Here is a 144,179-nt window from a genome sequence, read left to right as displayed (position 1 = left end):
GTGGAGCTCTGTCCCAGTACGTGGACTTGCTCTGAGAGTTCCTAGAAGTTCTGCCATACCTACCACAGCTGGTTATTTAAAGAGCTTTAAACCAATGTTTAAATGTCACTGTGTTCAGGCATCAGACCACAGAACCAGACTTTTCAAACCAAACCAAGCTGCTATTCTGTGTGTTGTCATGGCTTACAGTAGAAACTCCCCCTTTTCCATTCTTCCAGCTTTCCATGTTTTACTAAATCTCTCTGTCTGGAAAAAGCATGTATTCTTGTAAGTCTTGTGGTGAATGAGCTGTGATGCAGGTACACACAGGTCTATTCATTATATATCATCGTGTCTGGGCCCTGCACCCATACATGTGCGTTTGAATGTTTCGAAAGTTTTGTTGCCATATGCTGTCTCCATAAAAACAACACAATCCACTGAAGTGTGAAGTGATGTCATCAGAAGAATGAAAGAGAAGCAGTTAAATACCAAACACAAAAATAGTAAATGTAGTTGAAGTAATGCAGACAGCATTTCTCACTATGATAATTTTCAGATCTATGAATTTTCACAGATAATCAAGACCTAGAGTTGCCATTTGAGTCATTATTTAAGAATGACTTAAATTAGTTGTCAAGATTCCACAAACATGGCAAGATCTTGCTATAGATATAAGTGAAGGCGAAAATGAGCTATTATCATTTCATCTTCCTTGACAAATCAACTGATTGCCAAACAGGCGCCAAGTGTTTATGTAGGTAATAAATACAGGAACTGGACACCTCTGACCATGATCTATATTATGATTGCAACAGGTAAAAACAAGAACTAGTGCATTAGTCAAACTACTGTCAGTTTACCAGGTCTGATGATGTTTTACTCTAGTAGCAAACTACGAAAATATAATGTGATATAGTATGTAAAACAGTGGTCAAATATTGAAGCTGAAGACCTTTCTAAAGTAGTTTTACCATTTATTATGCAAATAAGACCAATCAATAGAAGATTTCAAAGCATGATTTATTTATAAAATAATAGTGCTCTTGTGGCTCAGTGGTAGACCATTGAGTTAGCAGCACAAAAGGTTGTGGGTTCAATTCCCAAGTAAGAGTAAAAAAAAAAAAATGTTAGCCTTAATGCACTGTAAGTCACTTTGGATAAAAGTGTCTGCTAAAAGCACAAATATAGAATAAATATTGTGACCATTCATTCTATTTTCTCCAAAACATGGCCTTGCCGGAATTTATAAATTGCCTAAAAAGTTTTGGCTTTGTTTTCAAACTTATTGAAGAAAAAAAAAAAGAACCAACAGTGTGCAGGAATTGTGCACAATCGACCAATTGTGGCACGCGACAAGGTGGGATGTACAGATAACAGTCAAAGCAATTCAAATACATGTACATATAATGTATGAGGACTGTAGAGAATGCGCCAATAGGAAAACAAAGCCAAAACATGGACATTTTAGGCAATTCAGAACTCCTGGCCAGGACATTTCTAGGAAAAAGGGAATGTACTGTAGGAACAAAGCTCAAAAAAAAAAAAAGAACAGAAAAAGCTTTTCAAGCTTAAATAATTGCAGAGGTTACTTGGGCTTTTGGTTTAGAAAACTACAACTCCAAACCAAGTCAATTGTGTAAGTTGAGTAAGTCAGTTCACTGCATCCTTACAAATATAACTCCCAAACCTGCTGAAAGGAGACAACATGTTGTACAGTCTGGAACTGCATGGCCATTACACTTCCACTGGAAATATGTGTTGGGTCATATGAAACTAGACGCCCATTACATCAGCTGGCAGTGCTGATTGTTCCTATATTTTTAATTGTGACTTTGTTGTTACAGGGGCCTGATCTATTTTCATACTAAATCACCTGCAAACTTCTCCTTCTTCACCTCAAGCCTCATTGGAATTACCTCACTGTCAGGTCCAGTCCTTTCAAACATGTGGAAAAAGGATCAATGGACTTTTTACTTAGCAGTTATTTATTTTCATTTATTTGTTTGCTGTTTGCAAGGGCCTCTTGAAGGAAAATAAAAAGGAAAACAAGGTCTAGGGTAAGAGTAGGAAAGCAGGAGTGGCTATTCTTCAGTAAAGCATGCAATCTAAAAACACAATTATCCAAACAAAGCCCCTCCATTCCCATTCCACGAGCACTCCTCCTGGGTTTCAGCATCACCCACCTCCAGCCTTACAATAACAGTGGGAGCCTCTGGGATATTTTCAGCTTTCCCAGATTTCCTCGCTGGAGAAGAACAAACACAAAGTGGTTTTGGGGTGACCTCTCGCACTCTTTTTCTCACTTTCTGTTCCTTCTTCTCTAGGCCTGAGTTTGTTGGCATAGCTTAGAGCTTTATTAAAGCTGAGACTGATTGTTTATTAATAATTTGAGGAGGGGTTTTCCTTAGCTTGGATCAGTTTTATTCCCTGTTGATGTCCTAAAGGGAGAGGGGGTGAGATTAAACAGGTTTTTTTTTTTGTTTTTTGTTTTTTTTTAAATGATTGATTGGTGAGAATGGTAAATAATGGGCATGCCAAAAAAATGAAGGCAAATGCAATTATCAGTCCATGAAAAAGGTCTTTCAGGGCAGGCCAGTTCTCTTGGTTTCTTTTTTCGTGCTTGCATTCTCTTGAAACTGGGTAAAGGCACCTTCGGTTAAAGGAGGGCGCAGAGACTGAAATGCGATCTCTGTGCCTTGTCGAGACATCAAGCACAGGTGTTTCAACAAAAGGAATTACACATTTTTCAACTGGCCCAAGAGAAGAGGTCAGGCAGCATGGCACAATCTGAAATTCCTCCTTGAAAACACGTTGTAAAAACACTGTCATTATTTGACAATGGAGAGGCACGAAGGAATGTCTTGCCTGATGTTGCGAAGCAAAGTTAAAGTCAACATGAAACTGCATTAGCAACTCTTTTTAGATCTATAATCATACATCTGAGTGAAGTATATTTTATGAGAAATGTAGGGCAGGATTTGGTTCCAATCCAAATGATGGTTATGGTGACACTGGTGGACAAAGAAAGGTTTAGCAGGTGTTTATATGTAGGCAAACTACCCCCCCCCACTCTTTTTAGAATAGCATGCACTAATAATATGTAGGCCAGGAACATTCATCACGAACAGTGCAAAACAGATGTGTGTATGTGCGTGTGTGTTATATATATATATATATATATATATATATATATATATATATATATATATATATATATATATATATATATATATATATGTATATATATATATAAATAATAATTTCACCTCTGTTTATCAATTTGCACTGGCTTCCAATAGCTGCTCGTATAAAATTCAAGGCATTGATGTTTGCCTACAAAACTACCACTGGCTCTGCACCCATTTACCTAAATTTGTTACTTCAGACTTATGTGCCCTCTAGAAGCTTGCGTTCTGCAAGTGAATGTCACTTGACAAAGTCACTTTTACGGACTTTTAAATTAAATGTTCCCTTCTGGTGGAATGACCTCCCCAACTCAATCCGAGCAGCTGAGTCCTTAGCCATCTTCAAGAATCGGCTTAAAACACATCTCTTCCATCTTTATTTGACCCTCTAACTTTAACACTCACTATTCTAATTCTATTCTTTAAAAAATCTAACTACCTTTCTAATCTTTTTGTATTCTATTTTCATTTCATTTATTATGCAATTGTATATGTACAGTATGTGTGTGTGTATGTGTAAAGACCTCTAACTAGCTTGCTCTATTCTTTTATTTTTTATTCTATCTGTTTTCTTTTTATTTATTATATTAGTTAAAATCCCATGCTACGTGTACTGTGTTAACCTAACTGAGACTTGTTATAGCACTTATATATCATTGCTCTTTTTGTTGTTTTTGATTGCTTCCACTGTCTTCATCTGTAAGTCGCTTTGGATAAAAGTGTCTGCTAAATGAATAAATGTAATGTAAATGTAAATGTAAATGTAAATAGTAATAGATGCTGGATGACACCTCGATTGAAGTTTTGATGTTTGATCGAGGTGTGTTTGATGCTTTCAAAGGGGTGGGGGAGGATTTGGTCATAAAAGAAAAGAGAAACCCACTTTGCTCAAATTGTGAGGCATATTTTGAGGTGTCAGACCAATGGGAAAAGGAATCAATGGCAAATTCAATAACAATGAGCATGTTGCCAATTTTTATAGATTCAATAAATATTTATTACACAGAATCAGAAGTTGTTTTGGAGGATGAGGTCGAAACCCAGGATATATTCAGTGCCGACTTTAAATTATTAGTAATTTGTAAAAGCAACACATTTAAAGTAGTTTGCTACTTAGTAAAAGTAGTACAAGGTACCTTTCTGAAAAAGTAGTTAGCTACATTGCAAGTCACTACTTTGAAGCTTATAAAGCATTGTGGTACTATTTTACCCAGAATGTTTCAGTCCTTGAGTAAACAGGCTGAAAAATTTGATCTGAGTTTGAAACTGATTTGGATTGCTTAGCTTGCCAATTGGACTCAAAAGTGTGAACCACCAATCATTCATAGCTAGTTTATACTGTAAACAAGCACTTGCTTGAACAAATAGCTTGCTACTGAAAATGCCACTGTGATGAGTGGGGTGGGGCCGAGAGATGTGGGAACGAGCGAGGCCGTTGGAGTGATTGGGAAATGAACCACACCTGCGACCCACTACTGGTCTCGAGTCCCACAGAGGAGATGGAAGGATATAAAACTGGAGCGACGACAGTGGAGGACGAGAAAGGACCAGGCCTGGGCCATTATTTTATGTTTTGCTTTTTATTTATGCGCACCAGTCGTCCGTGAGGGACTGGTGCGCTGGTTTGTGTTTATTTGGAGTTTATATGGATTGTGCGCCGGTTCCCGCCTCCTTTTTCCCGATGATTACGAAGGTTGAATTCATTGCAGCGGTGCCGAAGCCCGGGAGAAGGAGGGACGCGCTGCTGAAGATCCCTCGCCGCTGTGGTGAATCCGCAGTGCCATCGAGCTGGTGAGGAAGTGTGCCGCCAAGGACGCTAGAGGCGGTGGACTGGAGCGAGTTGCTGGGGACGGGCGAGCTCGCTGCCAGCCGCCTGTGATGTGGAGGGGCGGTTGCCGTCCGTGAGGGAGCGTAGGAGTCGGGGCCGTTCGCCAGGGGGCCGGAGCCTGCTGCCATCCGCCAGAACGGGGAGGAGCAGGGAACGGGGGACTCCTGCCGGCTGCCCAAAACCGGAGGAGCCGTCGCCGTCCACCGGGTGGCGGAGGAGTGTCGTGCCGTCCGCCGAGGGCCGTCCAGTGCCATCGCCAGGCACCGCGGAGGAGATCACCCAGCTGGTGGAGGGCCGAGATGTGGGAACGAGCGAGGCCGGTAGAGTGATTGGGAAATGAACCACATCTGCGACCCACTGCCGGTCTCGAGTCCCACAGAGGAGATGGAAGGATATAAAACTGGAGCGACGACAGTGGAGGACGAGAGAGGACCAGGCCTGGGCCATTATTTTATGTTTTGCTTTTTATTTATGCGCACCAGTCGTCCGTGAGGGGCTGGTGCGCTGGTTTGTTTTTATTTGGAGTTTATATGGATTGTGCGCCGGTTCCCGCCTCCTTCTTCCCGATGATTACGAAGGTTGAATTCATTACAGCCACCCTATTTCAAAAGTAGATTCTCTACTGTCAAATGCAGTGTAGCTAAGCTAGTGGCATCACAACATGTAGTTCACGACTTCACAACACTGGATATATCACTCACTATATGCATGTGGCATCCTGTCAGGGTTATGTTGGTCCTTTTTATCTTTCATCTTCTTTAATAGAGAAGATGCGCAAATCCACTTCATTTTCAGCGTTTTTTGGCGCATCTTCTCTGTTAACAATGGCTCTGTGTAGTAACAGTTGCTAAATGTGAAATCATGCACCTGATGGAATTAACTGCTGATTAGAGAACCGGCTTTACTGGCGAGATGTGCATTAACGATCGGCCGATCGTGATCATAGCACCCCTAATATATATGTAGACTTCAAATAAAAAGCAAAAAAACAAAAAAAAACTAAACAAGAACAAAACAAATTACCTAAACAAGGAGCAAGACAAGAACATGGAACTACAAGGACTAGACCTCTGTAGGAGTGACAGGAACCCTTTGTATGGCCCCAGACATGACAGGTAATAACAACACTTGATGACTTGACAAGACAGGAACAATCTCTATGGCCATGACCCAACTGGCAAGGGAAACCGTCGAGGACATAACAGGAACATTTTATATGGTCATTGCTTAACAGGTAGGAACACACTCTATAGCCATGACCCAACTGGCGGGAACATCTTCTGTGGGGGCTATTGAAAAACCCTCCTGGGCCACAGGAAGAGACTCAGGAATTGACTCTTGATAGCCTCTGAGGCTGGAGGTGACACTGGCGTGAGCTCTGGGCCTTGAGGCGACTTGGCTAACTATAAATTCTCTCAGGAATGATTTGAACAGACTTGAAGCAAGTAAGACTACAGTAGAGTTTTAAACTGACTTGATGGATTCAGAAATTGTCGCAGTTCTGGAGAATTTTGTATGAACTTGACTAGATCAGGGATAGCTGCAGATAACTCCAAGAGTTATTTCTCAAGAATTAAAGGTGTTAGATTGAGTTGTGTTGGTTTGGGTGTTTTTGTTTCTTTTTCTCTTTGTCAGATTCTGTGATTGGAGTGTAATTGGAGCTCACCTGGTGGTCATTATGGTTATTTAAACCTGATGCGAGAGGTCATCAGGGCGGCTGCTCTTCTGTTGCTTGAGCAGTTTGTCAGAGCTGTGCTCCAATTTTGTGGCAGTTTGTTTTGCATCCACGCACTAGAGCCGAGCACACTTCACACTGTGCATCCATTCACTTGTGTATCATACTGATTGATATTAATGATATGCCTAATGACTTTTGTGACTGGTTTTGGTTATATTTTGTGGTAATGAATATTGTTGTAAGTTATTCTGTCATGTCGACTTCGTAATGTTACATCTTAGAGGCAGATGTAACAAAGGGATTATCAAAAATTAGTTTATTTTTGTGTGGCTCGGCTTGAAGATCATCTTATCAGATTTGTCAATTTGTACATGTAAAGTGAATAAAAAATAAAATACAACATACGGTCATTGTTGACAGGGCGATGAATGAAGTGACAAAAATCTAATTTTGCAGAATGTGTTATAATAAATCATTTGTAAATATGTCAAAAACTATAGGTGGCAATGTACATAGTTTTTCTAGGGACTTTCAAGACATGCTGTTGTTGATCTCTACCTCATATTGTGCTGATATGTTAAATTGTTTAAAAGATATTGGGACTATTTGTAATACCCAATAGAGTGTACAAGTGGTTTTTATAAGCCTGACAAAATTCATGTCTTTGTATCAAGAAGTCAATACACACATGTTACAAAAAATAATAATAATAATAATTTTGCCATAGCATATGGACTTCTGGTAATTTGAGCTTTTATTCTTTTAACTGAAACATGTCTATAACCATTTTTAGTAGCAGTTTAATAAATGTGAAGTTTCTTTATTTACAATCAACACACAAAATCTAACTTGTTTAGGTAGACGTATCTGCATTCACTATATGAATAAAATATGTCCAGGGTCGTAAACTCTAGCAAAGGCATAATGTTAACTACCGAAGAAAAAGACTGATTTGAATTTTTTTTTTTATGTTAATTAATATAATGTTTGCATTTCCGTGGCCAAATGTAGGTTAATTGTGTTTTTCTGTTTGCATCATAATATTTTACTACTATTGAATGAGTCTTAATTTCTCCTAGATTCTACCAAATTACAAAAATGTTTCAGAATTTAACACCAAAATCACGCCATTGGTTAATTTAATCATTTACTCACCCTTCACGTATTCCTAACCTGTGAGTCTATTTCTTCTGCTGGACACAAAAAGAAAATATTCTGAAGAATGGTGGTTACCAAACGGTAGCCATTGATGGAAGCCATTGACTTCAATATTTTTTATTTTATTATTATTATTATTTTTTTATTTTTTTTTACTTTACTTTTCCCATACTATGGAAGTCAATGGCCATCATCGACTATTTGGTTACATTCTTCAAAATATCGTATTTTGTGTTTAACAGCTGTAAGAAATTCATACATGTTTGGAACAACGAAAACGAAGATTTTACTGATCTAATTGAAATGGTTTTCTGTTGTAGTCATTTTTATGCCACACATGCTATGTAGAAATTTAACTTACTGAATTTTGAACCTGTTGTACATTTCTTTAGGTCACTTCAGGATCATGTAATGTTTTTGTAACTGCATATCTGAGCATAGTGTTATGCTGAGGTCCTATTTAATTTGTTGACAGTATAGAGAACTATGAAATCGCAAGATTGCTTTTTTCTTATATATTTTTTCTTACAAGCTTGTTTGCTATCCATAACTTCTTCCCAAATATCAAATTAAGCTCATGACCGTTTACTGTTTATTTGGACTTGATAACGTTTGGATGACTTTCCATCACAAGAATAGTGTCTGGCAGACGAGACCAAATAATCTCACACATTTATTGGCAACCTCTTTGTCCATTCAGTTGAGTTCGCTTTAACAGAGTGTTGCTCTGTTCTCACGTAGATAGATTTACAGCGATGCTCCCAAAGCAGCTAACATCTCCCTCTGCAGTCTTTTGAACATTATACCCAACTTTACATCTGGCAGAGTCTACAACATTCCACTAAACAATTTGATTTGAGTTATTTAATCCACTCGCTAATCCATTTCTGTGGGGTATTCTGACCAAAACCATTGCTTCTAATTCAAAGCATACATATTTCACAGTTTCGGTGCTAGATGCATCTTGAAAGTTTCCAACCTAGTTTAGGTGCAATGGTGCCTGGATGTGCCTGAAATTTGCATGTTTTTCATCAGAACAAGCAGCCAGTGTAATAAATAAATAAAAAATGCAAACAGGAAATTAGATGCTCTCTTGGGTCTCCACTGCCTTCACTGTTGGCTATAAAGAAAAGTCTGGAAAAACTCATTCTATAATCATGAGTAGGGTCCATGGTGGCAATCCAAAGAAAACAACATTGAACTGAATAACCTCATCAATTTTCCTGAAGGCTTGTGAAAAAGAACAATTTAAGAACATTTATCAGTTTGTCCCCATGCACAGAAATAAAGGTGTTGACTGTTTCGACATGTGAAACATGTTGATTTAAGAGGCCATTTCACTACCTGGGAAAAATGCAGGGTCACTGCACAAGCATGTCTGATTTTTCCAAAGACAGAGTATAAAATTTCCTCAGACTGTGCTCTTGAACAAATGCCTCGAGTACATAATATGCATCTACAAAAGATCAAAATTCCACAATACCTGATGTTGTCAAGCAGGCAGATGTGTGCTTATACCTTTGAGTTACACTTGGGGCTGTGTTTCTGTGTGCAAACGTCCATCCATGTGAGTGTTTGTCTGTGTGACAGAGAGTTGTTGTTATTGCCGGAGATAGAATAAACCCTAGAGCGTCATGGCGTACACACTTCATTAGCTATATGTGGTTAGTGCTGACCTGGTTGAGGCCAATCAGTAATACACTCATTAATATTTCAGAGAGCTGCTCGTCTGGCCACAGGCTACATGCAAGCTCCAGGCAACAGCCAGTCAAATTCACTCGCCCCTGAGAATAATGACTTCTCCTCCTGGACTTCAAGCTTTAATGAACTTGATGGATACACAGTATGTTATGCGTGCATACTACAAACAGACATATAGAGCTCCTGCTTTCTATAGAGTCTGGAAAGCACTGCTACTCGTTCTGGTATTACTAGTATTAAGCCTGACTGTGTGTGGCCGGAATTGGGGTCTGCACTGCACATGTGAACCTCTTTTTGAACTCTGGTTTAACACCAAGCTGAGAAGACTTCAGTTCTTCCATATTATGCTTCATCCTCCTCCACACTGAGTATAGAGTACTCTTGCAGAGTCGTGTGATGTACACAACACTCTATCTGTCTATCATATTGCAAGGCTGCAGATTAAATATGTTCAGATGTTGGATCCCATATCCCAAATCAGATTAGAAATGATGGGATTGTTTGTTTTCTCACTGCTCTGAAAAAATTCCATCTGCCACATGCAGAAAAAAATCTGATTTGGGCCTTTTTCACCATGTACTGTGAACATTACACCAAGGTTCCAGTATGAGTATCCTCAGGGCTGAAGATGGCCAGTAATTATATCCGGGCCAGCATGTCAGTATCTGACACATCCCCTTATGGCCAGACCACCCTGGATTGAGACAATCAGATTCCCTCTGGGCTTCTCACTGACTTACAGTGGCTACAGTGTCAGTTAATTGCATATCCTTTCCATATTTTAGAAATGTTTTGGTCACACAGTCTCGGCTGCTATGAACTTTCTAATTAAGAGAATGTACCTGACTTGGTGTAGCAGATAATTGACCTCAACTGGAGCTGAAGCAGAGGGGCACTGTCAGCTAATGGAAGGCAAATATGCTACCTTGGGAAATGGCTGTGTTCACACTAATCCTCTGGCCTGCAGGCTCGGGCCTGATTTAATAGGGGATAGGGCATTGTCTACACTGACTGTCAAGAGTACAGCAACACATGAGACAGGCTGTGCTGTCTTGTCTCTCCATCTCTATTACCAGCAGCACCGTACATTTGTTTTATTTATGAGCACAACTGTGCAGTATGGCAGTGATACTGTCGGTTACGCAGTGGTCTTGTTAAGTTTAGGTGAAAAAAAATAAATGCATACATACGTATATAAATATATATATTTTAATTTTGCTTGGTTGCGGAGAACAATAAATTGCTCTACATCAAACATTTATATATAGCATCTGTCTTTCACATTGGACCACAGGCAGGACGTCACTGCATGTTATTAAAAGTAACAAGCTGATAAAAGATTTAAAATAGAACATGGTGCTGGTACTAGCAAGTCATGGCTTAGGTTCAATTCCTAAATTAATGCACAAACTGAACAAACATATATGTTGAATTCATTTTTTTTTTCTTCTTCTTCTTCTTCTTTTTCATCAGAAATGAATGGTTTACTGTTGTATCTGGTATTTCTTCATCTACTTAATCAAACTGCTGATAAAACACTGAAATGCGATACAACAGATTACAATGCACAAAACACATCTCCAAGTCCCTGGAGACAAGCGACAATGCAGTGATTATACAGTGACTGAAAGCAGAGATAAATGTAAACATTTACATTTGCAGTGGCTTAAGTTACCAGAGGGACTGTGTTAATCATTAAGAGGGCTAATTCAGTTAATTCAGATACATATAAAATCTCCTGCATCTTGTTTGAGTCAATGCTTATTTTGTGTGTGTACACAGCTGCCAATATAAACATTAACTGAACCGGGACATCCTAATGAACAGTCTCATGCCTGTAATTAGTATTTGATGGGGGAAAAAATGTTAAATCATGACTTTATTAGTGGCCATGTTAAAAAAGGCAGACAATGACATGTTTCAGCAATCAACTGCCAATCATTCTGCAGTACACACGAGTGGGTATGGCTTGTCTGCTTCCTGCATAGTGTGACAGCTAAAAACAAAAAACAGATTCTAGTATACAATGGGTATTTTATAAGCCAAATTTGTACAGATGTAATTTTACATAACCAGTTTAATAAAAAAAAAAAAAAACAACAACAACAAAAAAACAGCGGACATTGAGACATGAGCGGGCATGGAATTAAATGTTGCCTGTTTGCTCATAGAGTGATCTATGAGCAAACAGGCAACATTTAATTCCATGCCCGCTCATGTGTGACTTCAGCAATGTGCCCAGCATGAAACACTGGAAAGAAGGGGTCAGCATCACAATTAACCTCGCTCAATTAGGAGAAAACATTCTTCTAACTCATCATTCCCTTTAACAGTCAAGTCCACTTGCATGAGAGACAAACATCGACAGACTCTGTCAATGATGAGCTTAAATCCAAGTTTATAACAACAGTCTTGTAATCTGGTTGTCTTATTAACCTAGGGTGCAGTAGGAATGCCATCCAACCTTTTAATCGACTTAAACGGTTTAACTTCAGACAGGTGTGCTATTACTTTGTCCAAGCAATCAGACAATGTTTTGTCATAAAATAAGTGAAAAAAGGAACCAAGCTATGTTTACAATGCAGCATAGCATAGAGACTTGGGATTGGATTTTTTTGACTTGGAGTAGTTCAAAAATGAAAGTGAAAAATGAAAGCTGTGTGTTAGTAAGAAATAAATCCATCAAGATATTTTTAACCGCAAACTGTTATAAAATGTTAAAATCCTGTATCCAAAAATTTCTAAATGATAATAATAAAAGTTGTCGTCTGAATCAAAAGAGAAATATGCAAAGATACAGCCCTGTTAATAAGCGAAAATGGTAACACCCACTATTAGGTCGCCATGATTTTGCCAAGTAAGACATGTTCCTGGATCAACATCTTTTGATGATCCTGGATCAACATTATTTTCCAAAAATATTAACTCAATCCCTACCCCTATATCTAACCCTACCCATAATTTATTCCTAAAATCAGTGTGAAGTGATGGCTGATTAACAAGGGTGTAGAAGCCCCTAACCCTGATTGTAAGCCTAAAACAGATATTTCTTGAAAAGTTATTCTGATAACAATTCTGATTGGTTGATTGGAATGTTGTTCCAGGATCAACAAGGATGTTGATCCAGGAACATGTTGTACTTGGTGAAATCACACTCACCCCCTTTATTAACAAGCCATTAACTACAACTTTTGCCTCGGTAAGCTCCTAATATTGAATACTTATTAATAGTTAGTAAGGTAGTTGTTAATTTTAGATATTGGGTAGGGTTAGGGATGTAGAATATGGTCATGCATGATATGTGTTTTAGAAGTACTAATAAACAGCCAATATGTTAATAATAGGCATGCTAATAAGCAAATAGTGAGAATTGGTCCCTGTACTAAAGTGTTAAAGTGAAAACAGTCCAAAACAGTTCTAATCAAATATGTTGGTGGATTCTGATGTGAGTGCACAACAGGGGATGGACTTTTTCACTGGAAGAAGTGGTATTATGGAGTTTTTCTACAGACAACCATTCACATTTTCTTCAGAAAATTAATCCAGTTAATCAAAAAGACTACAACGGACATTGAGGACTGCTGAAAAGATTATTGGCACTGTTGGAGTGTAAGTTACACGTAACGGTGTTACGTAATTGAATTACAAATTTTTTTATTAAATTAGTTACTTATGAAAATGTAAACGATTACAAAGGGGATTACATTTGAATATTTACCCACATCCACATACAGATTTAATTTCTTTCTTTCCCAAATTGCACTGACTACTCATCTGCTATGCAGAAAACAGATTGGTTCATTGAATCCAGTAATGAAAACGGAATTCCTATAGCCTAACACGGACGGAATATGCCACATTTTGGATGAATAAATCAAAAGTAGGTGAGTACACTTGAATCACACATGGACTAGTGTCTGTGAATATTAAGCCCCAAAAAAAGTCTATGAATCCTGCACGTTCTGCGTGTCTCTGGAAATCAGAGGCATTGATTTTCCCCCACCCCCCCGAAGAAAAAAAATAAATAAATAATAATTGCTTGCGATGTTTTCAGCCTGTAAAAAAAAATTTCAGTAAACAATTTCTTAAGATTTTTTTTCAGCCAAAAACAGTATCAGTAAACAATTTCTTAAGATTTTAAATCTGCATTGAACTTCAGATCAATCTCAAAGTAAAAGGTTTAACTCTGCATGGTGTAAATGTTTGAAAAATGATTAACAGTTGAAAATAAAAATGTATTAGAAATTTTGAAAACTAATCAAAAAGTAATCAAAAAACTTTAATGAAGTATTTGAAAAGGTTACACTGCTATTACATTTTATATGGGGTAACTTGTAATCTGTAACCTGTTGCATTTCCAAAGAACGGTTGTCTTCTGGTCGGCACAACAGAGCACTGAAAACCTGAACAGCCAGGCACAAAAACATTTTGTATTTTATTTTTTATTTTTTTTGCTGGCTTTATTCAATCTGAATAATTAATATTCATAATTATCCATGGTCCAATCTGACATATTTATATTCAACTTCACACTTTGAAAATAACATCTGTACACTAGTAACATACCTGTACATTTATCTAAGTAATTATTATTATTTTTCCCCCTATACTTCTATTTCTGTATATATAGTACATTATTTAGGCTAAATTATTTTTTCTTTTCTTTTTTTTATATTAGTGTTATAGGCTATTGCATCCCTACTGTGTTATTCCTATGCATGTCTGCACTATGTCTGTACTTTCTTCTACACTGGAAGCTCCTGACATCAAGTCAAAATAATTTTGTGTGTAAACATACTTAGTAATAAATCATTTTGGATTCTGATTCTAATATTCCTATACAGAGTCTTTCAGCCTTTAATCAGACAGACAGACAGCTAGTTAGTTGCATTTTGCAGAATCTGTGGTGGATGTCTGGACCACAGTCTGTGATCAACTCCAATCGTCTCCTGCCTGTTTATTTGAAGGCAGAAGTGAGTTTTTTTTTTTTTCTTCTTCGCAGACAGACAGGCGTGTGTAATTATTTCAGCTCTCATCCTGTCTGTCTGTCAGCTCCTGTAAGACATCCACTGCTGCCGGGATACATGGATGAAAGAACGGAGATCTGGACTGAGGAAAGACTGGAGGTCAGAATAGAGAGAATGAAGGAGGCAATCGCTCCTCTTGCCACGGTGAACCTGATTTGCTGATTTTCCTGATTTCTTCATGATCTCTCCTTCCATCAGTGCTGTTGGGTGAATGTCACAAAGTACTCTTAGGCTTACGTATATTGACCACACACACAAAAAAAAAAAAGTTATATACTGCAGGAAAAAAAAAAGTACTTTATTAACATTAAGATTTTTTTTTTTTCTTTGTATTGTGACATTGTTTTGCGAAATTACTGTAATACACAGTTGTGCTCAAAATGATTAATACCCTTGGAAAATATGATCAGGCTGTGAAAATTAATCTGTATCAACAGTCCTTAGATATTTTATTTTAAAAATTTACTAAAATCTAACCTTTCATTGTAGGATTAGAATGTAAAATGGAAGATAAATCTTATTATGAAATGTATTTATCTCTCTCTCTCTCTCTCTCTCTCTCTCTCTAATACACATTGGTCATAATTAATCATGCCCTTTTATCAAATACTTTTTGCAACCTGATGCCTGAAGAGTTTAGAGAACATCTGACAGGAGATCAGATACCACTTCATACAGATTCTCTCCAGACCCTTCAGATTTCCAGCTGCATGTTAGTACTTCTCCTCTTCAGTTCACCACACTCATTTTCTATAGAGTTCAGCTCAGGGAACGGGGCTGGTCCCGTTTTGATTTTGATGTTTGTTGGAAGATCATGTGCATGTGCATATCTAGGTATGTGTTGTGAGTTTTTGCAGTATGTGTGTTGTCAAATTGATGATATTTTTTTTAATTTGCAAGTGTTTTTTATGATTATTATTTGCAGCATGTTGAGCTCTCTGCCGTAAATGCGCATTTGATTAATGCAAAATCACATGAGCAAGACCTGATTAATGTTTTTCCTGAATATCGGCACAACTGCAAATTTGATGTAGATGTTAAATGAAATGTTATAAATCTGTGCGACGAGAAGTCAATATTAAGTGACTTAAAGGGGGGGTGAAATGCTATTTCATGCATACTGAGTTTTTAAACTGTTAAAGAGTTGGATTCCCATGCTAAACAGGGACAAAGTTTCAAAAATTAAATTGTACGTTTTGTCACAAGTTTGTCACAAGTTTCGGAAAGTTTTTTTCGAGTATGGGTCTGTGTGACGTTAGATGGAGCGGAATTTCCTTATATGGGTCCTAAGGGCACTTCTCCCGGAAGAGTGTGCGCTCCCGTAGAGCAGAGCAGAGACATTCACTGATCAGAGCGAGAGACCGACTTGTCACCAAAGTGTGTTTTTGGTTGCCAGGGCAAGACAACCCTGCACAGATTACCAAAAAAAAAAAAAAAAAAAAAAAAAAAAAAAACAGCATTAAGGGACCAGTGGATGGAGTTTATTTTTACAGAGCATCAACGGAGTTGTACAAGTGTTTGTGTTTGTTCCCTGCATTTCGAAGATGCTTGTTTTACAAACAAGGCCCAGTTTGACGCCGGATTTGCACATTGTTTATTTCTTAAGGATAATGCAGTCCCAACGAAAAAGGGTCACGATCGTGTGTTGGAACCGCATGCGGTGAGTAAAACTGCTTCAAATATCTCTGTGTTGTTAGCTATCTAACTTAGCTATCGGCGCGTAAGCACATCAAGTAAACAACATGCGATGTAATGGTGCGTGTGTATTTAAATACATTTGTTTAGCTGGCCACATAATGCATTTCAAGATATAAGTATAACCGGTTCTATTTCTTGGCAGCAAACAATTTCCGCCTCAGTTAGCATCAAACTGCACTTCCCACATGTACACCTTTAAAAAAAAAAAGAAAAAAAGACGACATAAAGTGGAACTTAGTCATTTTCCAAAACCGCTAAGCAAATATATACAGTATCAATAACTTCTGGATCATAAATGTACGGCTGAATCTGACTGTTAGCCATGGTTTGTTTTGGATGATGGTTTTTTTCCTCACGGTTATGTCATGTTTTTTTTTCCTCACGCTAATGTCACAGCTTCCAGACGCTCTCAACGCAAAAATCTACGCGCGCTCGTGATTCTTTAGCTCCGCCCACACGTCACGCCTCCAGGCGCTCGTGTTTTTCTGGAAAAAATCGGTACAGACTATCTTTCTCTTATAAATATGATAAAACTAAAGACTTTTTGGAGATATGAAGGATGCAGGACTACTCTATAGGTACTCAAGATTAACAGGATATTGAGTGAAAATGAGCATTTCACCCCCCCCCCTTTTAAGTTTTATATGCAATACTGTTTTTTAATTATTTACACTTCTGTTCCATTACTTAATAAATCAGTTGCCTGATCCAATGACCCATTCATAAAGTCACCTTTTTTCCCTAAATGTAGGTGCAAATACAGATACAAATATTGCCTCTTAATTAAAAATGTATAAATATATACACACACACACACACACACACATGTAACACACGCGTGTGTTCTTTGTAGAAATCAGTTTTGTGTAGTGAGATTTTGGACCAGTTTGACTGTGGGCAGGACTACATATTTTATTATAATTTTATTATAATTTTATTTTATTAATTATTTTAAATCCGAATAAAACAAGTTTAAATCCGAATAAAACAAGTATGCTCTGTTTTAATTATTTTAAGAATTCTTTCACATTACAGTAATAAGAAATTGTTTCACGGCACGGTAGAGACGGCGCCGTGGAAAGAACAAGGTCTGGGTCCAAATGCAGGGAAGAGACACTTTATTATAAACGAGAACAAAAAGGCCAACATGGCAAAAACAAAACAGAAACGAATCATAGGGAACAAGCTGAAATAACACAAGCACTAGCGACACGGTTCACAATTAACATAACGATAATCCAGGCAGGCAGAGTGGTGTGTGAGACAAAACTATATACTCGTGAACAACAGCTGTGTGTGAGAGTATGTGAACAGGTGTACAGAGTGAACCAGGTGTGTAGCGTGAATGGGTGAAACAGCTGTGCAGAGTTAAGGTGATGAGTCCGGGAGAATGGAAGTGGTGGTGAGAGGGAGGACCACCAGGACCGGACTCATGACAAATTCTCAAGTGTTTTAAACTAGTATGCCTCTTTATGTTGTGGTGAAATATATCCCATACTGTAACACCCCTGGACTGTCTGTGTGTGTGTTTTGCTTCCCATATGCTCCCCGTTACCCGGTTTCTCCCATGTTTGATAAAGTTCATTTGGTTCAGGTGTATCTTGTCTATTCCCTTCGTTTAGCCCCTTTTTTTTTATAGTGTCGTCTGTCCCGTATTCCCTGTCTGGTATTGTTCGTCTTCTGATGGTGCTACAGTATGTGTGTCTCCAATGCTATCTCACAGCCAATTCGTACGTATTTTATGAGGTGGCTTATTCGTACGAATTTGTACGACCTCACTTACTCCTGCAACTCCTATGTTTCCTTGCTCCTACACTGTAGCAACCGTGACAGGATATTGAACCCACAAACAATTTAACTGCGTGTTTTCCCTCCATTTTATTACCATAAGACACTGTTTTGTTTTGTCTCATTTTAATATATTTTCCTGCCAATATTGTCTCCTTTTATTTCTTCTTTGAATGAATGAAAAAAATAAAATAAATAAATGAAGAATTTTAGATGAAACATCTGAGAAAAAGCTGATACTTTCAAAATATATAAATATGAAGAATAATTAGGTAACTAAGAACTATGAAGGAGCAGTAAGTAAATCTTCTGTACATGTACATAGACAAAAAAAACCTTTAATAATCATTTTGTTTATTAAATATTACAAATAAAAATGCATAAATACAGATAAAATGCATATAAATTAAACATTGTTGAAACATCATTATTCAGATAAAAGATGTTCCATTAGAGGATGACGTAAGTATCTAACTGACCTGATGAAGATCTTCTCTAATGAATGTACAAAATCTCTTCAATTAACACTTATGGATATGATTTTCTGAAGTACTCCAAACTAAAACTTTCCCTGCAGCTGGATTGAGTCACTTTGTTTAGGGATCACTCAGGGACATGTAGGAATTTGCTTATGTTAGAGCAGGGCTAATGAATGACATAAAACTTAATTATGGGTCACTTCCTCTGAGGTCATCTATCTGGGACTCATCTTCCAGTCTAATCAATCGTGTGCCCTCACTCCACAGCAGGTGTAGGCCTTGTGCGTCTCTGTTTGGTTGCAATATGAGAGAGTTCAGTTACAGCCACTGGAAGAACGGCTGTGTCCTCAGATTCAGTATTGTGTGAATGTAATGTCTCTGTGTGTGTGTGAGTGAAGAGTATGGCTGTCCTCCTACAGACACCTCCTGATGTGATGACAAGTTCTGAAGACCTCCTGCACAGCGTGAAGCCCCCAGCCCCAGACATCTGCACAAAAAAAAAAAAAAAAAAAAACATCAGCTAAACGTTTTGTTCTCAATCCACAGGTTCCCTTGCTCACTTCCCTCACTCACTCTCTCTCACAAACAACCTAATACTGCAGTATCATTGAGTTCTGACACTAACATAAATGAACAAAGCAAAGAGCATGCATGCATGGGTAATGGCTATGTTCATATATATATACAATTTAATGACATAATTACATAAAACCTGTTAATAACATGTCCAGTTATATTTCACTTCAATCCTGGGGGTGGGGGGGGGGGGGGGTATTACAAAATAAATTAAGTATATTTCCTGCCAAAATTTTATTTTGTTGAGGCCAGATAATTAAATTTTGGTCTCATATACCTCAGAATCTTCAAGGAACATTGTGGAGAGTCTGTGATATTGTTGTCATGCACACAATGACCACTTTTTGTCATAAATTCCTTCGACTGCTTCAGACTTGCTGTAAGCGTCTTGGTCGTTTCTCTAACCAGTTTCCTCCTGACTCTTTCATCCAGTTTGGAGTGAGGTCCTGATCCAGGGAGGGTCTGTGTTTTACCAAATACATTTCAACTTCTTAATAATACACTTCACTGTGCTGTTATAGGCATTGATAAGGCAATTATGTTATAGGCAATTAGAATTGATTTTTTTTTTTTTTTTTTTTTTGTGTGCCTGTCAACAACTTTTCCCCAGAGATCTTTTGACAGTTAATTTCCTCCCATAGTTGATTGTTTGCTTCAGTTGCACTACCAAGGACTGAAATGCTTCAGGAAAGCTCTTTTCATGCTGAGCTGATCAAATCACTTTGTGTGGCATTGAAAACGTGATTAGCTAGACCTGATTGAGTTTACAAGTCATCTTTGGTGGGGGGGGGGGGGTCCTTTTTCCAATACACTGATTCAGTTTGATTGTTTATTTATTTTTTCTGACTTGTTTGTGTTATATCTTTCACTTGGATGTTATAAGTTGCACTGAGTAAATACAGCTGGATGAAACATAGACTGTGTCCATCTTCATTTTAAAAAATTTTATTATTTTAAGGGGGATTCACATGCACAGTTGACAGAAAATAAGATGATAATGACTCTAAATCTTAAATAAATCTTGTATTGCCACTGATTCTTTTTTAGTCTACATCAATGGAAGAATACGACAGTTTAAAAATCATTATAGCAAACATTAATATAATTTGGTTATTTTATTTCATTATATCAAAAAATACAACTACTTAAAACACATTTACATAAATAAATAAATCACTTTTTACATTCAGTTAATTTCTAATGGATTAAAAAAAAAATCCACTATGTATTTTATTTTTCACTGATTATGCTGTATATCCTGCACTGAATAAATCAACCAACCAATCAACAATTTTCACACAGAAATGTATAGTAAATTTCTCAAACAATTGCAAATTGTAAAAGCAGAAAAACCGAAACAGTATTTTTGTGTGAAATATAATCTTTATTCACAATGTAATAAATGATGTTTTATTAACAAAGTTCGGGAGAAGCACGAGCAGATAATTAACACAGGTGGAGAGCACAGAGCAATCAATTGTAAGAGGTATATATACAGCAGTCTCACCTCAATTCATTTGACAGTCTCGCAGCAGTTAGTAGCTTTTGGTTTCAGCTCTGCCACTATGTCAAAATCAAGCTCTTCATCCGATGAGGACGGAAACATCACCAAGGATGCACTTTCGCATTCCGCCGGTCCCACGACCATCCCTCCAACGCCGGACATCGCACCTGAGCCCCAGGCTTCTTCACACGGCCGCACACCGGCCCGAACAGCCCTACGCTCACCAAGACGCCGAGGCAAGTCTCCAAATACCACGACATAGATCAGGCTATCGACATAATCAAAATCGTAGGTCGGGGTGCTTGGATTACAAAAATTTACATTAAATCTGCTTTCAAAGTAATGCCCATACATCCAGATTCATGGCATCTATTTGGAGTTTGCTGGCTCAGGAAATATTATTTCACAGTGCGTTTAACTTTCGGATGCAAAAGCAGCCCAAAAATTTTCGACATGCTATCAGAAGCCATCTGCTGGATTTTGGCGAACAACTACCCCATTCCCCACCTCATTCACTTGCTAGACGATTTTTTAATAGTCTCGCCTCCCAATGCCATCCCAGCCGCGCACATCCTCACAGTCCAAAATGTTTTTTTCTGAGCTAGGAATTCCTATCGCAGAGGAAAAAACCATGGGCCCTGCTACATCAATCGAGTTCCTAGGAATTAATTTGGATTCAGACAAATTCCAAGCATCCCAAAGAGAAAATTTACAGAAAAATTCTCATCTTCTGTGCTTTCCTTAAAGAAAAAAATGTAATTGTTCAAAACGCGAACTCCTATTCCTGCTCGGACATTTAAATTTCGCAATGCGCATCATTCCTTTATATCACATCTTCTCTCACTCGCTTCCTCCGTTCACTCACTAGAGGAACTTATTTCCATAAATCAAGCATGTCGCGATGAACTCAGGCTATGGTTAACATTTCTAAACCAGTGGAATGGCCTATCCTTTTTCTATAACAACTTGGTTTCGTCACCGACCGATATCCAACTGTACACAGACGCCGCCCCCTCAATCGGTTTCGGGGGATTTTTTCAAGGTCGTTGGTTCGCGGCTCCGTGGCCACCGCAGCTCCAGGATATATCTCAATCCGCAGCTCTATTCAAGCTCTACCCTCTCGTAGTAGCTGCTTTTCTGTGGGGGAAAGAATGGGCCGCTAGTAGCATTTTTGTTTATTGCGACAACGACGCAACAGTGCATTGCATTAACAAAGGCCGTTCCCATTAACCGGCTCTGATGCCACTGTTAAGGCGTCTCACCTGGATTTCAGCTTGCGACCAATTTATCATAACTGCTAAACTTCAAAGATCCCAGCCCAGCCGTACAGACGCTAGACAACCCATAACGTTAGACATTCTCACCAAATGCATTCGCGCCCTCCGCACAGGCTACCAGCCTATCAGTACCACTCGCACACTTGACGCTATGTTTGTCCTAGCCTTTTTTGGTTTTCTCAGATGATCGGAACTCGCCATCACTTCCAACTTCGACCCAAAAATCCACCCCACCATCTCAGACTTATCAGTAATAGATGGTGAATCAATTTCATGTTTGATTAAACAAAGTAAGACCGACCAAACCAAAAAAGGCCATTTCATATACATTTTTAATCTCTCATTGCCAATCCAACCATACCAGTCAGTTCTGGCATATTCGCAATGGAGAAGCTCTCAGGCCAAATCTCCTCTGGAACCCCTATTCATAGACGAATCCAAAAAACCTGTGACTCGATTTTGGTTCCAGAAACACCTCAAAGCCGTTCTCCAACAGTCAGGCATTCCAGTAAAGAATTTTTTAAATCACTCATTCCGTATTGGGGCAGCAACTTCAGCAGCCCAAAAAGGCCTCTCCCAACAGCAGATACAAGCCCTTGTGAGATAGTCCTCAGATGCTTTCCAAAGCTATATCAGGACCAACCGATTCCACATTAAAAAAGCTCACCAAACTCTTATTGAATGAAAAAAACAAACAAAAAAAAAAACATGTTTTCTCTTTCGTCCAGCGAGCATTCGGTCTCAAAGCAGACGCAGCGAGAACTTCCCGGTAGAGCACTTACGTTTTCTCTTCCGTCCAGCGAGCATTGGTCTCAAAGCGGACGCAGTGTGAGGAAATCTCCCGGTCAAGCTCTCATTTTCTCTCTTTTCTGTTTCTCTTTCTGTCCAGCGAGCATTCGGTCTCACAGCGAGAACTTCCCGGTAGAGCACTTACGTTTTCTCTTCCGTCCAGCGAGCATTGGTCTCAAAGCGGACGCAGTGTGAGGAAATCTCCCGGTCAAGCTCTCATTTTCTCTCTTTTCTGTTTCTCTTTCTGTCCAGCGAGCATTCGGTCTCACAGCGAGAACTTCCCGGTAGAGCACTTACGTTTTCTCTTCCGTCCAGCGAGCATTGGTCTCAAAGCGGACGCAGTGTGAGAAAATCTCCCGGTCAAGCTCTCATTTTCTCTCTTTTCTGTTTCTCTTTCTGTCCAGCGAGCATTCGGTCTCACAGCAGACAAAGCGAGATCTTTTCCGGTAGAGCACTTACATTTTCTCTTTGGTCCAGCGAGCATTAGGTCTCACCGCGGACGCAGTGTGAGAAGATCTCCCGGTCAAGCTCTCATTTTCTCTCTTTCCTGTTTTTCTCTTTCTGTCCAGAAGAGGAAGAAGAAGAGAAAAAAAAAACCCGCCTGATTGGTCCCCGTTGCAAGCCGGCAGGGCCTGTCAGTCCATGTACAGTGAGCTGCCATCACGGGCCCACTGGCCAAACCATTTCTAGAGATGCCAGCCCGCCAAACGCGGCACTCATTTGGGAGGGTCTTTTAGTTCAGCGGCTGTCCTCTGCTCTTTAGCTTTTTGGGGGAGTACTCTGGGTTCGGGCCGAACTCCGAGCTCGGAGCCCTCCCTCCGGACAGCACGCCAAATACGCATTAAACTTTACCCTCCCAATTGTATGTAAGTGTGAACTCGTGAAATGATGTTTTACTAACAAAGTTCGGGAGAAGCACAAGCAGATAATTAACACAGGTGGAGAGCACAGAGCAATCAATGGTAAGAGGTATATATACAACAGTCTCACCTCAATTGATTTGACAGTCTCGCAGCATCCCCCACCACCCCTTCTCCACACTTCTAGTCCTAAACCACTTACATAGGGTAGGGGGGAGTACTCTGGGTTCGGGCCGAACTCCGAGCTCGGAGCCCTCCCTCAGGACAGCACGTCAAATATGCATTAAACTTTACCCTTCCAATTGTAAGTGTGAACTCGTGAAATAAATAAATAAAAATACAATGAGTTTTACTCGTACTGTATGTCATTTAACACAGTAAAATTGATTGTGAATGTTGACAAGATTTTTGACTAAGAGATGGACACTCTAGTGGCTATCATTACAAAAAGTACCATGAAAGTTATATTTTGAGTCTTCTAAAGTCACATGATTTATTCTCTGTCTAATTAGATTGAACTGTGGCAGTTGAGATTCAGTAGATGGTTGTGTCTCATTTGAGTCAGTGCGGCTGGGGTGAGTAATAGCTGTAGTTGGGTGTGTGGTCGTCAGCATCTGTGTCTATTGTGTGTATCGTGTAGTCGTCTGCTGTCAGGGAGTGTGCAACCATTTCCTGTCCCGCACGCTCGGCCGGCAGAGCCGTCACCAAAAATCACAGTCTCTCTGGACACGACCTAACAGGGTGCGGTGGACTTTCTGCTTGGGACCACTGGGAGAATCCTAGACCCAGGCCAAACCACAGATATGAGCAAGTACAGGGATTTCATTTTACCATCTTGTCAATGTGAAAAAAGGCCAAACAGCTGTTTTTGTATGGTTTCTCTCCGCTTTTGTCAAAGTCATTGTTTTGTGTCATTGCGGAAACTGTGGCAGAACTGTTAACCAGTTGCATATAGTAATATATTACAAATATGGCAATAAAAAATAGAAAATTAAAAGGAAAATGCGTTTTAGGGAGTTACTGTAATAAGTAATAATCTTAGGAACACAATGTATTTTTTTTTTTTTTTAAGAAATATATATTGATAAGAATATTATAATTTATTATTTAATATTTTTGTAACTGTCCTGATACTGAAAACCTTCAAAGATCTTAATTAAAAATATTCTTAAAATAATAATATAAGTAGTTAGATTTATTTATTTTTCACAACCATGAAGAAAATAAACATAAATAATAAATTACATTATTTATTTCTTTATTTTATTTTTATTTTTTTATTTGATTTAGATACAAACACCCAAATGTATGGAAGACTGCTGTCTGTTCAAATAATAATAATAATAATAATAATAATAATACAATTAAAAAAATATATATTTTTTTTTTACATCACAATTTGGCATGGTTGTTGGTGAATGAATGAATGAATGAATGAATTAATTAATTAATTAATTAATTACTTTATATGATACACTTTTTTTCTCACTGAATATCCTTTTTTTTCCTGTTTACTCATCCTGAATGAATGAATCACTGATTGAGTTAAATATATATATATATTTTTTCATTAATTTAACAATTAATTCATTATTTATTTATTTATTTTCTAAGTCAATATCCTCTATATCTTGATTATTGACTGGCTGATTAAGTACATACATACAAATATACATACAAACAAACATAACTCACTTTATATGATCCAGTTACTTCCTGATGAACAAAATCAAGTTGTCAATATATATATATATATATATATATATATATATATATATATATATATATATATATATATATATATATATATATATATATACATATACTTCTTAATGAATATCCTGTTTTACTTATGTCATAAATCAGTCAATCAATAAATAAACATCAGCAAATAAATAGCCTGATGACTAATGACTAGATTATTCATATAATAATGAATAAAAATAATAATAATAATGGATAAACAAATCAGAAAACACACATAGTGGTTTTATATTTTAAAAATAAATAAGCAAACAAGTAAATACTTAAAATAACTTTTATTTAAACTCCTCAAAAAATTGCCTTGAACAATTTAAAGAGCAAGATTTGACGTATTGGAGGCTTCTTTAAGTGACCTCCTTATGAGGATCACACTGTGACAGGCAGGTACAGCTCAGTCTTTCCCTACAACAGGAGAGCATCTCATTTAACACTGAATACTGCACCTCTCACAACCAGTCCTGAAACCTCCTTACACACACACGTGCGCGCTGTAAACATAGCACACACTCATGTCGGCCCATCCCTAAAAAGCCTGTTTAATGTTCTTTTAAACTCACCACAATGGGGCTCAGACCAGATGGCAAATTAGTGGCAATTGTTTTTTATTCAAACAACATCTTTTCCATTCTGTTTCCAGCTGTTGAGCTGCTCCTCTTACTGCAAGAATAACTTCACCTCAGAGATTTGACCATAGTTGTTTAAACAGGAGCATTTACTCAGCATATATTAGCTTTGAGGTCATCTAGTGCAAGTAATAAAAAATATAATTTGAAGATAAAAATTGACAGTCTTTCTATTCCAGGAAAATTAAATAAAAGATTGAAAAATAATATATACTAATAATATAAATTACTCTATAATAATTCTCCTTCTCTCCTGTCACAAGTTACTAAATAAGTAGCAAATTGTGGTTTTGTCTGCTACATTGAAAATCTTAATTGCCAAATTCCAGCTTGAAAAAGTACAATAGAGTGCCACTGGATCTAGACTTCCAACTTGGAAACTTGTGCGGAAAATCTAGAACTCTGAGATACAAGTGTGTGATGTAATGCTAACAGAGATCTACAGCGCTAATGGTAAATCGGTTGAGAAAACCTGCCTAAACCTGTGAAAGTTTGCTGGTCTTAGCTGCTTTATACTGGCCTGACCATTTTTATTTTATTTCAGCTAGTTTCTAATTCATTTCAAATGTTTTAATTTCTAGTTTTAATATTATTATTATTATTATTATTATTATTATTATTATTATTATTATTATTATTATTATTATTATTATTTCAGCTTTATTTCAGTTAACAAAAACAAGTTTTAATTAATTAATTTTATTTTTATTTTTTTGCAAATGATCATCTTTTTTTTGATAATCTTGCAACTGAAAAACTATTGCAAGCATTTCATAGCATTGCTTATACTCTGCAATTTGGAATCTTCTTAAATGACAATAAAATACTTGCAAAGTTAATTTTAGCATTGCTATTTTGTCTCTAGTAAATGAAAACCTATTTGCTGTTTGCCTCCTCTCTGGATCTAGATCAGAGCCAGATTGTTTGGAGTGTGCTGTTGTCTTACAGCCACAGATTCTGATGAGGTACTTCATATGAGCTTAAATTTAGTGCTAACATGATCTCTCAAACCACATAATGGCAACATCTGCAGCCTTAACAAACCATGACTTATTTCAGCTTCTCCATAAGAGGTTTTGGGAACGTGGGTCTAAGCCGAACACACTGGTACTTACCATCGCCACAGTTTATTCCAGTTAGCAGGCCAGATGCACTATAAGGCAAAAAAATAAAATAAAAATAGATTAATACAAAATAACAATATTAATGCAGTTTCATTCGTGCTTGGAATGGGAATCGGAATCATACTGAGGTTTGAGATGATAACAGAGTGATTCTGAAATATAAAACTTAACATATGCTGGGACGGACCAAAATCAAACCACGATGACCATCTTAAAGGCTGCGGTTCCATTTAAAGGTCTGGCGAGAGAGTAGTGTGCTGCTTTCAGTCACAGAAAAACCCTGAAACAGGGTATAATGGAGAGACCACACAGCCAGGCAACGAGGTGGAGGAGTTTCTGGGCTTTTTGGCGGCAAATCCAGTCTGCAAACATTAGCAAGGCCAATTCGCCCATGAAAACCTCAGTGGTGTCACGCCCCCTCCACTTTCAAGGCTGTTACAGCTAATCATCTCACAATTTATTTAAAGAGGGATTCATTTCCACATGCTTACTGTACGTTTATAACTTCACATGGTCTTCTTAGCCAAGGACATTTGCGTTTATTTGGTGGCATGTGAAAATATGCACTCTTGTCTCTGTTGCATTTAGTAGCTACTGAAAGATTGTTTGGAAACACTGTTGAAATGTTCCTCATATAACATGAACAATCTGGGGTTTTTGAACCCAGTTTACAGACAGGATAAGCATGGAGGTACCAGGAAATGGAAGAGGGCAGGGAGGGGGGTCGGGAAATGACCCGAGTCAGACTCAAACTCAGTTTCTATATGCACCACCGGACAACGTGTCCGACCAACTGCACTAACTACCGGACCACGTCTCTAATGGTAGATGCTCTTGAGCTTTTGTGTTGCCATTTGTTTTACGAGGGGGGTGGGGGTGAGCCTTAATTAAGGGCCAGGCCTCTGAAATGAAAATTATTCTCAGGTTTTTCTAAAGCCTCCAGCCAATTCCTGACTGACAGAATACTTATTATGTGACAGAAACTGTGGATGAGGCCATATCTGGAGAAAGACACAAGCTTCATTCACTCGCTCTCTCTACCCAAACACCTTTCTAAAGCCCCTTTCACACTGCCATTCCGGCAAATACAGGGGTAAAGTGTTCCTGTAATTGTTCCCTGGTCGCTAGATTTGGCACTTTCACACTGCCAGTGATGACCCGGTATATGTGCGTGCTTTCACACACAACCCTTGAAGATCCCGTAACGACACGTGACATCAGCGCGTGACGTGTAATTTACGAGTCGACAAAGCTAGGCACGTTATACTTTAACTGAAGCAAGCAAACGATCTCGGCGTCAGCGCGGAAAGTGAGGAACTAACTGATCTCTGCTTCATTACAGTTTGCACATATGTTTTCGTCGCGAATGTTGATCTTCCTTCGATAACGCGCGTCATCATTTCGATACGGAATTAAATCTGGCTTTTGTTCACACAGCGCTCGTTCCGGATCGATTACCGCAATGTTACTAGGTCCCCGACCCGGGTTCAATTCGGTAATCAATTCCGGGACGTGGTTGCTTTCACACATAAGGCAACCAGGCAATGTTACGGGAATATTGCGGGTCCGACGTGCAGTGTGAAAGGGGCTTAAGGAAGGCGAGGACAAAACATAAGGGCTGCTTCCCTCAAAAGGATACAGAATGAGACTAGACTCTTTTTTTTTTTTTTTTTGGAAATGGGTCATTGAAAAGAAGTCCTTCACCTTCAGAAATGGTTGTTTGTCTCCACAGGGGGTCAGACTAATTAGAAATGAACTGCTTTATTTTCTACTTGGTTTGTATGAGTTTTTTTTTTTTTTTTTTTTTTTTTTTTTTTACAAAGTTACTTAAATTCAGGATTTGTCTAAATGCAGTTCAAAACTAATTAGTGTGATTTGTATTATTTTCTAGGAATAAACAATAAATATAAATAAATATTAATATATAAAAATATGAATGAAAAACATGCCAAAAAGGGTATCCCAATAAGGGATACATATTTAACCTAAATGAAACTGTCAACCACTTGTTATTTGTAATTACTGATAACCTTATATTCTGATAATATATATTCTGATAATAACATTTTTGAAAGATTAAGGAATGCTTCGAACATTATTTGTTTAAAATTTACATATAATTTGCCATTATCTTAGATGGGCCCAAATGATACTTTTTTTTACAAAAGCTTTTCTACTTATTATGTATATATATAGGTGGGCAAATAATTTCAACCCTTTTACTTTAATGCAGGACCTGTCTAAATACAGTTTAAAACCTGTTTACTTATATGTATGTATAAACATTCATTTGAAATGTTGATTTATTTATTTATTATCATTTGTTGTTGTTGTTTATTTGTTTCCTATAATAACAGGCTTAAAATGTTGAGCTTGAGAAATGCATTCATTATGTAAAATTAAAATGAGATAATTTATCTTCTTATAAATGGGTCCAAATGATGAAATTTAATCATAAATTCCATAAAGTGTATTTTAAGAACAATGCAATAATTGGGAAACATAATTGCACATTTACCCTAAATTAAGCTTTCATTTAGTTCTGGCTTCTTTGTAGTTATTGATAACCTTATTTTTCCTATGAATTAAAGGATTAAAATTTTGAGCTTTAAAAAATGCACTCAGCACTACATATGTAAAACCCAAATAATTACTGATGACATTTCCTATAAATTAAATAATATATTTGTTTGACTGACTTTTCTTTGAAATGTTGAGCATGACAAAACCAACATTAGATCATTTGTCATCTCACAGATGGGCCCAAATTATATTTTTTGGGGTCAAAATATTATGGTCACATTTTTAAACTGGATAAAATAATGCAATAAAAGGGATGGATATGTATAAAAAGTTTTTTTTTTTTTTTTTTTTTTTTTTTTTTAACTATAAATGTAAATCAAAATACTCAATGCTTCATGGTTTGTGACCCAGTATTACGAACAGCCGATACCTGTTGGTGAATCATGTAAAAGCATATTTCAGTAGCTCTTATTTCTCAGACACCAATGATTTACAAGCTCTACCTACATATAAAACTCCATAGAAGGAGAGACCAGCAAATGATCTGCTGAAAAAGCTTCCCCCACCTCGAGGGCTCTGAGGAGTAATCCGTCTCAACACGTTGCGTTAAAAGCTTGTTCACAGATCCTAAAGCCCATGGATCCCCTGTCTCTTTCTCCTCCCTGTCTCCAGGCCCAGTTCCTGCAATTTGTTCAGGAGAGCAAGGAGAAAACCCCTTCTGAAAGAACATGATATACACTACATGATGTGGAGCGTACTTGCTGGCTGACATTCTCTACAGTTATGCAGCTTTTTCCCTTTTTAATGTGACTAAGTATGGGTGGCTGGATGTGTGTCAATTTTCCTTAGCTACCTGTGTCTCTTTGGCCTCCTTGGTAACAGAGCGAGAAACAGAGCAAGACACACTTCCGCTGGATCCAATCAAAGCCTGCAGGGTGAGAACTACTATCCAGGCCTGACGATGATGCTTTCTCGATTTACATGAAAATCAGCATTTGTAAATCTAAACCACACTTAAGTCATATGAGTGGAATCTGAGGCTATTATGGCAGCTAAATGGAAGATGCGAGCAGTCTTGCCCTCACTCAGGCTAAGCAGAGATGTTAAAGTGTATAACATCTTGTTTTCTGTCTGTAAGTCATCAGGTCTTGTTATGTTCTTGGCCTGGGCGCTGCTAGAGAAGACATCTCTGACAAGTGCTGACTAACGCATGACATTTCCTGTTGGCTTTGCTGTGCTGTCAAGTCATTTTGACTAAGCGCAGATAATTCACAGATATATCAAATAGAAGGCATCTTTTTGTGACAGTGTGTGCCGATTGCTGATAATAACAAAGCTCATGTGATATGTTCCAGTCAGCCAAGATCTGACGCACTCACTTAGGAAAACGTCTGGTGGTACTGCTGAGTGTATACTTGAGTGTTTGGATCTGAGTTGGACTAAGTGTATCTGCTGCGAAAGGAACTTCCTGCAACATGTCAGGAATTATTTATTCATGGCTGGAGGGAAAGTCCTGTGTGGAGACAGACATGCATACAATCTGGCTGTGGGACAGACAGGCAGAAAAGACAGATGGGTACACGAAAAGACAGGCTGTACACATTACTTTAGGTTTAAATATATAAACAGTTCAACTGTACTTTGTGTTTTCTAAAATGCGTGAGTGCTGTTTGTCAGTGCAAATCTTGCCGTAACAATGTTAGGGTGTTCTGGATCAGGGGTTCCCAACCTTTTTGATGCCATGAGACCCTAAATATAATGATTACTTTGTGAGGGATCCCTTTATAAAACTTTAAAGGCTTCATAAATCTTCATAACATTAGCTATTTTATTAATATTCATATTGTATCATTATTAATTTAGAAATGCAGACCCTATTTATACACACAAAACTGCCTGTTCAGTGAACTTGTGAATTAAACTGATACATTGAATTTGAAGATAAGGGTAAATTACCGTTATTTTGTATTCTGTTGCTCCTGAAGGGCAGAACTAAATTGAATTTTATATATATATATATATATATATATATATATATATATACACACACACACACAGTGGGGCTCGACAGTTTGGGACTCAAACACAATTATTTAAAAAGATTCAAACATTCACTGATGCTCCAGAAGGAAACAAGAAACAAGATGCATTAAGAGCTGGGGGTGAAAACTTTTGGAATTTGAAGATCAAGGTAAATTGTACCTAATTTGTGTACCGGGAAACATACAAGTATCTTCTGTTGCTTAAGAAGGGCAGAACTAAATGGAAAACAAAATAAGACAAATTTGGCCATCTTCATCGTGTTCAAAAGTTTTCACCCCCCAGCTCTTTATGCATCTTGTTTCCTTCTGGAGCATCAGTGAATGTTTGAATCTTTTTAAATAGTTCACCTTAGTGTGAAAAGATGTATCTCAAAATCATAAAGTCAATGCTGGAAAGGGTTCAAACATGCAAAGATGCTGGAAAACTGATATATATATATATATATTAGTGGTGGGCCGTTATTGCCGTTAATGTGCTGCGTTAACTCGAGACTCTTATCGGGCGATAAAAAAAAATATCGCCATTAATCTATTCTCAAAGTTGGGTTGGGAGCTGGGTCTATACTAAGCAAGCTATGATGACTTTCACCTTGATATTTTATATAACTGACTCGCTGAGGAAAGCCTAAAAAGATGCTCAGGACAGTTGACGGGCCACTGCTGCGCATCGTCACGAAAGCTTATCTTTCTCACGTGTTGTTAAGCCGTACCGCTTGTCGATTTAAACATTAAAGCATCCAAACACAAGACGCGGAAAAGCTGAACAGAGTAGCGCGTGCTGTTAGGTGCGCACGAGAGAGAGAGACGCGTATCACGGACAGCAACATACGTTTACAAGCTGTTAAAATTCGGGTTATGGTAGGGTTAAGGTCACTATTCGGGTTTCTGAAACATTCGGGATAACCCGTTTACATGCGTGAGCAGAGAGAGTTACTCCTGTATACATGGAATGTGTAATCAGTTGCCAATATCCCGATGTAAATGGCAACGCACGGTTAGCGTCTGGACGTAAGACGCAATATGCGTCATTTCCGATTCTTCTTCCTGTATCCAAAGACTCAAAAGACCAAGATTCCTTGCGAATAGAACATGCGCAGAACACACATTTTGATGGGGATATGCCAAAACGCGTTTACAAGACCAAATATTCGGCTTAGAAAAGGGGTACCCCAGGTATAAGATCCCGGTTCTTAAAAACCGGGATATGAGCATATCCGGGTTTTTGCCGGTGTTTACATGGCCGTGCGCGACCGGGTTATTGCTAATATCCCGGTTTTGAACGGGTTATTGGCTGCATGTAAACATAGTCACTGAAGTGAGCGAAGTTCACCTCGAAGTTCCTCCTGCACCCGAACGAACAAACAAAAAGATGTGAAAGAGCCCAATTCAACACCACGGTGTTCTGGTGTTCAGGTCTCACGCAGAGAAAGGCATCTCAAAACACTAGAACATCGAATTTGCTTATTTTTGCTCTTGTGCCGACAAATACACACAAAATATGTCAAAATATCCACCTTGGAAATTATGCTCGAAAAAACTCAATTATTTCTTATGTGAAAGTAAACAGTTGAGGAAAAAAATGAGATGTGTATAGAGGTCGGGATCGTTGCGTCACGTCGCAATGCATTGTGGGAGTCGCGGTACAGAAGTAGATGTACTGTATAGTAGGCATTAGGTAACGTTGGTCATTTGGTCATTAATTTTGATTATTTTTTGGGAAATGGTTCAGTATTGCTGTATTGTGAACTGCTGTAATCGGTTTCATGATCGACAGGGCAAACGCCTCGTGAATCATATTAGTTTTCAACATTTTCCTACTTGGAAAAAAAACACAAGGTGTCTGAAATCACCAAGAGGCGTCAGATGGCTTGGGTCGCCACTGTACGGAGGGAAACCATCACCTTCGATAATATTATAAGACATAGTTATGGTGAGACATGTTGTGTATGGTCTCTCTCTCTCTCTCACATACACACACACACAAACTCAGACACAAACACATTACGTTTTCTCTAGTGTTTGGCCAGTAAGGGAGTCAGTTTAGTGTCTGTATTTTTTGTTTAAACATTTTCTTTTGACCCAATCCTGAACTTAATTTGCTTTTTGATATTTTTGTGCTGACTGTATTTAACAAATTTGAACAACTTGTTTAAAAAAATAAATAAAAAAACTGGAACGAACTTCAAAATAGGAAGTTAAGCGTCTTGTTTTGGTGAATGGTGGGTTGTGTCTGAGGTGAATGTTCGTCAATATTATACCAGATTACAGAACTACCGGAGGAAAACAGTGGATTTTTGCAAGTATGATAGGTGAGTAATTACTCCTGAAGTGTAACAAACCCGCATAGACAAGCTTCATAGCTCGCAGAATCTGATAAGTGTGTGTGTATGTGTCACCACTGATGCTTGGTTAATGTTAACATTTCCTTAGTGAGAAAAATTGTTTTCTCCACGTTTAATTTGCAGATCCATTTGTGATCTGCAGGTGAGCCTCCAGTGACTTTTTAAAAAGTGAAAGTGACATTTTTAAATTGATCGGAGGTGTAAGCGCTCACTCCACAGACCCGGTAGGAGAAATTATCAGGGAAACTGAGGCTTGGTAAACTTTCATGTGTTCATAGGGATCGATTCCGCCTACAACCTCTTTTTTTTAAGTAGCGTTGTTTGGCTTCATTATTAAGTTTGTCCGTATAGGTATAGGCAACTTTTTTTGTCACGTTCTATAACTTTTTCTGGAGACTGGCTATTATCTTATTACAAACCTGCTTTGCGATGCCTCTAAAATGGCCGCCGTTACCCACAATGAATAAATGTAGGTTTGATTGTATATTTCATTTTTTTACATTGAAGACTATCCAGTGCTATTATTTGGTTTCTGTACCTTGACACCTACAAACTTGAAAAAAACAAACTTAAACATTGGTGTGAAACTGGAGTAATGTTGTTTGCACCTTGTGCAATGTGGAATTAGTTTACAGCTTTTTCAAGCACTTTGTGATACATTTTGGAAACAGGAGATGAGCCCCTGGTCTAATGCACCACCTAGCTTGATAAACCCCTTCTCAAAGACTTGCTGTTTGTCAATTTTATTTGGGTAACACATATTCTGAATGCCTTCGGCAGAATTCGAATGAGCCATTTTAATCTAGATTAATGTAGATTAATGTAGATAATTTCAAGATCACAGTGAGATTAATCTTGATTAAAAAAAAATAATGCCCACCTCTAATATATATATATATATATATATATATATATATATATATATATATATATATATATATATATATATACATTTTTTTTTTTTTTTTTTTTACTGCAAACTCCTACTTCACATACTTGTGTTCAAGACATTACATTTACAAATTCAGTGTTAGCAGTTTAATGAAATCCCAGGTAATGAACAGCACAGGTTAGGAAGGGTTACAGACCCTCTGAATGAGCTGACGACAGGCAAGCTGTCTTCTTGTGTTAACAAACCTGTGCTAGTCTGCTTTACCTGGGGATACATTGTCATTCATGACTGTGCACCTGTCCTGGTTAACTGACAGCTTTACACATCAGTGCTAGTTTCATTATCTCATGCTTTCATAGCCTCGCGCTCCATTATTACTGAGGCAAACTGCAAAGAATGTTCGTTGTTCAACTTATCCAGTGGCCACAATTTGTAAAAACACCTATGTATGCTCTAGAAGAAGCTATTAATGGATTTGAAACAAGCTACCTGGAATGGTCAATGTACCAAGTTCCTGTCAAAATTATTATATATTTAGTTTTTTTTTTTTTTTTTTTTCTAAGAGGAGGGGCTGCCAGAAGGAAATAGCATTGGTGTGTTTGTCAGCTTGAGCGCTCACAGTGGCAGCAAAGACTGAAAGTGGCTTTAGGAGGTGTTCTCAGGTTTGGCTGAGCTTTTCCCCTTAAGTGGAAAAACATGAATGGAAGCTGGCTCGCTCTTGTTCTCTTCCCCCTTCTCAGCGACGGGCTGGTAGATGACCAAACATTAGTCACCACATGACTCCTGCACACTGAAATATGCTTCCTGTCAAGGATTGGATGGATATCATGAGGAGAGACCTTGCTCAGCTTGGCGGGAATTGGTCACTTAACCGGGAAACAAATTAAAAATTTACTGCAAAGGCTTCTTCTGGCTCACAAAATGCATTTTCTTGGCTTGTAGGAGTTGGGATAGTTAAAACGGTTAAGACATCCATGGTAAGAATGTCTACTCCAACACTTCACTTGGGACAATCGTCTTCAGCGGCTTTATTATTTAGATCTTTGTGAGTGACTAAATAACCTCAATAAAAGAATGACACGTCATATTGAATAAACGTCTATTCATAATGTTAGTCAAGGTTTCTGTCACCAAAGTCATAATTTAGGTTTATACAACCATTTCCACCCTCTCTCTTACCCCTGAAGGAACAGTATTCTCAAAAATGAAAATTCTGGCATTTATATTCACCATTACTCATGTTGTTCCGAGCTCGTATGAATTTCCTTCTTCTGCGGAACACAAAGTGAGATCTTTAGAAGAATGTTCATGCTGCTCTCATCCATATAATAATGCAATAAAAAAAATGCATGAATCAAATAAAAATAGCAATTCAATCAAATCATTAAACTGAACAAGACCATCTTTATTTTGGCTTAAACATTTTATTAGCATAAGCTATATATATATCAAATTTTGTATTAATAATAGTAAAACATCACTGAAAACTGAAAAAAATTACAATAGCTGTCACCAGGACAGTACCTTTTTAAAGGGTATACTATTTGTTCACTTTAGGTAAGAATATGGACCCTTTCTTTCTTTTTTTTCTTTCTTTATTTCTTTCTTTCTTTCTTTCTTTCTTTCTTTCTTTCTTTCTTTTTTCCTGAGATTGTACATATGTCTTATTTCTTATTTATGTTAATAAATCATTTTTTTGGACTGCAAACTTTCTTTACATATAATCTGGCATCAGTATCACCAAGATTTGTTTTGTTTTGTCTTTGGACCAGCTATCATTATGGGTTTCTTTCACCATGGGAGCAGAAAACTCATTGGCATTTTGGGAAAAGGCTTTCTCCATCAAGCATGAAGAAAGGTTTGTGTGTTTGCGGAGAGCTGAGTGATTGAGGCCGCATTTGGTTATTTTTTCTTTCCAGACAAATCAAAGCATATGTGTGCATGAGTGTGTGCGCATGCACCTTTAGCCAATTGCATGTTTTTACATGTGCTCTGTAAATAAGTGAGGGCATATATATGACAGCCTGCCAAAGTGAAGGAAATAAAGTCCTTAAAATAAAGAAGTCAACTACTTCATTCCATCTGTCACCATTTCTCTCCCTCCCTTCCTTAAGGATAACTTTGGCTCTGTTCACTTCCTTCTAATCTTTTGAGGATTACATGAATGACATGCACAGAACAAATACACACAGGGAGCACATCTGGTGAAAGTGTGCACATGTGTGTTCATGGGTTAAGATGGACTAGCTGGTCTCCCAGCCTGGCCAAAAGACAAGTGCCCCTAAACCTAGTCTGGGAGACCACCAACCTTATTCAGTCTAGTTTAAGAGGTTTTTCAGCAAGATTTTAAATTATTTCAGCAGTCTGTATATAGAGTACCTTAGGTTTATTTGATCAAAAATTACAGTTAAACACACACACACACACACACACACACACACACACACACACACACACACACACATATATATACATTTTCTTTGAAATATTACTACACTTAGAAAAGTTAAAAAATATATATTTCTAAGTGTCAGTCACAATATACACAATACAGTTTTGTTTCTACTGTAAATCCACATTTCCAAATAGTACAATGTAAGAAACTTTCAGAATATTTCATAAATGTTCTCTTATTTTGTCTTGATGACTGTTGTTGCCTAGTTACCATAGTTTTATTGTCGACTATAGTGGCAATTTACAATGGTAAAGTTAATACTTTTTGTCATTTTGTGAACATACTGCAACTACAGGCCTTATACAAAAAGTGTATTAAGTTAATGTCTATTTTTGTTCGAATAGTGGTATTGGTCTAATAGCCAGTCCTAAAATCTGGGAGAGCTGCCGCTTTCATAGCGTGGTTTCCTCAGTTTATGATTCTGTTATACACATTAGTCTGAATCCGGGTGGCTTGAGAGGTTTGAGAGAGAACCTGAGATTGAAAGGACTGGTTTAATGTCAGTGTACTGACAGTTTTACTAAACACAAGTGCAGCACATGCTTCTAAATAGTGGCATGTCTGTTTTCACATAATTTCTGAGAATACAGTGCCTGGCCCAAGTACAATAATGACATTCATATTTCATACAGGTCCACTACTCTGAAACCCACTCTGTATTCTCTCCAACCCTACATGCTGCATCTATCAATAAAATAGAAATGAACAGTGTTATTATAAGGCTCTCTGGACACTGGCCATATCTAGAGGAAAGGCTTTGGCAGGTTTATTTTAGTCAAGCTATGGCTCCATAAAAAAAAAAAAAAAAGAAACAGACTAAGCATGCTGTTTCTAACACCAACCCCCAAGCCATAGATCTGTCTGAGACACGTACACCCAAACATACAGATGTACAGATGAAAGCTTGCAGACCTACACCTATTCCTTCATGAACGCTGGTAAGAGTGACTTTTAATTACCAGAAAGTTCCATATTTGCACGATGTGTCTTAATATGTTTGACACGTCACAAGCTATACTGATGAAAACCTGTCCTACTTTACTTCGCCTCCACTCCAAGAAAAAAATCATCTTTGTGAGAGCACTGCTGTATGGTTAGACCCACTCCATACTGCAGGCAGGACCAGGGGGTCTGAGGGAGAGGAAAATGAAATGAAAATACTGGATTAATGAAGAGAACAAAAAATACTTATTGATTTATTTTCTGCTGAAACCAAAAAAAAATGTAAAATTCTGTCATTGTTTAATCACCCTTATGTTGTTCCAAACACGTGTGCTTTTGTTTTATCACTGGAAATGTATACACACACACATATATATATATATATATATATATATATATATATATATATATATATATATATATATATATATATATATATTGAATAATCATCACATTCACAATTAGGGTTGGATATCCATTGGGTTTTATTCAATACCGGTGCCATTTCGATACTTTTAAAATGGTACCGGTGCCTAAACGGTGCCTGAATCGATACTTCTATAAAAATAAATAAATAAAATAAAAAAAAGGCTAAAAAGGCTAACATTAAAGAACATTAAAAATATTTAAAATAAATCCATAGCATTCACACACTCCTTGGATGCTCTAATTTCCCAAGCTTCCCTTAATCTAAGGCTAATAAATGTATTTCACGATCTTATACAACACCAAACACAATGTTTCTACTGTATCTCTGTCAATCTCTCTGATATTTAGTTAGAATAAGTGCTGCCTGTCACTGTCTTTAATCAGTTCTGTGAATGACTGAATGGTCATTATTTCTAAGTAGAGACAAGTCGTTTGTAGAGTACATTCTTAGGAACATTAATATTTTCACCCCAAAAAAGGGTTTTAACCAAGTCATTTATATCTTTTGCTGTAGTATCTGTAGTAGGAAATATCAGTTTACATTTCCAAACATTAATTTTGCCATTAATTTGAATAATAATCTAGTGAGATTGTTGAATGCACAAGCAGTCTGACAACACACTGCCTAAGACTATTGCACAGTAGTGTATATATAAAGTATGTATAATTAAATTAAGTATATTTAAATAAGTGTAATTAAAGTAAAATAAAATATAATATAATAAAATTAAATAAAAAAGTCTTAAAGAAAAAAAAAATAGCTGACTAAACTTTTAAGACCAGTCTTAACCTTTTATGCAACCGGCCTCAGGTGTAAACAGGGCCTAAAAGTGCATTGTGAACATTTCTCAAAACACCTCCTTTTGTGTTCCACAGAACAAAGAAAGACAAATGGTTTTGAAATGACATGAAAATGAGTTAAATAAGTTTGAATAAGGCCACTAAACAGGAAGCTGCTCAGCTTGCTGCATGATTAAGTTATATCGAGCCACATGGGCTCACCCTGGACACATTTTGAAATCGTTTGCATGTCCCACTGCGAGGTGAGTTGATCCACTCTGCCATTATGTATTTGAGTAAATACATAATCACACAGGCTAGCATCTCTCCTAGCTGATGTCAGATAGGAGTTATGCTGACAGTGTTCTCAGGTGTCCCAGACCACGGTTGAGTTTATGGCAAGCCAGCATGGTGTCAATTTTTTAAGGCGAGTGTTGTGTAACATTCTCCTTCAAGACTCAATACCATTTAATTCTATTAGTTTCACCACTAAAGCTTTTCCATGTTCCGTGTGAAGAAAAACAAACACACAAGCAAAGGTCTGTATAAAGATATCTAAATTTAACAAGTCCTTCCTGTCTCGTTCCAGTTGTTTTTTTCTTTATTAACACCTTTCTTCTCTTTCCTCTGCCCTGCTTTTCTCTTTAACATGCTTTTAGAGTGAGGTGCACTAAAAGCGCTCTTTGTTGCCACAGTCTACAGCATCTGATTAGTGCCAAACAAATGTCCCTGTCCACTGAGCACTGCAGAAGAGGTTTTGGAAAGAATTCCTCCTCTGACTTCTCCTTCATGAGCCCCACAATGACAGACTACACTTTTCTCTCCATGCTCCCACTAATGGATAAGACAATATTTGCAGGAGTGTGAGGTGGGGGTCTCTTTTGCTTGAATATTCAGACTCTGTCCATACCAACCAAACAACATGCATCCCTCCCTCTCCAATAAACACTTTGCTAATTTCTCTTAGATTTTCTTTAGTGCTCTTGTTTCCCCGGACCCCGGCGCTCCGTTTGTTTCTTGCAAAAAAAAAAAAAAAAAAATTCAAAGAAGGCAGAGAAAAAGCCACAGGTGTGAGGTAAGCCCCTTTCACACTGCCATTCCGGCAAATACAGGGGTAAAGTGTTCCTGTAATTGTTCCCTGGTCGCTAGATTTGGCACTTTCACACTGCCAGTGATGACCCGGTATATGTGCGTGCTTTCACACACAACTCGTGAAGATCCCGTAACGACACGTGACACCAACGCGTGACGTGTAATGTAAGAGTCGACAACGCTTGGCACGTTATACTTTAACTGAAGCAAGCAAACGATCTCGGCGTCAGCGCGGAAAGTGAAGAACTAACTGATCTCTGCTTTATTACAGTTTGCACATATGTTTTCGTTGCGAATGTTGATCTTCCTTCAAAACAGCCGGTAAAAGAGTCGCGCGATAACGCGCGTCATCACTTCGATACGGAATTAGATCTGGCTTTTGTTCACACAGCGCTCGTTCCGGATCGATTACCGCAATGTTACTATGTCCCCGACCCGGGTTCGATTCGGTAATCAATTCCGGGACGTGGTTGCTTTCACACAGAAGGCGACCAGGCAATGTTGCGGGAATATTGCGGGTCCGACGTGCAGTGTGAAAGGGGCTATAGAGAGGGACAAACGCATGAAATGACATCGGTTTTACTTAGAAGAGAGGCAGATTGTTTGATTTGGTGTACGGATCAGCCGATTTACCTTTTTCCTCAATCCAGACTGAGCCAAAGGGAGCTTTTTGTGCTTTTTGCTCAAGTAAACTTTTGAATGTTAATAAAATGAGCTGTTGAAATGGAAAACACAAACATACTGATTTAACATAGCTTTTGTATAAACCACAGAAGTGATTGTTTAACATTTGAAATGGCCTGAGGATATAAAAACAATTTCAACAGCATAATTAAGTGATATAATTAACAATGGTTTTAAGTAAACTGTGAAAGATTTTAGTAGAACAATACTTTTATGTCTAAAGAGTGCAATCTTTATAACTGACAGTAGAGTTGTGCAATATATTTTTGCATAGAAGAAGTTCACTCAAATATCAGGACTCTTATATAATTTTTCTCCAATCTTTTTTTTTTTTTTTTGGACCAGATGTTATAACGAGTATTCAAGCTGCTCCTTTCCATACAATAAAAGTTCCAAAAAGTATAATCTCATCTAAAAGCACCATAAAATTATTAATTAAAATGATTCTATATTCCTATAGTCAAAGGTCTTCTGATGTTAAAGCATTTGCTTGTGAGTAACAGACCAGTGCACATTTAATGACTCAACCACCAAGTAAAAAAGTAATAATATATTTTCCTTATAGCTTGACTACCCTGGATGTACTGTACACACCTCAATAATTATTATCAATCATTTTTATATATATATATATATATATATATATATATATATATATATATATATATGAAAATATTTATTAACAGAAATAGCCAACGTGAGTGGTTTCTGGTGCTCAGTGCTCTGCCTTCTCTTCTCCTTCGGTGCACAGTGCTGTGTGGGTCCGTGAAATCCATGTCCTTTGTGGGCTGGCAGTCACACACTGCTGTCTGGAGGGAAGCACAGAGAATTGTTAGCCGAGTCTTTTAGAGTAATCCCGATTGAAGTCGGGGGCCCTGAGCACGGGCTCGGAGGTGAGGGCGGCCTTCACGTGCTGGAAAGCGCTCTCCATCTCTGGGTTCCATGGGACCTTCTCTGGTTGCCCCTTCCTGGTCAGGACTGTCAGGGGAGATGCTAAGGAGGAGAAGTTAGGGATAAAACAGCGGTAATATCACAAGTATCACCAAGTGCTCTCTCCATCTTCAATACCATGACTCAGGTGCCCTTGAGCAAGGCATCAAACCCCCACAACCTTTCGATTGCAAGTCCGACTCTCTAACCATTAGGCCACGATAGGGCCGCTGCCAGACGATCACTCCGGGTGCTGTGCAGATATCATGCTTGAGTACGTGGGTCCACCCTGTCTGGGGAGAGAACACATCTGTGAACTGACTGACCAGGTGTTGCAGCTCCGACTTTTGGGCGGGCGAGAGGTGGGGGTCCATGTCCACAGCCACGGGAGGTCGCTGAGCGAGGGCTGCAAGGTGGGGCCCGGTCCTGACCCAGCGCTTCAGAAGGTTCACGTGGTACAGTTGGTCCTCTCTGCGTCTTCCGGGCTGCCAGACTCGATAGGTGACAGGGCCGATCCTTTCCGTGACGGTATAGGGACCTTGCCAGCTGGCCAAGAATTTACAGGCGGCAGTGGGGACTAGCATCATGTCGTTGAAATGTCGTTGCTGGGCCTGCTGGGCTTTGGCAAGGTGCTCCCGGACGATGGACGATGGGTCAGTCAGTATCTGGGATGGTAGGCCGACCCGACTACTCAACAGGAAGAGCTCCTGGGCAATGGCTTTCGTGGTGGCTTTGCGGAGTGGGATGACCAGGATGAGTCTGTGTCCCCGGGCGGACTTTGGCAGCGGCCCCACTAGGTCCATTCCGATCTGCTCGAAACGCACCTCAATGATGGTCAGCGGAATCAGCGCGCTGGGGGAGGGGTGCGTGGAGACGTCCGCTGACAGGTGGGATAGGCCTGACAGATGCATTTTACCTCGGCCTTCAGGCCTGGCCAGTGGAAATGGTCGCGTATGCGTTGGATGGTGTTTTGGGCCCCCAGGTGGCTGGCCATGGGATGGGCATGCACCAGCTCCATCACCACTCCTGTCTTGGTCCGTGGGACTACCAGCAAAGTTTTCTCCTCCCCCCTTTGCTGTGCAACACAGTACAGCAGGCTGTTTTTGACCACAAAGTGAGGTGTTGGGTGGGGTGCCGGTTGGAGGTCCTTCCCATCGGCGACTCTCACTTGGGCCCAGCAATGTTTGAGGCAGTCATCCTCGTGCTGATCACAGGCGCGCGTCGCTCCTGGACCACCCTTCGGGGAATCTTTAACCTGGCATACACATAACATACTAATATGCTTTTAATATCCAAATCCGTTACAGGATTTTTAGGCTGCATTAATTAGGTAAACCGGAACCGGAAACACTTCACATAACACCCTATGTACTTGCTACATCATTAGAAGAATGGCATCTACGATAATATTTGTCTGTTTCTCTCTTGTTCCGAGGTCACCGTGGCCACCAGATCCAGTCTGTATCCAGATCAGAGGGTCACTGCAGTCGCCCGGATCCAGTACGTATCCAGACCAGATGGTGGATCAGCACCTAGAAAGGACCTCTACTGCCCAGAAAGACAGCGGAGACCAGGACAACTAGAGCCCCAGATACAGATCCCCTGTAAAGAACTTGTCTCAGAGGACCACCAGGACAAGACCACAGGAAACAGATGATTCTTCTGCACAATCTGACTTTGCTGTAGCCTGGAATTGAACTACTGGTTTCGTCTGGTCAGAGGAGACATGGCCCCCAAACTGAGCCTGGTTTCTCCCAAGGTTTTTTTCTCCATTCTGTCACCGATGGAGTTTCAGTTCCTTGCCGCTGTCGCCTCTGGCTTGCTTAGTTGGGGTCACTTCATCTACAGCGATAACATTGACTTGATTGCAAATAAATGCACAGACACTATTTAAACTGAACAGAGATGACATCACTGAATTCAATGATGAACTCCCTTTAACTATCAATTTGCATTATTGAGACACTGTTTTCCAAATGAATGTTGTTCAGTGCTTTGACGCAATGTATTTTGTTTAAAGCACTATATAAATAAAGGTGATTGATTGATGCGCTCCGCTACATGGTGTGCGGTGGGACCCCCGGTCAGTAGCCAATGTTGGGCGAGGCGTGAGAGGTCATGTGCTCCATAATCTGTTGCTGGCAGATGCTTACATCGGTGAGGTGCTTCAACAGATCCTCCATCATTGGGGGAGGAGCGCCACCTGGGGAAACAGGAAGGGGACGTGAGAAAAACAATCCGGGAAAAAACGTCCGTCAACAAACCAAGTTAATGGTGATAGTGATGTAGTGGGATCCTGGTCGGTGACTTCTTCACTGCAATGTCTGCACACGACACTAGGATCAAGGTAAGTTACCCGAAGGGTGGATTTTACTGTAATGGTGAAGGGGGAAATAGCCAACGTGAGGGGTTTCCGGTGTTCAGTGCTCGACCTTCTCTTCTCCTTCGGTGCGCAGTGCTGTGTGGGTCCGTGAAGTCCGTGTCCTTTGTGGGCTGGTGGTCACAAACTGCTGTCTGGAGGAAAACACAGAGAATTGTTAGCCGAGTATTTTGGAGACATCTCTCACCTCTGTCTTCGTCGACGCTGCTTATAAAGCCTGTCCCTGATGGGCTGCAGGTGTGACCGCTCAGCCCATAATGGTAGATTCACACTGAAGGCATCAAAACTATGAATAAACACATGTGGGATTATATATGGAATTATATACATAACAAAAAAGTGTCATATTCTAAGTTCTTCAAAGTAGCCACCTTTTGCTTTGATTATTGCTTTGCACACTCTTGGCATTCTCTTGATGAGCTTCAAGAGGTAGTCACCTGAAATGGTCTTCACACAGTCTTGAAGGAGTTCCCCCGAGAGATGCTTAGCACTTTTTGGCCATTTTGCCTTCTGTCTGCGGTCCAGCTCACCCCTACACCATCGCGATTGGGTTCAGGTCCGGTGACTGTGGAGGCCAGGTTATATGGCACACCACCCCATCATTCTCCTTCTTGGTCAAATAGCCCTTGATACCTTCAGTGTGACATACTCATGAAAATAAAGAAAGCTCTTTGAATGAGAAGGTGTGTCCAAACTTTTGGTCTGTACTGTATATATATATATATATATATATATATATATATATATATATATATATATATATACATATGCAATCACACTTGTAGCAATATTTGGTAGTGATGTATGTTTAGGTATAGCATCATCTGAGGTCTTATGAGGGGTTGCCATCATATCTTCTCTGGTGTTCTGGATTCAAACCGTAGCTTGTGTAAATCCTAGAGACATAATTAGTATAGGTGCTGTTCCAACCAAGTAAAATTAATTAGTTTAACCCAAGCTAAAGAATAATAATGCACATTTGATCAGATACAATTGCAGTCACAAACTAGGACATGCATCATTTGAAAGAGATGTGTTTTTAATCTAGATGTAAACAGAGAAAGTGTGTCTGAAACCCGAACATTATCAGGAAGGCTATTCCAGAGTTTGGGATCCAAATGTGAAAAAGCTCTACCTCCTTTAGTGGACTTTGCTATCCTAGGAACTACCAAAAGTCCAGCATTTTGTGACCTTAGGGAGTGTGATGGATTGTAGCATGGTAGAAGGCTAGTTAGGTATGCAGGAGCTAAACCATTAAGGGCCGTATAGGTAAGTAATAATAGTTTGTTACTTATACAGAACTTAATAGGTAGCCAGTGCAGTGACTGTAAAATTAGGGTAATATGATCATATTTTCTTGCCCTGGTAAGGACTCTAGCCGCTGCATTTTGGACTACTTGTAGCTTGTTTATGGAAGATGCAGGGCAACCACCTAGCAGTGCATTACAATAGTCCAGTCTAGAGGTCATGAATGCATGAACTAGCTTTTCTGCATCAGAAACAGGTAAGGTTTCATAGCTTGGCAATGTTTCTAAGATGGAAGAATGCTATTTTTGTAATATGGGAAATATGATTTTCAAAAGACAAGTTGCTGTCTAATACAAACCGATTCCAAAAAAGTTGGGACACTGTACAAATTGTGACTAAAAAAGGAATAATTTACAAATCTCATAAACTCAGATTTTATTCACAATAGAATTTAGATAACACATCAGAAGTTGAAAGTGAGACATTTTGAAATGTCATGCCAAATATTGGCTCATTTTGGATTTCACATTTCAAAAAAGTTGGGACAGGTAGCAATAAGAAGCCGGATAAGTTAAATGTACATATGAGGAACAGCTGGAGGATCAATTTGCAACTTACGTATTAGGTCAATTGGCAACATGATTGGGTATAAAAAGAGCCTCTCAGAGTGGTAGTGTCTCTCAGAAGTCAAGATGGGCAGAGGATTACCAATTCCCCCAATGCTGTGGTGAAAAATAGTGGAGTGATATCAGAAAGGAGCTTCTCAGAGAAAAAAATGCAAAGAGGTTGAAGTTAACATCATCTACAGTGCATAATATCATCCAAAGATTAAGAGGATCTGGAACAATCTCTGTGTGTAAGGGTCAAGGCCGGAAAACCATACTGGATGTCCTTGATCTTCGGGCCCTTAGACGGCACTGCATCACATAGGAATGCTACTGTAATAGAAATCACAACATGGGCTCAGGAATACTTCCAGGAAACATTGTAGGTGAACCACCGTGCTATTTGCAGTTGCCAGCTAAAACTCTATAGGTCAAAAACAGAAGCCATATCTAAACGTGATCCAGAAGCTCAGGCATTTTCTCTTGGCCAAGGTTCATTTAAAATGGACTGTGGCAAAGTGGAAAACTGTTATGTGGTCAAACGAATCAAAATGTGAAGTTCTTTTTGGAAAACTGGGACGCCATGTCATCCGAACTTAAGAAGACAAGGACAACCCAAGTTGTCATCAGTGCTCAGTTCAGAAGCTTCATCTCTGATGGTATGGGGTTGCATGAGTGCATGTGGCATGGGCAGGTTACACCTCTGGATTACACATCAATTACAACATCATAGCTGCATAGAAGAAGGTTCCAGGTACTGAAATGACCAGCCTGCAGTCCAGATCTTTCACCCATAGAAAACATTTGTTGCATCATCAAGAGGAAGATTCGACAAAGAAGACCTAAGGCAGTTGCGCAACTAGAATGGGACAACATTCCTATCCCTAAACTTGAGCAACTTGTCTCCTCAGTCCCCAGACGTTTGCAGACTGTTATAAATGAAAAGGGGATGCCAAGAAGTGATAGACATAGCCTTGTCCCAACTTTTTTGAGATGTGTTGATGCCATGAAATTTAAAATCATCTTATTTTCCCTTAAAATTATACATTTTCTCAGTTTAAACATTTGATATGTCATCTACATTTTATTCTGAATAAAATATTGAATTTTTTTAAGTTCCACATCATTGCATCTCTTTTTATTCACAATTTGTACAGTGTCCCAACTTTTTTGGAATCGGGTTTGTATAACACCCACATTCTTTAGAGGAAGTAACAGTACATCCGTGTAGTTGCAAACTATAATCTATGAGATTCTGTGTACCATTTTTGCTCCAATAAGTAATACCTGTCTTATCCAAATTTAATAGGAGAAAATTATTGGTCATCCAATCTTTAAAATTTTTTACACACTCTGTCATTTTAGATAATTTAGAAGTTTCATTTGGTTTTGTTATAGATATATAGCTGAGTAACATCAGTGTAACAGTGGATACTAATCCTGTATTTTCTAATAATATTACTAGGGGGCAACATTTATATTGAAAATAGCAGAGGACCTAGGACAGATCCTTATGGCACTACATATTTTACTGGTGATAAATGAGATGACTCCCTATTTAAATAAACAAAGTGGTAGCAATCGGACACATAGGATCTAAACCATCTTAGAGCCTGCCCTTGAATACCTGTATAGTTTTGTAATTGATCTATGAGTATATCATGATTTATGGTGTTGAACACAGAACTAAGATCAAGTAAAACTTGCAATAAGATGCAGCCTTGATCTGACACAAGAAGCAAGTCATTTGTAATTTGTAAAGTGCAGTATTTACACACTGTAATATCTATATTTGTTATTGTATTGCTGATGTTATCGATTTTATCAGTGAAGAAAATCATAAAGTCATTACTATTAAATGTTGATGGAATATTTAAATCAGGTGACGTCTGGTTATTTGTTAATCTAACAACTGTACTAAATAAAAACATTGGATTGTTTTTGTTATTTTCAATGAGTTTGTGGATATGCTCAGCCTCCAGAGCTGAATCAGATCCTGATTTATCATCAAATAGTGAAATCGATGACACTGTCTTGGATGAGGACTATAGACCTGAGAAAGATGACAGCCCAGATAATGGTAGTGATACAGAAACAGCTCAAGGAGCTGTCAGTGAAGAAGATGCAGGAGATGTACTTGAAACTTCTGCTGTTCAACGTCATAGGCGCCCAAGGCCAGATATGTGGAAGCGAGAGCTGATAAAGTAGAAGCGTCTTAAGGGAGAGAATTACAAGAATCCAATGGGACAGGAGAGACCACCAAAGACCATGGGCCCACCCTGCACATTACAGCACTGCTTAAAGTCAGAGAAATTAAGTTGTGAACTACTAACTGAAGAGCATAGAACAGATATCTTCAACAAATTCTGGCCCATGCCTTTCTGGGAGACACGCAAGCTGTATATCCAGACTCTAGTCCAAAATGTGCCCACAAAACAGAAGAAAGATGGTGTTGCATCAAGGAGAACAATGTCCCTATTATACCACCTGCAACTGGCAGATAGACGTAAACTACCTGTGTGTAAGAATCTTTTCTGTTCAACACTTGGCATCGCCCCCAGAACCATCGGATCATGGTTAAAATCCAAACTGATCCGTGTAAAACCGAGATCAGCAAGACTGGCCCATGTGTGCCCATATCAGATGTTGACCAGAATGGCTCTCTGGACTGCCTACAGTCCTATCCCATTACTGCCGTCAGGTTCCCTCCTATCAGGAAAAGAAGTCCCTGGAGCTGGGAACAGTTCTAAGTGATCTTCACAAGGAATATCAGAAAGCTGCTGGTGAAAATGGAGCGCGTGCTGTGAGTGAGACATATTTTCGAAATGTGTTCAGTGAGCAGAATTACTCTGTGTTCATACCAAAAAAAGACCAGTGTGATGTATGTGTCAGATCAGGATACCCTTACTACTCACTTGAAATGAAAGGCTCAGGCTCAAGCTGAAAAAGCTAAGGATAAAAAGGAATCCAGTGACAAACTTTCAGTGTGGACAATGGACCTTCAATGCGTTCTTCTGTGCCCCAAGACAAAAGCAAGTACAATGTATTACAAAACTAAATTACAGATGCACAACTTTACTTGCTTCAACATGAACAACAAAGATGGATATTGTTACGCTTGGGAAGAGCATGAAGGCTCCCTCAGCAGTGAGAATTTTGCCCATCTGCAGTCCAAACACTTCGAATCAATCCTAGAGGCCAATGGAAACATTGAGAAAGTCATTGTCTGGAGTGATGGCTGTGGATATCAAAATCGATGTGGTGCCATCAGCAACACCTACCTTCATCTGGCCATGGTGTCACCATAGAACAAAAGTTTCTGGTTGCTGGCCACACACAAATAGAGTGTGACTCCATGCATAGCCTCATTGAGCGGCGCATCGTCAAAGATATTCACACTCCACGTGATTACATTGTCATCTTTGAGACTGCACGAATACACCCATCCCCATACAAGGTGACCCAGCTATACCACAATGACTTCATGAAGTTATCTGGGGCCTACGTCACCAATATTTGACCAGGTAAAAAATTTGGTGACCCCACAGTCCATGGCCTCCGGGCTCTCCAGTACCTGGCTGATGGTCGAATCCGGTACAAGTTGGATTTTGAGTCTGAATGGGAGGACCTGCCTCAGCGAATCAACATTCCCCAAAGAACCATTCCACTTGGTCCCACTTTTTCCTGCCCAACTGCCAATTACTCTCAGGAAATTCAATGACATGCAGGCAATGAAACCAGTACTACCAAGAGTACCCCACCAGTACTATGACAACCTCCCTCATCAATAGACAGTGTGAAAATGAGTGTGCACAACACCTGAGTGGAACTTGGTGAGAAAGAAGAACAGTGGTTAAGGTTAAACATTAAGAAACAGCTTGATTAGGGTTCACAAGTTACACATCTTGGTTATATTTAGGAGAGTAAAACAACTTTTGTTATGTTATGTTTGCATTTTTTATGTAAGAGAAAAAATGCCTAAGTCATGGCATATTCTGCCTAAGTCACTTTTATTGGTTAGGCAATTGATGATGGATCTTTTTCTGTTTGCATACTTGTTCACACATCTGGTTGAATGTACTGTTATAATATCAATAAAAAATATCGTGATTTCGTAATGTGATTTCTAAAAAATGTGTTTTTTCTTGTTTACCAAAAAAAAAACATTGAAATATGACTTAGGCAATTATGCTATGAGGCTAAGGCACAAGCACACACACATAAACCAATGAAATAGCAAACATCACAAGAAAAGCTATATAATATTATATTCCTGGAGCAATATAAATTGTGGTTATATTTTAGGCCTATTAAAAAATAAATAAAGATGTGCTACGTGACACACCATGCAATTACCTTAAACTGTCCTCCCTTCCTAAATGATCAGACTCTAGGAATTCTTTCCCATAGCTGTTGTTGGACTAGGATGAGTAGGTTTGTCATGGTTTAGATACACCTGCTTTAGCGTACACTCAGACTGTTAGAGTCCCGCCCTGGGACTAAAACCCTTCCACACGCTCCCGTCAGCAGAGAAGTACTGCACCTCCGCTGCTGTTTTCACAATATTTTTACACTGGGCATATCTGCATTTCTGCCTGTTGGTCATATGGTTATTGCCATACAAAAATGCATGTTAAATCTATGTTCTGTGGGCCCTCGGACTATGAATTTGAAATGAGGCAATGTTTTTCTTGTGGAGTTCTTCTTGTAGGGATTTGTTTCGCTGCTAAAAGCTTGCATGAGTGCATGAGGGTCTCTGTGCACATGACCTCTAGGGCAAAGGTTACCATGGTAATCAGGTCAGAGGGGATGTGGCTTCAATTTTCCACTAGCAAAAGGGCCGAGCTGGTGTCCATCTGTCATACAAACCTTACACACATTCACACGGATACTACTATTAACGCGCGCACGCACACACGTACACACACACTCATTCACTCCCACACATCAACCTACTGACTTCCATTAAAGGCAGTTTAGTGCCATAAAGTATCTCTTACAATTAAGTGAAAATTTAAATATAATTAATTTTGTTACATTTAACTTAAATAATCATCATATTTCAAGTCATTGCCGGCCCGGGATTCGATCCCACAACCCTAGGATTAGTAGTCAAACTCTCTAACCACCAGACCACAACTTCCCTGAATAAGGTTAGAGATTTTTATTCATCAAAATATTTAATTTAATATTTGAATGTACATAATACAAAGATAAACCTGCCTGAAATAACTTGATACTAATTAATCAATTAATTAAAATAATATTCATAAATATCAATACAATAGAAAACATTAAAATGTCAGCTATAAGTGTGTTAAATTCATTTATATATATATTACATTTGACATTATAAATAAAGATGGATATGCCTAAAATAACCTGACACTGAAACTAATTGAAAATAAATAATAAAATATGTATTTGATTATATTTGTACATTTAAAATACAGTATATAATCTTTGAAATACGAATGAGTCTACTGAAAATTACTTGATGCTAAATGAGACATCTGAAATAAATTTTAAATAATTAAATATAATTAACTCTATGATTTTTTTTTTTTCCATATCAGTTAATCAAACAATCACCCAAAGAAAACTGGATTATATAATAAAAACTTTGTATATAATATAAACAACATAACTTCATAATTCAGTTTAATTGATTAATGAAATCTTAAATTTATAAAAATTCTTACATTTATCAAATGTCTATCTGTAATCATCAGATAATACATTTCACGCTGTTGCAAGGTAAAATCCAATGGGCTGTTTAGAATTTCTTCAAGAACATAAAGCCATTTTAAAGGTTTGTCTGAATTCTCTCGCATCCCATTTCATCCCAGAATGAGCGCCCAATCAGATAGCAAAGCCCTGCTTGATTCTGCAGAGGAAGCATTAGCGCTGAGGAACGATATCTGTTCCAGATGCCTCTCTCATGCTCACACACTCACTCTGTGTCTCCCTATCACTTTAGAGCTGAACTTATTTGCAGGCTTGTGACTGGTTGAAAGCGCAGAGTTCAGCAGTGGTGTCTCTCCTGTTGAACAAACATCTGTGTGTACCTCGCAAACGGTTTTCACATTCTGAATCTAAGACCTCGAGCATGTGTGAGTACACTTGGCTGGTCCTCCATCTATCTGTAAAGTACCCTATAACATTAGAAAGACTGTAAGCTGTTGCTACTTTATAGCTGGAGATAATGTGACAGTTGCAAACAAGTATTATTTTAACTCTGAAAATATAATCACACTATGTTCATGGCTTTTTTTGTGGTCCTTGATTAATTGATTCATGTAAAATAAAAATCCATATTATTTGAGTGTAAACATTTTAATTGCATGTCTCAAACAAACAAACAAATCAATTTATGTAATTCCCGACTTTTAAATTAGCAGGAGTAGTAGTAGTAGTAGATACATTATTATATGAAATATAAAAATACACATATCCAAGCACAAAATACTCATACATTGTAACAATATTTCAAGTAGATAAATAAATCAAATCAGATGTTTGTTTTTTTAAATATTTAAATAATTCCTGACTGGTACATTCAAAGCTAAAATACATTTCATCCATGAAACACAAAATATGCACATAGTAGAGTGTGAAATGTTATTATGTGTCATAAACAATCAATCAATCAATCAATAGGAAATATTATCATATACTGACTGCTACATCCAAGCTATTATCTTATGACATAAATATTCTGGTTTAAATTTACTTTAGAAGTACAGAATGCAAAACTAGAATTAAGACAGAGACCACATTGTGTTACAGTATGTTTGAGCTCAGGTAATAATAAAGTATCAGATGATTATGCAAGCAATTAGTGGAAGTTATTTAGTCAGTCATTGGTGATTGTTGCTAACTTTGCCTAAAAAAATAAAAAAAAAATCTAATTGCAAGTTGCACTAGTCTCTATATTAACATACTAATGAGCTACACCTAATTAGCTGTTAGCTCCTGCAGATTATAAATTATTAGTTAATGTAAATAAAAAAGTAAAAATGAGTAGTGTATGTCGATATTCTCATGGGATTTATAATCCACAGACAATGGGTCCCATCGTATTAGCGTTGTGTAAGGAGCCCTGCTGGGAGAGGACACACTGAATTAGCCCCACCATGTTCACCTCATCTGTCACTGCCAGGCCATACGACATGTAGGACACAGTTGTAAAGTGACAATAGATATTACTTTTGTTGACCACCAGAGATTGACAGGGGTGACGGTGTACTCCGTAGCCAAGCGGCTGGATGTTTGTTCAATGGCAATTTAAAATGTTCAAGATGGTGTTACTGACTATGGTTTTAACTTTGCCTTTTTTTTACACACTGGTGCAGACTTTTACTAACACTCATTTGTGTTTGCAGTTATGAATCCCACTCTCAAGATTTCACAGCTTGTTTGTGGTTTATACAGTGCTAATCATGATCTGAATGCAAACTGGGGGTCAAAAGTATTCAGCGATTCACAGTCTAATAAAACTCCAGAGGATTGTAGTGTCGGAAAGGTGTCTTTTGAAGGCTGTGCGATAATATGCCAATTAGATATAATTAGTTAGGTGATCACCCTCTAAATTAGGTCCCTTTCTAAGACAACCTCACTCAATTTCCCCTGGCAACTGTGAAAATAATGAAAACAATGTATCAGCTAGTCTACACCGGTGTAGCACACCGCCTGAACGTCCTGAAGAAACAAGTCCAATTAAGACAAAACATCCGGGATCTGGGTAAACACACACACACTGGGGGGCTTAAGGTTCAGGGATCCTATGTTTACGTTCCTGAGATTGAATATTTAACGAATTCTGTGGTTAAACAGTAACATAATGCTTCCACATTGCCAAGCTCATTAATTTTTAACCTGTCGTGCTGAGATTCCACAGTGTTGTCTGAAATTGGTTTTGCATGAAGAATTAGAACCTGACATGAAAGCTGGGAATTAAAAAACTGATCAAAAGTCCACATGGATGTGTTGATCATTTATGGTGTTTTCTCCCCTTTTTCTCACACTGACATTTGCGACTACACTGCGTAGCTTGTTGTATTTTTTATGTATTTGTCGCTGTCCATGTCTCCTGGGACAACACTGGGTTTCTTTCCCTTTATCACACTTTCACTCCCTCTTTATCTCTGTATTTTTGCATTACAAAAAAAAATTATCTTTCCACCAGACACATTGTTATCAGATTGATTACATAAAAACAACCCAGACATTGAGAGTTCCATACCGTCTCTTTGCAGGGGAATGTGTGTACCAGTTTTGTCTTTCCACAGTGGATATTTAGATATTCATATATTTGTTTTCAATGAAATTTTCTAGAACTTTAATAATAACCCATTGCTCAAACCACTTGTTCTATACAGGGTTGTGGGGAAGCCTATAAAAAAGCAGGGAAATACTGTGAATCACCCAGTCCATTTTATGAGCAAATTACCTATCCTGCATGGGCAGAACATGCACACTTTACACTGAGAGTTTAGGGCTCAGTTGGGACTCAAACCAGAGTTCTTGCTGTGAAGCCATTTTGTGACCCACTGAGCCACCACTTCTCCATTTAATAGGAATGTGTAACAGCGACTGTTGATGATGCAGCCAACTTGAGCAGAGTTCAACTTCATGCACATGAGCTGACGCGGTGACTAGCAAGAAGTAAAATCACTGGAGCTCCTATGATCTGCCCCCTGAGACAGTTGGATAATTCAGTTGGGGAAGAATTCTTACTAGCAGCCAACATTACAGGGACTTAACGACCTTCAGTGTTTAATTTTGCTTGGCTTGAACACCCCTTCCCAAAGCTGAATTGTGGGTTGTGAGAGTACACTAAGCAAATTTTTATGAGGTGTACTGAGCTCAGCATTTTCAGGGGACTCTGTAGATAACCTGTTTGGGAAGGGGTCCATGATCATGGTCCCGCCTGGGCCTCATGTCTTTGGGTTTAGGGGATCATGTGTTTTGGGTTCATATCATAACTTGCCAAGCAGGAAATCAGATGTATGTGTTGAGGGGGCCAGTGATCCTGGTGTTAAACTTGCACTGTTGGACTCTGGTGTTTAGCTTGCACTGCATTCTCTGAGGGGGAGTACTCTTTATGTTTGTGTTCTGCTCATGATACATTTGTTAATGGGCCAGTGAGCCCTAATGTTCAGTTTGTACAGAGGTGTTCAGGGTCCCTGGTGGTCAGCTCAGACTGTGTGCAACAGGAAGACGAGGACCCAAATGGTCATCTTATTATTTTTGTACCTAGTTATCAACTTCTTTCACATATGCCAAAGGGCCCAGGGGTCCTAGTGGTCAACTTGTGATGTGTGTGCCTAAGGACCCTAGTGGTCAACTTGTGCAGTATACGCCAAAAGGTCTCGGGGTCCTAGTAATCAACTTGCAACATATGCACTGAAGGGCTCGAGCATGCCCCAGCAGTCTGATTGCGATACGTGAACTGAAAGACCTGAGGGTTTTAGCAGTCAACTTGCATTGTATGTGCCAAGGGGCCCTAGTGGTCAGCTTATATTTTGAATGCTCTGAATGCACCAAGTGCCTTGGTGGTGAGCTTCATTGGGAAATCTCAAACTGCTTGTCCTAAGGCTTTAAAGGCCCCTAGCAATCTGACACCCCAGGGCACTAGAACCAGTAACCAGGTTCATACCCCAAACCTTTGCAATGATAGACACATACTGTTAGAGTCAATATCACAGTGCGTGTATATGTTTTAAGGTGTGTGTGCATTTCTGTCATCAGTGTTTGAATACTGTTTGAACAATCTTAGAGACAATTAGAGTGATAGTCAAGCTGGGACATGGGTGAAAAAATCTTGCTGTCCATCACATCATTACCAGAGAGCATGTGATCAGAGACGTCCGCCATAGGCCTACATACCAGTGCACACAGAAAAACCACAGTACAGAATATAGGGCACCAACACAAACACAAAGCACAGGAACCACACCAATAAGGCAATATAAGACACTTCCCTTGGTTTTATGATATGGACCTCTCTGAGTTTTATCCTTCTATAGGAGCCAGGCAGCCTCAGGAATTATACCAACATTGTTTTCTTAGCGAGACTGTGCTAAAATCTTCAAGGTTTTAACAGATTGTCAAACCGTCATACCAAACTAATTCATATTAGGGAGACAGCAGGGAAGATTTCTAAAGAAGTCATTTATTTCCATCTCACAAATGAGCTGGTGTATTTAGTGGGCCAAATAATCATTAGCACCTGCAGACAACAGTAGAAGAGGTTGAAGGCAGGGTCAACATAATGAGGACGAACAGTATCCCCTAATTCTCTGCTTTCAGAAACAAAACACCCATGTGCATCCTTGAGGTGCATTTTTAGCTACTCCAATACACATTGCATTTGGAATCTGCAACATTTGCATAGCATCAATGGAACATATATCTTTTTGTAATAGATCAAAATGCAAAAGACAACAATAAAACCAATAAAATTTGGACATTTAGTGACATGCTCAGAGCCACTGCTGTAACATGTAACTATGACTTGTTGGTGCCAACAAGGAGACTCTAATGCTGTGCGAATTGAGTACTATCATACTACTCCTGTATTTGGTGTTATCTGATAAACACAATAGTGATTACAAAAATACGAATGGCTGAAAACATTGCTTTACTTTTTTCCTTCTCTGTGACAAGAAGGTGTCAGAAATGGAAAGTTATGCAAAGCTTCTTTGTGTACGGCAACTGGAGTATTTCGGCATTTCCATAAGCGCCACCTACTGTCAGAGAGTGAATATGCATTTTCATTCAGCCATCTGACTTTTTTTGTTTTTGTTTTTTGCATTGATCTAAACAGAAAAAAATAATGCAAAAACAGACAGAATTTCCATGCAGATTATTAATTAATTTGAGCTTAATAGACAAGTATCAGCAAAAATAAACTTACTGTACTTTTTAGTCACGAATCACTATTTGTTTGAACTAGCAAGCACTACTAAGTACAATTTGATCATGAAAGCACTCTAAAAATGACACAAAGTAGTGAGAGATGTATACATAAACCATATAGTTTGTTCTTAGATGTGGCGGAAATGGTCCAGATGTATGAGACCACCACAAAAGGGCACTCTGATATATCTGTTCAATGAGGCATTGAGCAGAGGCACTGGGAAACAGCTCTATGGTCACTCTCTGAAACTGGAGATCCTTCAGAGAGACGAGACATGATACTACTTTCTTTCAATCCTGATATTAGGCCAGCCAACAATCGAAAGGATGCTGGCTGTTCCTCTCACCTGTGTTTCTTCCTGCCAGGACAGGGAACAAAATGGTGACAGATGTTGCTCCACAAAAAGAGTCTGAATTGAAGTTGGGAGGTTAAAGATTACTGAACCTAATCCCTCAATCAGTGACTGGATTCTATGGCATGTATCTGTGTGACACCTTCAAGCACATTTAAAGTTAAAAAAATGTTTTACTTGCCTTCATGATGCTCCAAACCTGTATCAAGATACAATTTTAAAACAACATGAGTGTGCATACATAATATAGAAATGTAATATTTTGGATTAGCTTTTACTTAAAGTGTGTCTCACTTGCATATCATAGACATAAGTGGGCGATGGAAGTTTTGCTAAAGCTCTAAACACTTCCACCACTACCTTCCCAGTGTCTACAACCTACTTTCTGTGACAGGATGATGCCAGCACCACGGAATGTAGGTTACTAAAAATGATCTCTTATTACTCCCCATTAACTCGAAAGTCTGTCTGCAGACAATCAAAATAAAGTCAGGCAGACAGGAAGCTGCTGCTCCTAAAGTTTCCTGTAAACAAAATGAGACTACCAGGCAACTTCTGAATTGGATTTACTTAGGCTTAATATAAACAGCTTGTCATACCACACGTCTGTAAAACTGAGAAAAACTGCATAAGTAAGAGGAATTAATCCGAATTAGTATTCAGTGGAATTCAGCTTCAAGAGGAATTTGTCAGGGGAACTGACAACTGCAATGAAAACGCAAGCTTTTTCAGCATTGTGTGAGATGGATTTACTGATAAACTGCATATTGTCGTTGTACAGCAGCAAAGTAAGACAAAATAAGAGAATAGTTCCTAGCCATATCGGCCTAGAAAATCGCAACTTTTCATTTTCTGTCGGTCTCAGTACACAATGTAACTAGAGAAGAGTCAGGTTTTAAATAGGAAAAATATTGAAACTCTTTGGTCATTTTTGGGTGTGATGCTAACGGTCTAATCAGTTTCAATGATCTATGCTAAGCTAATCTAAACGTGCTATCACCAGACCCAGAGATCGGCTGAATGGATTTTGAAAACAGTAAAACTCATCTATTTAACTCTAGAGGATTTGGAAAATGAGCCTATTTTCAAAAATAAAAGTAAAATAACATAGTAAGCTTATCAAGTTCCTTTTGTGATTTTTCTCTTGACAAATCAGTTTAGGAAAGAGTTTCCAATTTTTTTGCAAAGTATTATTTCTGAACTTCATGAAAAAGAATAAAGTTTGCTTAAGTAGGAGAGAGATTGTGTTCTTGTCCTAAATGAAGGCACGTCTTCATGCATTCCTTATGTCCCTGACAATGGGCCGACATCCTCTGTGGCTAATGGCTGCTGAGCTCTTGACTGTATAGCTCCCCTGCATTACTGTAAGAATTAATGAGACACAATTACTGCACCAAGCAAATCTCTGGCCAGTCAATCCCGAAGCGCCTCCCTCAACCCAGACTGCAGTGTTCGAACTATACCGTGTCCTTTGGGGGAGCCCCCTTTGTTTTTGTTTTTTTTTGTTTTGTTTTTGTGCGCTTTCGTGTGCCTCAAATAACGACTTACAACAGCTACAAGTGTATTCACTATTATACATTATCGACACAAGTGCCTCAAAAAAGAACTTACAATGGCTTACAAAAATACATAACAGCTACAATTGTGTATGCACTATTAATAATCCGTCGTGATCACATTAGACAACTGAAATTGCACTTCAAAATATTCACATTGTCAATATTTTTTGAGACCCCCCAAAATTTCACATTCCTCGTTTTCAGGGGAGCCCATGTCTTATTAAGGGGAGCCGAGCTCCCCCTAGCTCCCCCGTAGTTCACACTATGCCTGAGTGCACTAGAGACTACTCCTCATGGCTAAAGTACCAGAAAACGTCCTTTATCCATAATATTGTTTCTCCGGTGAAAAAGTCATCCCGTCTGAATCAGGAGAGAAATATGCACAGATTAAGGACTGTTTACATGCAAAAACAGAATTTTTTTTTTTTTTTTTTTTTTTTTAACAAATATTTTGGTCTGAGAGGATAACAAGAGATGGACTTTTTCAATGGAGGAAAGTGTTATTATGGATTACAGACTCATATTTCGCCCAGAAGCATTCGTTTAAAGTTTAAAATACCATAGTCATGTGAATTGTGGATTATTGTGCTCTTTTGACTCTCATTCTGACGGCACCCATTCACTGCAATGCTGCATTTCTCCAAATCTGTTCCAGTGAACAAACATCTACATCTTTGATGGCCTGAAGGCAAGTACATTTTCAGCATTTTTTTTTTAGTTTTATGTGAACTATTCCCATAAAAAGTTACAATATAAGCATGGTTTATACAGGCCCATCAAACTCATAGCAATGCTGGAACAGTAAATATATAGTAAAGAAAAACTGTCCCATTCTCAATGTCCCAGATCTGTGATTCAATATCAACACGGAAATAACTTTATTGTCTGCTACTGTACTTTAAACACTTTGTTTATATATACGAAGCACTTCCTTAACTTCAGTCTACATGATAACATGTCTCTCATAAGAACTGAAATATTTATCATTTCAAAACAGCAGCGTGAACTTTATCAGTCTGACCCTCGAGCTTGGCTAGCATCACAGGCGTGTATTTTCCTGCAGGCATTGCGAGTGTTACTGGCTGTCGGCTAAAGCGACAGCAGGGTAGTTTTCCACCTGCATGAGAGTCAAAAACTCATTCCTCAATGTAAGTTTGAGAAACATTCCTTCGAATCACACTGAAAAACGAATCTGTTTCTTTTGTGTAACTGGATATGTACAAAGTGGGTTTCTTTGACTACAGCCTAAGCACAAAACAAACTGCCACAAGCAAATCACAGCTTATCTATGCATTTAAAAATGCTCACCACAGTTTGTGCCGCTAATGCTAACTCTGTAAACAACACGTTAGGGTGCGGAATAATGTTGTTGAGGCCGGATTTGGTGTGTGTGTGTGTGTATTTCTGAAAAGACTTCTGCAATCCTACTTGGTGAAGGGGTGAATTGTCGGGTGTTGTGAAGGAAAAGTGAATTAGCGTTAGCTTCGTAGACACAAAAGAAGATTATTGCTGCTTTGTATGGCATATTTTCAATACTGTTAGCAATTTCTGGAATGTCAATTCGGATTTGGAGTGTTTACACACCTGTCAATCACCTCTATCACTCTTTTTCTATAACAGAAAAAAGCCCATTGGCTCCATTCATCTATGTGCTCAGTGCTAACAATGCAAACTCTTGTACATCAGCCTCTTCACCCTTCTTATCAGAGCAGGAGAGCGTCTCGCTCTGTACCCGAATACTCTTTGTTTCTCTGAGACCCCCCCAGCCATTCCAGACTGGATTAGGCCATCATCAGGTTTCAGGCTCTCACACATAGAGCAGATCAGGGGCCCCCCGGTGGATCCATCATGTTCGCCGTCAATCAAGTCTCTATTTTCCGCTGACAGCTCGTGGGCCTGTGGTTTTGAACCTGAGTGCAGCAAGTATACACTGCATTGTGATTGGAACACGTTTAGTTACTGATCACACTTTTTCTTGTCTGAGTGGAAGTGTAGAGCAAATCTCATTAAAGCCAAAGTGAACTTTAATACTGAATTCTATTGTATTCATTAAAATGTTTAATTTGGGATAATGGCTTCTGTTACACTTACTGTTTTAAACAGTAAAATAACCGTGTTTAAGTAATGTCCAGTTCTCATCAGGGAATGTATAGTGTACTCAGTATACATGCTAAAATGCAGTAAGTGTTTAAATAAGTTTACAGGAATAGCTCACAAAAAAAATAAATAAATAAATAAATATATATATATATATATATATATATATATATATATATATATATATATATATATATATATATATATATATATATATATATGCTGTAAATTTACTCACCCTTAGTGAATCCAAGATGTACATGAGTTTATTTTTTCATCGGAACGGATTCAGAGACATTTAGCATTCACTGTCTCAGCAGTGGATCCTCTGCGGTGAATGGGTGCCGTCAGAATGAGAGTCCAAACATCTGATAAAAACATCACAATAATCCACAAGTAATCCACACCACTCCAGTCCATCAGTTAACATCTTGTGAAGTGAAAAGCTGCATGTTTATAAAGAGAGTAAACCATCAAAGACACTTTAACTTTAAACCATTGTTTAATGAGAAATACAAGTCCATAATCCATAAAAACACTTCCTCCGGTGAAAAAGTCCATCCTTTGTTGTCCTCTCACATCAAAACATATGCATTGTTTTTTTGTTTTTTTTTTTACTTGAGGAAGCAATATGCTGGATAGATGAATATTATGAAGTTTTTAGCCAATTTAGATTTATACATCACCTGGTAGTTGAATAAATAGGTTTTCCACTGATGTATGGTTTGCTAGGATCGGATAATATTTGTGTGAGATACAGCTATTTGAAATTCTGGAATATATATATCTCACTCAGGTTAGTGATTTCAAATATAACTATGTATATGAATTAATAATAATAATTTATATAATTTTATATTTATTTATTATATTCACACGTATACTACCCAAATGTATGGTAATTTATATTATATTTATTGACAAAATTATATTATGGAATCAAATCTTAAACTTCTCTAATATGCACTGTTCAAGTTTCATCTGTGTTAATATAAGCTGTTACCACATCAAGCAATTGTTTAGGTTACCTGACAAAATTTTTATTTTTTTATGGAACCTGAATAAAGTAATAATAATAATAATAATAATAAATGATCATCCCCTCAGACTAGTTACTTTTTATGAGGTTTAGATTTAGCACGGGCTTATTACCAAACCTGACTGTATGTACCACTTTTCCACTGGTGAAGTAAAGTGGTTATAAAATTGAACTCTTTATTACCTATGTGCATTTTTCAATTGAGATATTTTACCCTTCTCTTTCATTAGTTATTATAAAAATACCAAAAAAGTTCCATGGTCAGGTTCAAGGTTTATGTGTACCACACTGCCCGGTGTTGATCATAGAAAAACAAAATGCTCTTTATATGCATGTATATGACCTAATCATGGGTGTAGCACATAAATGAAACGGGAGATTTCTGTAACTAGTGTACACTTTATTGTTCTGGACATATATATGGAGATCTGGTCAGATTGAAGAAGTCTTACTGGTGTATTGGTGGTGTATTACCAGTCTTGAACTGGGTTTGGACAGTAAAAAATAAAATAACACCCTGTTTTGGCTAAAAAAAAAGTATACAGTATACATTGTGGTTTATGTAATGCTCTTATACGCTTGGAATTATGTATTAAATATCTTTCATGAGGCAAAACCCTTCATGGGGGTTTGATTTGAGTCCTCAGCGCACCCACAGACACAGTTAACATAGCATTCCTTCAAGCAGACAATCCTGCCCTCAGTTCAAGTCAATCAAACACAAAGATATGACGTGTGACTGCTGAAGCCACATCTTATCTTTCCAAAAGATAATATCTATTGTCTGAAATAAGTCATTTAGTACTTTCTCTCCTCTCGTTTGATGAAATCACACAATTTTAAAAGACTCAAGGGAAGCCACACACTGCATAAACACCTCCTGTCGTTATGCAAATTGAAATGGCCTAATTATCATCAGCCAAATTACAACAGGGTGAAATTGAAGCAGTCTGCTTTAATCTTTTATGTTCTTGTCTCTCTGTGTGTGTTTTGTACTCTCTCAGTGCAGAGTGGGGTGTGTTTCATTAATCTTGCATGATCTCGCTGATACTGAAATAAAGCTTTTATTAAAAAGTGAAAAAAAAAAATCAGGGTGTCCCTAGGTTTTATTAGTTCCCCGTGTTGCATTCACTGGGTCAAATTCAGGGCCAGGACTGTAGATATGGTGGGGGTCATTATATGGGTCAATATGTAGTTTCGAATTATAAAAGGAATATTATGACATTGTTTGCTCTTCCTCATTCCTCACTGACCTTTGGTACTTCCAGTCTTAAATACATGGGTACATCCATGGTCAAATGGCATCATACGCATACATAAAAAGACAAAAACAAAAGTGCTAACTCTGTAAATGTCATTCTAAATTACAATAGCATAGTTAAATTTAGTTATAGAGTGATAGGTGTATTATTGTTCAGTTTAATGAAAAATGAGTTGTGTTCAAAGAGGCTATGCTTCCTTTCCACCATTACATCTTAACAAACACTCTTAAAAATAAAAGTTCTTTGTCATCTACTGTTCTGTAAAGAACCTTTAATGTCCATAAGTCTTTCTATTGCACTATTATGAAGAAAAAAAAGTTATTTAGAATATTGAAAATGTCATTTAAAACTAAATGGTTTATTTAAGAACTGTTCTGTGGAATGTTGTTTGAGGAACCCAGAATGGTTCTTCTGTGACATCGCTGTGAAACCCCACTTTGGGAATCTTTATTTTTAGTAATGAACAGTTAGTCAAGTTCAGGACTCGCTTGATTGCTACTCTCAGGTTGAATTAGTTACAAAATCTGTCACGCTTACTGAACCTGAAGGCAATAATGTAGAGTAAATCTTAAAGGTGTCTTATCAGCACACGTACTGTTAGATGCAACTACTGGCAATTAGCAAAAGATGAGAGCGAGACAGTCATATCAACGATACTCAAACAGGACTTTGTGCTAGTCTCTATCCAGGGCATGTAATACTCAAAAGATGCCAGATGTATCAAAAAGCTTACACTCGAGAAGATGTGGGAATGGAAAATGAAGTAGTCTTCCCTCAGATCAGCATATACTTTCTTCCACCGTTCAGCTGTTCTGAAATGAAGACCGACAGAAAGAGTAAGTTGAGAATAGGGTTGGGTTATTTATGCTAGATGGTCAGCTAGTCAATCAATCAATCACCTTTATTTATATAGTGCTTTAAACAAAATACATTGCGCCAAAGCACTGAACAACATTCATTTGGAAAACAGTGTCTCAATAATGCAAAATGATAGTTAAAGGCAGTTCATCATTGAATTCATTGATGTCATCTCTGTTCAGTTGAAATAGTGTCTGTTTTAATTTGCAATCAAGTCAACGATATCGCTGTAGATGAAGTGACCCCAGCTAGTCAGGATTGTTGACTAGTCATCCACCAACCATCTAGTTATTAGTGATGTTGACTAGTGGGTTTCTTATCTTGGCTGCTCAGGTTATCAGATAATGTTTACTAATAGCTATTTGGACACAGTTTTACCATATTTGCATTCAGTCTGAAGTTTAGACTGCACATATTCTGCAAGACCAACCAAATTCACAATCGATAAAACCAAGTCCCACCCTAAATATTGTGTTTTGCTCAGAAATGAATTACATTATGAAAGGTGAATGGGTTGTGAATGCCAGATAAACATTGAGTCCTTATTTGTATATTTGTATAGAAAGCAGAAGGGAAATAAATATGTTGCTGATAGCCTGTCATTTGGGTAATTGTGAACTAAAGTAGTGCTCTGCCATGAAACGTTTTATCTAAATGGTCTGTGAATAAAAATTAAAAAATAAAAGATTTAATTAGATCTAATTTTATATATAACCCAGAAAAAAGGATCATAGGTCATAATATAATAGAATAGAATATAATTATATGTATGTTAATAATATATTATATTATATTATATTATATTATATTATATTATATTATATTATATTATATTATATTATATGTATTTTCATTGTACCTGCTGGGTTAATCAAGTTTACATTAATCTATAGGGGGTTGTGGTATTATAGATACGAATTAACATTATTCAATTGTTCAATTGCCACAAGAAGTTACAAACATTTCTAACCTTATGTCATAACTCTGTCATTCATCACTCTATGCTGCATGGTTTTTACTGATGCACGCTCTATGGTATGTATAATAACCTTCTGATTTGAGGTACACAGACACAGCGAGCGGATCTATGTGAAAGATGTTGTGTCTCGTGTGCTCTCTGCAGTGGATTGATTAGCAGGCCTGGTCCTGTTTGTCAAGGTAATGAGGTTAAGGTGAGGGGTCACCCAGGTGCTCCACCACCTCAGAGCACCCAAGAGGGGCTCCAGCCCCACCAGCAACTGATTAGCTGCCAAGCCCAGAGAAAGCATGTGCTGGTGAGGAACAAAAAAAACAGCATACGCTGGTTAGGTATGTTTTGAAGCACGGTGGCTGGTTTAAGCTGGTTTAAGCATGTCTTCAGTCGATCATGAGCTGGTTTTAAGCTGGTTATGAGCAGGTCCTGAGCAGGAGCTAGTTGCTCAGGACCAGCACATGACCAACTAAAACCAGATCATAACCATCGTATAATTAGCTCAGGATCGGATCAAACCAGCTCATAACTATCTTATAACCAGCTAAGGCCCAGATTAAACCAGTTCAAACCAGTATGCTGTTTGTTTTTAACAGGTGCCCTCCCCCCACCTCTGACGTGTGGGCCTGGGCAAAGTCGAAGAACAAACATAGCAAAACAATTCCTAAACACACCCTTAAAACAATTTTGTTAATTGATTAGGCGACACTGTTGACTATGCAATGGCATAATAATGTTTATGTTTATACCATCTATTTCATTAATTCATGTTAATTTCGATAAAGATACTTTAAATGGCCCATCTATTAAACACAGCCATGCTTCTATATAAATGGTGCACAGGTTTAACAAAAAAAAAAAAAAAAAAAAAAAAACACCATTAGTCTAACAGACATGACACATAACTAAGCTTTTAAAGCATTCCACTGTAAATCATTTGATAACTTACAGTTTTTTAATGTCAAGAAACATAAACTTGAGGTCAATTGTAGTCAAATCAAAACCTTTTTATTGCAAATGGTAAGGTAACAAACAGTTAACCAATTACTGTACCATTATTACAGGTTTTCTTTTTTTTTTTTTTTTTTTTTTTTACTTTATCTCTAAGATTTTCTAAAGTCTAACTTTTCCACTCTTCATGCAACGCAAACAGCTGATTAACTGACAGTTGATTTCAGAGCGTGGTGTTAGCATGTTGCTAAGCTAACAATGAGATACGATAAAAGTATTAAAAATAGCATTCTGTACAGATATAATGTGTAAAAAAAAAAAAAAAAAAGGTGCAATAGTTTATCAAGTGTAATAATAAACTACATATGTAACGGTTTATGTGGCTTTTTCCAAACGTTTTACACTTAACTTGCAGAACATTCTGGGACACATGTTTTGGAATCTAGTTGAGGTGCAGGATTTGGTAAAGGGGGAAACGCATGTTCTCTCACACACTGACAGACAGCTACAGACAGCTTAATTGTCTCAATAGTTTCTCCTCTTGACCTCGGGTATTAAGTTATAAGACAACTAGCCCTGAAGAAGAATTTTCGCATGCTCTCTGTCACTCAATAACTGCAGCGTGAGCCATAAATCTGAGTTTAGCAGCAGTTCACAGTGAATCATTACCTGTCCACTGAGCATTAATGAATGACACTCTCTCTCTTATACCTTACACCTTCCCACTCTTTATAACCAAGACAGATTCCAGACAGATGGTCTGAGTGTACTAAAGTGCACGGTGCTGGGCCAATACACGTATTAGTCTGGCTGAAAGCCTTAATGAAACGTAAACATCCCTGATAAGATTCCTGCAGATGTAATCACACTGTGTACCCAGTCAATACACACTATGCTAATGGATTACACACACAGACAGTGTTTCATTAACATGTTCAATGCCATTAGGATTCTTATATCGAGAGCTGATTAGTTGAAACAAGATTACTTAAGCTGTTTGTGGCGAGTGGGGCGGGGCCGAGAGGCGTGGGAACGAGGAGTGAGGCCAGGTGTAGTGATTGGAGATGAGCTGCACCTGCGCCCCACCGCCGGTATCGAGTCCCACGTAGGAGATGGAAGGATATAAAACTGGAGCGACTATAGTGAAGGACGAGAGAGGACCAGGCCTGGGCCATATTTTGTGTTTTGGTTTTTATTTATGTGCACCAGTCGTCAGTGAGGGGCTGGTGCGCTGTTTAGTGTTTATTTTGAATTATTAAAGTTTCATTTTGATTGTGCGCCGGTTCCCGCCTCCTACTTCCCGATGAGTATGGAGATCTTATCATTACACTGTTATTGTTAAATTGGGAAACTAATTATTACCCCTTAAAGGAATGTTGCAAGTTTAAAACAAATTAAGCTCCATCCACATCATATGTGGCCTAATGCACTACTACAGAAAATAAATTGTCCTTGTCCAATAAATAAATAAACAAGACATTTACTATTGCATTCACAGTAAGGTATTCTGGTGATCAAGTTTGGAATAATTATGATGTTTTTTGATGTTAACATTAATTAATTTTAGGCAGAAGCTCGTTAAAGCAATTATGACAGGTGTGATCATAATGATTACAATAAAGGGAAATGTTGGCAGTTGTACATGTCGATTCCAGTTTGCATCATCGGAGGTCCTCGCAGGGGTCAGCATCATCTCTTGACAGGCGTTGGGTCATCTGAAGTCTTCCTACGCTGGAGCTGGTGTAATCTCTACTTACCTCAAGATGGTAACTACCTCCGACTGCTGGAGACTAGAGTCTGCTCTATCTTCCTGTTAATCAATACGGCTGGGGGGAATAATGAACATAATCAGTGAAAGCGATTCTACTTTTCATCTGCCTGCATTTGGCACAAGCCTCAGAGGGCACACCTGTTCCTAAATCCCTGTGAGTTTCCCTAAAGAAAATTAAAGTAAGCTCAGTGAGTAGAAAAACAAACCAGAGCAACAGGTTTCAGGTTTGTGATGTCCCATAACATCATTGCCGCTTTGTAATGGAAATTAGCAGAGGAAACAGCTTTATACATATTAAATTTAGGTAAATGTAATAACTCCTGACGCACGTGTGGGACTTTTAAGGCACTAAATAATAGTTCAAAGAGATCACACATGAACTCTGTTAAAACAAGCTCCTTCTGTAGCTATTGAACACGAAAGTATTTGTGAAGGAGCTCTATAATCATTTGTTTTACGCTTTTAATTTTTCTATTCCGCTGCATTTCCTTCAGGACGGCCTGTGATAATGAGTTGGGGGAAGTGGTTGCTTGTCCGCTGCCACTGTTTAGTAAACGGCTTTGCTTGTTCTAGAGTTTGCAGTAATGACATCCACTGCAGGAGCTCCACACATCCACCCCTCCATTAAAACATCAGCTCCCCGCTCCGCCAGCAGCACAACCCCCCACTGGGACCTATCATTCACAAATTAACCCAATTCATAGGAGGCCCGAGGAGATGGACTCTTGCTTTATTACATCTATCTATACAGAGTTTCATAAAATAATAGACTGAAGTAATGAGGCTCAGATGGTAAACATTTGATGGTGAAATTGCAGCTGGATCCAAAGTAAAAAAAAAATAAATAAAAAAAAAACAGATGAGTGTTAATATGAATTTGGATAGTTTACAAGCAGTGTGGCATGCTATAACCTACCTAAAACTATTTTAACAACATTTTTAAAGTTTTTTATGAATACTGTACATGCAGTTTTATGGCCACACATATATTTGTACTTTCAGAAAGTTATTTGTCACACCACAGTTATATTTAAGTGAAATGCAAAAAGCTAAAAAGGAAAAAAAAAAAAATATATATATATATATATATATATATTGACCAGTCAAATCACTAAAATTTTACACTTTTTACCTTATGCATATATATACATTTGTATCAAAAATCATGTTCATATCCTGCTATTAAGTAAATAAATAAATAAAATAAGACCATTTTACAGCAGATATTATACAAAATGTACTCAATTAAATTGATTCTATTAAATGCAAAAATTTAGGGGGGGGGGCAGGCTAATAATAGTTGATTGTCTGATATCCTATTTCCTATTTCGACACAGTATAGCACATCTAGGCTATAGACATTTCATAATATACACTGCCAAACAAAGACATCAAATAACTTAAAAACATACATTAGAGATTCAACTGCTTATTCTATGCGTTAAATTAGTTTCTTGAGTGATCTCTTTCCTTAAGGCACAAACTTGTATCTCTGTTGTAATGTGTGTTCCCTTTCAAAAACAACCTTCTGCAATTGTATACCCTGAGAAATCGTGATTGACACATCCCAGCGACCCGCCCTCGCCGCTTTGTGATTGGCGATCGGCGCATGGGGGCGTGTCCACTCGGCTGTCTTTTATACTCAGTGCATCCCACTGCACGGCGCTGATTTGTATGAGAAAGGCTCTTCTGAGCAGCACGAATGTAGAAAACGCGTTTACAGCAGGTCCTTTTTTTTTTTTTTTTTTTTTTTTTTGGGTTAACAGGAGTTTAGATTATTTAAAGGCAGCTTTATGTTGGAACAAATCGCTGGAGCGAAAAAAAGGAAAGGGAATACAAGACGCCTGCATTTATTCCCTCAGCCATGTTGCCTGCGCCCGGCTGAGGTCTATTCATTCTCGGAATGCAAACCAACCGCGACTCCGTGCCAAACAAGTGAAGCGGAGATGGGTCTGTTCTTCAAGATCTGAACTGTTTCCAGCGCTGCAGCATGTGTTGACGGGGAGGGGGAGAATGGAGTGCTACCTGTTGGGGATTTACCTGTTCCTCGCGCTCGCCCTGCTGTCCCGCTCGAGCGGCACCACGGCCAAGGACATCACCTGTCAGGAGATAGCCGTTCCTCTGTGCAAGGGCATCGGCTACAACTACACCAACATGCCCAACCAGTTCAACCACGACACGCAGGATGAAGCCGGCTTGGAGGTGCACCAGTTCTGGCCTCTGGTGGAGATCCAGTGCTCTCCGGATCTCAGGTTCTTCTTGTGCAGTATGTACACCCCCATATGCCTTGAGGACTATAAGAAGCCCCTGCCGCCGTGCCGGAGCGTGTGCGAGCGAGCCAAGGCGGGCTGCGCCCCGCTCATGCGGCAGTACGGCTTCCCTTGGCCGGATCGAATGAGGTGCGATATGCTGCCCGTGCAGGGAACAGCAGACACGCTGTGCATGGACTACAACCGAACCGACTCCACTACAGTCTCGCCGGTGTGGTCCAAACCCACCAGCCACCCCAGCAAAGCCTTTAATCCACACACAAAGAAAAGTGGGCGACCCAAAGCGAGTAAACCCTGCGAGCCGGGCTGCCAGTGTCGCGCGCCGATGGTGGCGGTGAGCAGCGACCGACACCCGCTGTACAACCGCGTCAAGACGGGTCAGATCCCGAACTGTGCCATGCCGTGTCACAACCCGTATTTCACCCAGGACGAGCGGACTTTCACGGTCTTCTGGATCGGACTCTGGTCGGTGTTATGCTTCATATCCACCTTCGCCACCGTCGCTACATTTCTAATCGACATGGAGCGCTTTAAATACCCCGAGCGCCCGATTGTTTTCCTCTCGGCGTGTTATATGTTTGTGTCGGTCGGGTATATCGTGCGATTAATTGCCGGACACGGAAAAAGTGGCGTGCAACCGGGAGTATGACGTGGAGCACATTCACTACGAGACCACCGGTCCCGCGCTGTGCACCGTTGTGTTTTTGTTAATCTACTTCTTCGGGATGGCCAGCTCGATATGGTGGGTCATCCTCTCGCTCACCTGGTTCCTCGCGGCGGGCATGAAGTGGGGCAACGAGGCCATCGCGGGCTACTCTCAGTACTTCCACCTGACCGCCTGGGTCATCCCGTCCATGAAGTCCATCGCCGTGCTCGCGCTGAGCTCGGTGGACGGCGACCCGGTCGCCGGGATCTGCTACGTGGGCAACCAGAACTTGGACAACCTGCGGGGCTTCGTGCTGGCGCCGCTAGTGATCTACCTGTTCATCGGCACCATGTTTCTTTTGGCCGGATTCGTGTCGCTGTTTAGGATCAGAAGTGTCATTAAGCAGGGTGGCACTAAGACGGACAAACTCGAGAGGCTGATGATCCGAATCGGGATCTTCACGGTGCTCTACACGGTTCCCGCCACCATCATCGTGGCGTGCTACTTCTACGAGCAGCACAACAGACAGAGCTGGGAGATCGCTCATAACTGTTCGTGTTTGTTGGAGCAGGAGATCAAGAGGCCGGACTATGTCGTCTTCATGCTCAAATACTTCATGTGCCTTCTGGTGGGCATCACCTCTGGAGTTTGGACCTGGTCCGGTAAAACCCTGGAGTCCTGGAGGAGTTTCTGCACGCGCTGCTGCTTGGGCAGCAAGGGCTCCGGTGGCTCCATGTACAGTGACGTGAGCACGGGATTAACGTGGAGGACCGGGACCGCCAGCTCAGCCAGCTCGGTGTCCTGCCCCAAGCAGATGCCTTTGTCCCAGGTGTGACAAAAGAAAGCCCTGTTAATTGTTAGGGGGTCTCTCTCAGTCGTTTGCATACAGATGAACGTGTTGATGGTTTCTGTTAGCGGACGAACTGCTCGAAACAATGCGGCGATGCAGAAACAATTACCTCTCGCCAATTCCACTCTATTGATATGGACATCGGTCATTCTTAAGGAGAATCCGGGCATTACATGTTTCCTAGTGGAGTAACACATGTCCCCAACTTGCAGCATTCCGTGTCATTTACTTTTACACGTTGTTGGAAGACGAGATTTGAATCGTCTGAACAATCAAAGATGGTTTAAATAAGTCGTAATGTTTTAGTGTCCTATTATCGTTAATGTTATTATATACGGGTTGTTTTTATTGTTAAATGTATTTATTCAAAATTGTAAATGGTGTATAAAAGATGATTTATAAAATGATTGTAAATATAGTATGCCAAATATGACTTTTATTTTAACAATAAACTCTTTTTGAAGAATCTGAATTTCCTGAAGTGCTGCTTTAGTGCTGAGGGTTCTTCTGGTGATGTGTGCTCCGCCTCGGCTCTTTGTGGTCATTCCATTGAAGATGCTTTTGTGGGAGAAACTCTTTCTGAGATCGTCTTTGAGAATCTCCATAATTGTTGAACCCTTCATGTGCTTGCTACTTAATTTACTAAAAGGGGGCTGGGGAATGGGGTTTAAATGCAGGAAACTGGTCCTTTTCATCCGGGGAAACTTTGATCTTTCTTTTAAAGTCTACAACAGATGAGTGTTAATATGAATTTGGATAGTTTACAAGCAGTGTGGCATGCTATAACCTACCTAAAACTATTTTAACAACTGATGCGCCAAGGTTTTTTTTTAAAAAAATGTCTTATTTGAGACTTTTGTCTTTTGATCTACGTTATATAAATTATTTGAAGCTCCGGGGCCCCAGACATGTTTTGTTTTGAACACTGTTAAAACATCCTTTTTGAATTTCAGCTGTATTAATAGTTACACTCACAGAGACAGTGAATGAAGAACTACAGGTGGTTCCTGTAATCCACAGAGCCTTTTTGTGAAACTCCATTGGAGTTTCTGAGACAAAGAAAGACACTGAAATTGTTGCAAAATGGTGTTTGTCTCATATTACTGCATGTTAATTATTATTAATATATTTTTGTAATCTTACTTGGGATGTCTTGCAATATTTCTGTGTATTTTAAGCGAATGTAAAATGGTCAGCATACAACTAAACCAATCAGTCAACTAATTTCATATAAGGAAACCGGAGTGCTTATGTTTAATTACTTTTCTGCTACAGAATTAGTTTAAACGTTAAATAGGGATATTTGGTAACACTTTAGAATAGGTAACACTTGTTAACTATTAACTACGACATTAATTTGCTGCTTATTAATAGTTAATAAGGTAGTTGTTAGGTTTATGTATTGGGTAAGATTAGGGATGTAGAATAAGGTCAAGTAGAATAAGACATTAATATGTTCTTAATTCGCACTAACACATGGCTAATATTCTAGTAATATGCATGCTAATAAGCAACTAAAAAGTTTTACCTATTCTAAAGTGTTACCTGATGTTTTATTTTTAAATGAGTTGACACACTTCACCATTCTTGTTTAGAACTTAAAAAATAACTTGCTGTATTTCCATCAACACATTTACACACACAAAACATTACGGTGCATTCATTATACTTTGGAAGAGAAGGTAAGAAAAAATGGAAACCAATGCATGCTATTTAAACCGTCTATTAAAAAAAAAAAACAACAACAACAACTAATAATTATAATAATTAAAATTTCAGAGTTCATTCCACAATAACTGTTTTTTTTTTCTGTGCTATGTCTCTATCTAGCGGTCAATGTGAATAATTACAGATACTATTTACAAAGTTAACTTTAGGATTTTAACGTCTAATTGTAAATATTGTAATAACTGCATATTATCAGATACTTTCTTAAGTTGTTTTCACCTAATAATTAGTTTGTAGCTGTAATTAATGTTTACATTTCTACACAAATCTGTGGGCAATAGGCAAGGACATAATAAGTACATTGCATGAGATCAGATACCTTTTTAGCCTATTAGAAAGTCTTGAAATGTTAAGTGTGGGTATAAACTTGTAATTCCTTTATTAGCCTATCTTTATTTGCATTTATATATTATTACTTGGGTGAGCTTATGAATATTGTGAATAGCAGTTAAGACTTTAGACTTCTATACAGCACACAAACGTCTGCAAGATGCTTGTTAAAGATCACTTAATCTGGAATGCTTCTGCTGTGTACAACCCTCTAATTCATTCTGAATTATAAACATCTTAAAGACATCTTCTAAATGTCTGACATTATAGGAAGCGTCCTATAATGCAGATGAGCAAACACTAAAAAAAACACATGCAGATGTCAAATAGACGTCTCTGTGATGTAACTCTGCTAGAAGTATAGTACTTGTTATTCAGTTCGCTTCCCAGAAATACTAAAGACAACTGAGCGACAAATATTATCTGAGAAGCATTTCTCAAGAAAGTGCTAATGCTCAGAAAGCAAAAATCAATAGAAATCCAATGTCTGGACTTTTTATTCCACATTAGAGAAAAGAAGATGCGTCACGCACCTGCTGCTGAGAACGCGCACAGAAGGAGCTCAGGAGAAACAGTTCTAACAGTTCGGACATTGCTGAATCAGAAGCAACAAACTATATAAATACTGTTCAGTTTCTTGCACAGAATCATCATTTTGTGTCGTCACACATCAGCGTATCATCACGAGCTGCAGGGTTGAATTAAAAAAAAAAAAAAATATATATATATATATATATATATATATATATATATATATATATATGTATATATATATATATATATATATTATTATTATTATTATATTATATTTATTAGATGTGATTCCCATCCACTTAGATTATAGAGTGATAGACTGCAACGGTTTGTGTTAAAATATCTTGGTTTGTGTTCTAATCAAGAAACAAAGTCACCTACATCTTGGATGCCCTGTGAGTAAGCAGATAAACATCAAATTTGATTTTTTTGGGTGAACTTTCCCTTTAAGTTCACGAGACCGTAGGGTGTCTCATTTGTTATTTTACCTTAGTTACGAAAACATTTTTTTATTTTACTATTAGATCTCACCGTGAATATTTCACATCAAGAACAAACTGAGTGTGCAGTGTTCAAATAAAACTTTCATTTTTATTTCTTTTAAAAACAAAATGTGCACTAACATGTATTAATTTAGTTGCAATATGGTAAACATGTATACAAATCTAAATCTTACGCACAGTCTAACTTTACAGTAATTAGAGAACAATTCTCATACCCCAAAAGAATCTAAATGATAATTGACAAACTGTAACTTTGTTGTAGTCTTTAAAAACACCATTAGCTTTCCTGTATGGTAATGTTATGCAATGGTGTACAGTAAAAAGGTAAATTGTATTTTAGAGTGATTACAATTACTGTGAAGTTTTAGTATTACAGTAGGCCTGCAGATACTAGCAGACAGTATATTTATATAAACAAATATATTAAAATACATTCCCTGAGTCTCCTGAAGAAATATCAAAAGACACTCAGTCTTGAAATAACTTAAATGCAGATGTAAAATGACAGTGAAGAATTGTCCATCTTCAGTCATGAGTTGTGTGCATGTCTGGCCACTAGAGGGAATGATCTGTCCAGGTTTATTAGGGTGTTACATATGTCACTCCATGGCAGGTTTTCTCAACCCTGTTTCTGGTGGCATACCAACAATACAAATGTTCCTAATCAAAAACACCAGATTTGACTCCTCAGACCATTACTGGAATCTGAATGCCTTGCATTTTGAGATAAAGCAGTTCATGTTTCAAGATGTGTAATATAGTTCTCTGCCCTTTTAAGAGGAAGTGTGATTTGGTCAGGTAATGGAATTAAAACACTGCAAAAGAGTCAGTGACTTCCAAATCATTTGACATCAGAATAAAGATCCCTAGCTGCTTGCGGCAAAGGACAACAACAAATCATCATCAGTGATGTATAAGGAATCTTCGTAAATAGGCAATCCCAGAAGTCCCTGGTGTGTTTAATGAGACACATGACATGAGGCATTGTGGGGACAGGAGGGCTGCAGTCTGGGTGACTGTCCAAAGCCAGCATGGTTTATCGTTTGCATGTAGCGGCTTGCTTCGTAGAGTCTGAAAGGCGCACCTCATCTTGCTCTCGTGTTACACCGGATTATTTTAAGTGTTTGTTCTAAAGCTCCGAACCATGCCCCAGTGGGTCCTTGAAATAGTGTTACAAGCTATCTCCATAAATACGAAAGCAGCCTGGGCAGTAATTGCTTTATGATGGGGTCCAGTTGACTGACACTCGACAGTTCCTGAGATTTTGCAGGCTAGAGGATTTTGGAAGTCCTTTAAAGCACCTTCGTACCTTCTGGGTTGTTCTTGCTTGGCGGCCGACCCTTCTGAAGCAAAACGTATGTCAGTCTTGGCTTAACCTCAGAGACGCTGGGTGTTTTGCAACACACCTGTTTTTGGAAAGGCCTTCAGTGTCCCTTGATTGTAGCAGGGGGAAGGCAGGTCAAGGTCCGTCTGGTCTGTGAAAGAAAGACAGAATGCGCTAACACAAACATCAGTGGCAGGTGGATACTTGTCGTGTATGTCTGTGTACTTTATTTGTTTCAGGTGTGAAGCTCGATTGGAGAGTCTGCTAGTCAATCAGCTGACGTAGGATGCTGACGTCTGGGATCGCGCCACCAATCGCCTGTCGCCGGGTAGTTTATGAATGGCTCTAACTTCAATGGTGGCGGTGGACACAGACTCTGGGTTGGGAAGAGAGTTTGCACACTCTGTGAAGACGGTTCTCTTGTTTGAGAGGCCAGTCTGAGCGACTGATCATTGTTTGGAGCTCGCTGCTTTTGTGATCTTGCAGTTAGATCAGTTCTCTTTTTCTGTGCTTGAATGTGTTTTGTGTTTGCAGCGCTTGCTAAATGTTTGTTGCTGTCATGAAATCTTCATCTCAGTTCATCGTTCAACATTGTGTAGACTGACGGGAGAGTTTGTGAGTCAGTTAAGCAGGTCGCGACTTACATTTACACACGCAGTTTACTGAGATGTATTAGATGCACTAGTGTTAGTAGTGGTGCTCATTTTGTATGTTTTTGTTTACAGTTAGTATAGTTTAATCATAGCGTCTTGTACGCTGAATATGTTTATTTCTACCTTTTTTGTTGATAGTTAGTTTAGTTCTTTAACTTTAGTTAAAGGGGCTTTTTTGTTATATTTAGTTTTTTTGATTTAAGCACCACTCTCTTGCTCCTTCCTCTTCCCCAGATTGTCTGTTGATCTTAAGTATACAGTTTAGGGATTTTAACCAATAGGGCAACTATGGAGACCCCTTTGGTCTTTTTCAAAAAAAAAAATATATATAACTAACTCGTGGCCTCAAGATAAGTTAAATCGTGGCCTCAAGATAGTGAAGTGTCTGACACATGGACCCTTTGTTATTAAACTGGACCCTGTACTGTAGTGCAATGTAATACTTCACATTCTGTGCAATATTATCTGTTTTAATATTCAGTGTAATATAATTTGCTGCAGTTCTGTTTCTATTTATTTACTAGTACTAGTATCTTGAGGCAACGAGTTAACTTATCTTGAGGCCACGAGTTAGTTATATATATATATATTTTTTTTTTTGACAAAGTGGGACCAGAGGGGCTCCGTAGGCAATTGATCCTCCATTGAAAAAAAAAAAAAAAACCTGCATGCAGCAGCTGTTCATTTAGTGTCTCCTAGTGAGTGATACATGCTCATCATGACACAAACATTCTCCTAGAACTCACACTCAGTTAACAGATCCATACGAATCATGCATGAAATAGAAACGATAGCTTCATGTGCTTTACAGATGAACTTGAAGTCTTTATTTATTCAAATGTAGGGGTGCTCCGATCACGATCGGCCGATCGTTAATGCGCATCTCGTCAGTGAAGCGTTTCACAAACTGGATAGATCTGAGGTGCAGGGCTCGTAAAACCGCTAGCCAGAGACCCTGTTGTGATTTTCAGTCGGGCTCCAAAATATATAATATATATATATAATATAATATATCTTAAATAGTGATATAAAATTGCTAACTTGATTCACATTATTCACTCGCTTGAAGGGGTGAAATGGATCGTAGTTGATCGTTTGCACTTGTTTCTAAATCTTGCCGATTCAAACGTTTTAAACAATTTGCGCGCACTCATTCAAAGCACGTGCTGAGATAAGCATTTCAGACAATGCACATACACAGAATTAATTCATCTTTCACGTATCGTAACTTCTGACTGAACACATACACACACAATTATCTCAAAATAAATGGCTCTGTAAGTATTCTCATAAAAAAACAGTCAGTTATGTTTTAAAGTGAACTTATACTGCTCAGAGAAATTTGCTGTACCTGATAAATCTATCTCTCTCTCTCTGTAAATTTGACGACGTGAAAGGGTGCGTGCTTCAAGATATGTGATGGAGTAGACCAAACTAAACAGGCAGTGAGGGCAAAACACTCATGCAAACAAAACACACTCCTTGTCGGCCGCGCGATCGACTCACTCATTCATTTGCATAGAAAAGAGATGTAATATTATGATTTCCGTCATTAAAAAAAAAAAAAAAAAAAAAAAAAAAAAATATATATATATATATATATATATATATATATATATATATATATATATATATATATATATATATATATATATATATATATATATATATTTGTGTACTGGTTGGGCCAGCCCACGTTGGCCAGAGGCCCACCGGGAAAAGTCCCGGTGCTCCAGATGGCCAGTCCGCCCCTGATATCTAATAATACCTCTCATTTCACCTTGTTTCTCCAAGCAATCTATTCTAATCACGTCACTTCATTCCAGTCAACTCCCAATCAACTTTTCTTCTTTCAATGCTTCAAAATGAAAGCTAAAAGTCAAATTCTTAGTCATCTGGCGAGACAGTCAAACCCATTCCGACCTCTTCTCTTGTCCATCTCCATTGCAAGTTGGTATGTCCTCACCGGTGGTCATTTCTACCAGAGTATACTGGCCTAATCTTCTGGTGCACACAGCTGTTGCTCCTGAGACATCAATCGCACCTTGAGTAGCTAGTTTGTCTCTTCGTGGTGGCGGTGGAGGTTTGAGACGACTGCGTTTGCTAACTTTAATGGATCTAGGAGTCCCCAAAGGCTCTCTGGGGCACAATGCCATTTCACTGCCCTCTCTTACCATCCCCTCTTCTTGGTTGGGTTGGTAGCTGCTGCTATCATCATTGTTGTTGGAGCCAGGCATTCCTCCAAGTCTTGAGGTTGGTGGAGGGTCATCAACCAAAAAAATGGAAGCAGCTTCATAGCCACTTGATTTTCTGGTCCCTCTTTTGCCGTAACCTCCTGGTCCCATCACATCTCGAGTCGGCTGGATGCTGGCGTCCACTCCTTGATTTCCATTCCCTGACAAGTAGTACTGCTCCTCTGCGTACATCTTCTCTACTAGCATCTTTCCTTTGCTTTTTTGCCTCACGGAGCGCATGACGCCACAAATTAGGTCCCACACATTTAGCAACAAGGACAGAGTGGCTGCCCCCAACATGAAGTTCAACATGATGGTTTTCTCAGTGGGTCTAGAGATGTAGCAGTCCACTGTTGTTGTGCAAGGTGGCTGCTGACACATGAAGCGTTTGGGGATTTGGAAGCCAAACAAGTAATAATGTGCAGCTCCAAATCCAGCTTCTATAAGTATCCGAAGCAACAGATGCAAGATGTAGGCTCCTGTGAAGTACTGCACCTGGCCCTTCTCAGCTTTAACAACGGTCTTACAAAGAGATGATTTTCTGAATGGTTCTTGATGGATCTTATAGATAGAGTCCGCTTTTATGGACTCAGAAGTTCTGCTATCAGCAGTCAGTTTGTGGATCACATAAGTGACAAACATCATATAGGGAAGGCACAGGGTGGTGAGCTGCACCAGCCAGAATCGGAAAAGGGAGAGAGGGGCAAACATGTCGTAGCACACATTGGCACAACCGGGCTGAATGGTGTTACACACAAATCTTTCCTGCTCATCCCGGAAGAGGGGATAACCAGCAAACAGCAAGATCAGGATCCTTAGGAATATCACCAGGACGAGCCATGCTTTCCCTAAGGAGCATAAACACACAGTTCTTTGTCAGTTTGACTTAGCATTCATAATGTTCCTTTAAATTGGTCTAGAAATTTACTTAATGTCAAGTTAATTGAATAAAATTTTGATGAATGGAACTTCGATATTACTTTAATGACAACATATAAGATATGCCCCAATGTTGGCAGGGTCATATCAGTTTTGTATTTGATTTCCAACTCTATATCAAACTCTAACTAACTCTAACAGATGTTTCTGTGAAACATTTTCAATGTACAGATGTGCTATCTTTCAAACAAATGTTTTGAAATTCAAATACAATGTCGTTTAGACATTGAAGTTTTGCACTTAAGTGCTCAATCGCATTTGGAGCCACTGTATGAATGCGTTTGAAAATATCGGAAGCGTGCACATACCTATAAGGGTGACGTTGTGGTTCAGTGTTATGAAGATAATTTCAGATGCAGTCTGTTTAGCCATGCCAGCAGATTTAGGCCTCCAACCCCGGAGACTACTGCACAGAATATCCTGGTCAACTCACAGCCCACTTGATTCCACACAAGAAACAATATTTTACAGTCTGTATTAAACTCAGTCCAAGCAGGCATTTAGAATAAGCGCTATTTACAAGCACTCAAATTCCTGGTCAGGTCCTACACAGCAGGTCAGCTGAAATCCGCAACAGCACGACTCACGCGTGTCCACCAACCTGGTTTCCCATCTTCCCTCTGCTTCTGTCCTGACAACAACTGTTCTCAGACAACAGAAGGCGAGAGATGTGAGCTCTATTGTGAGGCTATTCTTACCCACCAGAGGCATGTCAGTCTTGGTGTGGTGTTTGGGCTCTGTTTGTCCTTACAGGAGAATAACTAGCTGGATCAGATATCAAATTCAATTATCATGTCTGATGGAAAGCATTTCAATGACAGTTCAAAGTGAAGTGACGTGACATACAGCCAAGTATGGTGACCCATACTCAGAATTCCTGCTCTGTATTTAACCCATCAAAAGTGCACGCACACACACACACACACCCGGAGCAGTGGGCAGCCATTTATGCCCGAAACGCAAACCCACAACCTTAGGGTTAGGAGTCAAACTCTCTAACCATTAGGCCACGACTTCCCCTCTGTCAGTCACATGAGGTCTTGGGTGGTAGAATCCTTAGGAATTTCAACATGGTGCATTTATTTGAACATTTTAGGATACTGAAGTCATTTACATACTTGTATCTAAGTGCTCTGTTGGGTGCTGAGGTCATGCAGCAAATTAATTCAACTTCTGATCTGAACTCTACAAGGACCTTTTTGGTTGGCTTCTATCAGTGATGCACTAGATTCTAATTTTAATGCATTATTTGAAAGAATCCCCTCTTTAGCCCTGTCCTTGAGGTGTTTGAAATGACTGAATACCATGGGATCAGAAGAGATCATAGTGGAATCTCTAAAAGCTTTTAGCTCTGACTAAATGACCTCTGAATAAGGGACATCTGGACGGAGGGCTTGAAGGACTTGTTCCAATGAACAGAGGTTTAAGGCAGCAGCTTGGGTAGTGAACACTTACCGTTAAACTTTTTTGACATAAGTGAGAGGAAAATTGTAGTGGAGCAAAATTCAGTAAGTAAAAAAAGAAGACCATAGACCAGTGAGGAACCATATGGTAACTTCATTGACATTGATTTGCAGCAGTAAAGTCACAAAAGTTTAAAAGTCTTGTAATAACCTCCAATAACACTATAGGGTTGACATTTGTAATTTCCAGGTATTTGATTGAGTGCGCTATAAAGGGTCTGTAATATGATTGGTAGGCCGCTCTGCTGGATAAAGAGATATTTTAAGGTAACTAGTATTGGTGTAGTTCACCGGGGACTTGGGATGGAAACTCATGGACCATATGCTCTCGGTTCAGAATGACTTGCTGGTATAGTTAATGCTTTAATTATGGACATGTCATTACTATTCATTTCATAAAATGGTGTGCAATGAAGTTTATGACCGTATTTGACGGGTTTTAAAGAAAATGCATCAGTATTTATGGAATTCCATTCATAAAAAAAATGAAAACTGAAAGTTTACTCAAAACTGAGGCTCATTTTCTGAATCACCCCGGGAAAGTTGACTGTTTCTAGAACATCTGTCAAAGCTTGTTCGGTATCTTTTGAATCTCATTTATTAGTCTGTGGCAGTGCTGAAAAGAAGTGATTGATATACAAATATCAATAAATACTATACGAAGTATAAATTATATCCGATATTATTGCAAATAATCATCCAGTAGTAAATGTATTTATGCATGTATGTTTGTGCAGCTAATTTTGAAAAGGAAAATATGCCCCTCCCCCCAAGATGATAGAAATAACAATAAAAATAGTTGGGAACCATTCGATTTTTCACATATTTTATACTTTTTTAGTCTCTGATAAGCTTCCATTGAGGTTTTCTGTTTTTACATTAATCTTCAGTGTCAACTTTTAAAAGTTAACCTACTCTGAAGAGAGAGATAAAAATAAAATAAATAATAATAATATATCTATATATATATATCTATATATATAATTCTTTGAATTAATTTAATACATTTTAAATTAATAATTTTTCATTTCAATTTAAAGGGTTCCTTTGGCTCAGTGGTAGAGCATTGCTTTAGCACATTAGGTTAAAAAAAAAAAAAAAACCTGTAAGTCACTTTGGATAAAAGCGTCTGCTAAATGCATAAATTTAAATTATTTAATATATATATATATATATATATATATATATATATATATATATATATATATATATATATATATATATATATATATATATATATATATATATATATATATCATGTGATTGGACTCATTAAAAAGACATCAAATCAGTTTTTATTGCAACTTTTAAAAGTTTATTCTTGTGGCGGTTTCTAAACATTGCTTCTGAACTGGGAGCATCAGTTAAAATCATAGTTTGAAGAAAAAAAAAAAAAAAACCTGCATGCAACCACTGTAGCCTCCAGCTCCTGGGCTGACTGGGTTCACTTAGTTAAACAAAGTAGAATCAAATAAGATAGCAGACAGGATTCAGCCTTTGGCACACATTGAAAACAGATACTGAAGAAGGGTTTGACCTTCGGAACAGAAACAAATGACAAGAACAATGTATTATTCATAATAACAGGCATACAACCAGTGACCAAACATAAAAATAAAGTCACAACTAAAGCAGTTTGATTTCTTTTTACACAGGAAACCACTTATAGTATAAATGTTCTGAAAGATCTGAATTTGTAATTTCCTAGAAATTGCAATGCAAATGAGAAAGATTACAGAGAAACAGAGCAAGAGAGAGTTATTAAATAAGAAACAGACTCTATGCAGAGGTAGAGGTCAGTGCACACGGCCAAAACTCCCATCAGGACTCGAGTTTATAACACCGTGTTCAGATCCAACGCCGGGCCGCATCCTCACATGCTCACAGAAAATAAATAGAATAATACAATCTTCGAATGCTTTTTATCAGTCTTTTGATTCATGATTTTGTTTGTCTCCCCAAAGATACTTTTCTAGAACGTTTTCCCTGATTTCAAACTATTTCCAACACTTGTTCAAAGGGAGTCTAAAGCACCACCATTTGCAAAGAACAGATCCTCCTTGAGAAGAACTTTGGTCGATATTCCTTAATCTTCAGGAAATAAACCGAAACAAACATCTGGGTTCACTGCCTTAGTTACATATTTTGTATAGTATCACGTCTCTGACAAAAATTTATCTAAACACGCGATTCACACAAAACAGGTCTGGGTCATATTTTACCACAGAATCAAAAGGAAATTATATATTGGATATATTAGCATCACATAGCCTACTTACTGTATTGTACACAAAATGTACACTACATTTAGATTAAACAATTTTAAGTAAATTGTTAAGACTTTTTTGGGCATTGGAGATAGAACAAAAAAATGATTATAATTAATGCAATAATCAACATACTGCCTGAAAATAAAATACCATTTTGATGTTATCTTGAGTAAGTACTAAGAAAATGTGTTTTTCATTGCTGCAAAAAAAAAGAAAAAAAAAAAAAAGAAAAAAAATGCATAATTACATTCATGGCAACATAACATTGTTAAATTGCTTTATGTTGATTTTTTTTTTTTTTTATCAACAGGAAATTCAATTGAATACAAATGTACAACTAAAGAAGAAAAACAAACAAAAAAAACCCTCAATGACAGCGCTTAGAGATTTGGGATCCCAGATTTACTTATTTCTGATAAAACAACTGACCTTTTTATTTTTCAAAAATTGTGTCCATAATTTAGGAATTAGCTAAAGTAAATATTGGTCGCATATAAATATCTAAACATTATAATTAAATTTCTTTAAGTATGTACAATATACAAAATCTATTTCTGGAAGTACTAATTCTCAAGGTGTTTCTGAATGAAGTGTCACAAAGGAAAAAGTCTAAGTTATTCTTAACAGATAATATAACGAATCATCACATGGCATAATTAAATGTAACTTTTACAACTGGGGAGAACTGATTTTAAAATTAACTTTGCTGTCTAAAAACATTATGTCTTAACGAGATTAATTTTAAATGTTTCTAATTTCTTATTCTTCATCTAAGGCCGTTTTCCCGCTAAATGCAGGCACCGCAGGTGATGGCAGTGGATACAGCAGGAGTTCCTCTTCCTCACCAATTCAATTCAGTCTCTGGTTTGATGCATTGTAATTGAGAAATAAAACGCTGCAAAACACTAAGAGCTTCACCTTTGTGTTTTGACTCAAAATCATCTGGAAGTTCGTTAGGAGCCTTTCAAATATTCACTTCAATCTTTCCAGCAGGTATCGTATGGAAAAGAGTACAGCGTATTGCTTTGAGAATTGGAAATGAGTGACACAGCATGTGTATATCTGGCATTCGTTGAGGTTATAATAAAAAAAAAAAAAAAAAAAAAAAAAAAAAAAAAAAATGGCGACAAGAATATGGAGCTTATACACGTTCATGGTCATTGATGATGGAATGTCAATGTTGGCTCTGCAAAAGAAAACCTTAGATTTCAGTATTAAAACTTCCAATTTCAGTCCATTTCTAGGCTCATCAAATCTTGTATTTCAAAAGAAATTCCCAGGGACTTCATATCCCAGAAACCCTCCACAACACATTCCTTTTGGAAATACAAAGTCAACTTCAATTACTCTTGGATTATAAGACTAAATGGTGCAAACTGCCTTTATCGAGTATTACAAATTGGGAAAAACAAAAAACAACAACAGCTACACAATAAAATATTCCAACTAGTCCAAGTCCAAAATGTAGATTTTCCCATGATCTTGCATTGTTAGACTAATTTTAGATCAATAAACAGTCATTAAGAATGTTTTTTAATTTAAAATAAATCTTAAAGAGATAAAATGATAAACAACGGTTTGTAAGAACAGTGGCAATTTTATAGTTTAATCAGCTCACAGCCATTTGGAAAGAAATGTTTTAAGGAATGGAGGAATATCCAGGGAATATCTTGTGAGAAGTAGTTGATTTTGTCTCTTGATCTTGATCCAACACATCCTTGAGCGTCCAAGTGGAATTTATCTAACCATACAAAATCAATAAACAGTACGAATACTTCCTCACCTAGAATGGCAAACACATATGACAGAGCAGTTGGAATGTGGTTCCAGTCATTGGGCGTCTTTCTCCCTCATTTTTCATCCTTTCATTCACATCCTCTAGTATTTCTGAACTGCAGTAGCAGTGTCCTCCTCTCTTTCCTCTAAGCCACAGGTTGGAAAGTGATCTTGTATATACAGCAGCCGTACGGCCAGCAAGAACACTCTTCTGACACACTCTGGCTCAAGAGTCTCAAGTAGGTACTAAGCACATATGTGTCCTCTTAGAGAACGCTTCTTCTGAAAGTCTTTCTCTCTCAGTCTCTCGTGAAAGTTCTCAGTGTCCACCGTTATTAGGAGATGATGGCCGGCGACCATCTGACCACTGTCAGGTTATCTGCGCTCACTGAGCGCTTTTTGGCAGCTTTTCTCAAGTCTTTATATTTGTCGTCACAAAGCCTGGAGATCGCCTGTGAGAAACATGAGAAGGAGAGACAGACATTCACATTTTTTTTTGTGATTGATCTTTTTTACACTACCACTGGACTATTCAAAAAGTTTGGGAGGAGTAAGATTTTTAATGTTTTTGAAAGAAGTCTCTTCATGCTCACCAAGGCTGCATTTATACACTAAAAACAGTAATACTGTGAAATATTGTTATAATAAATATTTATATTTTTTTAAACTAATATATTCCTGTGATGGAAAGCTGAATTTTCAGCATCATTATTCCAGTCTTCAATGTCAAATGATCCTTCAGAAATCATTCTAATATATGAAGAGTTTCAAAGGTTCCAAAACGCGATACGGCATATAAAAAAAGAAAAAAAAAAAGAAAAACGCAACAAAAGCTAGTCTCCCTTTTTTGCAGAATGCGATATATCCGCTCAACCAATCAAAGCACACCATTCCACACACTGTAAACAACCACAGCGAACCATGCCATGTACTCTGGACAGTAATGGTGGCGCTTTGAATACACCTGGAATTCCTCATTTACTTTGTATTTTGTCTTCAACAAACAAGGGCTACATGATAAATCACACGTGATTGTCATGCACATCTCGTCAGTAAAGCCAATTCTGTAATTAATAGTACCGGTAAATCTCCATCACTTGCTTTCAGATGGAAATTATTCAGATGCATTTGATACACAGAGCCGCAGATCACTGACAAGCTACGCTATAAACGCGTTCATAGATGAATCGCATTCGGTTATGGACACAATATTGTGTAGCTTGTCAGTGTTGGTGTTTATATTAATGCCATGTATGTAATTTAATGGCATAAATAAAACTGAAAATAGAACTGGCCCCCCAAATGAGCCTGGCTTCTCCCAGAGTTTTGGTTCCTTGCCGCTGTCGCTGCGCTTAATCACCAGTGTTTTCGTGGGCTTGATTGCACAGATACTATTTTAACTGAACTGAGTTGGATGTTGACAGTTGAATTCAATGATGAACTGCATTTTTGCTTTATTGACACACTATTTTCCTATTTAATGCTGTTCAGTTGCTTTGTTACAATTTATATTGTTAAAAGCGCTATATGAACAAAGGTGACTTAACTATATTTTTGTTGATACAGCATATAGCACTAGTCAACTAAATGAATGTAACATGGCAAAGATTAATGCACTTTTGGAAGTTGAATGTAAGGGAAAAGTCATTTTGGAATTTCTGTGCTCTAATGTAATATTGTTGTTCATGTTCTTGTTCATCATGAAATTTAATTTTATGGCTGTACTGTAATTAATTTATAGCATTAACAAGATGACCCGTTGAATTCATTTAGGAAGCGATGACCGATGAATGTATTTTTAGTCCAGTGCCTGTATATAATATATATTGACCAAGTTAAGAGGCTGTCATAATTGGATCAAGTTACTATAGCCGCTTTTCACCACTGGAACTTTCCCCAATAACTAGGGACTTTTGGCTGGTACTCTGTGTGTTTCCATCACAGGAACCAGAAAGTTCCAGGTAAAAAAAAATGCCCCTCAGAAAGTCCCTGCTGGCGAGGTAGTACTTTTTTAAATTTTCAGAAATTCTGGGGGTGGGACTTGAGCGCTAAACATCCTGATTGGTTGAGTTCACGCAGCATTGTGATTTCAACCACCATTTATTCGGATCATTTTCAGAATATTACTGTTATTGTGGCATGAAATGTAATTCTAAAAGTATTTTAGGTGAGATTGTAGTTGTTTAAAACTCAAATCTGTGGTCTACTTATAAAAATGTGTTTTTAAAAGTGTTTATCTATGTTGAAAACTTTTTTTTTTTTCGGTTCGCGAACGAATCATTCGATGTAACCGAATGTTGAGTAAATGAATTACTCCGGGATATTGGTTTGTTTTAACTCAGAGGGAGTGTCCGCCACATTAAAAAAAGTTAACAGCTTAAGTCATTTGTGGATTATTGCGCATTGGAGATGGGAACAGTTTAAAACGATTCAGTTTGATTTGGCAAACTGGTTCAAAAAGATCCGGTTACATCGAATGATTCGTTCGGGAACCGGATATGACAAACTGCTTTGTTTTGAACTCTCTCACAACAGACATGGAAGAGAAGACAATGCTGAATAAAGTCGTAGTTTTTGCTATTTTTGGACCAAAATGTATTTCCGATGCTTCAAAACTTTCTAACTGACCCTCTGATGTCACATGGACTACTTTGATGATGTTTTTCTTACCTTTCTGGACATGGACAGTATACCGTGCACACAGTTTCAATGGAGGGACTGAGAGCTCTCGGACTGAATCTAAAATATCTTAAACTGTGTTCCGAAGATAAATGGAGGTCTTACTGGTTTGGAACGACATGAGGGTGAGTTATTAATAACATAATTATGATTTTTGGGTGAATTATCCCTTTAAGGTGTTCCCCAGGGTTCTGTACATTATTATTGTTATAATTATTATTATTATTATTATTATTATTATTAAACTTATATTATTAACTTATAAGTCATTATCTGCTGATGTATAAGTGATAATGTCATTGAGTAGATATAGAATTAGCTAGATTCACATTTGATACAACTGAAAGTGTCACAGAAAGAGTATTGGCTAAACTTGTACTTTCTGAAGCAAGAACCAAATTTCCAAGTCCCAACACCTCCAAAAAATAAGTGGTAAAAAGTTTAATTACTGAGACGATGCAACTTGTGTCCATTATTTTGAGGTGACGAATGATGTGTGTGTGGGAGTGTATAAAGAAGACCAGTGCAAGATGGAGCAGGGGGGCTGGTCCTTATGAAAGAACTGGATCATGAACCACTGATTGACTGAGCTGTCCACCCAGACCACTGACTCTATATGGGCTGGTGAGCTATTACACCACCAAAGGCAACTGTGTGCACACACACACAACTGAACTAACTAACATCATTATAGGCCTGGTCTTGTCAGGACTGTAATTGTGCAGCATAGAGGCTGAATGCTGGCATAAGACACACATGGGGATTCAGACAAGGTAATTACTCAGCCCTGCTGCTACTGAACCAATGGACCAATACAACATGTCACGATATTCCTTCTTAGTGAGAGCTGTACCAATACAAGCTTACATATTCTTTATAACTTGATGGAACAACAGATTCAGTACTGCAATCTATCAAGATATTGGACTCTTCATGAAAACTTAGAAACCACAGCACACTGTGATGTGAATGAGATCTTGAGTGACAATCTGAGATAAATATCTTGAGCTAAATAATGTGTGTTAATGATCTAGAGTAGTATTGACCACTCACCTCGAGCTTCTGGGCCTTGTCTCTGCTGAGAGGTTCCAGGGGAAAGCTAAGGCTGTTCGCCTCAGAAAGTGAACGCAAGTCAAAATAATACTTGGCATACACGCTTGATGGAACGTTAATATTGAACTGCAGCAGCTCCAGAAACTGTCGCTCCAACTCATTCCTGGTGGGAGAAAGAAAGCAAAAAGAAGTAGCTTTGCATATATTCCTTTTGACATTTGTCACTGGGTGGAAGTAACTGAAAAGAAAACCTTGAAAGTTAAGCTATTCAAATAAATTCTGATTTTGCATGTTTAAAACTAAAATCCTGACAATATGAATAACTTTATTTATCCTCATATTTCTTACCACCAAAGAAAACTCCTGAAAGTTCAAAATAAACTATCTGTTGTCACCCCTTCCTACCAACCACATAATTATTCCAACACATGCAGAAACCTACCAGCTAAATATAACAGTGAAGCCTCTGACAACAAAAAACATCCAAAAACCACAAACCCACACCCTGTGGTCCTCCATTCTGTGATGTGCTTTGAGAACAATAATACTGCCTCAGTCACTGAATCTTCAGTCAGGTTGGCCTTTAAAATTACTGTGCTTAACTGTACTCAGCAGGAGTTTAAAGGGCAGATGTGATATGCTGGAAGTTTCAAGTGTCACTCTTTATATCGGTCAGCTCAATTTTTTTGGTACCTTACATTTATGGATATTATATATGCTACTTTAAGCTCTTTAGGATATACTTTCCAAAAATGTCACAAAAACATAATAAACACCAATTCTACAAATGCTTAGAGCCCTAGACTAACTAAATTTAGTCTAACCTTAGACTAACTTAACAAACCTAAATTTAACTAACTTAAAAAACCTAAAATTAAAACATGTTTCTTATTTGTTAGTGATTATCCAGCATATAGCATATATCTTAGAAATGTTTGAAGACAGAGCATCAAATCTATGTTTCCATTCATAGTTTCAAAATTAAAATTTGTATGGAAAATTTAAATATTGCATAAAACAGTATGCACAGTTAAAGTAAAGCACAGTTTTTATTACGTTCAAGATACTTGTTGCTTCCTGGGAAACTGGTGCAAATTATCAATAATAAAATGGAAGTTGAAACCGACAACATTGTTGTAGCCCTTTATTCCTACATATTAAATGACTTGCACTTCAGAGTGTTGTCATGTTATCTTGAATTCGGAGGCGCAAGAGACACACACTTACATGTCTTCCACGGTGATGTCTTTGAGGATCTGGCAGTAGTCAACATTCCATACGGCCTGATCATCCCACACTTTTGACGCCAACAGGATGGCACCCAAAACAATCCGCTTCCAGTTAGCAGGACAAATATCAATCTCTGCATATGTTAACAATCTCTCCAGATACACCTGAGCGAGAGAAAAAAAGAAGAAATTGCTAGCAACTCTAACACTGGCAAGTATGGGGAGTCACACGGATCTGTGTTAGGCCCCCTGGTGTTTTCAATATATTAGCTGCCCCTTGAGAAAAAAAATAAATAAAAAAAAAATAAATAAAAAACACCAATAAAAAAAAATCATTTGATTTAGGTGAGTGATTCTCTTCAAGTTTTTTTTTTTCTCCAACACCTCATCTCATTAACATGGTCACCTGGACTGTTCACTGGGCCACAGTTTGATTAAATGTAAGATTCTTGTTCATAAGAAGCCAAACAACATTGTAATATCGCAACATGCATTTTCTGTAAAGCTGTTTTGAAAAAAGAAAGATATTGTGAAAAGTGCTATACAAATGAATCTGATTTGATTATTAATTAAAATTACTATTCAATACTATGGTAAATACTTAAGTACTTGGAAATGAGTTAGATTCCTTCAGGGTTAGTTCACCCCAAAATAAAAATGATTGTCTCACAGGGCTCCGGGAGGTGAACAAAGGCCTCCTGTAAAGAATCCATGTGTTTTTTTCAAAAAAAACAAAAAACAAAAAACAAAACAAAAAAACCATATTCAAAATGTAATAATGAGACACTTTTCTTTTCTTGGATGGGTGCTTTTTTTTATTAAACTTATTTTGGACTGATGCATGCAACACCTGCTGAGTGGCATTAAACAGCTTGAAAGATCAAAGACAATTTTTTATATCATTTTTTATTACAATTTTGGCAAATCTTAAAGATAGGAAGCTCTGAAATTTTGCTATATTTCATGATTAAAAAATAAATAAATGAACGCAGAAATGCACAGTAAATTATCAAAAATACACTATGTACTATTGACTCCTTAATCACATGGATACATTATTTCTCTAAACATGTAGGCATTGCAATTGTATACCATATAGATGAGAGAGAAAAACATACTCTGATCAAACTGCTTACTGAGGCACATTTATACATTTTCTATGTCTGTTTAAAAGTTATCTGTTATGTGTCTGTACAAGGTTGAAACATACTGTTCCACACTACATTAATATTGAAGCAGAACAGGTAGATGCATGAGCCCTCATTTCAGTATAATCCACTGTTAAAAGCAAAAAAAAAACAGCACACCTCTTTTTAACATGCCACATGATTCAAGGTAATCTTCCTGTCTGCTAGACAAGTAAACTGTAAAAGGCTATTGCTATGTTGAGTGGCAAAGAATAAGTATGAACACTATCAATATTGATGGTTTCTTAAGTAACTCTTATAATACTTCTTTGTGTACTTCTATAGGAACGTTATAACCATTACTTCTTGAATGGTTGAATCATAAGTCTGTTCTCTATTGATGTGGTTTATGACAGTATGCAGCATTCATAAACACTGCTGATGGATGTAGGCGGACAAAGATGTCCTTATGAAATGAAAAAGCATGATGTATGCAGTGCAAAAAAGATTTAGCAGCACTGAGCAGCACAAACACTCATACACACTCAATAGAGGACAACAATTTCAAATAACATTGGTTTCCCACAGTGAGAAAGAAATCTAATAAGAGCTCAACTTTGTTTGTAGAAAGTATAAGACATAAATCGCAAGTTTAATTGGTTCCACTGCATCGCCGGACTCCTCCAACGGGCAGCTGTGCTTTAAATATGTGCTTATTAGAGTATGCTTATGTGAAATTCTGAGCTAATGTCCTCAAGATGAACTAGTGTCAGCAAATGGGCAAATTACACACCTACATTTATAAAACAACAACCGGTGGAAACACTCCAGGGACAGTGGTCTGCACCTTCAAAGAAAACACTAACCTGGGCATAGCTTTGGAAACATAATTCAGTTTTTATTCAGTTGAGTCATAATAAACATTTAAATAAAAAATTACCATAAAGCAATGTTTCCTGTAGTGTAATTTAATAGTATATACTATTATAGTTTTAATTGACATTTGGAATATTTATTTATTTTTAATATATTATTTTATTTATATATATATATTATTTTATTTATATATATATATATATATATATATATATATATATATATATTTTTTTATATATATACCGTATTTTTCTGACTATAAGTCACACCTGAGTATAAGTCACATCAGTCCAAAAATACGTCATGAAGAGGAAAAAAAACATATATAAGTCATGTCATATTATTTATCAAATTCATTTTGATAAATAAGTCGCACCTGACTATAAGTTGCAGGACAAGCCAAACTATGAAATAAAAGTGTGACTTCTAGTCCGGAAAATACAGTATTTCTGGTGAGGCTCATTTCAGTTTCAGTAATTGCAGTAATTTAGTTTAAACTGAATTTATTTTAGTCTGTTGCCAAGGTTAAATGTGTATGTATATGTGTATTTTATTTTTATTTCAGCATTGTTTCATGTAATACAAATTATTTAGTTTTAATTGAGGTCGGGCGATATGGGCAAATCGGATATATATCTTCGTATTTTCGTTTTTGTATAAAAAAATAAAGTAAAAATCACTTACTACCTAATGTTGTCAAACAAAACAATAAATATTAAAGGCTATGAAAACAAATGAAGTTAATGTAAGCTTTTATAATATGTGCAAAAAAGGGTTAAAATCACATCTCATTCTAAAATTGTAACATTACAATATTAAAACAAAAATAAGGCTTTTAAAGCAGAAGTAAAATTAACTAAAAATGAAAATAAATGAGAACAAAAGCACAGATTTGTGTTAGGCTATTTAGATTATTATAGATTATAACTCTTTTAAACTTGCACACACACACTTTCATTTAAGCCCATCTCAAGCATTCACAGCACTTTGTATGTCTTATACTTGTTTCATGACACCTCATGAAGGTATATGGTTGAAAAAGATGCGCCTTCAAAATAAGGATTTGATCATAGATGAGGAACAGTCACATCTTAGACAGCTGCTGAGCTTAGCATCCACTCATAAAGCACTAAGAGTGATGGGAAATCCACTTCACTGACGGTAAACCCTATTTTAGCTTGTGCTACCAGCCAATCCAAATAGACAAGGATTCATCTGTATTGGTCCACGATCGAGTCACATGACGTTCACTCACCAGAGTAACTACGGCACACTCAGCCGTGAGCTGGGCGGCACTGAAGAGCGTACGGACGAATCTGTAGATCTGTTTCTGTTCCGGGTCGTGCTTGTCATAGTCTGACGGCACCTCCAATTTCTGTGGAAAGAGGAAGTTTTAGAAACATTCAGGAAAGTTCAGGATGCAATTAAACATCTTATAAATGAGCTGCAGAAATAAAACACTTACTGAAAGTGGATGAAGTTTTTCATCAAAAATGTCTAACAGCATTCGCCCGTCCACATTTCTGAAAGGAGAAGGGTGAACTGAAATTAGATTAGGGAAGACTAGGACTTCTTCTAATATCATAGAAAGAATTAAAGAACTAGGAAAGAGTGTTGTGTTACATTTTCAGTGTAAAAGTTAGATTTCAACTGATCTGAAAGCCTTGGAGTTTGAAGGTTATAAATCATTAAAGGTTTATATGGGATTACAGTTTAAGACACAAAGTCAGAGACAGAGCAGAAGATGGAGATAAAAGTACTTAGACACACAGATAGACAGAAGACCTGATCTGATAAGAGAATTGAAAAACATACCTGTTCTTTATGTGGTAGTAAATTGCGAGGGCAACACTGCAAACAGAAGAGATCGCAGAAAGAAGTTGATATAACGCTAGTCAACAAGATGAAGCAGCATTCAATTCAAGCTGAAGGAGAAGTAGTATATAGCGTCATCCTTGGTATTGCACAGCTTTTGCATTGTCCTCACTAACTGTACACTGAGCATTTGAGAATGTTTTTTGGCAAAACGATGAAACAGGCAAAAAAAGGTGGATTTTTGTAAATCATTCACAAAACTATTCCTGAATGAATGAACACAGCATTTAATGGCACAAGGAGCTTAATTTACAAAGAACAAATCTATTTGTAAATCCACAGGTTGTACCCATATCAGTTATCACAATATCTTCTGTTTCATTTTGTATATGCTTTGGCCAATTTTGGATGTGCGATTATCCATGCTCATTTTTTTTTTTTTTTTACATTAAAATGACCTTTGCTGACATCTAATGTATAACTCATCTAAAAAACAAAAACAAAAAAAAAAACACTAATAATCTATTATAATTGTTGAAACTTTAGCAAATATATCATACTGTACTGTAATATTGTGACATCTTATCATTGATTTTACATTTTAGTTTGATGATGATGATGATGATGACGATGATTATTATATATATTGTATTTATTTAAATAGTACTGTATAGCATTTTTATATTGAACCTTTATTTTATATTAATGAAAATAGTTATTGGCTTACTACCTAACATACTTAAATTCATAAAGTGCTGTGATGAATGTGATCAGTGGAACTTATACGACTGATATGAAATATTCAGAATCAAATATTAAAATAATTTTTTTAAATCATGGACTTCATGATTTAGAAGACTCCCTTCCACACTCAATCTGTTCACGTGACTCATTCACTCATTTTACAAGCAGTTATTGGGGAAGTCGTGGCCAAGTGGTTGAAGAGTTTGTCTTCTAACCCTAGGGTTGTGGGTTCGAGTCTCAGGCCGGCAATACCACGACTGAGGTGCTCTTGAGCAAGGGACCGAAACCCCAACTGCTCCCTGTGTGTGTTCACGGTGTGTGTGCGCACTTCGGATGGGTAAAATGCAGAGAACGAATTCGGAGTACGGGTCACCATACTTGGTTGTATGTCACGTCACTTTTATTTATCAATGATATAATGTAACATGTTGTTAGGCCCAATTTCCAAAGGCTCCAGCCATGCTTTTGAAAACCCTCATTTAGATATCCGTCATAAACCAGTCGTGCACATTTCAATCAGTTTACAATGAGGGCGCAAGTACCATTTAATGGTGTATTTGAGGTTGGGTTGGCTGACGGTGCTGTCGTCCAGGAATATCGTCGAACAGGAGCTGTACTTGCGTCTCATCGGACCAGACGGATGTTGCTGAAACACAAGGACACGCAGAGTGCAAACTAAAACATCAGTTATTCTTAAACACACACAGATTTTCAGCAAACAGGATGAAAATGAGGCCACCTGCAGCCTCAGAGAAGCTATTATCATGTAATTTATATCCGAGTGATTCTCACTTAATGTGTGTGGAGTACACGTTAGTATCCCAATCCAGTACAGCAGAAACAGTCATGTATTAAACAGGACTTCAAAAACTGATAAGCAGCATTAATATTGCAAATAAATCATTACAATGTTAAAACAGACACAATATCATACGTTTAAAGAAAATAAATAGAGCAATGGGCAAATATTTACCTTTGACTCCGCAATGTGTGTTAACTTGCAAAGCAATAAAATACATTAAAACAGGAACAAAACATATGCTATTCATTACAGTTTGAGTATGAATAGCATGCGGCAATGAAATGGAGAAAGTTATGCACATTAGAGGAACGGTTCACCTCAAAATAAACATTTGCTGAAAATTTACTCACCCATTTTTTTTAAAATCAGAACATGTTTCGAGAAATGAAGCATTACATCACCTGCTCAACAATGGATAATCTGCAGTGAATGGGTGCCGTCAGAATGAGAGTCCAAACAGCTGATTAAAAAAATATATATATAAATTCACAATAATCCACACCACCCCAGTCCATCAGTTGATATCTTGTGACGTGAAATGATGCATGTTTGTAAGAAACAAATACACCATTACCTCAACCATCACTTTTGGCCCAAAGACCAGTCAATTATCCATATTATCACTTCTTTACAGTGACACAGTCCATCCCCTGTTGACCTCTCACTTCAAAATCCACCGGCATATTTCTTTAGAACAATTTTGGACTGTTTTAGCTTGTAAACAGTGCTTGATCTATGCATATTTCTCTCATGATTCAGACTTTTATTTACCGAATAAAGCATTATTATGGATTATGAACTATGGAATTTAACTGAAAGCATTAGACTGACATAAAAAAAATAAAAAAAATAAATAAAAATAAAACCTTAATGATGGATCTGGATTGTACAAACATGCAGCTTTTCACAAGACATTAATTGATGGACTGGCTTCGTGTGGATTACTTGGGGATTTTGTGATGTTTTTAGCAGCTCTCATTCTGACAGCACCCATTCACTGCAGAGGATCCATTGCTGATGCTACATTTCTCGAAAACTGTTCTGACGAAATAAACTTATCAACATCTTAGATGACCTCAGGGTAAATGTTCAGCAAAGGATGGTGAACTATTCCTTTAAAGCATTTATATAGAAAGAAAGTGTTGATCAGAAAAGCAATGCTGTTACAGATGCAACACAAGCTCAGAGACTCATGCGATACTGGTTCCTGCATTCTCATGTGGGATTTGATTAGTTCTGTGGGTGTTGTGACACATGAAGGGATGTCTTTATTGTAGACAGAAAACACAATCAATTGATGACATGGCTGCTGATACTTACATGGTTGACGTACAGACTTTTCCGTTTTTCCCGAACTGTGAAGAGAAACATAATCAGTAACACTAGCACAACAGTCAGTACAGTTAATCAGACATAGACAAAAAGACAAGAGCGACAATTAAAGGAACGTCAGTAATATAAAGAGGGAAGTATCTAACAATCGACGGTCTTAAACCATTGGATATATTTCATTAACTGTAATTAAACTTCCCATGTAGCACCATTGCGCTTCGTGCGTCCTAAGTTTGAGTCCTGGCTTGCAAACCTTTTTTTTTTTTTTTTTTTAAATCATGACCGTGATTTAACTAAAACGAGGCAAAAAATATTAAGTCATGAGAATGGCCATGAAACGTATAGTTTTTATTTCTTATGTCATGTACGTAGGGATCTACTGTTTTTGCATTTACAATAGTTTGTTGTTTTTCTCTTGCATTTATTTTTTGACTGTAAAACAACAGGTTAGCTCGGTGTTGGAAAAACTAATTAGTGCAAAAATATACTCAAGCAGCATGCAGTCTGTGCGTACATAGTATGAGCAGTTAAAATAAATAAATAAATAAATCTAGTACACTTGACCAACTGACCGTAAAGCAACCAATCAGAGTTTGCTATATTGTGCAATTTGGGCATGAGTAAATCTATCAATGACATCACAATAGCACATCCAATTTTTATCATGTAGCAGCTGCACAAGCTATTAAACAGTGCTGGTGATGTTTGCCATTGATTTAGACTTTCAAATGTTGTTTTCTCAGTCAAAGCTTCATAAACCTCTCTATTTATTTGCCATTGCTGGTCTCTGTAGAACAAAGTTCAATGCACAGATACTGTATATACTTCTCGATAAACATACTGTAACATTTCTCACAAAGCTATTTAAAAACACAAAAGTGCTCTTTAGAAATTGTTATGGTATTAGCATTATAATCATAAGCATATAAACTTACGCCTACAAGCAGTTAATTTACATATAGAAGGCTGTGACACACCAAGCCAACAACCAGTCGCTAGACAATGTTGGGTTGTTGTTTAGAACCTGTCAGACTATTTTTTTTTTGTTTGTTTCGCACCATTGGCAGTAGTCTGACTAACATGGAGTGATTGTCTGATGATTGAACATGCCAAATTGGCAACTGAGCCCGTTTGTGAGAGAGATCACTCTGATTGGATGATCAGCATAAGCCGTGTTTCAACCGCAGGAACTTTACCCAGGAACTAGAGACTTTGGGCCAGTACTCGGTGTGTTTCCACCGCAGGAACCAGGAACTAAAAGTTTTGGGTAAAAAAAAATGCCCCTCAGAAACAGAAAGTCCCTGCTGGCGAGGTGGTACTTTTTCAAAGTTCCGGAACTTTCAGGGGCGGGACTTGGGCGCAAAAAACATCCTGATTGGTTGAGTTCACGCAGCAATGTGATTTATTCGGATCAGTTTCAAAATATCACTGTTATTGTGTCATGAAATGTAATTGTAAAAGTATTTCAGGCGAGAATGTAGTTATTTAAAGCTAGGGATGCACGATCATGATTTTCACGGCAACAACTGCATAGTTCTACAATCCAAAAAACACAATCAACACACATTCAATGAGAGGTTTCGTAATCAGCACTCAGTATTTGTTTTAGTTTTTAAAAAAAAAATTTAAGCTCTTTACCATGAGACTAAAAAGTATGCTATATGAATAAATTATTCCAAAATGTTAAAATCAGATGTTGGTGCGAATAAAAATATGCAAACTATTTAATTCATCCAATTAAAAAAAGGGTATTGATTCACATCTATATATTAAATTTATATATATATATATATATATATATACATATATATATATATATATATATATATATATATATATATATATATATATATATAATATAGAGGATACATTTTTTTTAATTGAATGAATGAAAGACTTCAGTGTGCTACAGCAGGTGATTTTTAAATCAAATGAAGTCGCACAGCTTCAGTGAGAACAGGAAAAGTACTCTTATTTCTTACAGTTGGCTGTTCGCTTCCTAATGATTGCGTCATAACCTGCGACTCTCTGTCGCACAGTAGAGAAATTACCATATGGACAGGAAGAGAAGCTCGCAGGCAATCTTTTATGGTCTATGACAGTGGTTTTCAAGGGCCGCGGTGGTATTGCAGGTGGGCCGCCAATTATTTTCTGTTCATTTCCAGTCCATTCTAGGGCTGTGCGATTAAAAGAAAACGTCCTAAAATCACGATTTGAGCGTGCGCATATGCCTTAACTCCAGGTTCACACACTGTCTGTGATGCGCCTTTTTTCTGAGCCAATGTTGACGGATCAGAGCGTTCTCACTGCGGTAAAAGGCTAGAAATAAAAAACGTGCGAAAATAATTCATGTCTAACACATGAGCATAGAGTGAATTTTTTAGTGAACAGGATGCCGTTTAAGTGAGAGGAGACACGTTTTAAGTGTGCACACTCCCTCCTCGCAAAGCAGCGTGTATCTGAGCAAGCACGACCGGTTTTGTGACAGAGCAAAGGAAATCTGCTGCGAAAAGAGAGATTCGCACTCCTGCATTATTTTAATGTGCTTTCGCGTTATATTTATGCACTCTCACTGCTGACTGCATACACATACTGTATACACACTGCAAACACCTGAGGCACCGCTACAATTAATGAGCTCTATGAACAATGCATGGCAAAAAAGAAAAAAAAGTCCCTGTATACAGAATTTTTTTTTTTTTGCCACAAGTCTATACATTTTTTTACATCTTCACTATAGTGATAATTTTGACTTATGTCTGTTCTAGAGATGTTACAACTTTTTGATAAAGCTCTGATTGGTTTTCTTTTGGAAATATGTTTCAAATTAATCCTGAATGCATTTATGACTGTAAAAGCACAATTGCAAAATTGATTAAAAAAAAATCGCGATAGTTTTTTTTTTTTTTTTTGTCCATATTGCACAGCCCTAGTTTATTCAATAAATATAGTTTAAAATCTAGCTTCTGAGTACTAAGTTATTAACCCAACAATAGCGGGGTCAGTTAATTTTTTTGAAGTGGGCCGCGCAAACATATGTGTTTGGTTGTGTGGGCCGCGAGTTGAAAAAGGTTGGGAACCACTGGTCTATGAGGCTATCGGGGCTGAGTTATCGGGTATTTGAGTCAGCGCAGTATGCTCAACCCCCAGGAAGTGCGTGCTTCTAATAGACTTCACATGTCTCCATTCAATCCAGTGGTGTCGCTGAGTCCATTTCTTTTACTGTCTATGCCTCAGACGTGTAGCTCTGCACTTCCAGCACTGAATGGCTGTGTGTGTCCTGCGCACAGATTTCACAATAATTCCACACAACTGACATGATGGCGAATGATTACAATGTAGTCTGTGCACGCGGGTGCACTTCCGGAAAAATCGGCCGAAAACAAAAACAAAAACCGATTGCTGATTGTGGATTTTAAGCAAAAACCGTCCGGTTCCGATTCATGGCCGGTTAACCGGTGTATCCCTATTCAAAACTCAAATCTGTGGTTTATTGATAAAGACAGCGCCTATTTAAAAATGTGTTTTGGAGTCGGTGAGCTCCACTCGATCAGCGGGAGCTCAGTCCTCATGTATCCCCCCAGAGCACTCTCACCTCGGCTCGACCGTCTGATATGTGCAGCTGGCTCAGATGTCTCTTTAGTGGTTAAACATAAGATATAATTCGTTTTAGGTAAATCTAACAGGTAATCTTTGGTCTGTATTCAATTTATCTATATGTTAAAATGAAAATAAAAAAAGCAAATTGATATAATACTTCGTTTCATTGTAATGACTGTATATATATACACATTTCCCTGAACATTTCTGCAGCTATTATTGTTTAAATAAATAATAAAAAAAAAAACTAAAGGAGACAGTGGTATTTGATATCCTATTTCATTTTATTGTAAATATACAATGAGAGAAATTGCAGTAGTCAAGGCGAGCTGACTGATGTTATCAAGTACTCTGCTGTTTGCAGAATTACCGGATTCACGTCGTCGCAGACGAATGCGCAAAATCTGAATTACCGAGGATGCAAGACCAAATTAGCGTACTTTGAGAAACGCGCGCAGACCTACATCACCGGACTATTTGCTTAATCTTCCCGGTACTTTAGACCGTGGCGAAAATGCAGAAAGCAACAGGTCTGGGGTGAAAAATGTTCCTGGTATAAATGTTCTGGGTAATTTCGTTGGAAACGCGGCATTAGTGAACTGTAGCATGTGAAGAAGATCCAAATGACAAAAGCAAGTGGTCAGGTATGGAGAGTTATCTTTGATATTGTTTTGGCGTCTTGTAGTTTGTTTAGACATTTTATGTCAGTCCCTGGAGCCTGTTGGCCCTCATGCATACAAACACAAATATGAAAGCTACTGTATGTCTCATGACTCGCATATTATTCTCACATATTAGCAGTCTGACTATTTTCATCCATATTATAACTATTCATCTAAACCTACAGATGACAGCACAGCGTGCATGAATCTAAACAAACAGCTGCGTAGCCAGACAAATGGGACAGATTCACAGACACGGTCAACATGCATATCCCCTTAATGCCATTAAACTGTGTAAATGACTGAAAGTACCGCCGTGATTGTATTTAATGAAACTAATCTGTTGCCCCATTAAGCAGTTTCAATGTACAGTAGTTAGCTACTTTTTGTTAGCCTGAATCTATAAAGCTTCAGCACAACACATTCAGCACACTAACAAACAGACTGAGATCAAACCTACTTTTCTTGTTGGGTAAAAGAACTGAAAAACAAGAAGGTATCTAAATTAAATCTGAGCATGGATAGCAAGGATGACAGAGGAGAGACACATAACATTACGCTAGCAGTTCACTGAGAAACAAGGAGAATATCACAACATTAGCCTGGGCAGAAATATCACCCACTGAGAAGAGCTGACATTTAACAAAATATCATCACCCAGGGGTATTCTGTTAAATCAAACTATTATTACAGCTCTTCTCTGAGGAGATGCTTGGTCTGACTAAGTCAGGGTTATCTGTGCGGTCGCCTCCTGATTGGTTTGGTTTCTTTTAATTAACGTTCCCCTCCAGCCTCTAGGCTTAAGAGGAGACCGTCCTACTCATCCACATGGAGTCTCTCACCGTCTGTCTGAGACTTGCTGAGAAAGATGGTGCTGGCGCGCGGGTGGTCCGAAGGATTGTACTCCATGTTGAGCTCTGAGGAGTGAAAAAGAAAGAGATGATTTATTATTCAAGACTGAGGCTTCCGCTCCTCTAGTATTAATAGAACAACCCAAACAATAACAATAGATTTCTGACAGGATGATGTGAAACATTTAGTCAGACAAGCAACAACACGGAGTGGCTGTAATGTGAACACAGCATTGAGAATACAGAGATATATTAAATAATTAGATCAGAATAATTCGAACAGTATAATTTATGCATCATTTATATAATATCACAGTATTCATTATTATTCTATTATTTAACCTTCCATATTTTCATTTTGATTTTAAGGTTTAATTTAATGTGATGTGTATATACACACATATATATATATATATATATATATATATATATACATACATATACATATACATACATATATATATATATATATATATATATATATATATATATATATATATATATATATATATATATATATATATATACATACACACACACAATTTTTCACACACTCACACACACACACAATGTCATCAGAGCAAAAAGAGCATAGGCACACACCCTGACCAGGAAACAAGGAAACCAGAGTTCCCAGCATCTAAACCCGAAACAGCTGATCCTAGAGTAGCTGTCAGCTGCAACATGCGTGCTGAGATTTGCTAAATGTGAGTGTAACCTTGTTAAGAAACGGCCTTTACATGAGCAGGCCACTGGATTGTGCTTTAAGTCTTTTGAAGCGGCGTCTTTTATGCGAAAGAGCCACCTGAATCTCGACAGTGAGACGTATGGAGCACTCTGGGGTGCAGGGGAAAGACTGATTATTAAAAGATGGAGCTGTGTGGGAGAGAAAGATGGAAGATGGATGAAAAAAGGAGAGAAGAGCAGAGAACGGTGAATATGTTGCCGGTCTTAGAGAAGCTGGACACATGCGCTCTAATATTAATGTGTCTTATTGAAAAGAAATGTGCACACTCATGGGAGAACGTGTTGTAATAGTAGAGTTTTCAATGGGATCGAGTCATTTCCTCTCTTCCTGTTCCCCACCCTCTGTATATTGTGAAAAGGGGCTCGAGTGTTCGGAGGGGGTCTGATCTGAACAGCCCACCACTTCCTCACATTCAGGAGAGATTCTTCCAAAAAACACACTACAGCTTTCACAAACCCCCATGAAGAACATCTTTCATGCATGTACAAAACTGTTTAGGGCCCAAATCTGGCCATGATTCAATACAGCATTATTTTCAAAAATGATTGTAATCAAATAATCACATAACTAATTTGTAATCATTTTCTATAACCATTCCTTTCATTTTTGGCAAACAAACTTAAAAATTGATGAAAATTGTGTGATATTCCTGAAAATTATATTTGAAGAAAACATATTATTATTATTGTTATTACTTTGAGAGGTAAATTATATTCTGTATAATAGTAATATATTTGTCAAAATCTCTCTGCTTCATCCACATTAAATTCGTGATGGAGTCTGACCTGATGAAGGCCTGTGTTTACCCTCGCTGTCTGGTATTTTATATTCTATTGATGTTTCAGTAAAGACAAAGTGGATACAGTTGAATATGTATCAGTGAGGTCAGTAGATGTTTCTAAGCTGAACGAGTGCAACAGCAGCAGTAGCTGTGGTCTGCCTGCCATCAGCTCCCACAGCGGATACTGACAAACCAGAGCGTGTGTGTGTAAACAACACACTCAAGAAACAGCAGAGAAAAGCACAGCCACATGAAGAGGATGTCCGATGGCTGCTCACTTACAAATGACAGTTTTTTTCATCATAGACAGAACGTTCTACAGACAAACATCTACTTGTCTCTAAGAAGATTTGTGGCAGAATCAGATAAATGCTTTGGTTTTCTTGTAATACGAGCTTCCTGAACTTCAGACGTTCTACCTATGTTGACACAGGCACATTTGTTTTACATTTGCAAGAAGGGGTGATCAATATAAGCACATCATAATGTGTTTTAATATCCTTTGAGATATTATTAGAGGTTACGTAATGGTTTAAATTAGTGTTTAATTTAATAATTCTTTATAATTATTATTCATTTTATATATATATATATATATATATATATATATATATAAACACAAACTAAACATTTGAAGTAATATTTTTTTCTTACTGACTTTTTTTTTATATGTTTGGTAGAGCTCGTGTCAGATAATAGGAGAGTTTCTGGGCATCATTAGTGCTGTGTCCAATATATAGATATGACGATGTATAGTAATAATCTGATTATGGAGTTTGGCAATAAACATTTCAACCATGCTTGGGACGGTCAACATAAATGAACAAAAATGCTTTAAATGTCTTGAAATGATAACTTCTAAACATTAAACATTGACTGTCAGTCTTTCTTCACCTGTTTCTCATTGTTTCTCATTCAAATAAAAAGTAAATCGTATAAATTACATAGCTAATGTCTATAACACATTGTAGCACTGTATAACACATAGCACACTGAAACACAGTGTTACAAATTAATAAATAACAGATTGGAGATTAAAATAATAGCAGATTTGTCTAATTTAAAAAAAATAAAAAAAAATAAAAACTGAGATGAAAATCTACTTAAGCCAGAATTTTACCATAGTACAATAAATGTGTGTTAAAACTAACCCCACATTACTTTGTGCCCCGCTCCCCTATATGTCATACTACACACTTTTCTGGGAAGTTTCATCTGTGTGTGAAGACAGTACAGCAAATCCGTTCCTAAGTGAAATAAACGTCAACGGAATAAAATTGAATGGAATTGAATTGAATTAAATTTTAATGAACTTAAACTTCACTGTTCAATGCACTGATGTCAAACTCATTTCGGATAGTAAAGTTTGTTAAATTGTTAAATGGCCTGCCTCCATTAGATCTCTCTTTCATGTCATTATAAGTGTTTGATCACCAAATTTGTGTGATCATTGCAGAAAATGTGTTTATGTATATATAGATTATGTTTATGTAAATACTGTATTCTATATAGCAGTCCCTCCAGGATTTAGCGATTCTGAGATCACTGAATTTATCGCAAAATCACGCAAAGTTTGTAATTTTCGCAAAAGCTCGCAAACTTTCAGAATTGCCACTGATTTTGGGCTTAGACACTTCCCATGACGTCATTGCAATGCACATTCAGACAAAGAAAGGTTGTTTCTCAGTTCCAAAAATGGAATGAAAACTACTTTGCTACTTTGGATAAACGAACCAAAAGCTGAACGAATCCGCACTATTTGTTTGATCACTGCTGGGAGAGACAGTGAAGAAAGCAGTTGAATTCGCCACATAATCAATAAAAGTAAATGTTATATAAATGTTCTACAGTATGAAGCGTTTAATAAACAGCAGTTTTACTAAATTCGTCTGAGGTGAAATTCAGTGCAGTCATGTATCATGATATGTATCATATCGTGAACTTTGTATTGTGATATGTATCGTATCATGACTTTACTGGTGATACACAGCCCTAGGCATCATGCGCACAGCATTTAGCACGAACACATCACAATGGAAAGTGTCACCTGGACATTGTATGCAATTACCAAACACTGACACAAAGCCACATGATAAGATCAAAAACATCCACTTGTCACATGAGCAACTCAAGGGAGTTTTGGAATATATACTTCCTTTTTTATGAAGACATAACTGCTCTTTTTCATTGACATTCCTTTCTTCCACAGTGTCAAGTTCTGTTACATTAACACACAATTCTCAGAACATTTTCAGTCAGTTAGATTTGTAAAGTTCCAAAGACTGAAGTCTCAAATCCAAAGAGATATTCTTTATTAAAGTTAAGACTTGTCCACACCCACTTTCAATAAAGTGGGGCAATTCCAACTTTGCAAGGACAGTCTGGCACATTTGACTCACAGCCAGTAAGTACATGTTTTATATTTAAAGAATTTGCCACTGATGATTCAAACTCGAGTTTCGAGCAGTGTAGAGCTTGTTGTTAGTCGCTTCTCCGAACACAAAAGGCAGAAAAAGTTTTATTTTTATGCAGCGCGATATGCAACATAACCCATAATAATCAGCATATTAAATAATCAGTACTTATGTCCCCACTGGATGCAACAAATGCCTGATTTGTAATGGGCTTTGTCTCGTCGTGCTGGGAGATGGCATCACATTATGGTAAGGTGCGTAACATTTCTGTCACATGCTTCAGGATTCAGCCAATCACAAAGCCAAATACACAACTTAATATTCTTTTGTAGCAAAGTAAAAATGACCCCTTTAACTGATTATTGCAGTTTACTGTGATTAATTACAAACAATCCTAATATTTTTTACATCAATTCTAACATTAAAACTTGTTATCATTTATATATTTACACAATCTTTAATGGCATATTTACCAAGTTCTCTACTAAAAGATTTTATATTTATAAGTACCACAATGACCACAATATAAAAAATAAATATTCTTAACGATATAATATTAATAACAATATATAACTTTTAATATTATTACATGTAAATATTTACTATTAACATTCATTATTAATATAAGCACTTGAAAATGCATATTTCTGCTTTCAACCCTCTTAAATGCTTTGCATCCATTGTAAGGAAGGTTTTTTTGTTAACACAATTGCGAATTGCTTTTAAAATGGAGAGCCTTTTCCCTTTTTTTTGGTACCAGAATGTTTCTCTGCACTTTAAAGTCTCCAGGGTGTGAGATTTCTAAGAAAACAGCATCTGAGAGCACAAGCAGCATAACAGAGGTGTTAAGTGAGCTGTGCTGATGCTGACAGACGTCTCACTCAACACTCTCATTTACCCTACCTTTAAATTATATTTATTTCAGCTTTAGTTTTACTAATTTTAGTTAACCTTTAACATCAATGTGTGAATCAATTTGAAACATTTATTGTTGCGTGCAGTTTCTCAAGTTATTTTTCCCTTTTTTAAGTAGCATAGTCTGCACAGCATTCAGTATTCCAGTTAAATCATAGCCAGTGCCTTCCATTTGGATCCCTGTCAGGAAGACAAGAAATTAAATTGTCTTTGTTTCTTGATTTCTTTTTCTCCTGGCTGGTACAGAGGAAAAACTTGATTTGCTTCCCAGCCCCTGAAACGATGAGGGCAGTTAATGAAACTAAATGAGAAGTTCCTGGAACACAGTAAAGACTAAATAAGGCCAATAACATCAATAAAGTGTTAACAGCGTTAAAGGTGAGGTGTGTTTTTCTACACCACTAAAGGGCACAGAATGAAACTGGGGCAACATTCGAAAAGGTTTTTTTTTTTTTTTAGGTTTAAGTTTTTCCATTGAATATTTAGATTTTATTTTATTTCAACTGTATTTTAATTTTAGAGATTACATTTTGGTTAACAATGACAACAATGGTGCTCAACATGCTAAAATGGACACACACAAGCACACAGGGTGGTCACTCAACACAAACAGCGAACAACATCCTCAGACGACAGGAAGTGACATAGGAGATCAAGAGCTTCCTCACTGAACCTTTACACACTGCACAGACAGTTCTTTCAGTGCATGCCTGCAAAGACTGTCAATAAATCAAGTATGATAAGAGTCCATCTGCATCTTCAATCAACCCTTCAGCCCAAAGTCTAATGGGACAGACAGTTGGATGGTGATGTTATTTCTGTTTGAGTCATTATCTGGTTCAAATGAGCCATCTGTGGCCTGCCACATGCCCCAATCACTCTTCCAGTGAGCCCAATTGCTCTCGTGAGACGACATCATATCCTCTAGGTCACTGAAAGCTGTGGTGTAAACAACGGCGCTCTGCATATAAAAAAAAGATTGCTCAATTGTCTGCGCAGTGAATGGTTAGGGAAGTCTAAAATTTAAGAAAAGCAGTATAGCAGATTGGTCAAGAACTCAATTTGATCTTTGCAGACTGCATAGAATTAATAGTTTTAATAATCATTAAGTACATAGATTTATGTCATTATTTATTAACCCTAATGTTGATGCAAACTTGTTCTGTGTTACACAAAAGGAGAAGTTTTGCAGAAGGTCCAAGCTGCTGTTTTCTATTCAACAAATCTGAAGTTATACAACGCTGAGCTCTAAAAATGACAAAAAGTCACCAGAAAAGTGGCACAAAAGTAGCCCAAATGACTTAAGGCTCTCTCGGATTAGCAATTGTGTATTGTCATATTTCCATGCAGCAAAACCACAAAATCTTAATTAACCAAACATTAGTAACATTTAGTAAGTGATAACTTCGATTTTGATCTTTTTACTCCCTTTTCTTGGAGTTTGATGGTGCCAACTAAAACTTAAAATGAAAATTTACCGTAAAGTAGAAATACTGAAAGTTTTAATTTTTTTTTTACAGTGTAATTAAAATGTTTAAGTACTAAAACTACTCAAATTAAATAAAATATAAATATATAAAAAAACAATTTACTTCTACAACTATTACTACTACTAATAAAAACTATAACAAAATTCATATTTTATATATATATATATATATATATATATATATATATATATATATATATATATATATATATATTAGTGCTGGGCAACGATTAAATATTTTAATCGTGATTAATCGCATGATTTTATGCGATTAATCACGATTAATCGCAGCATGCGCAAAATTCAATAATGAAATCAAAAGTAGTGTATTGTGTAATTTTATTCTTTCAAAGTTCTGCTGTATGAACAAAAGTGCAATACAATTTTGTTTGTCAAAGCTTTAAACAAATAAAGTCATTTTTTTACAACAGTTAAAAGTTAGTAGCAGTTAACATTTCTTGTAAATCTTAACTTAAACATTAATGTAATCATATTAAATATAACATTAACGTATAAATAAATAAAAATGTTTTATTAAATAAAACATTAAAGTTTTGTTTAGTTTGTAAATATATATATATATATATATATATATATATATATATATATATATATATATATATATATATATATATATATATATATATATATATATATAAATTATGTCCAGAACCTCAATCATAACATTTTAACTGGCCCCTTCCGAGCAACAACATCAATCTCCTTTAAGAGACTGAGAATCTCAGTCCAAAAAAAAAATAAAAAATATTTCAGTGATGCAGGTTGAGTGGACAAAATTAACTTCATTTATCCATTCTTCCAACTTTACATTTACTTACTCATCTGCACCTAGCCAGTTGCTAAGACACACAAGGTCATTCACATTTTCAGATCAGAATCAGAATCAGAATGAGATTTATTGCCAGGTATGTTTACACTTACAAGTAATTTGTTTTCGTGACAGAAGCTCCGCAGTACAACCGAATGACAGCGACAGAACACAAAACACAGAATAAAAGAATAAAAAATAAAAAGAAATACAAATAAGTAGATTTGTATTGAGATGATAAAGAGAGACATTTTGCTGAAACGTGCGCTAAACATTTTATTCCTGTTGCACAGCAGTGGGACATTTCAAATAAAGTCAGCACACTTAGCACAGATAGCGCAAGAAATATGATCGCTGCTGCGAGACATCTGCCTTTTGAACACGTCCTCTGCGACGCGCACAGTCTCCAGCGTTCTGTCATAGTATATCTGCACAACAGCGCGTTTGACAACGTCCTGGCCAAATGCAGAAAGGTTGCGGTTCATTTTAAGCAAAGTGCAGCGAGTGCTGCAGAATTAGAACAAAACAAATTGAACTTAGAAAAAAGGAGGAGTCGCTTATACAAGACATTCCAACCAGATGGAATTCGACTCTGGACATGATTTTCTGTTTTGCTGTAACGTTAGCTCATCGGTTGTTTTATTACAGTCTAGCTACGTGTACTGAAACGCAGTGAGCAACGGACTTTCAAAATAAAAAGTACGTTAACGCGCGATAAACTAATTGTCGGCGTTAATTAATTAATGCGTTAACGCGATAAAAACCTGTTAACTTGCCCTTCCCTTATATATATATATATATATATATATATATATATATATATATATATGCAAATTTATTATATTAATAAATACTAGAATAATATATCAGTAACAGTAAATAACAGATTTGGCAGCCCGTGGTAACTGTATGTTTTCACTGTATTCTGCTAAACTTCTGTGCTCCTCAGAAGAAAGAAAAGTGAGTAAGTGATGGCATACATATTTATGTTGGTATATTCCTCTAATAAAGGTGAAGACAAGAGCAGAGGAGCATGTGCGGCTTCATTTGGAATACAAACCACCCAGCAGTGCTTTTCAAAAAGGGTTAAATAAATCAAAGGATCGTGCTGTGATGACTGAAACACTGCACCCATTAGTGAGGAAGAAAAGTCAACTGTGTTTCCAACACCAGAGACAGACTAGGCTTCGTTCAAACCACTCTTCTGCATAAACGTTATAGTCTGTAATTCACAAGATGCTCTCAGAAACAGTCTAATATACATTTATTGTAAATCCAAAGTATTCATAAGGTATAACGTACAATGACATGGAACTACCCCATCAAGTAAATATGTGGTGCATCCTGACAGTAGAAATTTGAAACAGAGGTGTGTGTGTGTGTGTGTGTGTGTGTGTGTGTGTGTGTGTGTGTTCAGCAGGGTGGAGAGCAGTAATTAGCCTGTGTTAATAGTTAGTTTTGTCTTGTCCCCGGTCGCTTGGGCAGGAGCACCATGGAAAGGCCAGATGAAGGATAGCGGACTTAATCTCTATTAATGGTTCAGCCAGCAGAACTGCCTCTGTACATCTTTGTGAGTACACATCTACTGTATTTGGTCACTTTATAACGTGTATAACATTTAAAATTCCACCATATTATTTCTAGGTCATGCACTATATGGACAAAAGTATAGGGACACAACTCTAAAAGGGATAGTTTTATGTTGCGGCGCCCAGGGAGCAGTTGGGGGTTCGATGCCTTCCTCAAGGGCACCTAAGTCGTGGTATTGAAGGTGGAGAGAGAGCTGTTCATGCACTCCCCCCACCCACAATTCCGTCCGGCCCGAGACTCGAACTCACAACCCTTTGATTGGGAGTCCGACGCTCTAACCATTAGGCCATGACTTCCCCGTAAGTGGAGTGGATGTGGAGTGACAAATCAAGTCTGATGGGTGAGTTTGGGTTTGATCATTGTGTCAACTGTAAAGTTTATTGGAGAAGGAATAATGCCATGGGGATTTTTTATTTTTTTTTACAGAGTTTGTCTCGGCCCCATACTTCTAGTGAAGGGAAACAAGGCCCGAGTAAACAAAGCAAGTTCCACAAAGACAATGTTTGGATGAGTTTGGTGTGGAAGAACTTGAAATGGCCCACTCAGAGCCCTGACCTCAACCCCATCAAATACCTTCAGGATGACTTGGGAGATTGTGAGCCAACATCAATGCCTGAATTCACAAATGCTCTCCTGGATGAATGAGCAAAAACACCCGCAGAAACACTCCAAAATTGTGTGGAAAGTCTACCCAGAAGAGTGGAAGCTCTTATAGCTGCAAATCAGGGACCAACTATGTATTTGTAATGTATATGTATTTAGAAAGAGATGCCATTAAAGTCCCTGTTAGTTTAATGGTCACGAGTCACAATTATTTTTATGTATATAGTATAAGCAAAAATTAAATGCAGTGTGTGATATGATTTTATTCATCAGGGTTTGATTGAGACAAGTTTTGATTGGATCATAGATAACAATAGACAGATAAGAAATAGTTGGTTAATTGTTGGATATTGTATCATGGTTATATTAGCAGAAAAGTCATTTCAGACAAGAAGAAAGCAGTTATTGCACCAAGGTGTATGTGAGGAAAGTATGCACCCGGAGGTCACTGATAAATGAGATCATGTGATGAGGTAGGGTTAGGGTTCACAGCCCCACCAGGAAACATCACAACAGGAGAACGAACCTTCAATCCCTTTAACTCTAAAGCCGGGCATACACTCTGCGATTGCTGTGCGATTTAGGCAAGGTACCAACTCACACTGTACGAGTAGATCACATGCGATGTAAAGCCAAAGCTCACGATTTTAATGCGCTCACTGTATCCGATCGTCGAGTTGCGATTTGACTGCTTACACTATACGTGGGGAATCAACCGAATCAACACGTAGGATCCCTCAGAACCCTGATGTTTGTGGCTGTTCCAGAATAAACATGGTTTCCCGGGATAAACGCACTGCTTTGGTGATATACGCAATTCTTTGTGCTGAAACGTCAAAAAAAAAAAAAAAAACTAAATAAATAAAAAGTCATCGGCGTATCTGGTGGCTTGGAAGATGTGGCCAATATGGTTTATCCATTTTGCAACGTGAAATGGAGGCAAGCAGGCGTTTTTCATCCCTCTTTTATTTTTCTTTGCCATTACTCCACAAATTTTCCCTCCATCACTTCAGTCCACACTACACATCATGTCAACATGGTTTCGTTTATGGTTTCGCACATGCGCAGTGAGGGAAACATTGAAAATCGGTTCATAGCCCTCCTTCAATAGTGCGATACCTCATGAAAGGCAACCAAAATTTCTGACATGTCAGAAATCCATCCGACCAACCGATTGCCGGTCGGGAAAGGTTAATCACCTCTCGTTTCCCCTTGTACACTGCACGACAAACAACACACACAAATGCTGAAAAAGAGTCGCACGAGTCAGAAATCGGCTCAAAATCAGATGAAAATCGCACAGTGTATGCCTGGCCTAAGGGGCACTTTAGACCCTTTAAACTAAAATTAGCTGAAGATCTGGGTAACTCAGCCATCAAAGAATAGAAACTAGGGATGCACCGTTATATATCGGCCGATGATTAATGCGCATCTCGTCAGTAAAGCCGGTTATCTAATCAGCAGTAAATTCCATCAGGTGTGTGATTTCACAAAGAGCAGCTGTTATTACAAAGAGCCGTTGTTCACTGAGAAGCTGCGCAAAGCAATGGTGATAATGAACGTAGATTTGCGCATCTTCTCAGTAAACAATGGCTCTGTGTATTAACAGCTGCTCTATGTGAAATCACGCACCTGATGGAATTTACCGCTGATTAGAAAACCGGCTTTACTGACGAGATGCGCATTATTCATCGGCCGATATATATCGGTGCATCCCTAATAGAAACTGATATAATCTCACACATTTCCAGCCAAAATGTGATGAAAAAGGCACTCATTAATCAACACAGCTCATATCAGAGAGCTTCCTCTGCGTTATGGTGAGCAAGCTTTCCAAACACCAGCAGTGTGTGTCAGTGCAGTGTGGCAGCTGCGAGTCGTGTTAGTGTGTGGGCAGAAAACAGGCCAGTGGCACCTGCTGAGGGCATTAGAGCCCAGATCAGAATCTGTGCAGTGCTGAGGTGTTAACAGGTTAACAACACAAGCTCAATGAAGCTTCACACATATGATGTGTGTGTGTGCGCGTGTGTGTGTGCATCTCAATGAAGAAAGGTTAGCTTATGGCATATTTAATAAATGTAATATTTAAAAGGCAGTAGGAAGCTTAGCAATACGAACAGAAAGACAACATGTAAAAATAAATAAATAAAACAAATTATTTATATACATATATATATTATATATATGTGTGTGTGTGTGTGTGTGTCTGTGTGTAAACGTAATATTACTTAGTATTTAACTAGATGAGTAAAGTTTGATGACAAACTTTGTTGTTGCCTTGGCAAAGCCTTGTCTGAATTTTTTTTATAATTCTGAGAAGATTTAAGTTTGAAGATTTTGCTCTAAGTCAATATTATGTTGCTAACTTAATTTAACACATTGCTAGCATGTTGTTAACATGATTTAACATTTTGTCAGCATGTTTCAAACATTAACACATTGCTAACCTGTTTTACCATGTTGTTAACACAACTGTACAAGTTCCAAGCATGGTTTAGCACACTACTAATGTTTCTAATATGTATTAACATGATGCTAATGTGTTTCTAGTATTTTAAACATATTCATAGCATGATTTAACACATTAATAACATTTTTATGGGGTGGGGTTGCTAGCATGACTTAACTTGTTGCTAGCATGCTTTAACATGTTGCTAACATGATTAGCAGCACACTGCTAGAATGCTCTTTGATGCTATCTAAGGATAGCTTTGCTTGTGACTGATAGCTTACATACTACATACATATATGATTGTACAAAAGTATTGAACCCTCTCAATGAAAGTCTCTACAACTTTTTTATATATAATTTTGATCATCTGTTTAAAAAAAAAAAAAAAAAAAAAAAATCATAAGCCCAATCAGTTAGAAAAGATAAGCAACTGAGTCAAATGTCTGAGCCAAGTTTGCTGGTTGTAGCTTAAAAACAGTTTAAAATTTAGTTCCATAAAAAGGAGAAGAACAACATTATGCTATCAGCTGACAAAAAAGGTGTTAAGCAAGTAGCACATATCATCTTGATAAAGTTACTATGTTGTTTTAGTGAAGGATCAGCTAACGGTAACCATGCCTGATCTGGGACATCTTGAGTGAATCCTGGAGGCTTCATTTTCAGATACTCAAGTAACTTGAGGAATGGTTGTCCTATTGCAGTATGAATGTAAGAATGTGTGTGTGTGTGTGTGTGTGTGTGTGCGTGTAAGGAAGCAGGTCTGACTGTGATGCCATCTGTGCCAGCGCCACCCTACCTTCCTGACATTTACACTCGGCAACACAATATGTACACTACACTACACATTACACACAGTTTATCCAATATGATATCAGAATCAGTTATGATTTCCACACTGGAGGAAAACATGTATAACAGAGATAACCTAGCTTTCAACTAATCAATAAATTATTTAAATGACAAATTTAAATTAAACAAACATACACATGTAAGATTTTTCAAACGTTTTAAAAATAATGCCATTCTGCTCACCAAGGTTGCATTTATGTGATCAAAAATAAGTAAAAACAGTGATATTAAAGTTTTTCTAAATTAATATATTATAAAATTTAATTTATTTATAAGTCAAAGCTTAATTGTCATAATTTCAAAAAATAAATTTTTTCTTATTAAATACACTAAATACACTAAAAATTAAGATTAAAGTTCTGGGCAACAAAAATAATTTAACAGCGATTAAACAGCAGGACTGTCTGTGATTAATTGCAATCCATCGCATTATGCACAACTAACAAATGCATCCAAAAGAAGTGTACTGTGCACATTTGTTTCATTAAAAAGTACTGCTATATGAACAAAGGTGCACTAACATTTGGTTTGCAAACACTTTAAACAAATATGGTGCTTTTTACAGCAGCATTCTTTTTACAGAGTAGCAGTTAAATTATAACATTAATGTAAATAAATTAAATATAAAACAAGCTATTTGTCACTGCCAGGACATCAAGGTCTTTTTAAATAAATAAATAAATATACACACAGTGGGTATGGAAAGTATTCAGACCCCTTAACATTTTCACTCTTTGTTATATTGCAGCCATTTGCTAAAATCATTTAAGTTCATTTTTTTCCCCAATGTACTCACAGCACCCCATATTCACAGAAAAACACAGAATTGTTGACATTTTTGCACATTTATTAAAAAGGAAAAACTGAAATATCACATGGTCCTAAGTATTCAGGACCCTTGGCTTGACCCTATATCTAACTCAGGTTCTGTCCATTTCTTCTGATCATCCTTGAGATGGTTCTACACCTTCATATGAGTCCAGCTGTGTTTGATTATACTGATTGGACTTGATTAGGAAAGCCACACACTTGTCTATATAAGACCTTACAGCTCACAGTGCATGTCAGAGCAAATGAGAATCATGAGGTCAAAGGAACTGCCTGAAGATCTCAGAGACAGAATTGTGGCAAGGCACAGATCTGGCCAAGGTTACCAAAAAAAAAAAAAAATCTGCTGCACTTAAGGTTCCTAAGATAACAGTGGCCTCCATAATCCTTAAATGAAGATGTTTGGGACGACCATGGCACTGCTCATCACCTGTCCAATACAGTCCCAACAGTGAAGTGTGGTGGTGGCAGCATCATGCTGTGGGGGTGTTTTTCAGCTGCAGGGACAGGACGACCGGTTGCAATCAAGGGAAAGATCAATGCGGCCAAGTACAGGGATATCCTGGATGAGAACCTTCTCCAGAGAGCTCAGGACCTCAGACTGGGCCGAAGGTTCACCTTCCAACAAGACAATAACCCTAAGCACACAGCTAAAATAACGAATGAGTGGCTTCACAACAACTCCGTGACTGTTCTTGAATGGCCCAGTCAGAGCCCTGACTTAAACCCAATTGAGCATCTCTGGAGAGACCTGAAAATGGCATTCCACCAACGTTTACCATCCAGCCTGACAGAACTGCAGAGGATCTGCAAGGAGGAATGGCAGAGGATCACCAAATCTTTCCCAAAAAGACTCACGGCTGTATTAGATCAAAAGTGTGCTTCTACTAATTACTGAGCAAAGGGTCTGAATACTTTACTATGTGATATTTCAGTTTTTCTTTTTTAATAAATATGCAAAAATGTCAACAATTCTGTGTTTTTTCTGTCAATATGGGGTGCTGTGTGTACATTAATGAGGAAAAAAAAAAAAGTACTTAAATGATTTTTAGCAAAAGCGTGGAAAATTTAAGGGGGTCTGAATACTTTCCGTACCCACTTTATATATAGTTTGTTGTAGAAAAAAACAAGTTATGCTCAGAGCCCAGAGCCTCGATCATAATATTATAACCGGTTCCTTCCTATTAGAGACCTGCAGGATCGCGGGACCCATCGCAACAGAGTGTGGTGCGGGACAACACTTGATGGGTGGGTAGACCCTTGTGTTACTGGATGTGGGAGAATAATTAGGGTGTGCTCACACAAGGCAATCTTAACCCCAAAAGCCTGGTTTGTTTGACTAGCGTGATCGCTCTGTTTAGCAGTCCCTGGCTCGTTGTAAAGAGGTGAGCAAGAGTGGTTCAGTTATATTTAGATCAGTGAGTGAGAGCGCTAACCGCGCCGGAGCGCAGATGTTCTGATGCGTGCTGCATGATTGCGTGAATATTTCTGAGTGGCAATAGCAATATATCTGTACAGCAATATTTTGTGAGAGGGCCGTGTTTTACTGCGTCCCATACGACTCAAAATAATAAACCACAAAGTTAACAAAACAATGCACTCCACTGTGTTGAGCAAGTGCTTCTCTGCGGTCTTCACATGCTGTCGGAAACTTACTATTTCTCATCTATGAAGTAAGAAATATGAGCATGTTGCATTCTTTTCTGTGGTTTGCGAATGCTGATGCTTAACCTAAATTATTTGATCGGGAGCATCCCCTCCTGTGACCCATGATTTGTCTGTATGTGTATTCAGAGCTGGTGAGCAACGGATTTTCATAATAATAATAAAAAAACTACAAATTTCTATACAAATGCATACAGATATACACATGTATTTACAAATACACCCTGACCTAATATATGCATATTAGGACTGGGTGTATTTGTATAAACATTTGAATACATTTTTCTTATTTTATACTTATTTTGTATCTTTTCAAATTGTCCTTTCTTGTACATTTAAATATTTTTTTATTTTTTTTATTTATTTATTAATAAACACAATTTAGTTCCAATCTCAATTCCTCAGAGCTGATCCAAACATGTTCAGGAGTCACACCTCCGTTTGTCATATTCATAAATGTTTCCCTTTCATGTGGCTGTTCCTCAAACTACATGCATCAGCTGCAGTGATGTCCTGGGAATATTTCCTGCTCGCCTTGACTTCCTAACAACTCGAATCATCTGAGAATGTGTTTTTTTTTTTTTTTTTTGATAAAATGTAATCTGTTACTAATGTCCTCTCCTCTACTAACACCTCTCCATGCTTGACATTCAAGTGGCTTTAAACGTTTAAACATCTGACGAATAGCAGAATATCAGACTTGAGCTAGACAGGCTGAAGAGTTTAAAGACGGCAAATGTGTTTAAACACTGAGAGCAAATATTGAGGCAAAAACTGCTGGGAGCGAGACAAATTTTAGCTGCCTGTTGTCTTGCTGCTTTAATAGATATTTATGCACAGCTCTAAAAGCCAGTCTATAACTCCTAAACCCACTGAACAACAGCCCCTGTGGATTCAGCCTCCAGGCATTAGATGCAGACGCCTATTTTTCATCCAAAAAACAAGAATGAATAAATAAAAAAAGACACAAACTCTGAATTAAAGGAATACCAAAGACGAACATGTTGTCGTTGTTTACTCAAGCGAACGTACATACAGATTTGAATAAATTTAACTTTACATCACTTGCTCACCAATGGATCCTCAGCAATGAATGGGTGCCGTCAGAATGAGAGTCAGTAATCAACTCCAGTCAATTAGCATATTCTGAAGCAAAAAGCTGCATGTTTGTAAGAAACAAATTCATCAAGGATATTACATTCAAACAGTCTCTTCTGGACAAAATATGAGTTCTTAATTCATAATAACACTTCATCCAGCAAAAAAGGAAAAGGTGTCCATTTCCTGCTGCCCTTTCGTATAAAATTAAATAAAATAAAATTGTAATTCCACAGACATATTTGTTTAAAACTGTTTTGGAGAGTTATTCTTCTTCTAAAAGGTGATTGTTCTGTGTATATTTCTCTCCTGATTCAGACAGGCTTTTCACTTCACAAGTCATTAACTGATGGACTGAAGTGGTGTGGATTACTTGTGGATTATTGTGATGTTTTTATCAGCTGTTTGGACTCTCATTCTGACGGCACCCATTCACTACAGAGGATCCATTTGTGAGCAAGTGATGCAATGCTACATTTCTCCAAATCCATTCCGACCATGTTCTAACCCGATGGCCTAAGGGCAAGTAAATCATATAAAATGTTCATTTTGGGGTGGCCTATTCCTTTAATTACAAGATATTTGCAGATCAGCACAAATGGCCCATACGTCTATTGTTCACAGTGCAGCTTAGAAGAGCTGTTGCTAAAAACATTTCTCCTCCATTCAGCTCATTACGTTGGTCATCTGGCTTCACAAATCCAAGAGAGAGGTTTGAGAGGATATATTTGTTTATAGCGCATCGGCTCTTTTGAAGTAGATAATGATTATGCATACAAACTGATTCTGATTCAATTCAGATACATCTGGCCCTCAGTGGTGGGTCCTTTGCCAAAACAACTACATCAGTGTCTCTCCAGAGAGGAGAAAACGAAATAAAGATATAAAACAGAAAGTTCTAACTCTACATATCAACAGCATCCCCTACATTGGGCTAACAAACAATATAATATAATATAATATATGTTTGGACAGTGTAAAAAGTTATATTGAGATCTATTACAATTTACAATAACTTTGTAATTTATTCCTGTGATCAAATCTTAATATTCAGAATCACTAATCCAGTCTTTACTGTCACATGATCCTTCAGAAATCATTGTAATATGCTGCTTTGCTGCTCAAGAAAAAAAAAAAAAAATTCTAATAATGTTGAAAACAGTTTTTACTGCTTCATATTTTTGCAGTGCATTTTTTTTTCAGGATTAAGAATAGCATTTATTTTTATTTTTTTCTAACATTGTCTAAACTGTCACTTTGGCCCGTTTAATGTATCTTCGCTTTGCATCTGTTTTTCAAACAATGGTATACTCCCTCCCTCCCTCTCTCCCTCCCTCTCTCCCTCCCTCCCTCTCTCCCTCCCTCTCTCCCTCCCTCTCTCCCTCCCTCTCTCCCTCCCTCTCTCTCTCCCTCTCTCTCTCCCTCTCTCTCTCTCTCTCTCTCTCTCTCTCTCTCTCACACACACACACACACACACAATAAATGTTCAATTATTTAGTGAGATCTCTAACCTTGGTAAAATCTCAAATATGGTTTTGACAGCTGATATTATCATAGTGTCTGTTCTGACCACAAGGTTTCCCCAAACAGATCAAATACAGTTTCAAATGACAGACGTTTGATTATCTGGCAGTATTTCAAGAGTCAGACGCTTCAAAGCAGGATCTAGGTTAGCCTTCCGTCTGAAACATATATCCACGTGCGCAGACTCCTGCTGAAGAACACACTCACAGGAGGATCTCACACAACTCATCCTCATGCAGCGCAGTGACGAGTCTTTAACAGAGCCCAGGCTTCCTTCCACCTGCTGATCCATTCCCACAAACATTTCCAAATGCTGAAGTTTCATGTGTTTCCTGTAAAGGCCATTTTTTTTTCTCTTTTTGCAACATTTATCTGGAAACTAGTCAGTTGAATTCAACACGTGTAAGCATATGAATGAATACAACATGTATTGTGAATGTCATTTACACACACACACACAAAAAAAAATGTGTAAAAATTTGGGGCGAGTTATTTTATTTATTTAGCAATAAATACTTGTATTCAGTGAAAATGAATTAAATTGATCACAAGTGACAATAAAGCCATTTACAATGCTGCAAAAGCTTTATATTTTAAATAAATAATGTTCTTTTTAATTTTCTATTAATCAAAATGTCCTGAAAAGTGTCCTGTATTACCAAAAAAATATTAAGCATTACAACCATTTTCAACATTGATAATAAGAAATGTTTCTTGAGCAACATATTATTATATTATATTATATTATATAATGATTTCTGAAGGATTGTGTGACACTGAAGACTAGAATAATGATGCTGGAAACTCATCTTTGACTCAAAGGAATAAATTACATCTTCAAATATATTACAATAGAAAACAGTTATATGAAATCAGAATAATATTTCACAATATCACTGATTTTATTGTATTTTTTTATGACATAACTGCCAGCCTTGGTGAGCAGAAGAGTCCTTCAAAAACATAAAAAAACGTGGTCGATCATGTAGCCTATTTTCCACTCATATAAATAATATTTTACAAATCAGCATTGACAGGGAAGGATTATGCTGATAAGCTCATATATTCCACACGTCACTGGAGCGTTCAGATACCGCTGGTTTCCAGGGCTACAGCACTGAATAAAGCAGAAACCTATGTCGGCCACATCACGCTCATCTTTGATGATTTCTGAGAGCAGGAAATCAGATTTAAGATGCTTTCCTACAGCAAAACAGGGCTGTTCAGAGCAAAAGTATGATCAAATTATAGAGGAAATGTGATCGTGAGGACTATGATACAGTATGTCATGATTCACTCACACCGAAGTGGGAGGTAAAACAAGAGTCAATCTGACAAAAGTGGCTTAGAAAGAGGTCAGCTGCCAAAGTTCAGTCCAGACTGTCTACAGACCTACTTACAAAATTAGGCAAGGAAAATCAAGCATGGATGTGGGTAGAACCGACTCCACATTAAACACAAGAGAACCCATTTGTGAAAAAAAAAAAAAAAACACCGGTAAAGAAATACAAAGCAAAGCTGCGGGGGCAGTAGAAGTGTGTGATTTATGACATACACCAATTGTTACAGCCACTTCTGTTATGAATTTGGAGAACCCAAAGACATATCTTTTCAATTGTTTTAAGTTGTAATAATATTCCACAAAATCACTGTTTTTAATAATACTGTTTTAAGTAATATTTATGAAAAGAAAAAAAAAACTTACTAAATAATAATACATAATAATAATAATAATAATAATAATAATAATAATAATAATAATAATAATAATAATAAATGATTCTGAATCTTGTATAATGGCAGAAGATTAATCATTTTTTGGCTCAATGTCCCAGTCCTGGTGAGAAGGACTTCTGAATGTTTCACGAAGCCTCACCAAACCCGCTCATTTCTGCAGCTACATGAAACAGTTTAGCACACAACGCACGGACGTGACTGAGGAAGGGAAACCAATGCACTTCCTGCGTGTCATTTCCTTCAGAGGACAGAAATCACAGTGAGAAAATGTCAAACATGACTCGGGTTCATTCATGACTGAGACTGACAGTGATTAAGAACGATTAGAGCGCGTCTTCACGGCCGACTCATTTTATGTAGATGCACTTTAGTTTCAACTAAGGTTTGCCATCAGCAGTGCAGCTCAGCAGTCTTTCCACATACACGGCCCGTTACATAATTACTCTCTAGTCTAGCTTAGGTGCACTCATAGTTTCCTACGGAAGCCCATTTCTGCCACAAAAAAATAAAAATAAATTGGTTTTATCTCACAATTCTGACTTTTTCTTCACAGAATTGTGAGCTACTGTATAAATTTGCAGTTGCGAGTTTAAAGTCAGAACTGTGAGAGAAACGTCACAATTCGAGATACAAACTCACAATTCTGACTTTTTTTCCTAAGAATTGCGTGATACAAACACAATTGCGAGTCATAATTGTGAGATATAAAGTCAAATGCAAAATAAAAACTAATAATTCTGACTTTTTTTTTTACGCAACTGGGATTTTATCTCTCGCAATCACTTGCAATTGGAAGTTTATATCATGCAATTCTGAGAAAAAGTACGAAATAGGGGTGCGCGATAAATATCGTCCGATAATTAATGCGCATCTCGTCAGTAAAGCCGGTTCTCTAATCAGCGGTAAATTCCCTCAGGTGCGTGATTTCACATAGAGCAGCTGTTACTACACAGAGCCGTTGTTAACTGAGAAGATGCCTAAATAAATGCTGAAAATGAACGTGGATTTGCGCATCTTCTCAGTGAACAACGGCACTGTGTAACAGCTGCTCTATGTGAAATCACGCACCTGAAGGAATTTACAGCTGATTAGAGAACCGGCTTTACTGACGAGATGTGCATTTATTATCGGATGATATTTATCGCGCACCCCTAGTATGAAATGCCACATAAAAAGTCACAATTACATTTTTTTTTTTATTCAGTGGCGAAAAAACGGGCTTCCATACTTTCCTCCCCTAAATTAATTTGAAGCAAACCGCAACAAAATCTCACACTGGAATTGGGCTGGATTAAAACACGGAGTGTATTCAATGTTTCATCTGCAATATAAGATTTCATTTTTAAGATTTGATCAACTTCTCTGTTTTAAACCTCAGTAGCAAAACTGTGCACAGACTTTTGAATAAATTATTTCAAATAGTCTATTTTCAATACACTAGATCACAAACGTACACAGTAGTCGTGGCATGCCATTTTATATGCTTTAAACATGTTTTGAATGCCCATGAAAGAGTTTGCATCGAAACTGAAGTCTACTTTGGGCTTAACCCTCTCTTTGTTCTCTTCCCGTATGGTGAATCCTGAACTGCCTGTGTCTCTGTGCTAATAAAGGGGGATTTTAGAACACTACTCATCTCCAGACCTGTGCTCTGGTGCAATAGCAGGAATTAACACAAATCTCCCTATCGTTTCTGCCAGAGCAAATATGAGCCCTGAATGTTAGCTAAAATTAGGCTCGTTTGAGCTCACTCCCATCATGAGACATCAGATGATTTAGAACGGAATCTTCAAATAGAATGTGTTTGTCACTTCTCTATTGTCACCTTCTGGAGTTTTATGTTGGTTTCCTTTCAGCTATTTTGGCGTCAGTATACGAATAGATTTTTCAAAAGTCAATAAATGTTAACAAATGTAAGTCAACGAATGTAAAAGATAATTGACAAACCGAATATGTCAGTTTCGTTCATTCCCTATAATAGGTATAAAGAACATTTTTTTTTTTTTTTTTTTTTTTTATCATCATCACCCAGAATCAGACAATTGGAATGATCAGCAAAACAGAATGAAATATTTCACACTGCATGATAAAGAGAATAAATGCCCAGTTAGTTAACATCATACAACACGTGCTGGTTCTGACTGACTTTTTTATGCCCAAACTGAACATTTAGACTTTGATTCTGAGATTGCTGATGTGCTTTTATTATTTTATTTTTTTATAATCATGGAAATAGATGAAACCGTTAAATACGTCATATTGAGTCCCTGTTGCTTATGTTATTAGAAAATGAAACAAAATTTTATCAAAATTTGATAATTGCATGAATATTTTAAACAACTGAGAAAACATGTTTTTAAATCATCCATCAAGTTCCCGAATCTATGCTTATGTATATGCATGCATTCATATATATATATATATATATATATATATATATATATATATATATATATATATGAATGTATGCATATACATAAGCATAGATTCGGGAACATAGATTCGGGAACTTTTATATACATACATACATATGCATTACCAAACAAAAGTTTGAGATCAGAACAATTTTATTGTGTTTAAAGGAGTTTCTTTTGCTCATCAAGGCTGCATTTATTTGATCAAAAATACAGGAACATATGTAATATTGTGGAATATTATTATGATGTAAAACAACATTTTTCTATTTTAATAAACAGTAAAATGTAATTTATTCCTGTGATGCAAATCTGTATTTTCAGTAGGGTTGCTCCGATCACGTCAGTAAAGCCGGTTCTCTAATCAGCTGTAAATTCCCTCAGGTGTGTGATTTCACATAGAGCAGCTTTTAATACACAGAGCCGTTGTTAACTGAGAAGATGCGCAAATAAACACTGAAAATGAACGAGAGAGAGAGAGAGAAAGAGCGTGAGAGATAGAGCGAAACCACGAGAGAGAGAGAGAGCGCGCGAGAAACCGCGAGAGAGAGAGCAAGAGGAGAGAGAGAGCATGAGAGAGAGAGAGAGAGCAAAAGAGAGAGAGAGAGTGTGCGAGAGAGAGAGAGAGAGAGAGAGAGTGCGAGAGCGAGCGAGAGAGAGAGTGCGAGAGCGAGCGAGAGAGAGATTGCACGAGAGAGAGCGTGAGCGAGAGAGAGATTAATAAATATAGTAACAAAAGTATTGCTCGTGGTAAGTTCATGTTAGTTAATATTTTAACAATTCAAACCATATCCTAAAGTTACAAACAAATAATTTACTCTAGTTTAAATAATACTATAATCAATTATAAATAATAATCATTTAAAATGAGAATGTAAGTGTGCTCACCCCATTTTTGTTTGTAAGAAAAAATTTGATGATTTAATATCGCAGAAAAATAAAATATCGGAATGTCATTTTTTCCCAATATCGTGCAGCCCTATTTCATAGTCGCAGTAGTTTGACTACTGAAGTGGCCGACTGTAGAGCCCTGTAATGTCTGACTTCAAGTCACACATTCGGAGGGTCACAGTGTAACTGCAAACAAATGCCCCACTGTACTGCACTCTCAGTCATGCCAGAGTCACATTGCACTGACTGCAGGCAACAGAATAGATGTTGTACAGCATCATGTTAATGAGTAAAAGCATGTGGAAAGGTGCAAACCAAAGACATTGATATTGCATAGTTCATGATCCATGTGGGGTGACCAGGGGCCAATTAATTAAATGACCTGGAAATAGTAGCCACACTGCAATTTGGTTTTAATATGTCCAACACTCACAGCTACAGTATGTCAGTATGCTCATTCATCAAAACAGTCACAAGTCTATATAATGACTTTTAATTCCCCAGAATAATGTTTTCACATTCTTGTTGTCATGCACTAATCAGTTAAAAAAATATCTGCATATCAGTTTATATTTGCATGGTGCTCTGATTCACAAAGCAGCTGTCTGAATCACAATGGACCGTGTTAATCATAGCACAGCTCTCTCATCACAGGAGACTGACACAGACTGGCCCTGAACCATAGCGGGCTAGCTGGGATGGAATATAGGACTTCCTCAATCTGAAGTGCATCATAGGAGTGGGCAATAAAAGCATTTCTATGTCAATATACTTAAAGATGTACTTATGTGTCTTTAAATCATCTTCAGAAGTGTACCTGAGATAAATTTAGAAGAGCACATTTGTAATTACTGGTTAATTATTTAATATGAATTTCTGGGGCAAAGACATATTTGGAGCTAAACAGGGCTATCATAGTTAACTACTAAAACCATAAAAAAAGCAATCCTTACACTTTTGTTACTTGTAAAAAATAAAAAAAAAACAATAAAAAAAAACACTTGAAATAAAATAAAATATTTAAGACAACTGATAGGAAAGTAAGTTTTGTTTAGTTTAAAGGTACAATTTGTAAGATATTTGAAGTAAAATATCCAAAAACCACTAGGCTAGTGTTATATATTTTGTCCAGCTGATTACTAACAATATCTCTAATGTTTTCAACTACTTGTAAATTATGAGAAAATTCCCATTCTAAACAGTGACACGGGGCATGATTACTATTTACCATCTGCCGCTGGTTCTGTCGACAAGGACAGCTCCCGTAAACGTAAGCGTACGATCCACAGTCTGATCATGTCTTTGCATTGACTTTGTATGTAATCTACTCGAGCAAATCGTTGAACTCACGTTTGCTATTATTGTTTTTGAATGTACACGAGTGTATATATTTTTTGAACAAGTGGTAATCGTTTACATATCGTCTGATTGATGGCCGTCAGCGGTTGGGTAGAGGACAATAAATCCCATCATTCCTCGCTCCTCCTTAGCGTCATCAAACCAAGCGATTGTTATTGTTTTGATTGTTTATTGTTTTGTGTACTAAAATACATAAAACTAAACAGGAAATAAAAATAAAATGTATAACTAATAAAATATAACAAAAAAATTAAATTACTAAAAATGATTGAAAATGAAAATATTAAATAAAAAACAATTCAAAATATAAATAAAATATATAATATTTCTACAAAACAACAACAAAAAAGTGCAGTCCATTTCCAGTTATTAAGTACTGCATGAGAATTAAAAATAAATAAATATATAAGTTTGTCATCACAAAAACCAATAACTAGGACGATGTAAATAGCATCAGATCGATTAAAATGCATTAAGCGTTAATTGTTTCTTTATTAAATTATGGAAATGTCATGAAATCAACAAATCTAACAGTTCAAACAAACCAATAAATAAAGACTTTTCATGGCGCCAACCTACAGTATGAGTATGTTGGTTATTGATTTTGCTAGCTGCATATCTAGATGAATATCATGTGGTAGTGAGCATAACTGTTCCTGGATCAGCTTTACCTCGTATACATGAGCTCTGCCTGCGATCACATGACACTCTCATCAGCCTCTGTCTTCTGCTAGATGTTAAATCACATTAGAACATGGCTGGGTCCACTCTCCACGTCAACAGATCGAATCTACCGTCAGTTTCAGCAAGCGAATAAACATGTGAGTTAGCACTATGGTGGCACTACGGTAAAGTTAGATGGAAAACCCACAGTAACAGAGGGTGATACCATGACAATGTAAGATAAACAGAATGATTGCCATACTAAAGTGCCATGACATTTACATACTACTCCAAATATCACTGTAATTTTAAAAAATATATGCAGAGCAACATACAGATGCGCGGTATGAATCACCTTTAACGTGTGTCTTTTCGAGTGATGGAAAAGCCTGATGCTTCGCATAAAATAAACGATTTTATTCATAAAGATACAGAATACAAACATTCCCTCAGAGCTGTTTACTGTTTGTTTTTGGGCCAGTTATAAAGGCAGTTGAAGTATATTTCGGTTATGACTGAGACACAGGAGGGCGGTCTCAGCCATGAGCAGTTCCCCGCCGAACACGACTCCAGCTCGGGCTTGAGAACCAGCGCGACACAGCGTAATTACGGTGGAAACAGAACAACAGAGATGTAAGTTACTTCTGTTTAACGTTTAACTTTTAGTTTTACTGTTTGTTAAACTAGTTTAAAAAATGGGCAGTATGTATAGCCTATTAAAAACGATAGAAACAATGCTGTAAATGATAATTAAAGGAAAATAAAGGAAGTTAACATGCAAACCAGTGGTTGTGTGGATTATTTTAGAAAAGTTTAGACGATTTAAATTAATCTGTAAACATTATTTAATGAATGAAGTAAAAAATAAGCTAGTAATATAGTAAAAATTAATAAACTTTATATGGGTTAAATAAACCCTTTATGCTTGGTTAAATAAACAACCTAATTTGGGTAAAATTAACCCAAGATGGGTTCTGTGCTATATTTACCCAACCTTTGGGTTAATAACAACACAAATTGGGTTGTTTTTAAGCCAGTGTTTTTTTTTTAGAGTGTGGTAAGTGACGCATCATGTAGTAGACTAAATACTGTGGTAATAAGCATAGTAAAGCCCATAGTTTTTAGTACACCACACTGTAAGGTATATAAATGGGTGACAGTGATGGTTAAAACCAAGTTTTGAGAGTTTTAAACTAACAGTAACTATGGTATTTTTGTAATACACTGACAAGACATATGTTAATATAACACTGTGTGATTACCTTAACAGTGTAAAGCGTTACCATAGTACAGTGGGGTAATACTGTGGTACTTCCACCTACTGTAAGAACGATGGCATTCACGTGGTACTTTACCTAATACACTCTAAATACTGTTGGGTCGTTTCAACCCAACAGCTGGGCCAAATATGGACAAGCCCAACAGCTGGGTCAAATATGGACAAACCCAACAGTTGGGTCAAATATGGACAAACCCATCAGTTGGGTCAAATATGGACAAACCCAACAGTTGGGTCAAATATGGACAAACCCATCAGTTGGGTCAAATATGGACAAACCCATCAGTTGGGTCAAATATGGACAAACCCAACAGTTGGGTCAAATATGGACAAACCCAACAGTTGGGTCAAATATGGACAAACCCAACAGTATGGTCAAATATGGACAAACCCAACAGTATGGTCAAATATGGACAAACCCAACAGTATGGTCAAATATGGACAAACCCAACAGTTGGGTTCTATCCTTACATTACATTTTTAACCCAGAAGTTGAGTTAGTCTATTTTTGGCCCAAAGTTGGGTTGAAACAAGAGGGGTGTGATAAACTCTCCAAAAAGCACAATAGTTTTTGAACACATAACCCTCACGAGCAGTTTTCTCTTCAGTGAGCGTTATTCCACGAACACGGTTAATAAATGTGTAATATTTGAGTGTGTATGATGCTGGACACGCACCGTCGATGTTCTCTCTGTCGCTGATGTGCTGCAGGTTGCAGCCCGTGTCCTCGCGGCTCAGCTCCGGTTCGGGCCGGTACGACTCCAGCCTCGAGTGCGCGTTCCGCCGGAGCTTCGGGCTGGACGACACGCAGCAGGACGTGCTGTTCCCCATGAGTCGCGGTGTGTGCGGATCAACGAGCGGCACTGATCGACGGAGCCCCGCCGCAGATGATGGGCGTAACAGCCGCGGACGACGGGAGGAAACACGGGCTCTGCGATCCGCGAGAAGATCACGCCCGCGCGAAACGCTCGTGTGGAGACATCAGCGGGTCACGATCACGAGCGTCCTCGTCAAATCAACACATAATCCACGCGGACTGCTCTCGGGGAGGTCACTGTTACATCTTATCGTTCAGCTGTCAGTGTATCACCCAGCTCTCAGTCACAAACATATACACACACAGACAGAGAAGACGAAACAGCTTCCGGTTCAGCGCCTGACGTCACTCAGAACGATACATTTTGTACCTGCTTGTAATATTAATACGAAATGAAGAGTGCCTGGAAGATTTGATCTGGCATATTTGTCTCTTGTTGTTGGTTGTTTGGAACTACGTTGATTTTGTTACATATTAATCAATGAATGGAACCATTCGTATTATGTAAACAGTGTATTTTGGTGTTGAATGTTAACATATATACTGTGTTTATATCTTGAAGGTTCATATTCTGTATATAAAGTACTCTATACAGATACACACACACACACACACACACACGAAAATAAAATAAATAAATATAATATATATATTGGACACACTTCTCATTCAAAGAGTTTTCTTTATTTTCATGACTATGAAAATTGTTGATTCACACTGAAGGCATCAAAACTATGAATTAACACATGTGGGATTATATATGGAATTATATACATAACAAAAAAGTGTGAAACAACTGAAAATATGTCATATTGTAGGTTCTTCAAAGTAGCCACCTTTTGCTTTGATTACTGCTTTGCACACTCTTGGCTTTCTCTTGATGAGCTTCAAGAAGTAGTCACCTGAAATGGTCTTCAACAGTCTTGAAGGAGTTCCCCGAGAGATGCTTAGCACTTGTTGGCCATTTTGCCTTCTGTCTGCGGTCCAGCTCACCCCTAAACCATCTCGATTGGGTTCAGGTCCGGTGACTGTGGAGGACAGGTCATCTGGAGCAGCACCCCATCACTCTCCTTCTTGGTCAAATAGCACTTGATGCCTTCAGTGTGACTCTACAATTCTCATAGTCATGAAAATAAAGAAAACTCTTTGAATGAGAAGGTGTGTCCAAACTTTTGGTCTGTACTGTATATATATATAACCCTTAACAAACCCTGCTTAACCCTACAAAACCCTGACTTATGAAATATTAGTCAGATTTTTTTAATAGATCATATCATATCGATTTTGACATAAGTTTTAATTAAGAAAAATGCTTACATTTTACCAGTTTCATAATATTATAGACTGTTTAATATTTTTTTCAACATCAACAAAAGCCATCTTAAATTGCAAGGTATAAGGTGTAATGCCACTCAAGTACGTTTACACACACACATACACACACACACAAAAGGCATGATATAAATAGCACATAAAAAAAAAAAAAAAAAAAAAAAAAAAAACACTTAATTTTAATGTGTCCTTATTACAGTGTAGGTATATTATTGAGTATATGAATTAACTGGTTATGGTCAGGATTAGGGTGTGCCTCACAGTTACTTGCATGTGATTATGCATGATTTATTGATATTATAATAGTAAGTACATGTAACATATGTAACAAAGACACCTTATAAGTGAAGTGACATTCAGCCAAGTATGGTGACCCATACTCAGAATTTGTGCTCTGCATTTAACCCATCCGAAATGCACACACACAGAGCAGTGAACACACACACACTGTGAACACACACCTGGAGCAGTGTTCATCATTTATGCTGCAGTGCCCGGGGATCAGTTGGGGGTTCAGCTCAAGGGCACCTCAGTTGTGTTATTGCCGGCCAGGGATCCAAACCCACCAACCCTAGGGCTAGGGGTCGAGCTCTCTAACCACTAGGCCACAACTTCCCTAAAACAAAGTATTAAAAAAACAATGCTTGTTACAGGATATGGCAATGATTATTAATGCTAATTAATATAAAGTTTTGTGTGTGGGGGGGGGGGGGGGGGGTATTGTGTTCTGTCTACATGCAAAACAAGAACAATTTGCAAATTTGTTTATTGGTTTTTACGGATTAGAAAATCATGATCAATCACATTGGTTATTTCAGAAGCATGTGTAAAAAGAAACCTGATGCTACTCTAATGCAGACACGTTCAATTAATTTCACTTTTTACTATGCTAGTGATAACTGTGATAGGGCTAGATTTGTTATGCAGATGCTAAAAATGTGTGAGGGGTAGGTTTAGGGCCGGTTGGGTTCACAAGTTTTCTGTGAGAGTTTTGTGGGGTTAGGAAACAGACAATATGATTCAGTATAAAACAAACGCACTCAGAGAGTCCTTTTAAAACAATTATTACTATGTGTGAGTTTGTGTGTGTGTGTGTGTGTGTGTGTGTTTGTAAATTTATAAAAGCTATTGAATTTCACCTACACCAACATTTCTGTAAACTAGACACAGTCATTTAGAATGTAAGTGAGATTGCAAGTTTTGTGACCTTTAGGCTACACCAAAAGACTTTAGGTTTCACATAAAAAGGCCTTAATGAAAGGTTTGTGTTGGCCAGCATTGTGTTCATGTTATCAGAGCCTAGTTTGATTTAATGTCATTGACGTCATGGACACGTCATTAAATCACAAGTTCAAATCTCTTTGCTCCAAAGGAATAATAATAATAATAATAATAATAATAATAATAATAATAATAATACAAATTCAAAGACTGTAAACATAAACAGAGTAATACATCACAGATTGTCTGAAGAGTCAAGAGAAATACAAGGAACAATATCAGCAATATCAGATATTTCTCATTTCCAAGTCAGCTATTAATAAGTAGGCTATCACATATTTAAGACTGTAAGACAAGGCAAAGGTTTATTACACACGGATAGTAATGAGAAGCGCAGCACACTATCAATCAATGCAAGGCAGCAGCGCCCTCTAGTGGTTCAACATGATATATGCACTTGTTACATAGAACAAATCTAATACAATAATTGGTAAAATTGGCCACCCGGGAGTTTTATAGGAAACGAAAATGCTGACATTTTAAAAGAAGATTCAAATAATGATTTTTATTTAAAAGCAGGAAGGTCAGAGATCAAGTAATTTGCATGTGCAAGTAAAGTCAAAGCAGCTTTACAGTGTCAAACAGGAAAATAGATGGTCAGTAAAGCAAGAAGACAATAACAGAGACTTTGTTCCCAGCTGAAGTCAGTTCATGTGCAAATGATGTGCAGTGGAGCCTGCCCAATCTTAAACATCCTACAGGATCGGTCTGGTGTTCAGCCTTCACCGACAGGAGGCGCTATTGAGCAGTCAGTCTTACAGTAACGGGAGAAGATGAATCCACGCCGACAGGAATTACATAGCTAATAATAATAATAATAATAATAATAATAATAATAATAATAATAATAATAATAATAATAATAATAATAATAATAATAATAAATAAATAAATAAAAAATCTGATTAATGACATTAGTTTAACAGGCAATCTTTAAAAAAGTCATAATAAATTATTTAATCTCTCTCTCTCTCTCTCTCTCTCTCTCTCTCTCTCTCTCTCTATATATATATATAAACAACCAGTGGAATGAATGTTGAACTCATTAATTCTGATCATTGAATTATTTTAATTAGTCATCAGCTGTGCTCAATAAAGAAAGTTCATAGATGATCCACAGATAATGTGGTTTCATATTTAATTTTAAATATTAAATACTAATATTTAAGATTTCCAATGTAACATTACCAAAGGGTGTGTTTTTTTTTTTTTTTTTTTTTTTTTTTTACAATAATTGTGAGTGTAGTATTTTGGCATACTGTAACTTCTTACCATGGTACTCTTTTCTTGTGTAGATATAACACAGAAAAGATAAAGATGGCTGGATGTTATCAACCTAATATAAAGAATGTTTTCTGGCTGAAATAAAGTCTTTCTCAGAGTCCAGGGATGTTGGGTTGTGCTCTCGGCTCTGGACCAAAGTCATTTAAAATGAACCTTTCATTAGATCGGGTTAGTATCAGAAAACATTCTCCTTTCATTAACAATAAAGAGGTCATTCTGATGTTTTGACAGACAAACCCAATCCCTAATAATCACGATTTCATCTGAAGACGATGCATTTGTACCGAAGGCTGATAACTTGCTCATTCTGATTCCCAGTTTATTGCATCATATCTTTCCTCTAGCAGCAGAAGTGCATCCAGAAACCATTTAATAGACTCTACAGGACACATGGTTATTACTGCCTGACAGACTCAGACAATGTTCACAAATTACAATATACAGATGATTAACACAGAAAATGAGCAATGGTTACACAGAGCAATGGTGTCAGTATAGCAGTGTGCACATGAAGTGAGAGACTGTGTGCTGCATCACAGGCACAAAATATACACAGAAAACAGAGCCATTAACAATCACCATCTCTATGTATACGTTTTACATTTTTAAATATATATATATATATATATACAGGGGCGTAGCAACCGGGGGGGACGGGGGGGACACGTCCCCCGCACTTTTAGAAACAGGTGATTCTGACCCCTGCTTTTTTTTTTAGGATCCAGCATGAATATTTCCTGTAGTGTTCTCTGATTTGTTACTTAGATTTGAGTGAAGTAACATTCAGCCAATCACAGAGCGAATCATCTCCTGGGCGCGTCTGCTATGAGCTTCAAATCTCTTGTTGCTTCTTCTGAATTTTCGTTCGTTCGTTTGTTCACTTTGCTATTAGGCCGTCTGGGATAAAATGCACCCCAGAAAAAAGCAAAGGACGATTACATCCTTTTTTCAAACACACACTGTAAGTATGTTACAGTATGTCGCGATGACACGAATCGCGCGATAAAGTTTTCATGTTATGATTTAACCTATTGAACCCGTATGGACCTCGTCACGTCGCGCCGGATTCAGCGTGTTAAATGCTCTCCTAATTGTCACTTTGGATAAAAGCGTCTGCTAAATAAGACGTAACAATATTATTGGTTTCTGGTTTCTGTCTTTTGTTTGTCTACGTGCTGCTCGCGGAGTAAAATTATCATTTCACAATAAATCATATTTGTTTTGCAACGAATATCTTAAAATACTTTATCAAATTTTATTCTTTTAATTCATAACTGTTACTTTATGTCCTAACTAGTCTGTAGGAAAGGCAGGCTGTGACGTCACTGGCAGAGAGAGGGGGCAGTTGCTCAACCTCTCCAGAATGTGTACAGGTGAGATTTGTATAAAAAAAGCTGATTGACTATCTTAAGCTGCAGTAGGGAACTTTTGACGCTCTAGCTGTTAATAAACAGAACTGCTTGCGTCTTGCGGAAGAACATCGTAGCCGGAACTACTTCTCTCTGTTTATGTCTATGAAGAATCACAAAGGTACTGGGTTACTCCGCTGCGGTACCCCCGAAGCAATCTAAAATAGTCCGAATATAAACACTTATAGGTGCACCCTAGTGATTCAGGACAAGCTAAAAACACGGTTTGGAAAATAGATTCATGTTGTACTCGCTTATTATATACATTTTTCTACATTTTCAACACAAACAAAGTTACGGACCGCAGCTCTGATTGGTTTTGTTTTTTTACCGGGAGTGATGTATTTCTGCAAATGGCAATAGGACACTGGGAGGAGCCAGAGGAGCTTGATTTTTTCACAGATTATCTGTCTCTTATTTTTCATAAAATGTATGTTGTATAAAATTACTGTAGATGTAATCTGTATACTCATTTAACACCTGTTTTTGTCCAATTGTTAAAAAAAAATGTTATTGTTCAAATGTAGTGCAACTGAAATATTGTAAATATCATAAAATATCTTTATTTCATAAAATAAAAAATGAAAAATTATAGATGGTCTCCCATTGGTCTCAAAGTCCTGCAGTATTTTTAAATTTCGAGTATGATTTAACAAAAATAGGTTCCTGTAAGCTATCATGTCATGTTCCCAAATTTGAAAAAGTAAAATGCCAAATGGTATTCTTATTCTATTTAGAATTTATTATGAACATCAGCTTTGGGTCAAATCACCATACAGTTGTCCCCCCACTTTTAAAATGGCTGCTACGCCCCTATATATATATATATATATATATATATATATATATATATATATATATATATATATATATATATATATATATAATATTTTGACTATCACAACAATTATTATTATTATTATTATTATTATTATTATTATTATTATTATTATTATTCAATCAGAACTAGGTATGCCAGATTTGGAGATGAATCACTCTTTTGATTCATTCGGTCAAACGTGTTTGCGAAAAGGTCTGAATTATTCACTCAGTTTGATTCATTCAGATGTTCACTTATGCACTGATTGTTTGCAGCAGTTTCTCACACCAAAATAGCAAAAGAGTGATGTGTTTACCCAAAGCTGAACATTCTTCAACTCTCTGTGCTGAGAAAAAATGTGAAAATGTGAAAAAAAAAAAAAAGTTGAAAAAGATGCCCATCGCCCGGCACACTCCTGACTCTTTTTCTCAAGACTGTGATGACGCATTACAACGTTCATCAGCATAAAACATCCTCCAAAGTTGTTTATGTTTTCATCAAAAAATAAAAATAAAAAAAAAAGTTACAGTAGTGGGTTTGGCAAAAAAAAAAAAAAAAAAAAATGGCTTGATAATGCCGCACATTCAACAAAGTGCCACTCAAGCTACTTGTTTTTACGTACGAAAGTCAGTAGACAGACATAGTACAACACTACACACAAAAAAGTCTATTGGAGCAAAATCCAAAACCAAAATATGAAATCAGTTTTTTTTTTTTCTCTGCTAATTTTGTGTTGTTTTGCCTGAACACATCTAAAGGTCAACATTCAGTTATTATCATAGCGCCACCTGCTAGCAATAGGAAATTACTTATTTTTTACTAACTTAAACATGCTATGTCCGATCTGCCCCAAACTCCACGTGTTAGGTAAGAGTCCTGGCCTGAAGACATCTACATCACACTATGCCGTTATAGGCATAGCGCCACCTGTTGGCAACATGAAATGTTATGTTTTAAACTAACTAAAACATGCAATGTCCAATCTGTCCTAAATGTCTTGTTCGATAAGTCCTGGCTTGAAGACATCTAAAGACTATATTCAGAAAATATTCAGTTATAATCATAGTGCCACCTGTGAGCAACAGGATATGTCAGATTTTACACTCACTCAAGCATGCAATGTCCATTCCGCAAACAAACTTCACCCGTTTTATTTTGGTCCAGCGCAGACCACCACCACTATATATATATATATATATATATATATATATATATATATATATATATATATATATATTTAGACTGGTATAATGAATGTCAAAAAAAAAAAAAAAAAAAAAAAAACAATCTATATATATAAACAGTACAGACCAAAAGTTCACACCAAATTTTGACTCTACCCTCTGAATGTCTCAACAGAAATCCAGACTCATCAGACAAGGCAACATTTTTCCAGTCTTCAACTGTCCAATTTGGGTGAGCTTGCGCAAATTGCAGCCTCTTTTTCCTATTTGTAGTGGTACCCGGTGGGGTCTTCTGCTGTTGTAGCCCATCTGCCTCAAGGTTGTGCATGTTGTGGCTTCACAAATGCTTTGCTGCATACCTCGGTTGTAACGAGTGGTTATTTCAGTCAAAGTTGCTCTTCTATATGCTTGAATCAGTCGGCCCATTGCTAAACACACAGTATGTTAATTTTACTTTATTTGGTTGATTAGTTAGGACTTTGATTGCATATTCAACCAGTTAAATTGAAAAAGTTGCAATAGATAAACTTGAAAAAGCTAGCATCTTTGTTTGTTAACAGTCACAAAATGTCAGCTCCGAATCAAATGTCATTGTGATTTGTAGGCCTTTCCCATCAACCATCCGATCCGTCTCTCTCCTCAGCAGCACAGAATCCTCCTTGAGTTCACAAGGAAAGGACATAAGACGCCTTTACTCTTTCCATTTAAATCTTGAATGACATTTATTGGAATCAGATTAGCAGGCTTGCATTTCCATATCTAAGTGAATTGCACTGAATAGCATGAAAATGTCATGAAGAGTTACATGTTGCGATAGGTTGTGGCTACTGTTGCTTTGGCATTTCAAATGGTGAGTCTGATTGGGTTCAGCGGCTGTTCTATTCGTGTCGCCTTGTCCTAATGGCTGGCTTCATTGTCCGCTGCTTTTGCTTGATATTTCACTTCTTTGTTCTTCATATTGTGTTTCAGGACAGCTGTTGTGAACCCTTCAGCTTAATGAAACCATCGCTTTCTGCCTTTTTTCCAGCCTGTCACTGATAATGTGGACCTCAGAAGCCTTTTGTGTTCTGTGAGAGGTCTGGAACTGCTCGGATGTGGCGGTTGTTTTCAGCCACAGTGGGGCAGTGTGAGGTTGTGGGATTGGGCCATAATGTTGTCAGATGAATATTAAGCCAGCAGTCCATTGATTTATTGTGAAAGACAACACACATTTGTCCATACACACCAGAATAGGGAGTGCTGTGTATGGTTTTTAATAGTCACGAGAAGAGAAAGTTCTCAGTTTTATTTCATTTATCTATTGGTCTCCTCAGAGAAATGTTGCCATGGGAAACATCACACACCTTTACATTCATATACCCACATTACCACAGCTCTTTACTCAGTAACTTTGTTAGTAATGACACACCGGAACGTTTTTTTTTTAATTCTTCCAGTGGCATCAAATCCTACGTCGTATGTTAGATGTGGTCAGTGTTTCTACCTTGCTGAACCGGCTCTTCCTCAAACATATCTTCCAAAGAGGAAGGGTGCAAAATGACATCCACTACTGTTTTACCTGGGACTTTTAGTAGTAAAGTACCATACCATGATGAAATCCCATATTTTGCTCATAATGTATCTGCGACATTAAAATCTGATTTAAAACTGATTTATCTTTAAGCATATACATGTTTGGTCAACATGATTTGCCCACTTTATATTAGATATATAGACAAATCAGATAATTGATGTTATACAATAGAAAGCTATGATTCAAACATTTGTAATGTTTTTGAAAGAAGTCTCTTATGTTCACCAAAGCTGCATGTATCTGACAGAAAATATAATAAAAACAGTAATATAGTGAAATATTTTTAGAATTTAAAATAACGGTTTTCTATTTGAATATGTTTTAGAATGTCATTTATTCTGGAGATGCAAAGCTGAATTTTCAGCATTATTACTCCATACAAAAAAAAATAAAAAATACAGAAACACAGACAGGCCTGAATCTGAAGACAGCTGCCAAAATCTTTTTGTTTTTTCATATTGTAGTTTTATGTAGAGCATTTTTAAATGTGATGAACTGGGTAAGTGAATGTCCTCATCGAATGTCTTATCGCTAGTCTTGCTTTTATTAAATTTGCATGATTAATAGCTAATTTGGCTTGCTGCAGTATATTACATGAATTACTGCTTAACTGAACTGGCTGTTTCATTAACTTTTGACCTCCAAAGCACAAATTATGTTGTCATCTCTGATCTTGAAAGTTCAACTTATTCCATATTTGTATTCTCTCTCTCTCTCTCTCTCTCTCTCTCTCTCTCTCTCTGTATCTAAATCAGCCACATTTTGTGCCATTTAAAGTCTAAAATATGCCGTTTTTAAGCAATCTTTTTTTTCTACTAAAATCACTTTCCTCATTTCCCAGCAAAAGGTGTCAACTCATATTCTTGTCACTATGGAAGAGATGTCGTCTTGGTAGCATAAAATCACTTTAAAATGACTGCTACTGCATTCGGGGTAAAAAATAAATAAATAATAACAATAATTTATATATATGTGTGTGTGTGTAAAAAAATAAACACAAAACTTTATAGGCTTTTTTATCTTGAAATTTATAAATAGCATAAGTAAATATATAATGAGTATTTTTTATTATTATTATTATTATTATTTATGATTGTATGTGTATTCTTGGGAATAATAGACTGGTTTACACATTTCTACTGAGATATGAAAAAGTGTTTTGATTGTCACATTACAAAATTACATTTCCATCACTGTTTGCATTATTTTGTTAGGTATTTGTATTTATGAAATCTCGATTTGGTCAGAAGCTTTGCAAAACTTACAACAGAATGACCCACGTAACAGTGTTGGACTTTCTTATAGATTCTAAATCGTTTATGGACATTGATTCGTTGTTACAGAGGTGGAGATGTGAGATGGGAAGAGAGCCTGCAGAAATGAATATGAATGCTCCACACCTCTGTATTATCAGCCAGCAAGAGGCACTGATCGTCCTCCTCCAAGCACCTGGGTGAATTTTAAACAGCAGTTTTAAGCTGGGTAATTCACCTGGGAGAGAAAATCTCAACACATTACCTGGAAAAAGCCATCGCGCTATCACTCAAGTCTTCCTGGTGGGAGATCTGACTCTAAGCCCTCTTTCTGTAGCACACTCCAGAGAACTTAAGAGCCAATCAGATGGACAGATGTGGATGTAAAACCAACTCCTGGCCGTTTATCCCTTTCCGGGGTTAAACTATAGCAGTCAAGCCTTTGCTCTTTCCTGTAGGTCACTGCCCAGTCAATAAAAGGACATTATCTTCAGGACAGACATTGTCTGCATGTTTATTGCATGTCACCCGTGAATGCATCAGACAGTGAGCTCATGAATATCATAGTGTCTGTGTCTGTACATTGCTGCAGCTTTATGATCTTGTACGCTCCCACACAAGTTTCCCCTGTGGCCTTGAGGAGTTTCACCCCGCCGGTAAATCTGACGGAGCTGTATATTCCCATTTCAGAGATGATGGTTACATTGCTCATTGTATTGGCTGCTGTCAAAGTCAATATGCAGTAATAGGCCGAGCCAGTGTTTTCACACAGTATTCTAATCTAATTATGATGCTTTGCTTTCTGCATGTATCTTGTCACAAAGCAGAGCAGAGGACGTTATGGAAACGATGATAGTGTGTGTCCTTTACAATATCGGAAAGCGCTCAGAAACTGCTGAAACGGCTGTAGACAAGATGAAGAAACTGTTTAAAGGGATAGTTCACCCAAAAATGTAATTCTATATGTTACTCACCCTTGTGTCATTATTTATCTCTATTTTGTTAGGATGATTTTTTTTCTGTTGACGTAATATTTTCTCAATTGAAAAGTCATTCAAAAAAGTTTAAAGTGTTAGAGTTACTATAAAAAAATTGGTTTGAAACTCTAACATCCGATCACATGAGATACGTCGGAGCTGTAAAATGCAGATATACACACATCCGACTTAACGTTTACATCAGTTAAAGCTGCAGTAGGTAACTTTTGTAAAAATTTTTTTTTTACATATTTGTTAAACCTGTCATTATGTCCTGACAGTAGAATATGAGACAGATAATCTGTGAAAAAAATCAAGCTCCTCTGGCTCCTCCCAGTGTCCTATCGCCATTTGCAGAAATCCATTGCTCCCGGTAAAAAATAACCAATCAGAGCTGCGGTCCGTAACTTTGTTTGTATTCAAAATGTAGAAAAATGTATATAATAAGCGAGTACACCATGAATCCATTTTCCAAACCGTGTTTTTAGCTTGTCCTGAATCACTAGGGTGCACCTATAATAAGTGTTTATATTCAGACTATTTTAGATCGCTTCGGGGTACCGCGGCGGAGTAACCCAGTACCTTTGTGATTCTTCATAGACATAAACAGAAAGAAGTAGTTCCGGCTACGATGTTCTTCCACAAGACGCAAGCAGTTCTGTTTATTAACCGCTAGAGCGTCAAAAGTTCCCTACCGCAGCTTTAATATTTATTTTATTTCAGGTAATGAATGAATGAATTTATTTGTTTATTATTTGTTTGTTTTAGTTTCAGTTAAAGGTGCTGTATGTATGATTGACCCCGAGTGGTTGAACTAGGTATTGCAGTTCAAATTCAAAATACTGGAGAGGGGTTTTTTTCACCCGGTCTCTCCTCTCCTGATGCACACACACAGGTTGCCAGATCGGCGACACCAACAAGAACCAGAGCACTAAACGATGAATGAAATTAAATACGCTGTGTTTTCCGGCAACTGGCAACCTTGGGTGCCAAAATACACTTGGGTAAACTGACAGTGGGCTGATTTCACAAACTAAAACAGAGACCGACTTTCTGGCCCGAACGCACATTTTTAAGGGAGAATAACTGACCTTAGCATAGTTTTTCAGATAAACAAGTATGCTAACGTGGCATGTTTCTTAAATATCTGCAAACATATTATGGTATTTATACTTTAGTAATATCAAAAACTTACATACAGCACCTTTAACTATAACAACTGTGATATAGTGAGGAAAAATCAGTATAATTTTTATTTTGCATTTGTTTGTCAAATAAGATATAATTTTGTTGGATGAGATGGGATTTTATTATTATTATTATTATTATTATTATTATTATTATTTTGTATTTGATTAGGATATACAGTACATATATAATGCTATCTATAAAATAAATTAGCTTTAGCAGGACAAAGCCATCTACCTTATTTTTTGGCAAAAGACTTTTAAAACCATATTTCCATCATATAATTCAAAACATAATTTGAGATATGGTGGGAATGATATTTGTTGGCTCAGATAAAATCCCAGAATGCTCACGTGTGTCCACTGTTGGCCACGGCAAAATGAAATAAACCAGTCTGAGTGTTTTGCAAGTGAGTTTATTTTCTAAAGGTCCACATGACTACAAGTGGCCACAGAAGAAACATCCATATAGAGCAGTGGCTTGGCCAGCACTTATGTTGTCTATTATCTTGGTTTCCACAGAAACATGACACACAGCACCACAGCCTGAGCCTGAAATGACACTCATTCACAGATCCCAGAACTGAATTACACATCGCTGGAACACCCAGCACCTCTCAGCGCATTTCAACTAGTAGAGCCAATACAGAGACATTAGAGACTTAGAGCATTTAGTTGGAATATCGGATTACTTTGTCGCACAAGGCAACACATCTGTCCAATGCAAATTGCACAGTCTGCAAATGATGTATCATTGGACGTAGGCAATGAGCTGATGATCCACAGGCAGCCAAGCCAAGTTCCTGTATCATGGCATACATCTCAAGCACGCATATGCCGCTGTCTACAGCAGGCATTGTTCTCGTAGCACATCTCAAATGCAATGCTGCAATGCTGTATTTAGAAGCCTCTTCTGTTTAAAAGAAATTTTAATTTGGCCTCGGCTGGGAATTTTTAAACCAGGATTAATCTGTAAGGCTTGACAGGTGTGATTGATCATTACTTACACTTGATCAGGAAGCTTTAGTATTCAGATGACTGCAGCGGTAATGTGGCCGTGTCACATGGGCCAATCGCAGTGGTGCTGGAGTATCACTGACTGACTGAAGAGTCATCATTTTAGCCACTCATGTAGGGGAATTCCACTTACTGTACTTGGAACTATTTCATAAAGAAAAAAAAAAACACACTTACTTACAGTGTTATAAATTTAGGAACTAATTATCCAAGCTTGATTCTTGTCGTTCCACATGCACTCATGACATTTGAAGTAGAAATGTCCCCTTAATTTATTAGTGGAAGATCACAGTGTCGATTTTGCGGTCAATCTTATTTTGAACTGTATTTCTTTTGAAATGTATTTGCCAACATCGAGTAGATTACAGAACCTGTTCGGCCTTTCATGCGTCACGCACAGAAAATGCTTAATGGGTATGTTCTTGATCTTATTTTAAAAGATCTAAAATACATGTTCAAAGACTCCAAACAAGATAAATATAATTCTTATTTTGAAGTTGTATGTTGCTTCTTTAGCAAATACACACTTTAAAAATGGGAAAATCAATGAATATTAAAACATCAAAACAGGAAGCTAGAGGACTAAAAATATGAAAGCATTTTTGCATGACATTTGATACACTCAAGCATATCTGAAAGTGACACACAAGCTTACTGTAACTCACTCTTGGACTGTTTCCATCACATTCAGCCAAACTTTATACAGTATGACTCATCATGTGGTTTCCAAAAAAACTAAAGTGAGATACTTGTGCATTTTAAGGTGTTGTAGGTGTTGCAAAGGTTATTCCTCTCTCATGGCAGTTTGGTATGGTTTTAGTAAATTGGTGGATAATTTGCATTAATTCTTGCAATCTCATATGCAGTAGTGTAGCGGACAGGCACGCAGCGTAGGGGACCCATAAACTCCCTGTACTGGTTTGTGTCAGAAGATGATGTTCATGTCAATGATAGCCAGAGATATTGTCAAAAACATCAGATATAGGCAATATTAAGAGCACTTAGCATTTACAAATTAATGTAGGCATGTTACATTCTTCTATCATTGTTATAATCAGGTTGCTTTTATTAGTGAATTAATATTACAATTAATTTGCCCTGCAATAATTTATAATGACGCGCTATGAGGATAATAAAAGATTAGGCCATTAGCTTGCTCCTCAATGAGAATGTTTTAAAAAAGGTATTTTAAAACAGGTCTATTATACAATGAATTATGGGCCTATAATTAAAATGAACACTGCAGTCATCAATGAAAATTAAGAGCAGCTTTATTCAAGCACCAGTTTTAGAAATTGACCTGGTTTAACACTTTCTGCATTGTGAAATGGCTGAGGTGAAGACAGTCACTGGCATAACTCCTGAGCAAAGTTTGCACATTTGTGTGATATCCATCGGCTTGCCTTAATGGTTTAAATCGGAAATATTTACTACAATGTGACACATACTGTTTCTAGAC

The 144,179-nt window shown here is 37.4% G+C and overlaps 2 protein-coding genes and 1 pseudogene across 5 annotated transcripts; 1 reads left to right on the top strand and 2 right to left on the bottom strand.

Moving 5' to 3' along the window:
• The first annotated feature begins 69,865 nt into the window (after positions 1-69,865).
• LOC113097403 (frizzled-8-like) lies at positions 69,866-72,406 on the top strand (annotated as a pseudogene).
• Positions 72,407-78,913: 6,507 nt separating this feature from the next.
• LOC113097402 (gap junction delta-4 protein-like) lies at positions 78,914-80,551 on the bottom strand. The gene is made up of 2 exons (XM_026262644.1): positions 80,488-80,551; positions 78,914-80,088 (listed from the first exon to the last, which is right to left on the bottom strand). Exons 1-2 carry the CDS (start codon positions 80,549-80,551, stop codon positions 78,914-78,916), a joined length of 1,239 nt encoding a protein of 412 aa, XP_026118429.1.
• Positions 80,552-82,919: 2,368 nt separating this feature from the next.
• Positions 82,920-129,749, bottom strand: LOC113097401 (cyclin-Y). Of its 4 annotated transcripts, XM_026262638.1 has the most exons (12): positions 129,264-129,749; positions 102,450-102,524; positions 102,068-102,088; positions 97,334-97,368; positions 96,185-96,208; positions 95,754-95,857; positions 94,468-94,503; positions 94,118-94,175; positions 93,908-94,027; positions 90,648-90,814; positions 89,421-89,583; positions 82,920-86,140 (listed from the first exon to the last, which is right to left on the bottom strand). In XM_026262638.1, the coding sequence occupies exons 1-12, from the start codon at positions 129,415-129,417 to the stop codon at positions 86,024-86,026; spliced, it is 1,074 nt and encodes a 357-aa protein (XP_026118423.1). In that variant the 5' UTR covers positions 129,418-129,749; the 3' UTR covers positions 82,920-86,023. The 4 variants fall into 4 exon arrangements, with proteins under 4 accessions (XP_026118423.1, XP_026118425.1, XP_026118424.1 ...); XM_026262640.1 differs by lacking the exon at positions 96,185-96,208; XM_026262639.1 differs by lacking the exon at positions 102,068-102,088.
• Between the last annotated feature and the right edge of the window lie 14,430 nt (positions 129,750-144,179).

The sequence above is a fragment of the Carassius auratus genome, unplaced genomic scaffold, assembly GCF_003368295.1.
Source record: "Carassius auratus strain Wakin unplaced genomic scaffold, ASM336829v1 scaf_tig00216240, whole genome shotgun sequence".
Classification (NCBI taxonomy): domain Eukaryota; kingdom Metazoa; phylum Chordata; class Actinopteri; order Cypriniformes; family Cyprinidae; genus Carassius; species Carassius auratus.
This window is presented reverse-complemented; position numbering and strand designations above follow the sequence as displayed.

Excerpts from the sequence above, each read along its gene's own strand:
- LOC113097401 (XM_026262638.1), bottom strand. The coding sequence starts at position 129,417 with ATGGGGAACAGCACGTCCTGCTGCGTGTCGTCCAGCCCGAAGCTCCGG. Across the intron at positions 94,504-95,753 it reads CTCAAATACACCATTAAATG|TGTTGCCCTCGCAATTTACT; the intron begins GTACTTGCGCCC and ends TTCTGTTTGCAG. Across the intron at positions 94,028-94,117 it reads AAAAACTTCATCCACTTTCA|AAATTGGAGGTGCCGTCAGA; the intron begins GTAAGTGTTTTA and ends CTCTTTCCACAG.
- LOC113097402 (XM_026262644.1), bottom strand. The coding sequence starts at position 80,551 with ATGGCTAAACAGACTGCATCTGAAATTATCTTCATAACACTGAACCAC. Across the intron at positions 80,089-80,487 it reads CCACAACGTCACCCTTATAG|GGAAAGCATGGCTCGTCCTG; the intron begins GTATGTGCACGC and ends TATGCTCCTTAG.